General features: G+C 41.4%; 2 long non-coding RNA genes, 82 other non-coding genes and 1 pseudogene across 84 annotated transcripts; 53 read left to right on the top strand and 32 right to left on the bottom strand.

Moving 5' to 3' along the window:
* Positions 1 to 1,672: 1,672 nt before the first annotated feature.
* On the bottom strand, positions 1,673 to 1,754 carry trnas-aga (transfer RNA serine (anticodon AGA)). The gene has a single exon. It is a non-coding gene; the product is annotated as a tRNA-Ser (tRNA).
* A 120-nt stretch (positions 1,755 to 1,874) lies between these two features.
* trnak-uuu (transfer RNA lysine (anticodon UUU)) lies at positions 1,875 to 1,947 on the bottom strand. The gene has a single exon. It is a non-coding gene; the product is annotated as a tRNA-Lys (tRNA).
* Positions 1,948 to 14,844: 12,897 nt separating this feature from the next.
* Positions 14,845 to 17,591, top strand: LOC143703915 (uncharacterized; annotated as a pseudogene).
* A 5,792-nt stretch (positions 17,592 to 23,383) lies between these two features.
* Positions 23,384 to 25,769, bottom strand: LOC143703914 (uncharacterized). Its single transcript, XR_013191474.1, has 3 exons — positions 25,686 to 25,769; positions 25,296 to 25,398; positions 23,384 to 23,414 (listed from the first exon to the last, which is right to left on the bottom strand). It is a non-coding gene; the product is annotated as an uncharacterized LOC143703914 (long non-coding RNA).
* Positions 25,770 to 25,859: 90 nt separating this feature from the next.
* On the bottom strand, positions 25,860 to 27,772 carry LOC143703912 (uncharacterized). The gene is made up of 3 exons (XR_013191473.1): positions 27,693 to 27,772; positions 27,486 to 27,530; positions 25,860 to 26,182 (listed from the first exon to the last, which is right to left on the bottom strand). It is a non-coding gene; the product is annotated as an uncharacterized LOC143703912 (long non-coding RNA).
* A 31,719-nt stretch (positions 27,773 to 59,491) lies between these two features.
* On the bottom strand, positions 59,492 to 59,565 carry trnam-cau (transfer RNA methionine (anticodon CAU)). The gene has a single exon. It is a non-coding gene; the product is annotated as a tRNA-Met (tRNA).
* Positions 59,566 to 59,660: 95 nt separating this feature from the next.
* On the top strand, positions 59,661 to 59,743 carry trnal-cag (transfer RNA leucine (anticodon CAG)). Its single transcript has one exon. It is a non-coding gene; the product is annotated as a tRNA-Leu (tRNA).
* A 666-nt stretch (positions 59,744 to 60,409) lies between these two features.
* trnam-cau (transfer RNA methionine (anticodon CAU)) lies at positions 60,410 to 60,483 on the bottom strand. Its single transcript has one exon. It is a non-coding gene; the product is annotated as a tRNA-Met (tRNA).
* Positions 60,484 to 60,578: 95 nt separating this feature from the next.
* On the top strand, positions 60,579 to 60,661 carry trnal-cag (transfer RNA leucine (anticodon CAG)). Its single transcript has one exon. It is a non-coding gene; the product is annotated as a tRNA-Leu (tRNA).
* Positions 60,662 to 61,436: 775 nt separating this feature from the next.
* trnam-cau (transfer RNA methionine (anticodon CAU)) lies at positions 61,437 to 61,510 on the bottom strand. The gene has a single exon. It is a non-coding gene; the product is annotated as a tRNA-Met (tRNA).
* Positions 61,511 to 61,605: 95 nt separating this feature from the next.
* Positions 61,606 to 61,688, top strand: trnal-cag (transfer RNA leucine (anticodon CAG)). The gene has a single exon. It is a non-coding gene; the product is annotated as a tRNA-Leu (tRNA).
* Positions 61,689 to 62,523: 835 nt separating this feature from the next.
* Positions 62,524 to 62,606, top strand: trnal-cag (transfer RNA leucine (anticodon CAG)). Its single transcript has one exon. It is a non-coding gene; the product is annotated as a tRNA-Leu (tRNA).
* A 741-nt stretch (positions 62,607 to 63,347) lies between these two features.
* On the top strand, positions 63,348 to 63,430 carry trnal-cag (transfer RNA leucine (anticodon CAG)). Its single transcript has one exon. It is a non-coding gene; the product is annotated as a tRNA-Leu (tRNA).
* A 666-nt stretch (positions 63,431 to 64,096) lies between these two features.
* Positions 64,097 to 64,170, bottom strand: trnam-cau (transfer RNA methionine (anticodon CAU)). Its single transcript has one exon. It is a non-coding gene; the product is annotated as a tRNA-Met (tRNA).
* Positions 64,171 to 64,265: 95 nt separating this feature from the next.
* trnal-cag (transfer RNA leucine (anticodon CAG)) lies at positions 64,266 to 64,348 on the top strand. Its single transcript has one exon. It is a non-coding gene; the product is annotated as a tRNA-Leu (tRNA).
* Positions 64,349 to 65,294: 946 nt separating this feature from the next.
* trnal-cag (transfer RNA leucine (anticodon CAG)) lies at positions 65,295 to 65,377 on the top strand. Its single transcript has one exon. It is a non-coding gene; the product is annotated as a tRNA-Leu (tRNA).
* Positions 65,378 to 66,118: 741 nt separating this feature from the next.
* trnal-cag (transfer RNA leucine (anticodon CAG)) lies at positions 66,119 to 66,201 on the top strand. The gene has a single exon. It is a non-coding gene; the product is annotated as a tRNA-Leu (tRNA).
* Positions 66,202 to 66,867: 666 nt separating this feature from the next.
* trnam-cau (transfer RNA methionine (anticodon CAU)) lies at positions 66,868 to 66,941 on the bottom strand. The gene has a single exon. It is a non-coding gene; the product is annotated as a tRNA-Met (tRNA).
* A 95-nt stretch (positions 66,942 to 67,036) lies between these two features.
* On the top strand, positions 67,037 to 67,119 carry trnal-cag (transfer RNA leucine (anticodon CAG)). The gene has a single exon. It is a non-coding gene; the product is annotated as a tRNA-Leu (tRNA).
* A 946-nt stretch (positions 67,120 to 68,065) lies between these two features.
* On the top strand, positions 68,066 to 68,148 carry trnal-cag (transfer RNA leucine (anticodon CAG)). The gene has a single exon. It is a non-coding gene; the product is annotated as a tRNA-Leu (tRNA).
* Positions 68,149 to 68,889: 741 nt separating this feature from the next.
* trnal-cag (transfer RNA leucine (anticodon CAG)) lies at positions 68,890 to 68,972 on the top strand. The gene has a single exon. It is a non-coding gene; the product is annotated as a tRNA-Leu (tRNA).
* Positions 68,973 to 69,638: 666 nt separating this feature from the next.
* trnam-cau (transfer RNA methionine (anticodon CAU)) lies at positions 69,639 to 69,712 on the bottom strand. Its single transcript has one exon. It is a non-coding gene; the product is annotated as a tRNA-Met (tRNA).
* A 95-nt stretch (positions 69,713 to 69,807) lies between these two features.
* trnal-cag (transfer RNA leucine (anticodon CAG)) lies at positions 69,808 to 69,890 on the top strand. Its single transcript has one exon. It is a non-coding gene; the product is annotated as a tRNA-Leu (tRNA).
* Positions 69,891 to 70,556: 666 nt separating this feature from the next.
* trnam-cau (transfer RNA methionine (anticodon CAU)) lies at positions 70,557 to 70,630 on the bottom strand. The gene has a single exon. It is a non-coding gene; the product is annotated as a tRNA-Met (tRNA).
* Positions 70,631 to 70,725: 95 nt separating this feature from the next.
* Positions 70,726 to 70,808, top strand: trnal-cag (transfer RNA leucine (anticodon CAG)). The gene has a single exon. It is a non-coding gene; the product is annotated as a tRNA-Leu (tRNA).
* Positions 70,809 to 71,583: 775 nt separating this feature from the next.
* On the bottom strand, positions 71,584 to 71,657 carry trnam-cau (transfer RNA methionine (anticodon CAU)). The gene has a single exon. It is a non-coding gene; the product is annotated as a tRNA-Met (tRNA).
* A 95-nt stretch (positions 71,658 to 71,752) lies between these two features.
* Positions 71,753 to 71,835, top strand: trnal-cag (transfer RNA leucine (anticodon CAG)). Its single transcript has one exon. It is a non-coding gene; the product is annotated as a tRNA-Leu (tRNA).
* A 946-nt stretch (positions 71,836 to 72,781) lies between these two features.
* trnal-cag (transfer RNA leucine (anticodon CAG)) lies at positions 72,782 to 72,864 on the top strand. The gene has a single exon. It is a non-coding gene; the product is annotated as a tRNA-Leu (tRNA).
* Positions 72,865 to 73,530: 666 nt separating this feature from the next.
* trnam-cau (transfer RNA methionine (anticodon CAU)) lies at positions 73,531 to 73,604 on the bottom strand. Its single transcript has one exon. It is a non-coding gene; the product is annotated as a tRNA-Met (tRNA).
* Positions 73,605 to 73,699: 95 nt separating this feature from the next.
* On the top strand, positions 73,700 to 73,782 carry trnal-cag (transfer RNA leucine (anticodon CAG)). The gene has a single exon. It is a non-coding gene; the product is annotated as a tRNA-Leu (tRNA).
* Positions 73,783 to 74,557: 775 nt separating this feature from the next.
* Positions 74,558 to 74,631, bottom strand: trnam-cau (transfer RNA methionine (anticodon CAU)). Its single transcript has one exon. It is a non-coding gene; the product is annotated as a tRNA-Met (tRNA).
* A 95-nt stretch (positions 74,632 to 74,726) lies between these two features.
* On the top strand, positions 74,727 to 74,809 carry trnal-cag (transfer RNA leucine (anticodon CAG)). The gene has a single exon. It is a non-coding gene; the product is annotated as a tRNA-Leu (tRNA).
* A 777-nt stretch (positions 74,810 to 75,586) lies between these two features.
* On the bottom strand, positions 75,587 to 75,660 carry trnam-cau (transfer RNA methionine (anticodon CAU)). The gene has a single exon. It is a non-coding gene; the product is annotated as a tRNA-Met (tRNA).
* Positions 75,661 to 75,755: 95 nt separating this feature from the next.
* trnal-cag (transfer RNA leucine (anticodon CAG)) lies at positions 75,756 to 75,838 on the top strand. The gene has a single exon. It is a non-coding gene; the product is annotated as a tRNA-Leu (tRNA).
* Positions 75,839 to 76,613: 775 nt separating this feature from the next.
* Positions 76,614 to 76,687, bottom strand: trnam-cau (transfer RNA methionine (anticodon CAU)). Its single transcript has one exon. It is a non-coding gene; the product is annotated as a tRNA-Met (tRNA).
* Positions 76,688 to 76,782: 95 nt separating this feature from the next.
* On the top strand, positions 76,783 to 76,865 carry trnal-cag (transfer RNA leucine (anticodon CAG)). The gene has a single exon. It is a non-coding gene; the product is annotated as a tRNA-Leu (tRNA).
* A 946-nt stretch (positions 76,866 to 77,811) lies between these two features.
* trnal-cag (transfer RNA leucine (anticodon CAG)) lies at positions 77,812 to 77,894 on the top strand. Its single transcript has one exon. It is a non-coding gene; the product is annotated as a tRNA-Leu (tRNA).
* A 741-nt stretch (positions 77,895 to 78,635) lies between these two features.
* On the top strand, positions 78,636 to 78,718 carry trnal-cag (transfer RNA leucine (anticodon CAG)). Its single transcript has one exon. It is a non-coding gene; the product is annotated as a tRNA-Leu (tRNA).
* A 666-nt stretch (positions 78,719 to 79,384) lies between these two features.
* Positions 79,385 to 79,458, bottom strand: trnam-cau (transfer RNA methionine (anticodon CAU)). The gene has a single exon. It is a non-coding gene; the product is annotated as a tRNA-Met (tRNA).
* A 95-nt stretch (positions 79,459 to 79,553) lies between these two features.
* trnal-cag (transfer RNA leucine (anticodon CAG)) lies at positions 79,554 to 79,636 on the top strand. Its single transcript has one exon. It is a non-coding gene; the product is annotated as a tRNA-Leu (tRNA).
* A 666-nt stretch (positions 79,637 to 80,302) lies between these two features.
* trnam-cau (transfer RNA methionine (anticodon CAU)) lies at positions 80,303 to 80,376 on the bottom strand. The gene has a single exon. It is a non-coding gene; the product is annotated as a tRNA-Met (tRNA).
* A 95-nt stretch (positions 80,377 to 80,471) lies between these two features.
* Positions 80,472 to 80,554, top strand: trnal-cag (transfer RNA leucine (anticodon CAG)). The gene has a single exon. It is a non-coding gene; the product is annotated as a tRNA-Leu (tRNA).
* Positions 80,555 to 81,500: 946 nt separating this feature from the next.
* Positions 81,501 to 81,583, top strand: trnal-cag (transfer RNA leucine (anticodon CAG)). The gene has a single exon. It is a non-coding gene; the product is annotated as a tRNA-Leu (tRNA).
* Positions 81,584 to 82,324: 741 nt separating this feature from the next.
* Positions 82,325 to 82,407, top strand: trnal-cag (transfer RNA leucine (anticodon CAG)). Its single transcript has one exon. It is a non-coding gene; the product is annotated as a tRNA-Leu (tRNA).
* Positions 82,408 to 83,242: 835 nt separating this feature from the next.
* trnal-cag (transfer RNA leucine (anticodon CAG)) lies at positions 83,243 to 83,325 on the top strand. Its single transcript has one exon. It is a non-coding gene; the product is annotated as a tRNA-Leu (tRNA).
* A 741-nt stretch (positions 83,326 to 84,066) lies between these two features.
* On the top strand, positions 84,067 to 84,149 carry trnal-cag (transfer RNA leucine (anticodon CAG)). The gene has a single exon. It is a non-coding gene; the product is annotated as a tRNA-Leu (tRNA).
* Positions 84,150 to 84,815: 666 nt separating this feature from the next.
* Positions 84,816 to 84,889, bottom strand: trnam-cau (transfer RNA methionine (anticodon CAU)). The gene has a single exon. It is a non-coding gene; the product is annotated as a tRNA-Met (tRNA).
* A 95-nt stretch (positions 84,890 to 84,984) lies between these two features.
* On the top strand, positions 84,985 to 85,067 carry trnal-cag (transfer RNA leucine (anticodon CAG)). Its single transcript has one exon. It is a non-coding gene; the product is annotated as a tRNA-Leu (tRNA).
* Positions 85,068 to 85,902: 835 nt separating this feature from the next.
* trnal-cag (transfer RNA leucine (anticodon CAG)) lies at positions 85,903 to 85,985 on the top strand. Its single transcript has one exon. It is a non-coding gene; the product is annotated as a tRNA-Leu (tRNA).
* Positions 85,986 to 86,726: 741 nt separating this feature from the next.
* trnal-cag (transfer RNA leucine (anticodon CAG)) lies at positions 86,727 to 86,809 on the top strand. Its single transcript has one exon. It is a non-coding gene; the product is annotated as a tRNA-Leu (tRNA).
* Positions 86,810 to 87,475: 666 nt separating this feature from the next.
* Positions 87,476 to 87,549, bottom strand: trnam-cau (transfer RNA methionine (anticodon CAU)). The gene has a single exon. It is a non-coding gene; the product is annotated as a tRNA-Met (tRNA).
* Positions 87,550 to 87,644: 95 nt separating this feature from the next.
* trnal-cag (transfer RNA leucine (anticodon CAG)) lies at positions 87,645 to 87,727 on the top strand. Its single transcript has one exon. It is a non-coding gene; the product is annotated as a tRNA-Leu (tRNA).
* A 666-nt stretch (positions 87,728 to 88,393) lies between these two features.
* On the bottom strand, positions 88,394 to 88,467 carry trnam-cau (transfer RNA methionine (anticodon CAU)). The gene has a single exon. It is a non-coding gene; the product is annotated as a tRNA-Met (tRNA).
* Positions 88,468 to 88,562: 95 nt separating this feature from the next.
* On the top strand, positions 88,563 to 88,645 carry trnal-cag (transfer RNA leucine (anticodon CAG)). The gene has a single exon. It is a non-coding gene; the product is annotated as a tRNA-Leu (tRNA).
* A 946-nt stretch (positions 88,646 to 89,591) lies between these two features.
* Positions 89,592 to 89,674, top strand: trnal-cag (transfer RNA leucine (anticodon CAG)). Its single transcript has one exon. It is a non-coding gene; the product is annotated as a tRNA-Leu (tRNA).
* Positions 89,675 to 90,415: 741 nt separating this feature from the next.
* trnal-cag (transfer RNA leucine (anticodon CAG)) lies at positions 90,416 to 90,498 on the top strand. Its single transcript has one exon. It is a non-coding gene; the product is annotated as a tRNA-Leu (tRNA).
* An 835-nt stretch (positions 90,499 to 91,333) lies between these two features.
* Positions 91,334 to 91,416, top strand: trnal-cag (transfer RNA leucine (anticodon CAG)). The gene has a single exon. It is a non-coding gene; the product is annotated as a tRNA-Leu (tRNA).
* A 741-nt stretch (positions 91,417 to 92,157) lies between these two features.
* Positions 92,158 to 92,240, top strand: trnal-cag (transfer RNA leucine (anticodon CAG)). The gene has a single exon. It is a non-coding gene; the product is annotated as a tRNA-Leu (tRNA).
* Positions 92,241 to 92,906: 666 nt separating this feature from the next.
* Positions 92,907 to 92,980, bottom strand: trnam-cau (transfer RNA methionine (anticodon CAU)). The gene has a single exon. It is a non-coding gene; the product is annotated as a tRNA-Met (tRNA).
* A 95-nt stretch (positions 92,981 to 93,075) lies between these two features.
* Positions 93,076 to 93,158, top strand: trnal-cag (transfer RNA leucine (anticodon CAG)). Its single transcript has one exon. It is a non-coding gene; the product is annotated as a tRNA-Leu (tRNA).
* A 666-nt stretch (positions 93,159 to 93,824) lies between these two features.
* trnam-cau (transfer RNA methionine (anticodon CAU)) lies at positions 93,825 to 93,898 on the bottom strand. Its single transcript has one exon. It is a non-coding gene; the product is annotated as a tRNA-Met (tRNA).
* Positions 93,899 to 93,993: 95 nt separating this feature from the next.
* trnal-cag (transfer RNA leucine (anticodon CAG)) lies at positions 93,994 to 94,076 on the top strand. Its single transcript has one exon. It is a non-coding gene; the product is annotated as a tRNA-Leu (tRNA).
* A 775-nt stretch (positions 94,077 to 94,851) lies between these two features.
* On the bottom strand, positions 94,852 to 94,925 carry trnam-cau (transfer RNA methionine (anticodon CAU)). The gene has a single exon. It is a non-coding gene; the product is annotated as a tRNA-Met (tRNA).
* Positions 94,926 to 95,020: 95 nt separating this feature from the next.
* Positions 95,021 to 95,103, top strand: trnal-cag (transfer RNA leucine (anticodon CAG)). Its single transcript has one exon. It is a non-coding gene; the product is annotated as a tRNA-Leu (tRNA).
* A 946-nt stretch (positions 95,104 to 96,049) lies between these two features.
* trnal-cag (transfer RNA leucine (anticodon CAG)) lies at positions 96,050 to 96,132 on the top strand. Its single transcript has one exon. It is a non-coding gene; the product is annotated as a tRNA-Leu (tRNA).
* Positions 96,133 to 96,873: 741 nt separating this feature from the next.
* On the top strand, positions 96,874 to 96,956 carry trnal-cag (transfer RNA leucine (anticodon CAG)). Its single transcript has one exon. It is a non-coding gene; the product is annotated as a tRNA-Leu (tRNA).
* Positions 96,957 to 97,622: 666 nt separating this feature from the next.
* On the bottom strand, positions 97,623 to 97,696 carry trnam-cau (transfer RNA methionine (anticodon CAU)). The gene has a single exon. It is a non-coding gene; the product is annotated as a tRNA-Met (tRNA).
* Positions 97,697 to 97,791: 95 nt separating this feature from the next.
* Positions 97,792 to 97,874, top strand: trnal-cag (transfer RNA leucine (anticodon CAG)). Its single transcript has one exon. It is a non-coding gene; the product is annotated as a tRNA-Leu (tRNA).
* A 666-nt stretch (positions 97,875 to 98,540) lies between these two features.
* Positions 98,541 to 98,614, bottom strand: trnam-cau (transfer RNA methionine (anticodon CAU)). The gene has a single exon. It is a non-coding gene; the product is annotated as a tRNA-Met (tRNA).
* A 95-nt stretch (positions 98,615 to 98,709) lies between these two features.
* On the top strand, positions 98,710 to 98,792 carry trnal-cag (transfer RNA leucine (anticodon CAG)). The gene has a single exon. It is a non-coding gene; the product is annotated as a tRNA-Leu (tRNA).
* A 775-nt stretch (positions 98,793 to 99,567) lies between these two features.
* trnam-cau (transfer RNA methionine (anticodon CAU)) lies at positions 99,568 to 99,641 on the bottom strand. The gene has a single exon. It is a non-coding gene; the product is annotated as a tRNA-Met (tRNA).
* Positions 99,642 to 99,736: 95 nt separating this feature from the next.
* On the top strand, positions 99,737 to 99,819 carry trnal-cag (transfer RNA leucine (anticodon CAG)). The gene has a single exon. It is a non-coding gene; the product is annotated as a tRNA-Leu (tRNA).
* A 946-nt stretch (positions 99,820 to 100,765) lies between these two features.
* On the top strand, positions 100,766 to 100,848 carry trnal-cag (transfer RNA leucine (anticodon CAG)). Its single transcript has one exon. It is a non-coding gene; the product is annotated as a tRNA-Leu (tRNA).
* Positions 100,849 to 101,589: 741 nt separating this feature from the next.
* On the top strand, positions 101,590 to 101,672 carry trnal-cag (transfer RNA leucine (anticodon CAG)). The gene has a single exon. It is a non-coding gene; the product is annotated as a tRNA-Leu (tRNA).
* A 666-nt stretch (positions 101,673 to 102,338) lies between these two features.
* On the bottom strand, positions 102,339 to 102,412 carry trnam-cau (transfer RNA methionine (anticodon CAU)). Its single transcript has one exon. It is a non-coding gene; the product is annotated as a tRNA-Met (tRNA).
* A 95-nt stretch (positions 102,413 to 102,507) lies between these two features.
* On the top strand, positions 102,508 to 102,590 carry trnal-cag (transfer RNA leucine (anticodon CAG)). The gene has a single exon. It is a non-coding gene; the product is annotated as a tRNA-Leu (tRNA).
* Positions 102,591 to 103,256: 666 nt separating this feature from the next.
* Positions 103,257 to 103,330, bottom strand: trnam-cau (transfer RNA methionine (anticodon CAU)). Its single transcript has one exon. It is a non-coding gene; the product is annotated as a tRNA-Met (tRNA).
* A 96-nt stretch (positions 103,331 to 103,426) lies between these two features.
* Positions 103,427 to 103,509, top strand: trnal-cag (transfer RNA leucine (anticodon CAG)). Its single transcript has one exon. It is a non-coding gene; the product is annotated as a tRNA-Leu (tRNA).
* A 775-nt stretch (positions 103,510 to 104,284) lies between these two features.
* Positions 104,285 to 104,358, bottom strand: trnam-cau (transfer RNA methionine (anticodon CAU)). Its single transcript has one exon. It is a non-coding gene; the product is annotated as a tRNA-Met (tRNA).
* Positions 104,359 to 104,453: 95 nt separating this feature from the next.
* On the top strand, positions 104,454 to 104,536 carry trnal-cag (transfer RNA leucine (anticodon CAG)). Its single transcript has one exon. It is a non-coding gene; the product is annotated as a tRNA-Leu (tRNA).
* A 946-nt stretch (positions 104,537 to 105,482) lies between these two features.
* trnal-cag (transfer RNA leucine (anticodon CAG)) lies at positions 105,483 to 105,565 on the top strand. The gene has a single exon. It is a non-coding gene; the product is annotated as a tRNA-Leu (tRNA).
* Positions 105,566 to 106,306: 741 nt separating this feature from the next.
* On the top strand, positions 106,307 to 106,389 carry trnal-cag (transfer RNA leucine (anticodon CAG)). Its single transcript has one exon. It is a non-coding gene; the product is annotated as a tRNA-Leu (tRNA).
* A 666-nt stretch (positions 106,390 to 107,055) lies between these two features.
* On the bottom strand, positions 107,056 to 107,129 carry trnam-cau (transfer RNA methionine (anticodon CAU)). The gene has a single exon. It is a non-coding gene; the product is annotated as a tRNA-Met (tRNA).
* A 95-nt stretch (positions 107,130 to 107,224) lies between these two features.
* On the top strand, positions 107,225 to 107,307 carry trnal-cag (transfer RNA leucine (anticodon CAG)). The gene has a single exon. It is a non-coding gene; the product is annotated as a tRNA-Leu (tRNA).
* A 664-nt stretch (positions 107,308 to 107,971) lies between these two features.
* trnam-cau (transfer RNA methionine (anticodon CAU)) lies at positions 107,972 to 108,045 on the bottom strand. Its single transcript has one exon. It is a non-coding gene; the product is annotated as a tRNA-Met (tRNA).
* Positions 108,046 to 138,466: the final 30,421 nt, after the last annotated feature.

The following is a 138,466-nucleotide window of genomic DNA, read 5'->3' as shown; positions in this document are numbered from 1 at the left end:
AAAATCACTGTGTTCATCTATTTCATAGCCAATGAGAATCATTCATCCTGTAAGCAATGACGTAGCTTAGACCTTGGAAATCGTATAACTGCTGTGATCTTTGTAACTGTAAGCGGGGCGGCCTACGAACTCCTGTGCGATTATTGAAGCTGACTTCTGCTGATGAAACTGCAAACTATCTTCAGTAAATATTTTCTTTAATTTTTTAGAATTCTGACTCTGGGTCTTCATTCTTCATATCTGGTTCTGGGTCTTTAACTGTACACCCCTTACAAGAACAAACTGAAAGTACCAGAGTTTCAGTTTGCCTGGTAGAGCACAGCTGTTTATGCTCTTCAACCCTTCCACTGCTTGTCGTCTAACTTCTCCCACTCGAACTATGTCCTTTAGATCCCCATCGTACCATCTCCCTAGACTCTTCACTGGCTTCTGAGAAACTGTTGGTATTGCCTCACCCTTAATGAAGAATGTTTTATCTACTACCTTGCTTTAATTATTGAGATTCTCCTTGATTTAGAGGGCTTAAATTGCATTCGTGCCCATTCAATATTATCTGTTAACTTCCCCAATAACCGATTAGTGCAGGCTACCGTTGTAGTCATGGTTGTCATGTCATCCATGTATGATCTGATTGGTGGTAGTCGCATCCCAGAAGCCAATCGCTCTCCTCCTACTACCCATTTTGATGCCCTAATGATTACTTCCATTGCCATGGTAAAAGCCAGTGGAGAAATGGTGCATCCTGCCATTATTCCAACCTCTAAGCATTGCCATGTAGTGCTGAATTCTGGAGTTGAGAAACTAAATTGAAAATCTCCAAAATAGGCTTTCACTAAATTTGTAATCGACATTGGTACCCTGAAAAAACCAAATGATGCCCAAAGAAGCTCATGTGGCACTGAACCATATGCATTAGCCAAATCCAGGAATGTCACGTGGAGATCCCTCCTCTCCATTTTAGCTGATTGAATTCGTTGCCAGATAACACTGATGTGTTCTAAGCATCCTGAGAATCCTGGAATGCCCGCTTTTTGAACTGAAGTGTCAATGAAGCCATTCTTTAATAGCTAGGTTGACAATCTCTGAGCAATAATGCTGAAGAAAATCTTGCCTTCGACGTTTAATAGTGAAATAGTGCGAAACTGACTGATGCTTGTAGCATCTTTTTCTTATAGTAATTAATAATAGTAATTAAAGGAAAATGATGCTAGGAAAAAGAACAAAAACTCACTGCTACTTGTCTGGAAAGCCTCTTCACACGCTTCAATGCTGTTGACTTGCCGCGCTCTTATCGTTATTGTAAACTTGTGTCAAAGGCGCAGTTGTTTGTAGCAAATAGCAAGCCCGCGGCACTCTAGGTAACAGCCAGCGAGTGTACTGACACCTAGCGATTAGAAAATATACATGCACCATATTCTCTCTGAAGCGAACCAGGGTTGCTGCGGCCACAACGCAGAGTACTAACCACTATACGATCATGGCGAGCTACCGGTCTACCCGACGTGTCCCTGACTACAAAGGGGCCTTGTCATCTTTAGCTTGAAGACAAAACTGTTTCTTATCAACATAACTCTTTTCAAGGGTAATCCTGTAACAGTGACTTTTTTTCCTTTCATAAAGTTTAAGCTAGGCCTCCAGAAGGTTACAAACTAAAGCAGACGCATGCTGTCAACGTAGTCGGCAGGATTCGAACCTGCGCGGGGAGACCCCAATGGATTTCTAGTCCATCACCTTAACCACTCGGCCACGACTACAAGCTGGCTGAAAGGGGCATGTCGTTTGCCTTGCTGCCTTGCAGCGTCGCTGCCCGAGGCCAGTGTAGATCAGCAAGAACTCAACAACAAAACGTACCACTCCACAAAAAGAGGCTCGTTCGCCCGAACAGGGACTTGAACCCTGGACCCGCAGATTAAAAGTCTGATGCTCTACCGACTGAGCTATCCGGGCTCTTGCTCGAGAAGCGTGTGTGCTGCGTGGGAACGCACAGCAAAATGAATCGTATTGGCGCGGAAAAAAGAGTGTCCGCCAATGCATTGCGTTTCCTTCTTCGAAGATTCAGAACGGCTGTCAAAACGTCTGCTATGTCAAAATATGTTTGCAAATTAGTGAGAATGCAGCCTATTAGACTGATGATAATAGTCATTAAAGGAAAATAATGCTAGGAAAAAGAACAAAAACTCACTGCTACTTGTCTGGAAAGCCTCTTCACACGCTTCAATGCTGTTGACTTGCCGCGCTCTTATCGTTATTGTAAACTTGTGTCAAAGGCGCAGTTGTTTGTAGCAAATAGCAAGCCCACGGCACTCTAGGTAACAGCCAGCGAATGTACTGTGTAAAGACTCAGGGGCGGATCTAATCCGTGGGGGATTTGCATATCATAATTAATAATTGGTAATTAATAATTATTCATACATGTTTGGATTAGATCAGTCTTACATGTTAATAAATCTCCTGATAAGGGATGATATGTCACTTTACCTGCATGCATGCTTATCCTTGCAATTAACCACAAGTTGATTGTAATTAATTACAAGGACCACATCCTGCGAAACAGGCAAAATTAATTAGCTCAATTGTCCGAATAATATTTGTGGGGATCCACAATATCATCCTAATTTATAGGATTTCAGGAAAAGCAATTCTGTGGCCACAAGAATTGGGTTTCCTGCCCTATAAACAAATACTCTTTAAAGTATCTTTAATTTGTAAGCTTGTAGCTAAAGGTCTTTCACTTAAGGGACTTGAAAATGAGCAAAGAGCCAGTAAACAATCAACATGAATATAATGAATTTAATAAGGCAGAACTACTTATGTATTTACTACGGTTACATGGGATATATGTATTTACAAACATAATAAACAAACAAAACACGATAAGGCATCGATGAACGAGAAATGCATAGAGTGTGGACAATGGAAACACGTGTGAGAGGGGAAGAGGGAGAGAGAGAGAGAGAGAGAGAGAGAGAGAGAGAGAGAGCATTGGCAACATTCACCCTGACAGTCCCCTGTCTGTAACAACACGAAAACATCATCTTAATGCTTCTTAGAAGCTCTATAAAGAGATATACTTAAGTTTCTGGGTCTCTCTGTGTCGCGGCATTCCTGCGTGGAGCGAAGTCCTTTAGGAAGCGTCACTGGGTGCTGCTTGACGCGCGTGTTGAACGGAGTTTCCAAGTCTTTGGGGTAACATTACCAAAGGAAAATAGTTCGGTTAAGTTCGTTTCACTTTGTGGAAGTGAACAGAGTCGACTACGGAAAACAAAACTTTGACTAACAAAGAAAAGAAATAAAGATCTCTACGGGGAAATCACGCGGAGTTAACATCACATCTTTGCATGGCTGGTGAAGAAGCGTGTGTGCGTCTCTCGCCACGTGGTCACGTGCACGTGTTTCTCCTTCAAAACGAGCGCGCGCTCGTTTAAAGGTCCCTTGTAGATGGATTCGCTGAAGAGATATGTCACGCGGCGTTCTTTTCACACGTCGATTGGAATTAAACACGGAGACTTATCTAAGACTGAAAAACACAAACTAGACTAGAAACAAATAAAAGAAAGGCGAAGAGCTCGCCCGGAGGCGAGACGTTACATTATGACACGAGGACAAGAGGGTAAGAGAGGGATAAACTGGTATTCAGTCCTTTTGAAGACCTGACGTTTCCGCCTTCTTTTGGAAGAGGGTCCAATCAGGAGCTGTCCCTTTGGAGGGAGATTTTATGACCCTTTGTGTTATAACCAGGCATTTAAATCTCTAGTTTCATTGGGTGTTTAAGAGAAGAATCTTCACAATTCTTATAATACTAATGTGTCACAAAGTTTAGCAAAATGTAATGTCAATTAACAAATGGGGAATGAAGATTGGAGTTTATCGAGACCAAACTTGCCACAAATGGATTTGGTTAAACATTAGTTGGCAAATTTTAAAACATTATCGCATTAGAGTTGTCGAGAAACATAGACCAAACCACAAAAAGGCAACTCATGAAATAGGGAACTTAGATACATTGTTCATACAATTCTCAAGTGGATATATAATAGCATATATATATATGAATACAGGATTCATTTCTACTCCTTGGTTAGAATTCAGAGAGAGCCACAGTTCTGTGAACATTCCTTTGGGTCGTAAACGCTGTTATCTAAGAACACCAGTGATGTTAGTTTTGGTCTCTTTTCACTCCAAAGATGGAAAACATAGTAAACTATATTTTACTGGATATTACTGTACGTATTCTGATTGATCACACCGAAAGCATTCTGGAGGTGTCCAGAACTATGTGTACAAGTTATGGGAATAGACAGTTATATTTGAAATGCATAATTAAGGTATCTATAATTCACTTTAAGCTACGATAAAATCATAGTCATTCCAATGTGACATGGGCAAATGGACACACATAAAAACACATCGAATATATCTGGTTAAATGCAGTGTTGGGGAGTAACGGAATACATGTACCGGCGTTACGTATTCAGAATACAAATTATGAGTAACTGTATTCCGTTACAGTTACAATTTAAATAGTTGGTATTTAGAATACAGTTACATTGTTGAAATCAATGGATTACATGACGATACTTTTCTGTTTCGTGAGTTTATTCACTCTCTAAATAAATTAAGGCAACTCCATGCATTTCCCAGAAGCCCCAATATGAAAACGAAATAATGTGCGGTTTGCATGATCAGTCACAATGGAGTCGGAAGAGGAGCAGCGGGAGCTAGATGTAGAGATGGAGCCGGAACAACAGAGCCAGGGCAAGAATGCGTTTCTATCTTGGAAATTCAAACAGCATTTCACATTAAAGAAAGAGAAGGGAGAACAAATATAACAAATATACCTCTGCTTGCAAGCAACCATCCTCCTTTCAGCGTCCAAAGACTCCACCTCCAACCTGAAGAAGCATCTTAACGTTTTTTTTTTTTATTAGCCAGGGGTAGTCGTCTGTTGTAGTTTTACTGGTCACCTTGCTATTTTATAGTTGTATCAGGTAGGCTACTAGCTACAGGGCTGTAACGATATGCGATATGAAACCGAAATCGCGACACTCAGATCCACGAACCTGTGTCACGTGTGAGAAGGCAAAATTGCGACACACCCCTTCCAACTTCCAGAGTTATCCTTCCCGTCCAGATCCAATGCTACCACATCTTTAAATTACTGTTAGTATTATTTGAAGTTAAGATTTTAAAATACGTAGACATACACGACAAAACTAGTTGCGGAATAATTATTTAAAATTTAGTAATTGCGTTATGGACATGCATTTTCTGAGAATGTATATTTCAAGGTTTGACTGCAAATGTCATTTAATACCAATATATCGAAACGTCTGTTTGTATATCCATACTCCCTTAATAAAGGAGTCCAGACATTAGAAAAATATCTGTCTACACATGGGTTTTATATTTAATATGAGGGAAATAAACATGCGTGACACAAAAAATATTTAACTTTTAGGCCAAATATGTTTTAGTACTTCTGTGAATTAGGCTACACGGCGCAAACCACAAGTAATATCCACCGGATGAAGAAGGGTTGGCTCTCCACAGAACATAAAATATTCATTTTATTTTATTTTTCTTGTTCGCATTTATGAGGAAAAAACAATGTTACGGACGTGACCACTCTGAAAGCGGCACTAAAAGACTGCTTTAAAAATTTCACAGAGACATCAAACAGATGCACAAAGCCTTTCTTTAAAGTGAATTTCGATTTGTATTAATTGTATCTTAATTTTAATCAATGTTTCATCAACCAAAATTGCTGGAATTAATAAATAAATAGCAGACAATAGATATCACGGCATGGAGGCGCTGTTGCGTGAACTGGGGCTCATCTCATAAATGAACCGAAACTTAGCGTGTAAGGTAGGCTAGCCTACTTGTCTCACATACATGTCTACTTTTAAACAGAACAATTCAAAACGAAAGAACACAGACTGCTCACTGCTCTCTGTTTATGTAATCCGTATGTGCATTTCTCTCCGGCGCGTTCAGTGCTGCGAAGATCGCGAGTCAGCATCGTCAACTTCATCTTTGCAGCCGACACTAACATATTCAGTCATTACTTTTGCCGGTTCTTTGTGACAGCTATCAGGTGCTTTATTGGCAGCGCCACCTTTACTTGTTACATGAACGCATCACCACCTCATCACCGCACCGGTGACCGCAACATACACTTATAGTCTTTGTTCTTCTATAGCAAATTATAATATATTGCACTTTGAGGAAGACATGGGTCTAACACATTCAGCCAGTTGCAACAGAAAAACACACCAGAATAGGCCTGTTTAGTAAGCAGGATTTGATGGCCGCATTCCTACACTTTCAAAATGCAATTCAATGTGGAAGTAATCCAAGTATTCAGAATACGTTACTCAGATTGAGTAACGTAACGGAATACGTTACAAATTACATTTTTGGGCATGTATTCTGTAACGAAATACGTTTTGAAAGTATCCTTCCCAACACTGGGGTTAGGGCAGGCGGACGGGATTTTGGGGAAGGGGGGGCTCAGCTGTCCTTACCTACTGTAAGGGGAGGCTCACATTCACCCAATTTAAAAAAACCCTGCTCTAGGGGGGGCAATGTGTTGTAGCCTTTCTCCTCAGTGCTGTCAATAGTGCAAAGCGTTGCGGAAGTTGAAGTCTTTAAGCGCGCCATGATTTGGTCAGCTCGTAGTGTAGCTTGGGGAAGTAGGGTGCTGGTCTTAGGGGTCTGCTGACTCACCGGCAGAAACCACACCGTCGAGGCGGCTTCTGGTGGGCTCCTGAGGCGGGGACCACTCAACGTTGAGGCCTTTGACAGTTTTAGTGAGGACGCAAATAAGTTCAGCATCCACACTCACTCTAACGCCGTCTCTGCTGGCTTGGGATTGAGGGGCGGGTACAACTGTCGAGCCCGGCCAGTCTTCTCCCTCAGTCCCTCACTTCCTCAGGCCAGTCCTTCTCCATCGCTTCTTCCGTCGCAGCTCGCGGAGGGAAGGAAGTGCAGGAGCGGAGGGGCAGGGTCACCGTCCAAAAGGAGAGCTAGCCCCGAGCGCAGTATGGAGATGAGTAGGCTCTCGCAGTGCGGGCAGCCGCCATTGTTGAGTACAGGCTGTACGTGGGCGAGTCCCTGGCACGGGACGCAATCGCTGTGTCCATCAGTTTCATGCAAAAAAACGATGCGATTGGTTCCCGTGTCTCAGCCGCCTTGCCAAAGGTTCGTGCAGAGACGAAGTGAACATTCTTGAAAGGGAACTATCGTTCATACCCTCTGAATAAACGGTGAAAAGTATTACCTCAAGTATCCAGCACTCGTTTCGACAACATTGTCTTGCTTCCTTTGAAGTTGCGGTGAAAAAGCGGTTTTATTTCACTATATTGATTATTCACTATATGTTAGATTATCAGGTAACACTTTACAATACGGGTGCACTAATAAGCATTAATTCATGCTTAACTAATGCACAGATAATACTGAATTAATGTGTAACTAATGATTGTCTAAGCTATTCATTAATGATTACCACATAAAGAACTAATTAAGAGTCTGTATGGTTAATGTATTAGTTCATACATGAATTCTTATTAATTAAATATGTAATTGTGAATAAATTCCCTAATAACACATTTTTTTAACTAATAGTGTTAATTAATATGTTAATTACCTGAATGAGCCAAAGCCTTGTATTTCAACTTCCAGATAATACAGGTACACATTAATACATGATTAATTATTTCATTGTTAGTGCAAATTCATGTGTAAATTACTACAATTACTAAATGACTAGTTAATAATGATGTGTCTCAACAAGTAAAGTCATAACATAATGATACCTTTGCAAATCATTAGCTAATGATTAATTAAAGCAGACAACTGGTAGTTGAAGTGCATAGCTTTGACTAATTGTGGTAATTAACACATTAATTTACACTATTAGTTAATAAAATATGTTATTAAGGAATTAATACACAATGACACATTGAATTAATATAAATTAATGTATTACTTAATCTATTAATCATATATACTCTTTATTAGTTGCTGATGCAGTAATAATTCATTAATGGTTTAGTTCTTCATGAATCATACATTAACTCATGATTATCTGTGCATTAGTTAAACATGAATTAATGCATATTAGTGCACCCGTATTGTAAAGTGTTACCGATTATCATATTAATTACGCTAGCTTCACTCAAAATACAGCATGCTGAGGACATCTGCTGGTTAAAGCCGTGTAAATGCAACATGAACAGCAAAACCATAGTCAATGGCGTTTTACATTCATACGCAGCGTGTGAGCTTAGAATAAACAAATTATCGTTCGTTGGTGTGGACGCAAATATAGTTATCGTTATAGTTATCTTTATAGTTATCACTCTTGGTGTGAACGGGCCTTAAGTTAAAGTGAAATAAAGTGTAACCCCAAAAACATTAAGCAATTGCTTTCAAAATTTACTTACATGTTGGTATTAAAAATAATATATTTACAAATAATGTATTGCTTTGGCTTCAGCAGACGCAGTTGGCATGAAAACCAAAGAACACACTCCAGTATGTGGGATCTTCACAGTAATACAGTAGAACACAATCTACAGATCTTCAGAAACACATGTGAAGTCTACTAAGGTTTCACTAGACTCAGATGATGTCATTTTCAGTTTTTGTGAATGATGCCCTTGTCTTCAAAAAATGAAGCCTTTGACACAGGTAATTTATCTATAGAAGGTCAAAATATCTCAGATGCATGACATTCATTTAATAGGCTACTGTAATATTCAGCTATCAAATATCATAATAAACAAGTCTCAGGAAAAAAAAAGTATACCCATGTTACTGACATAACCAAATATTGATATCAGTAAAGATTAATAATGTAGTCAGTACATTGCAATGAGAAATTCATATTTCAACTAATAGATTTTTAAATAAACACCTATTGTCAGGATTATGTTTGGTTTATTTGTCTTTTTGTTTGTGTGACATGTATTGTTTCTTGATGACTTGTATGTTTCTTGTATTTCCTTTCCGTTTGGTCTTGATTATTCCCCTGTTATTTTCCTTGGTTACTGATTAGTTACACCTGTCTCGTTTAGTTCCCTTGTTTGCTACTGTGTATTTATGCTCCCTGTTTTGTTCAGTTCTTTATCGGTCGTCGACTATGTTGGAAATGTATTTAATAGTTTCTCTGTATTTAGTAGTTGTACATCATCGTATAAATGATGCTGTTGAGGGTAAATCACCTTTAATCGAGTTCATTGATTATACCTTGTGGTAGTGATGGTGAAATGAAGCTTTGTGAAGCACTGAGGCTTTCCCCTCAAGTGTATCGTAAATTGGTTCATTACTCAAAGCTTTTCAACACGGTGCACACTAACGACATCTTGTGGTCAAAAAGTGGAAAAGCTACCTTTCCCATTTATTTTATTTTATTGTTTTATGTAATAAATCACTTTGTGCTATGAAAACCACAAAGCAATAAACATCATTAGTGTTAGTGTTGATGTTTACACAATGTATGAACAAATGAGATCTGTGAATCAATTTATGAAAGAATTAAAACATAGGACAAATTAACTCTGCTTTGTTCAACAAATGCAGCCTTAAAACCTTAGCCGTAGTCCTAAACCTATGAGTTCATAGGCAAGGCTCATATAGGCATATATAATCAAAATAAAAGAAAACTATTGTGGAATGGTGAAGTGCTGTGAAAGTGCTTGTGAACTGGGGAGTTGGGTAATTGAAGAAATTAAAGATTTAGGGCAAGATGCAGTTAGACACCCTTTGAGTAGCCCCATCAATCATTTGTTTTCTGATCCCTGCAATACAGTCAAGTATTTAAAATATAACTGAATAAGTATTATAACTATGCACTATTTAAGATGTCTCATTATAAATACAGAAATTGACAAACAAATAAATGAATGACTGATCAGAAGTCTTATAGTTGTTGGTCCACTTCCAGAAGATGTGTTTTCATGTTTAGCTCTAAAATGTCTCAACAGTGACGATGTGTTGTTATTATAAGAAAGCTGTTGAGAACATATTAGGCACTCAACCTACAGAAGGTGGTCACATTAACTTAAGTACTTTTTTCATATACATAATGTAGGCCTATTATTTAACATACTGTTGATTATACACTGAATATGCATAAAAATACATGTAAATATCAATTTACATAATTAATTATTATATTTATTTTATATAAATTTTATAAATCATAATTCATTTTAAAATCATATTCTTATGACAAAATAATAATAATAATAATTAGCTCACTGTATTTGTGGATACGACCTGAAAACGCTTGGCTGGTTCCATGCTGAAAATTCAAAAGAGCTCACTCTGTGGTTCAGTCTCAGTCGGTCTCAGTTCACTACCGAAGCGCATGACACGAAACCTGCGCAAGGTTTGCGCTATTTATGAATCAGAATATGAAGCAGTCACGTGGCTGTGTGTCAAAACGAAGCTTCGGACGTCACTGGTCACATGGTTATGTCAAAACGAATCAAGCTCCGGTACAGTGGTTCATGTGAGATGTTTCGTTTTTTTGATACAAGCTTCGAAGCCTCGGTGCCGAACGTCACATCACTACCTTGTGGGTTTGCGGATCCTCCCTCACCGTGGGAGTCGTCGAGGACAACGCCACCATCAACTCCAAGTCCCCGGGTCTTTTAACACCTCCAGCAGCCATCTCTCTGCCAGATCCAGATAGGACACATCGCCCCTGCCCGGAGTGTCCTGGACAGCTAGAGAGATCCTCCAGCTCCATCATTCACCTCGACGGAGATCCTCCATTGACCAAAATCCCGAGCCAGCACCTGACTCGTATCACGAGCAAAAAACCCTCCACAGAGCCAGAGCCAGCCATAGAGTTCATCCCGGAATCAGAGCCTGAGCCACGGCATCTGAACCGAAGCAGGATCTGATCGCCAGGTCCATCACAGAGTCAGCACCGTCAGGTCAGTCCACGGCCCTGGATTCGCCTGCTCCTCTGGTGTCTCGCAGCTCCTCGGCTCGGCCTTCGCATAGCTCTGTGAAGCAGATCCCCTTGCTACACCTTGGCCCCCAGGCCCATGTCTCCACCTCGGCCTGTCAATCCTTTGGCTCTGCTCTTCCTCTGCTCCACCGTGGTCTGCCATCCCTCACGCTCCACCATGGTCTTTCACTGTGGACTGCACCTCCACTCCACCCCTTCTGCTCCACCAGGCTCCTCCTTCCCTCCGGCATCACACTGTTTTGCCAGGCGGCTGCGTCCGAAAACTGAAAAAGGCTACCTCTGCAAGCAGGAGATGGAGGTAGGAAGGTAACAAGGCACGTCCCAATCCAATGATCATGCCACATCCCATCTACTGATATACCTTCATCTGAGCGATTTTTGAAGGCAGCATAGATGGATCCTTCGCTGCCTTTGATATCCCACAATCCTGTGTGTTCCATTTCCTGACTGTTGAGCTAAGAAATAAAAATGGCGTCTGAAATTTGAAGTTGGTGGTAGGGTTTGTGTGTAAAGTTTACATTTTTAACAACTTTTCCCACTCTTGATGACATTTCTACCGAGAAGTTAGTATTGTAGTAATTAAATATTACATTTGTTTTGTCAGCAAAGCTCTCTCTGTTTTGTTATCGATTCATTACATCTTTACACTGCCAGAAGTCTGTCTGAAATAAGCTTTGTGAGGTGTGGTCCAGTGGCGTGTCTATTGGTGGCATCTGTGCAGTGGGCGGTTGGTCTTTGCCGTCCAACTTCGCCAGATTTTACAACTTGGAGTCATGCAGAACTTAATGTAGTCATTTGACCATTAAAACAGACATGTTAATCTGCTTTATGCAGAAATGTTTTCTGAAAACACCTGCAATAGCTGAAAAAGAAGCTACTTAACAAAAGTCAAGAGCCCACCTAAAGCAAACACTGCGCAACTAAAGCAAACTAAATATTTTCAACCAAATATCAACATCTAAACCTCTTGTTAATTCTCAATAAGAACTGCTGTAGACATCTGACAGAAAGTAAATCTGGTTAGTAATAAATGAAGCTGGAAATGATGTCTGTGGAGTTGTTTAATCCTTCTCTGCTGAGATCTTCAGAGATTAAAAAAAAAAATTTTAATCTTCCGATTATTTCATCTAAGGCTGTGGCTGAAGAAAGTTGTAGTTTGTGTTCTTATTTCTCTTTCTTTTAGTGAAAACGCACCCTGGAGAAACTCAACAGCAGTGCAAAATATGAAAAGACAACGCAGAAAAGACAAAACTTGTAGTCCATTATAACATCTACAAAGACAGCATCCATGCTTTCAATAAGAAACTAGGCAAAGCTAGACAGACTTTCTTCTGGAATATTATAAACAGCAATATAAACAACACACACACTCTTTTTGCTACTGTAGAGAGACTGACAAACCCCCCAAGCCAGATTCCCAGTGAAATGCTCTCAGTGAGAAAGTGCAGTGAGTTTGCTTCTTTCTTCTCTGAGAAAATCAATAATATCAGAAAGGTGATCAGATCATCCTTGAGTTGCGCTGGGGTCAGACAGATCAGACCACAGCCTGAGAAAGTAGTCACTATGTCTGATTTCGAAGAAATTGATGGCAAAATTTTGGAAGAAACTGTACAGCACCTTAACTAATGAACCTTATGTAAAGTGTTACCTAAATATATAATAACAAGCTATAATTATTTGTTCAAATAAAGTATCAAAGTAATCATATGGGCTTTATAGAACAAGGCTTTTAAAATAGACCATGTAAAATAAATGATATAAACTAATATAAACATAACTTATGTACATTATGTAAAAACAAATGTCCGCAGAGAGCACCAACGGCTTGGTTACACTAAGGCATGATCAAATCCTAGATTTACAAATGCAGACCTGCAAACTTAACAGTGGTGAAAAAGGTGACATGTCTCCTGTTGGGGAGAATACTTTTTGTGCGCAAAAACAAACAAAAATAACGACTTTATTTCAACTATTCATTTCCTTCTCTGTGGGCCTCTAGTCAGTTAACGTAGTGTGATAGAGGTTTTACTGTGAAAGGTACTTTTAACACAATCTGCACGCATGTAATTAATTAAAGGTTTGTGCTTTTCTGTGGGGAAAAAAAAACAGTGCATATATTTAACTAAGCCTTTTGTCTTTTTCTCCATCACTTGTGGGCCAAACTCAGATTTCTGCACTAGACATATCAGCAAAGCGTTTTCTATTCATATATCTGATAATTTGATACCAGCCGCTCGAATCGGAATCCTGAATATGAAAATATGCATCCTTGTTCAAATGTTCAGGCTAAGTCAACGTTTTCTCAAAACTCCCTAATGCAGCTTTAACAGTGCACAGTAACAAATATGAACAACAAACACACGTACAACAACAAGAATATTTAAAAAAAACGTTCTGATAATAAACAATCAACATTAGACTACTTAAAAGTACAATTTATACATTCTGTAGATTTAAAAGATGTAGTTACTAATAGTTATATATTAAAAGCAGTGACAGCAATTTATAGCATCTATTTCCAAAAATGTCATGTAGTGTTTAAATTGACCAAAAGAAATCAGATTTCGCAACTGCAAATCAGTCTGCGATGTGTTCCATGTGGAAGGGCCTGCATAACTAAAGGCCTTCTTACCAAGCTCTGTACGGACCGTAGGTACAGATAACAAACACAGATTACCAGAGCGCAAATTGTAGGAACAGCTGTTGCGAGACATAGAAGTGCAAAGGTAAGAGGGAAGCATATCCAGCATAGACTTGTAAATAAACGTAAGCCAGTGAAAGTGCCTCCTCACTGATAATGAAGGCCAATTTGTCATTTTGTACAAAGTACAATGATGTGTTGATGCTTTATATCCAGACACAAATCTTAGTGCACTGTGGAAAACAGTATCCAACAAAGATAAACATTTATCAGGCGCATTTCTATAGAGCAGGTCACCATAATCGAGTGCAGTAAGAAAGGTTGCAGCAACCAATCACCTCCTGGTTTTCCAAGAAAAACAGGCTTTGTTTCTAAAATTAAATCCTATTTTTAATTTGAGCTTATGTACCAATTTATCAATGTGCAACTTAAAAAGAGAGCTGATCATCAATTAATATACCCAAATATTTAAACAATTTGACTTGTTCAATCAGTTCGCCATGTATAGTAGAAATACTTGGAAGACTGTCAAGAGACTTCTTAGTATCACTGACGATGTGTCCAGGTTGCACCACAAGGTGTATTCAAGTACTAAGCCAGCATGGCATCGCCATTGACTTCCAGGAAAAGGCTGGATGACGACCTCGAAAGTGTGGTGACTGCTGGAGAGACAGTGGACAGCGCGGAGAGACGGCAACCGGGGCAGGGCGGGTTAGCTCCCCAAACTGCAGCTCCCGAGAGGGAGCACCCAAAACACGCTACGGAAAACCCTAAGGAGAAATACCCCCAGGGGCGCCCGAGAGGGGGGGAGAATGAGCGCCCCGAACGGACTGTTTTTCTGGTAACGACTAATGCAAATGGACAATCGACTACGAGTGCAGTCTGCAAATGTGTCAAGGTCTGCAAAAACACGACTGGTCTAAAAATACACCAGACCAAGATGGGCTGCCTAAGGAAGCTTGTGACGCAACGCACAGTGCCAGTACTCAGTATAGCAACTGGTGAGACGGAGGAGGAACCAGGCCCGGATACATACCACAGTGCCCAGAGCCTCCAAGCACCACAAGCTACACCCCAAAGCAGACCATCAGAGCGGCGTCGGTTTTTGTGGCCTGCTGCCAACAAAGAGTCAGTGTGGCGACAGTTTGATGAAGATGTTGATGCAGCCCTTGAAGTAACAGCCAAGGGTGGTGTGGACCAGAGGCTCCGAACCATGAGCACGTTCATAACCAGCATCGCTTCAGAAAGGTTTGGCGCCAAGGAACAGCGCGCCACCAAGACGTCTACTGCGGCACCAATTCCGAACCGACGAGAGGTCAAGATTACCCAACACAGACAAGAGCTGAGGACACTCAGGAGACAGTACCGGAAGGCAAGCGAGGAGGAGAAGGTAGCCCTGGCAGAACTTAGGGGTGTGGTAAGGAAAAGGCTAATCACCCTTCGGCGGGTTGAGTGGCACAGGAAGAGGGGCAAGGAGAGGGCCCGTAGGCGCAGTGCCTTCATTGCAGATCCATTCGGTTTTACAAGGAAGCTGCTGGGAGAGAAACGCAGTGGTCAACTCTCATGTCCTGAGGAGGATATCAACCGCTATATCCGTAACACCTATAGCGATGGCATGAGGGAGCACGACCTTGGTCACTGTGCAGCCCTTATTTGTCCACCTGAACCTAGCACCCTCTTTAACATCAACGAACCCACCCTGAAGGAAGTCAAAGAGGTTATCAAATCGGCCAGAACATCATCAGCACCGGGCCCAAGTGGAGTTCCATACAAGGTCTTCAAACATTGCCCCAGGCTTCTGGAACGTCTTTGGAAGATTCTAAGAACCATCTGGAGAAGAGGGAAAGTACCTCAGCAGTGGAGATATGCAGGAGGCGTGTGGATTCCCAAGGAGGAGAATGCAAGTAACATCGAGCAGTTTAGGACAATCTCCCTCCTCAGTGTTGAATGCAAAATCTACTTCAAGATTGTTTCCAATCGTCTGATGGGGTTTCTCCTTAAGAACACCTACATAGACACCTCGGTGCAGAAAGGAGGAATCCCAGGGGTCGCAGGGTGTATTGAACACACAGGGGTGGTGACACAGCTGATCAGGGAGGCACGAGAGGGCAAAGGGGACTTGGCAGTGCTGTGGCTGGACCTTGCCAATGCTTATGGATCGATACCACATCGGTTGGTGGAATTGGCCCTGAGCAGATACCACGTCCCAGAGAAGATTTGAAATCTCATCCTTGACTATTATAACAACTTCAGTCTTAGGGTGTCCTCTGGGACTTCAATATCGGAGTGGCATCGTCTGGAGAAGGGCATCATTACAGGCTGCACAATCTCTGTGACTCTGTTTGCACTGGCCATGAATATGCTCGTGAAGTCTGCAGAAGTGGAATGTAGAGGTCCACTGTCCAGATCTGGCACCCGACAACCCCCGATTAGAGCATTCATGGACGATCTCATGATGGCTCTCGGCAGTGGATAAGTCAGGGCTTCCTGGTAGGTTTAAGGCCTGGATCTACCAACATGGCATCCTCCCTCGTCTCCTCTGGCCACTGCTGATATACGAAGTCCCAATTACCACCGTGGAGGGCTTTGAGCGGAAGGTCAGCCGATTTCTGCGCAGGTGGCTGGGCCTGCCACGGAGCCTAAGCAGCGTTGCTTTCTTTGGCCATAACACCAAGCTACAGCTTCCCTTTAGCAGTCTGGCAGAGGAGTTCAAGGTCACCCGAGCCAGAGAAGTCCTGCTCTACCGAGACTCAGTTGACACCAAGGTCTCTTCAGCAGGGGTAGAGGTCAGAACAGGAAGGAAGTGGCGCGCCCAGGATGCAGTGGAACGGGCGGAGGCAAGGCTGCGGCATAGCACCCTGGTGGGTACGGTGGCTACTGGGCGGACCGGGCTTGGTAGCAATCCCAAGCCATGCTACAGCAAAGCCAGAGGAAAGGAGAAGCGGAAGCTTATCCAGGAGGAGGTACGAGCCGAGGTTGAGGAAGCTCGCTTCAGCAGAGTGGTGGGCATGTCCAAGCAGGGGGCCTGGACAAAGTGGGAGCAAACAGCTGGCCGTAAGATCACTTGGGCAGAACTCTGGAAGGCGGAACCACACCATTTCAAGTTCTTGGTCCAGTCAGTGTATGATGTCCTTCCTAGCCCTGCCAACCTGTTCACCTGGGGCCTGGTGGACTCACCTGCTTGCCAACTCTGCCAGAAAAGGGGATCATTAGAGCATATCCTCAGCTGCTGCTCAGAAGCCTTGGGAGATGGGCGTTATCGTTGGCGCCATGATCAGATCCTGAAGGCAGTAGCAGACGCCATCAGCACTGGCATTAACATTAGCAAGCAGCATCATCCAACCAAGTCTGCAATTGCCTTTGTTCGAGCAGGAGAGAAGCCTCAGCCCCCTAGAAAGACCCAAGGGGGCGTCCTCGCAACAGCAAGAGACTGGCACCTCCTGGTGGACCTGGGGACTCAATTGAGGTTCCCAGAAACCATTGCAGTTACATCACTACGACCGGACATGGTCTTGATGTCCGCAGCAAGTAAGCAGGTGGTGTTACTGGAACTAACGGTCCCCTGGGAAGATAGAATGGAGGAAGCCCAGGAAAGAAAGAGGGCCAAGTACGCTGATCTGGTAGCGGAGTGTCGGAGGAATGGATGGAAGGCCCGCTGTGAGCCTGTTGAAGTGGGCTGTAGGGGCTTCGCAGGCCAGTCTCTACACCGGTTCCTGGGACTCTTAGGGATTTGCGGACTGCACAGGCAAAGAGCCATCAAGAACATCCTGGAAGCCGCTGAAAAGGCAGCACGGTGGCTCTGGTTAAGGAGGGGGGACGCGTGGCGGAGAGCGCTACCTGGACACAAGTCGGGGCTTGATCACCCCCGGCTGGGTCGCCCGGGTGAGGGTGTCTGATGTAAGACCCGAAACACCCTATGACCCCGGGAGTATCACTGACGATGTGTCCAGGTTGCACCACAAGGTGTATTCAAGTACTTAGATTTTGGAAAAAAAAGCATCATCTTAGTTTTCTCAACATTTAAAACTAGTTTAAGCTGATACAGTTGCACCTGAACAAGGTTGAAAGCAGATTGTAAATTAGAAAAAGCTTGGTGTAAAGTTTCAGCCTTACAATAAATAACGGTGTCATCTGCATAAAAATGAAAATGAGCTTGTGGGATGTCTTCACCCAAGTTATTAATATAAATTTGGAGTTAATAATATAAAATTTGACCCAAGACTGATCCTTGCGGTACCACTAGATACAGTCAATGTTGCTGATTTGAGATTGTCAGAATAAACACACTGAGTTCTGTCTGCCAAATAATTAGTCTACCAATCTACAGTCTGGTCAGAAAAAACAATATTATGTAGCTTTTCCAGTAAAAGGCAATGATCCACTGTATCAAATGCTTTAGATAAATCTATAAAAAGAGCTACACAAGTGTTCTTACAGTCTATTGCTTCAATAAAGTCATACATGACCTTCATTGTTGCAGTAGTAGTGCTGTGCTGCCTTTGAAACCCAGACTTTAAGTCAGACAAAATATTGTTGGAAACCAAATAGTCCTTCAACTGATCACCAACCAGAGTTTCTAAAACTTTAGCTAAAATTGGTCATTTAGAAATCGGTCTATAATTACAATTTTTTATTTATTATTTTTACTTTGTTATCCTCCTCCTCCTCGTCTGCAAAATACTGGAGAGAAATAAAAATCAAACAAAAAATGAACAACACAATTGCAACTGCAACCAAACTGAAATCCTTCAAACTTCAAGCTTTTAAAACTTCTTAAAACTTTGATACTAACATACTATCTTTCTATCTTTCTTTGTTTCTCTCTCTCTCTCTCTCTTTCTTTCTTTCTAACTTATCTATCTATCATCTAACTATTTTTATCTATCTATCTAATATTTCTAATCTATCTATCTATGAATTAATTTATTAATAATATCCAAGATTTTGATTGTCAAGTCACCTTTATTTACACAGTGATAACATGAAAAAATACAACAAAGTTTGTTTCTAGAAGAATATTGCATCGTCGTCCACCTTAAGCGAGACGGATCAATAATATTGTTGAATATTAAATGTCCCCAACTAAGCAAGCCAAAAGCCAAGGCAACAGTGGCAAGGAACCAAAACTCCATCAGTGACAGAATGGAGAAAAAACCTTGGGAGAACCCAGACTCAGTCGGGGGACCAGTCCTCCTCTGGCCAACGAGCAAACAGTGTCTGTTTATGATCCAGGCAGCATTACAGGTCAGAAGTCAAATTGGATCAGAACATTATATTATGCAGTGCATCTGGTTGGAAGTCGGAGTCATCACGCCGGTATGGAGACGAGATTGTTGAGGATCAGTGCCGATGGCTGTCGTGTCGATGAGGCCTTCACAGGGCTGATGAAGGATGCGTCATGGATGGGTCCAGGTGCTGGTCCACCATCTGATCTGGATACGGCCGGGATCCGGCTGACTTCAGTAACAGGGACGGGACTGGTTGACACTTCAGGACTGCGTTGTTGTCGTGTCCAGGCGAAGGTCCTTCATCAGATCTGGATCCGGCAGACTGCGGCAAACCTCGGATAAACAGAGAGACTAGTATTAGCGTAGATGCCATCCTTATGATGTAACGAGTAGATCAGGATTTATGGGGAGTGTCCCCGGTTCCGGCTGATCTAAACTATGCAGCCTAACATTGAATTATAGAAGTCTATAATGTAGTATGTGTATGGTAAGCCAAAGAGATGTGTTTTTAGTCTAGATTTGAACTGACAGACTGTGTCTGCTTCCCGGACGATGTTAGGAAGATTGTTCCAAAGTTTTGGTGCTAAATAGGAAAAGGATCTACCGCCAGCAGTCGATTTAGATATTCTAGGTATTATCAACTGGCCGGAATTTTTAGATCGCAATAGACGTGATGGACTATAATGCGTTAAGAGCTCCCTCAAGTACTGCAGAGCTAAACCATTTAGTGCTTTGTAAGTAATCAGCATTTTTTTTTAATTTATACGATGTTTAATAGGGAGCCAATGCAGTGTTGACAGAACCGGGCTAATATGGTCATACTTCCTGGTTCTGGTAAGAACTCTAGCGGCTGCGTTTTGGACCAGCTGTAGTTTGTTTATTAAGTATGCAGGGCAACCACCCAGTAGAGCATTACAATAATCTAGCCTTGAGGTCATGAACGCATGAACTAATTGTTCTGCATTTTTCATTGAGAGCATATGACGCAAATTAGATATATTTTTAAGATGAAAAAATGCGGTTTTATAGAAACTAGACACGTGACTTTCAAATGAAAGATTGGTATCAAAGAGCACACCCAGGTTCCTAACCGACAACGAAGACTTGACAGAGCAGCCATCAACTGTTAGACAGTATTCTAGGTTATTACATGAGGAAGTTTTTTGTCCAATAATTAGAATCTGTTTTTTCAGAATATATCATATATATGATAAATATATATATATATATATATATATATATATATATATATATATATATATATATAGTATCATCAGCATAACACTGAAAACTAATGCCATGCTGACGAATAATATCTCCTAAGGTTAGCATGTACAGAGTGAACAGCAACGGTCCTAGTACTGAGCCTTGTGGTACCCCATACTGAACTTTTGATCGATAAGATATCTCTTCATTTACTGCTACAAACTGATAACGGTCAGATAAGTATGATTTAAACCATGCTAGTGCAATTCCATTAATTCCAACATAATGTTTGAGTCTATTTAAAAGAATGTTGTGGTCGATAGTGTCAAATGCAGCACTAAGCACTAAAATGGAACAGTTTATTTGAAAAAAATGCCTTTTCTTGTATCTTTGACAGAAAAAGTAGATTCGAGATCGGCCTGTAATTGACTATTTTTAACAAGTGGTTTAATCATAGCCAGCTTAAAAGTTTCCGGTACGTATCCTAATGCCAAAGAAGAATTAATGATTAATGAAGAGGATCTATGACCTCTAGAAGCATCTCTTTCAGTAGCTTAGTCGGTATAGGGTCTAACATTCATTTAGTCGATTTAGATGATTTAACGAGTTTAGAAAATTCTTCCTCTCCTATAGCAATGAATCATTTTTCTTCATGGAGAATACACTGCACTGCCTGAAATCTCAAATCTCAAACGGGATTTATCATTTACACTAGATATTGTTACATTAAGCACCAACACTTCAATAGAATTCTATTTGAAACTAGACTAATTTTGAAAGTATTACTATAAATTACAACAACAACTCCCCCTTTGCCTATTAGACGAGGCTCATGTTTAACAGTAATCTTGGGGAGTGCACTCATTTAAAGTAATGTAATTGTTTGGTTTTAGAACAGGTTTCTGTCAAACACAGCACATCTAGGTTATAGTCTGTGATCATATCATTAACTATGAGTGCTTTTGATGTGAGAGATCGAATATTCAGCAACCTGAGCTTTATCATTTTTTCATTTGTATTATATCTGTTTTTTATTTGTTGAACATCAATTAAATACCCTTAGATGGGTTTGGAAGTTTTTTGTATTTCCTAATTCGGGGAACAGACACAGTCTCTATGTGATGATATCTAGGTGACAGAAGCTCTATGTGATGGGGTTTATCTGACCTTGGTGACGTGAGACAGCTGGCAGGCGGTCGGTTTAGCCAGTTTGTCTGCTTCCTGACCTGAGCCCCAGATTGTCAAGTTTGAGCTCTAAGAGTATGTGCCATATTACTAGACAGAAGAGCAGCACCATCCCAGGAGGGATGAATACCATCTCTTTTCAACAGGTCAGGTCTGCCCCAAAAACTTTTCCAATTGTCTATGAATTCTATATTATTTTGTGGACACCACTTAGACAGCCAGCCATTGAGTGATGACAGTCTACTAACTATCTCATCACTCCGGCGAACAGGAAGGGGGCCAGAGCAAATTACAGTGCCTGACACCGTACTTGCGAGTTCACACACCTCTTTAACATTAATTTTGGTGATCTCCGACTGGCAAAGTCGAACATCATTAGTGCCGACGTGAATAATAATCTTAGAGAATTTACATTTAGCATTAGCCAGCACTTTTAAATTTGCTTTGATGTCAGGCGCTCTGGCTCCCGGCAAACATGTGACTATGGTGGCTGGTGTCTCTATTTTCACGTTCCGTGTGATAGAATCTCCAATAACTAAGGCACATTCAACAGGATTCTCAGTGGGTGTTTCACTGAGTGGGGAGAACCTGTTTGATGTTGTAACCGGAACGAAGAGCGGTGTTTTGTCCCGCGACTACAGCGCCTCACAGTCACCCAATTGCCCTGCTGCACGGGCTCTACTTCCGCCAGAACCGAACAATGTACAGTGTTCTATAAGCTAGTCACATCCAAAGCAGTATCTAAAGCCCTTGCACTCTTACAATTAACCTCAATTAAAGTTTGGATGCGTTTCTCTAGTTCTGAAATCTCCTCCGTCGGCCAGACTATCTCCCTGCATTTATCACATGTAAACCCTGTGCTGACAGAGAAGGCCATGCTATACATGTTACATAAAGTGCAAGTCACAATAAGAGGAGAAGAAGACATGACTTACCGTGTTTGTTGACTGATCACTACTTACCACAGCTTTGATGGATTTGTGAAAGGCGCAAGCTAAATAAATAAATAAATAAACAAATAAAGAGCGCACGGATGGCACGCCAACAGGCTAGCGAATTACTAGCGTGTTGTACTAGTAACGATTTAGATTGAAGCTAGCGATGTAAAGTTAATATGTGATGTTGAGTAAGATATTTTAGCAGTATAAACAAAAGAGAATGGTAGTAAATAATGATTCAAAACGGGAAGATATACGAAGCTACAGACGCCAACCAACTCAGCATAGCAGCGAGGTAGCGAGTGTCAGAGAGAGTGAGGGAGTGTGTGTGTGTGTGTGTGTGTGTGTGTGTGTGTGTGTGTGAGAGAGAGATATTGAGTGAGTGTGTGTGTGAGATTGAGTGAGTGAGTGTGTGTGATTGAGTGTGTGTGTGATTGAGTGTGTGTGTGTGTGTGTGTGTGTGTGTGATTGAGTGAGTGTGTGTGTGTGAGAGAGTGTGTGTGTGATTGAGTGTGTGTGTGAGTGTGTGTGATTTAGTGTGTGTGTGATTGAGTGTGTGTGTGATTGAGTGTGTGTGTGTGTGTGTGTGTGTGTGTGTGATTGAGTGTGTGTGTGTGTGTGTGTGAGATTGAGTGAGTGTGTGTGTGTGTGTGTGTGTGTGAGATTGAGTGAGTGTGTGTGTGTGTGTGTGTGTGTGTGTGTGTGATTGAGTGTGTGTGTGTGTGTGTGTGTGTGTGTGAGATTGAGTGAGTGTGTGTGTGTCTATAATTCAATGTTAGGCTGCATAGTTTAGATCAGCCGGAACCGGGGACACTCCCCATAAATCCTGATCTACTCGTTACATCATAAGGATGGCGTCTACACTAATACTAGTCTCTCTGTTTATCCGAGGTTTGCCGCAGTCTGCCGGATCCAGATCTGATGAAGGACCTTCGCCTGGACACTACGACAACGCAGTCCTGAAGTGTCAACCAGTTCCTTCCCTGTTACTGAAGTCAGCCGGATCCCGGCCGTATCCAGATCAGATGGTGGACCTGCACCTGGACCCATCCATGACGCATCCTTCATCAGCCCTGTGAAGGCCTCATCGACACGACAGTCATCGGCACTGATCCTCAACAATCTCGTCTACATACCGGCGTGATGACTCCGACTTCCAACCAGATGCACTGCATAATATAATGTTCTGATCCCGGCCTTATTCAGATCAGATGCTGGACCTGCACCTGGACACGAATTACAACAATAACTTTATAATATTTGAATGATATAGTACGCCTCACTCATTTCTGGTTATGTTTACTTTCAATGTACTGTGGTCGTCTAAACTAGCGACCGCGACGCTGAAGTGTGTGAGAACAGAGGAATAACATTAGTGCGAATCACCAACATTTGCTTATTGGGATTAAATATTTTAACCATTCTGTGTCATTTTTCAATATCAATCTTTTCACTATTTACATGTTTATGCCCAAAATGCTATAACATTCCAAGTAGTTGACTGTCATTCTCCTCTACGCTGTGTGTGTTATTGATTAAATAGCCTAGCCTATTTAACATGGTTACAGGCACCTCGGTCTGCCCATTTTAAAAGACTGGATTAAACACCAGCGCACACAAGCAATTCTTTTAATACTCAATTTCATTTAAAAATGTAAACCCAACAGGTATGACATGTCAGAAAGAGAAAAAAACTTCATGAGAAGACGAACATATAGGACTGCCACAGCTTAGTGGATAAATATATTTTAGCTATTTATTATTCAGGATGCACAGCAGGCTCAAGATAATTAACACAGAGATCAGAGTATTCACAGAGAACACAGAGTATTCACTGTTTTAATCAATTGGCAGCCATTAAACAGTGATAATAATCTGAATGTGTGGAGGTGTGCTGAAAGCTGTAACCGGAAACTCCCGATATGCACTAACTAGAACGCGGAAGAAGTTGTGCAAGTAGTCCATTGACGTGCTACATGTGAACGATATTATTTGTACTGTCCTGTAAAAATAATGTAGTTCATTTCAATTATTCAGCCTTTATGAGCAAGAAACTAATGCGCAAATGGCAATCTCATCGTTTTGATTTCAGCAAATTAGTTTGAGCAAATGCAGTGATTAATATTCACGAACCCGGCAGTTCATCAATCCTTAGTGCGGTTTATATTCTTATTAGTAGCAGAATTCGTAGTAGTATTATTATCTTATCGGTGTTATTGTTCGTTTTATTTTTACAGAAACACTGACCGACAATGTCTTAAGCAACACCAGTCCTAATTTCAGTTAAAATGACAAATCTGCATTCTTACGTCCTCATTCATACTGTTACCAAAAGTGAGAGAGCTTGCGCAGCACTGAGACAACGGTACTTTTAAATCCATAAGTAATTAACACGCTAGTTTTCATACTGAAAGAATATTTAACATAATTTGGTACTTTAGATATTTTTAACACAAGAACATTACACATTCTTCATGCTACATTTCTCAACACTGAGAATGAATAAATAAATGCTTGTTTCTCCAGACTCGCAGTTGTCAGTCATCCACAAGTCAGAACACTTTCATAAAGCCATAGCGATTTCAAGTTTATTTAGATTATATTGTTCCGAGTGTCTATGAATGACAAAGCGTATTTTCAGAGTCAATCCATGCGATCACGCAGAGGATTAAGTTAACTCAACTCAATATTTCAACACATCTCCCCCAGCCTGTTTAGCGTGAGGAGCCGGACGCACCGAGACGACTGTACGGTCCTCGCTGAAGAAACCCGTCACACAGCGGGAGTGAAAGGGGGATCGAGCGGGATTCTCTGTCGCTGTCTCTTTTCTATCATAAGCCTTACGCATTTGTCAATCATCCTGGCTTGCTATTTGGGGAATGAGCCAGCGCTGTGATCGGCCAAACTCTTCTTCTTCTTCTGCTGTTGCTTGATTTGAGGACAGCGCGTGCAACAGGCTTTTGCGTAGTTTAGAGTGACAAATCGTACCAGCGTACTTTGAGGTCAAAATGCGAACAGGTTGGCAGATCTGAGTCTGTCTCAAATAATATCTTTTTGATTTAAAGGCCAGAATTGATTAAACAAACAAAAAATAATCTTTTTCTTACTTATTTGGCTTCTCTCTTCTTCATTCTATGTCCAAATCTGCAAACAAGGGATGATCTACCAAGTTCTCTGCAGTCAAGTAGTATTTTGCATCAGGCACATGTTCTGTGGAAGAGTCAGTGAAGAGGGCGGATTAATCACATTTGGCCTTTCTGTAGTAGGCGTGTACACGTAAGGTGAATGTTACCATGACATTCAAAGCATGTGTTGCTGTTACTATGACATGAACATTTAATCACTGCTAACAATCATTATCAGTCCCCTGTGTTTTACACTTTGCTCATTTGTCATCAAGGTTTGACACTTATCATTTTACTGTCACTTTATGTTTCAGAACTTTATATGTTTTCCAAGCAATGTTAGTTCCACTTTGTTCTTGTTATCATTCTTACCTAATAATGGGTCTTTGTTGTGTTTTTCCATGAAGAATAGAGCGATGTATTCACAGCGCAAATCCTCATCCGTTTCTTCAATTCCTGCAAGCAATAGATTTCCAGTGTTTAGTAAAACATCACCAGTCATCAGTGATCTGTGTTCAAAAAGCCAACTCACTACTGAATTCTTTTTCGGCAAGGTGTGCATATTTTATATGCAGGGTTTTTGGGTTGATCAGTATCAATCTCTTGAGTAATGGGTAAGAAAGATCATTATCCGTCCAGTGACGGATTGCAACATGGATTTGGCTCATGATGCGGTTCGCTGTCTCGTCAGTCAGGCTCCCTCCGTTTCCTCTGATGAACTCCCTCAAGGTCACATAGGCAGGAAGATGTTCCATTACCAGGACGGTTTGGTCTTCCAAGATGAAACGCTCATATAGACGTACGGAATGGTCGCAAGTTGGACGCTTTTGCATTTTCAGCAATGAAGTGCCCTCTTCGACAAACTTAGGCTAAAGAAAAGAGATTGATAAAACATTGGCTAAATTCAAATCTCCTAATTAAAGAGTGAGGGAAATGAAAGATGAAAGCATTAGCCATGTTTCCATCACCCTGTTTTTACGCACATTTTAAAGTCTTGCATCAGAAACGTGATGGAAACGGCAAATGAGAAAAAAATCCCTTAAGTCGCTAAAAAGTTCACACACTCACTTGAGGTGGTTTTTGACTTGTGCGAAAAAGCATTAATGCGAATATTGGGAGATGGAAACGCATTTGCCAAATTAATTTGATTTATATTGAACTATTCAAAATAAAACCATTGTAAGCACATCACAGTATCATTCGAATCAATGTCTCAGTGTGACTGGTACAAATGTCTCATTTCCAAATAAGTAAAACAAAAGGTAATATGGTTTTTAAGAGTTTAGAGATAACTGGCACACAAAGGAAGATGATCCAACCCCCAAAAGGTGTCAACTCTGAATGCATATTACCATTGTTTCCATGTGAAAGAGGTTCTGGCTATTTAATGGGCCGCAGCGAGGGATTCTGGGCCTTTCTGTACTTCAGATCAGGCCGTGAGGCTGAGAGTGTCCGAGACTCTCAGCCTCATGTATTTTTTAAAATGTTGGGTTTGCATCTCTTCTCTTTATTCCAGAGCATTTGATGTTTGGTATCGATTATCTTTGGATTGATTATGTAATTGGCATGATACATTTACCTGACATAATAAATTGTTACATTTGATTATTCTAACTGACTTTGACACTATTTTCATTAGAGTTAAAAGGAATAGTCAAACATTTGCTCACATAATGATGCTCATTCGAAAAAGATTTGCTTCACGTTTGGATGGAAACCCAGCTAATGAAAAAAAACTCTAAAACTAGAATTTCATGAAGAATAAAGTCTTAGAATTAGTCTTAGATTTTTCTAAACTGTCTCTGTTAATAATGTATTGTATCAAGTGTCCGTTTCATTATAATATTCAGATTTATCATAAATAATTGAACACGCACATGTATTTTAAGTTCTGTTAAAGAGGGGTGGAGGTGGGGTCACATTTGAGCATTTAAAAATTGACTTGAAAGAAACGCAATAGTCACTTTCTGAAGTAACTAGTTACTTTTATAATGTGTAACTGAGTAACTAATTTAGTTACTTTTTGGAAGAAGTAACTAGTAACTGTAACTAATTACTTTTTAAAAGTAACTTGCCCAACACTGGTTATATATCATACTATCTATATTATCGAATTTAACAAACCAATTCTTACTGGAGAATTTCATGAAGAATAAAGTCTTGTCAACTTACCGATGTTTCCCAAAGTCTGCACCTCTCAACAAATTTGATGGCAACCTAAAAAATAAAGACAATTTTTTGCACATGATCATCTACAGTCTACATTTTTTTAAACACTTTTTGAACAAAACTGTCAACACTGATGTTTATGGCAAGACTCAAAGTTCACAGAAGGAAACAAGAGACAAAACATTTGTTTTTGGAGAAAGAGCAACATACTTTCTGGCCGTCCGATCTTCTAATTCCTTCATGGACACGATCATCATATCCCACTTTCTTTCCAACTTTATAAAGACACCGAAAGTATTTATGTTGCAGTATCGGTTGACGAGGAAATCTTAAGGTCACTGAAAAACACACAGCAACAACGTGTTAACATACAGCATGAGACTGAACACACCAGTGCAGATCAGGAGCCAGTATGAGTGGAGATTACAAACAAAACCAGAACAACAGATTGAAATGGACATGAATCCAGTGGTACGTGATACCTCTACTGTAAGTAAAAGTAGCATATATGTTCTCATGAATGTGACCGTAGCAGCAGCGGCTTGTTGCTATATTGGATTGTCTCTAGAACTAGGTGTGCAGGAATCTCAGTTTACTCTAGACTACAGCACTGCATGATGACTGGAGACTCACGGTCAGTGGGCTCGGCTGGCCTCGGCTCCTGTCCGGGAGTTTGCGGACGCTCCTGCGAAGGCTCAGGCACACAAGGACACACTTTCCCTATAAAGGACTGGAAGCCGCGCTTTACAGCAGCCAAACGAGGACGGCCTTCCCTCCCTTCAGTGTGTTTTTCGGAAAGCAAAGAATATTGATTAGAAACATTTATTAGCACAGATTACAGCTGAATGATTAATGTAAAACTGTCCAGATGTTCATGTGAATAATTAGCAGGTTTAGCACTGAGGGTCATGTTAGATAGATAACTTAGTCCAGTATCCAGGCGCTGTTTGACAGGCTTTTAGTGCCTGTGAGCGTCGGGTGTATGTGAATGAGATGTTTAGCCGGCAAGGCTTTCAATCACATGCAAATAATGAACTTTAGTGAATGGCAGTGTCCCGTGAGTGTAACTCTACCTCTGCCTTAACATGTGACGTGAATGTAACAGAACTGCCACTGATAGAATGAGCGCAGTAACGCGATACTACGACATTTCTTCAGAAGCAGATCGTGGAGACTCGCCCACGATCAAATACTGTGATATCGCACACCCCCATGTGTCCCGCTGTTATTTCTGCATACAGTTGGTACTCAACCAGAAAATAGTTTTGCCGCCGCCGTTTCCCCGCGGTGGCAAATTGGCATGTGTATTTGCTGCCCTTTACCGCTAATTGGCGCTGTAATCACAGACTTTGAAAAGTGTAAGTTTATTCTCTCTATGGCGTAATCTGCCGCGGCTCATTGAGGGCTGAGGACGCAGATAAATTCAAGTTAAACACTTGAGTATACTATAATAGCCTACTTGTCTTTTACTTCGTGTTATTTTAATTTGTTAGTAGATTTAATAACTGACATACACTCTAAAACCCTACAAAACCAGTTGAAACAACTGGATTGAACCCTTCCATTTTTTTCAATCAAAAACCTATTTGGACACATCGAGAGATTTATCTGAAAGGAATCTTTCCTTTGCCTGTTCTGCTGAATCAGAGTGGTAATAACTCGAGACTCACCGTCTGACTCGAGTGCATCAGTGCCTGGTGTTTTTTTAAACCAGTCATGATCTAAAATGTTCTGTAAGGTGATCTCTGACTCTCTGTCACGAAGTTTCCGAAGTAGATCCTGGCATTCTGTAAACGTTTTCAGAAGAGAGCTGATTAGTCCTGTTTGATTTTGAGATATGTCGTTTGTGTAAGTACGGTAATGTTAATATCAAATACACTGCATTTGTTGCTGTTACTATGGCATTCTCTGGATGCCCATGAACATTTATTCATTGCTAAACTTCACTGTCAGTCCGCTGTGTTTTACACTTTGCTTATTTGTCATCAAGGTAACTTTACTGTCACTTGTGTAAGAGCTTGACATGTCTTCAAGCAATGCTATTTCCATTTCGTTCTTGTTTTTGGTCTCACCTTTGGACAAGCGTGTATTTTTCCAACCAAACCAGAGTTTCAAAGAGTTTGCTTCGACCATCCCCTTCAGCACTCTGTATAAGCCTTCATTGGTTGCAAATAAAGCGTGAAATCTCCTCACTAATGCTGATTTCGATTTGGCTGTTTCTGTAAGCAATACGTTTTCAGTGTTAAAAAAAAACTTTAAAACGCCCTTATTTCCATATCCTGTGCATAATAAATCAGTGATTTGTGCTGGAAAAGCAAACTCACGTGTTTCGAAGATGGTCAGTGCTCTGTAAAAGCCGGTTAACTTGATCTGCATGGTGTCAGGGTCGATGAGTACTTTACTCAGGCTCATGTCTTTATAATAAACACCCCGTTCACTGCAGAGCCGAAACGCAGCGATGAGTTTCTGCATGATGTCTTTCGCTACCGCTTCAGTCAGACGACCTCCGTTTTCTTTGATGAAATCACACAAGGTCATGCTGGTACCTGGATGCTCCATAACTAAGATGTTGTGATCTTCCATGTCAAACCAGTCGTATAACTTCACGACATGGTTGCTGTGTCTCATTATCCGCATTATAGCTGCCTCTCGACACAAAGGTTCGGAATGGCCAATCTAAAAGAAGAGATTGACGAAAGGTTCGTTGACTTCTAACCTCAAACCTCCTCACTAAAGAGTGAGTGACATTCAAGAAGAAAACAACCAACTGTACATGTACAATACAACTGATGCTTCAAGGCTTTGATTGTCTATTTCAGTTTTATGTTATGCTGTCTACATGCAGAATTATCAATTACCGAATAATAATTTAATAAATAATTCTTAATAGTAATTTTCATGAAGAATAAAATCGTGTCAACTTACGTGGAAATCAAACCGGCGCTTCTTAACAAATTTGATGATCACCTAAGAAATAAAGAAAATATTTGCAAGCGTAAGTGAACTGATACATTTTAGTTGTTTAGATGACAATCTACAATCTTTTTTAAAACATGTTTTGATCAAAACTGTAAACACTGATGTTTATGTCAGGACTCAAAAGACAGAAGGAAACAAGAGGCGGAAAGTTTGGTGTATCGAGAAAGAGCAACATACTTGTTTGTCATCTGATTTGCGAATTCCTTCATGGACGATGCCATGAGATCTTGATGCCAGTTTCTTTCCCAGGTCATAAAAAGAGTCAAAGGATCCTGAAAAACACACAACAGCATGAGACTGAACTGCATGTGACTAAACACACCTGTGCAGAACAGGCGAGGAACCAACCGGTGTGAAGATCACTAATAAAATCAGTAAACAGGCTGAAATTGACACATGTGAATAATTAGCATTAAGGTTTTGCATTTAAGTTCATGTTCCTTATACTCGAGATGGCAACTTCTTGAATCTGCAAGCCTATTACAGTATTTTTCTCAAATAAAGTAATTGTTTAAAAATATGTGAATATGTGAATAAAAAGGAAGTAAACACTGTAACAGGACACTCAGTAATCTGGTAATTTCGTGCGCACTGATAATCATATTTCTTCAAATAAAGGTAATGCTAATTTTACATACAGCACACAGTGAAAACTATATGAATATGACACAGTGGGCAACTGGATATAGCACAGCATATTTTACAATGAAGGATTCAAAGTTTTTCGATCATGTCTCCCGTGAAGCTGATCTTCAGTTCGCACTCACTCGCTTCACACGGCCCGACCGTCACTGGCGATATATATATCGCTCGTCCACTACATGTGAGTTTTGATTTGTTATAATGTCCTCAAGACAGTTACCTGTTGGGTTAATCTTCACAGGTCTATCTGTTGGGCTTCTGCTGGGGTTTCTCTCAGATAACACAGCAGCGCTGGTCGATGGTTGAGCGTAGTCCACCATTGGCTTGGTCTCGAGCGCATCTGTGGCTGGAGTCGGCTCCTGTCCGGGAGTTTGAGGACGCTCCTGCGATAACACAGCAGCGCTGGTCGATGGTTGAGGAGCACTGCTGATATCCATTCCCTCAGGCAAATACTCGTATGCGTCCACGAACACGTCACTGTTGCTGCTATTCATTTCCTCAGGTAAATACTCGTATGCGTCCACGAACACGCCACTGTTGCTGATATCCATTCCCTCAGGTAAATACTCGTATGCGTCCACGAACACGTCGCTGCTGCTGATATCCATTCCCTCAGGTAAATACTCGTATACGTCCACGAACACATCACTGTTGCTGCTATCCATTTCCTCGGGTAAATACTCGTATACGTCCACGAACACGTCGCTGCTGCTGATATCCATTCCCTCGGGTAACGTTGCATGCATGATGTTTACTTTCTGCATGTTGCCTAAAGAAAAGTTCAAACTAACATCAGAAACATCAGGCTGAAACGGACATGAATCAGAGTGGTAATAACTAGAGACTCACAAACTATAAGTGTAAGCTATTGTGATTGTCAAAACATTTGGTAGCCTAACTCAACATCATTTTTTCAAGTTTAGTGACAGCATGGTGCAATAACTCGCTGGAAATAGTGTTTTAAGTGTGCTCAGCACATGTTGAAAGAGTCCGTCTTTTTGACGAGACATTGGTTGGGAAGTAATGCCATAGCATGGTGTTGGTGAGAATGAGATGTTTGTGTGTGTTCTGTTCAGGTTTTTCCCAGCGGCTGCACTCGAGAGGCAGTGGGCGCACGTATGCCGTTTACTTTAGTGGATGCAGTGGTTTGGTGTCAGGGTGTCACATATATTTAACAAAATTAAAGTTTTGGCTCACCTGCCACGGGGACTGGTAGATGAAAAAATCCACCAGCCAAGCATATTTTTTACCTTTTTGTGTCACATATACATTCATTCCTACATTTAATTGAGATAAGGTATTATGTTGAATGAATAAGAGTACATAGAAGTCAAATCAGAGCAACAAATAGTAAGACATGGAAGATGTGAGCATGGAACTAGTGCTCATAACAGTACATTTGAAGGTTTTGTAAAACTATCAGATACTTTACCGAAAGTAAAAAACAAATTACCGATATATATATATATATATATTTTTTTAGCTTTTTGGTTTGTTTGCTGCATGGTTAAAAAAACACAGCCTATATTTGTTAAATCACGAGGCGCGTCGACACGCGCAACCACACGCGCTGGTTCATGTTATACATCAATACATGATGTACCTGTGAGCTCTTTAAGTGGGCTAGGTTACAATAAGCTGTAACCGTAATTAAACTAAACTAAACCTGTTCTGTCTCCATGCAGCGTATATTCTCTGGCTCTGAAGGCATTATTGCCCGACTCCGGTTCCAACAGATAATGACATTTCATGAACACAAAGGTCCATGTTTAATAAAAATGTTCATGAAATTAGAAAATATTTAAGAGATTGATGTTTAATTTAGTTTTATACATGTTCTCATACTCATTTATTTTGTTATGATGTCAGTAATAATATTTCAGAAGTATAAAATGGGTATAAAGTGTAAAGAAAATGTTTGCTTTTTCTTATATTTATAGAATCTTAGAAATCGTGACTGGACAATAAGAAATGTGTGACTAATGTATGACTGAGACAAAGGGCCTTTACTCAAGGCTAGTAGATCAACAATGTGTTAGTTATGGGACATGTTGTCCATGATGGCATAGAGGGAGTCCACTATAAAGAAGAAAGGATGCCCTCCTTCTCTGTGTGACTGGATGACCCCTGACCTTTCCTTGCGAAGGAGTAAATCATCTTTAAAGACAACTGGCACATGTCTGTCTCTTATTCAGTGATTTAAAAATGTTTGCCTCTACAAAATCAAACCGGTTTCTAGGTTTCAATTGTACATTTATGCTAACCGTTTAAATAACGATCTAGTCTTGCGTGTGCGCATCAGTTGCGTTTGTGTAGAACTGAATGTACAACTAGTTTGTCCTTTTTCAACCGTATATAACAGCAAGTATGCAAAACGGCATATTCTTCACTTAAATCAACACGTTTTCCACTATGGAATGACAAAGCTGTCGAAATAATAAATACACATCAAGTATCTGTATCATGTCACATTGCAGCCTAAAGGTGGTGCCAGAAAGTGGGAAAACGGGTGAAAGAAATCTATCGGTTTTAAACTCGGTATAAATGGAGAGTTTCTCCATGTAAAGTATTTAAGGAGTTTTACCTCGAGACTGACACTTCTTAAAGAGAAACTGTAATAAGAGTCCAGCGAAGATCAGACCCAGAGGAACCAGAACCAGAGGGATGATCAGAGAAGAGCCTGAAAACACAGGAGAAATCATCAGAGAATATGATCACGTTGAGCTCATTATATTACAGTTATATCCCTTTGTTGGTTCCAGACTCAAACCAACACTTTCTCCATCTCTGAGACTAGTATTTCTTTTTTTGTTAAACCTTTCAAGGTCATATAATGTGCAACGATTTCCATTCACAGTAATATGGTTGTATCGCTAATATCGCTGGTATGAGAGATTCGGCATGTTGGGACACAGTGCATCCAGTGATGCGGTTTTCTGTAAGTCCTGCCGGCAGTTTCTGAGCAAAGTGAAGCAAAATTTACCCAGCTTGTTTAATACCGAAGTATATCCCTCACACACACAGTTCATCTATATAATATCACACACAGTGCAGTTTTTCTCCAGATATAAGCATGATAACAAAATGTGATTTTGATTTTATACACGTTTAATAAACAAGAAGTTAATATTAAGTTTAGTACATTTAAGACACCATATTGCCTGTTTTAGCTCTATTTCGCCAACTAAAACAGTGGAAAACGAAGCCACAGCACTGTATTAGCGTCTCTAAGAAACACTCCTCACTGAATGAATCAGCTTTTTCAACGAATCAGTTGAAATCTCAATGACTCACTCATTAACCGCCTCCTACTGGCGGGTTTAATCTTACATTTAAAGTACCTTTTCATGTTTTAAATCATTTCAAACATCAATATTAAACGTTTTATGTTTAAAACATCAAAACATTATTTATGCATCACTGCAGGTTCTTCATTTGTCATTAAACAGTCTGTGTAAATGCATTTAAATGCCACTTCAGATGCAGATTCTGTTTCCTCTCCATTGCAAAGATTTTGTTGATACAATTTTATTGCTAAAAGCCCTATTGTGTCTTATTATTATAATTTAATAAATGTATGAAATTCATACAAAAGGGGATGCATGCTTAAAATAAATTTATAAAGGTAAAACTGCCCATAAAATCAACTGAAACGTATTGGTAAAAATGATTTCTGTCACTGCTGTGAACTGACCAACACACAGAGTATGAAGAATATCACACACTTCAGGAGTCAGCTGTACACAGCAGTCCTAAACATGCAAGCTACAGCACAATAACACACTCTGCTAAATATGTCCTCTGTGTACATGTCCTTGCAAGTATAATTTAGTTTGTATTATTTTAAGTAAGAAGAGAGTTATAAAAAGGGGGACTGCTCGGTTGGGGGACTGGCTTTAGGCAATGCTGTCTTACATGCGCTTCATGAGGCACACACACACGCACACACACACACACGCACACACACACACACACACACACACAGCACACACACACGCGCGCAAGGTCTCTCCCTCTCTGCCGTGCGCGCGCTGTTTGAACATACATATTATCACATAGGCAAAGCCTTTTGAAAACCGGGACATATTCACGTAGCCTTTCCCGAGACAGGTTGTTAAAAAGAAGGACAATCCCGGGAAAACCGGGACGGGTGCCAGCACTAATGCTGTGCCACATACAAGTCCTGCCATTTATGTCGATGTGTGTGTCAGTTCTGATGTGTATAACTCAGTACCTGTTGTGTGGTCCTCCCAAGCCTCAGTTGTGTTCAGGCTTCTCCCAGCGAACACAGCAGCGCAACTCTGCGGCCGAGAGTCCTCGAACAAGCTCTTCAGATCCAGCGGGAACTTTACAGACATGATGTCGGATTGACACGGTCTCTGACTGTTATTTATAGCGGTGAACTGCGTTTGCAAACCTCGTCCGTTAGTGACTGAACTACTGTTATGATCAGAAGATTCCGTCAAAGTAACTCAATATTGTATAATATATATTGAATGACACCGTATTCTGTCAGATTCAGAAACTCGACGAGCTGTGTAGACGTGCCTGTTGTTTAAAGCGGTAAACTGCGTTTGTAACACTTTGTCCGTTAGTGAATCTCGACTCTGATCATCGCTGTTGAACTCAGTCTGTGACGTCACATGGAACGCGCGCTGCCTGTGGCGTCACGGTTGATGCTCTGCTAGCGCTCGAGCACGCATAATTAAAGGGATAGTTCACACAAAAATGTAGAGAAAAAAATAATGTCACAATTTACTCACCCTCATGTCGTTCCAAACCTGTAAGACTTTTAATCATCTTTGGAACACAAATGAAGATATTCTAAACGAAATCTGAGAGATGTCTGTCCGTCCATTGAAACTCATTCACCCAGATTCTCAGAAGAGACTCGATCACTTTATATAATGAACAGATTGAATTTGGGCTTTTATTCTTTATTTTTTTTATTCTATGCTACAAAACAAATAAACATTCTAAATTCAAATGGTGATAGTGAATTGTATTGTTTTTATGGCCAAAACGCACTGCATTTGTTTATTAATCAGCATTTATTCAGTGTTACACACACATTTTACACACACATTTTACACACACACACACACACACACACACACACACACACACACACACACACACACACACACACACACACACACACAGACACACAGACACACACACGTGGTTTATGAGGTCAACGTGACTTTTTAGTGGTTTACGGGGACACACCTTTCACAACATCCAATCGCCATGAAAGTCATGTCAAAAAATTTCATTTGATCTACAAAAAACAAACCATGCTTCAAAATAGCAATTCCACTTTTACAACAAACACATAATAATTATGTGACATTTCACAGCTTATGGGGCCAAATAGTGGTTTATGAGGTGTCTCTACACAGTGGCGCAAAAAGTGGGTATGCGCGTTCACGAGTCCGCAGTGACGCTGATGACGTGTATCTGGTGTATACACGTCACGTCATGTGACGCTCGTGTATCCGTGTATTCGGGTTCAAATAAATATGGCTGGGCAAAAAAATGCAAGTCTTCGTCTGTGTGGAAATCCTTAGACATGTTTGTGAAGATTGTTTTGTTTCCAGCGTGCGTCTCCCTCAGACTGTAAACGAAGCTCGGGCGCACCAGACACACGTCAGCAGCGTCACTGAACGCGGATCCACAACAGAACCGGAAGACAATACAATGCTGAATAAAGTCCTAGTTTTTGTTATTTTTGGACCAAAATGTATTTCCGATGCTTCAAAACATTCTAACTAACCCACTGATGTCACATGGACTACTTTGATGATGTCTTTATTTCCTTTCTGGACAAGGACAGTATACCGTTCACACATTTCAATGGAGGGTCACTTATTGCAACTTTGTTTATTGAGTGAATAAAATCCATGTCAAATCTGCAATCGTGCTGATATTCGAGAAACAACACTACTGGCGGTCTCATGTTGCTTAACTAGGCTACATCATAAACTATAAATGTAAAAGCTAAATGTTTACAGCAGTGTTTGTTCTATATGTTTCTTTGTCAGTACTAATTTGTTCTGATTTCTCCATAAGATTCTCTCACCTCAACTGGTGTGGCTGTTACTGTCAATACATTATTCATGATCAACTGAGGCAGTTCAGGTGTTTGTATTTCTGTATTTGTTTTTCTTTTTTAAATTGCTGATTGGTTTTTTTTCTTGGTGTTTAACAAAACCTTTAAAAAAATCAACAGCATCAGTAGGAGAGTAAAAACGTTCAAAGAAAAATTCATTTTTTGAAATGGGTAAAAAAAACAACATTATCACTCAGTGAGTTTTTTGTTTTTTAAAATATTGTAAAAACAACAATAATATTACATTCTAGTGCTGTCAAATGATTAATCGCATCCAAAATAAAAGTTTTTGTTTACATAATATATGAGTGTGTACTGCGTATATTTATGTATACATAAATACAAACACATGCATGTATACATTTAAGAAGAATATGCTGTTTATACATTTAATATAAAATTTTTAAATATATATTAATACTGTATCTGTATTTATATGTACATAAAGTACGTAAACAAAAACATATTTTGGATGTGATTAATGGCGACAGTAAAGGATAGCAGATGCAGGCAGATGGATGTTGTCAGATGTTGCTGACCCAGAGCACAACCAGGACAATAGCCCACGGCGGATTGAATGGAGGTAGGAGCCATGATGGTGGTTTAAGGGGCCTCATCCTGGTGACGATCGACGAACAGGCAGCCGCTGGAAGAGACTCCTTCACAAACGTAGAGCCGAGGAAGTGATGAAGTGCCGATGACCCTGGCGACCCACCGACGGAGCCGCAGCGACGACCCCCGAGAAGGAAGCGAGGATCCTGAGGGCTGAAGACGAGCCGATGTGACTGAGGGCGGAGGTGACAACTGGGGGAAGGCGGAGCTAGCCGGAGCCGAAGAGGTGGAGGGTCGGAGGGCAGTGGACCACCCGCAAGTCCATGAACCATGCCACTGAGTTATGACGACTGATGACTATTGTATGTGACTCAGCGGTAGACTATTGTTTTACAACACTTGTGTGTTTTACTCATGGTACTGTTAACACACACGAGTGTTTTTAACAATAGTGTAGTGCTAAATCACATTTAGTAGCAATAAGATAATTTTATGACGTTTGAAACTTAATTGATAAAAGTATTAACGAACCTCTTCAGGAGACGTGACTTCACTTCCTGTTAAGGCTGGAGCGACAGGCTCATGGACAAGCTGGAAGACAGAAACAAAGAGAAAGGAGCAATAATGTGACTCAGCGGTAGATTATTGTTTTACAACACCTGTGTGTGTGTGTTTACTCATGGTTTATGAGGACATAATTTGGTTTATGACGACTCATCACTATTGTATGTGACTCAGCAGTAGACTATTGTTACTCGTTCAAAAAAGATTTGTTCATTTTGATGATCGAATTCGAACAGGAGAGTCACGATCGTGCATCACAGAACAGAGCAAGGCGAGCATTTGAGCTTATAAAACTTAAACGTTTTTTATTTATTTTTGAAGTGACCGATTGTTTCGCTAGATAAGACCCTTATGCATCGTCTGGTGTCGTTTAAAGCCATTCGAAGCTGCACTGAAACTGTCATTTGGTCCTTGAACCGTTTGGTACCCAGTGAAGTCTATTATATGGAGAAAAATCCTGGAATGTTTTCATCAAAAACCTTCATTTCTTTTCGACTGAAGAAAGAAAGACATGGACATCTTGGATGACATGGGGGTGAGTAAATTATCAGCAAAAGTTTTTTAAAAATTGAACTACTCCTCTAATTTAGAAATTGTTTGAGATCAGAAAAAGATCAGAGATCGGTGTTTTACAAGTAAAGCCCTGTTTTAAGATCGTTTCTGATGAAATCGAACGGTTGAGATTAAAATTTGGACACATGCTGCTGTCCCGAGAATTTTAGGTTTCTGTGTTAGTTCATAGGGGCACTGGAACAATCATTCATATAAACGCATTAAACTTTAGTTTACAGAGACGTGAAACTCACCGAGTGGTCTGGAGTGTGCACTGATATGCTCACGCAAAAATCGCTGCAAAAGATGCTTAGTGTTCACACAAACACCTGTCAAACACAGCGATAGGGACATTGATCTATTGTTTTCTTTCTGACAATGAGTGGCGTTTTAATATATCAATACGGATGATTCTGTATCGATACAGTAGCAAATGCATTGATGCAGTTTTGAAAAAGAAACCGAACAGAAAAGACAAATTTTAAAACGTTTAAAAGTTTAAAAAAATAATTAATGTGCAGTGTGCACCTATTAATAACTCTGGGATTAGAAACTGAAGTATCTTAATTTGACCCAACCTGATGGCTTTTTCTTCTCTGTTATACAGAATAATAAAGAACAGCTGTTATAGTAAACTGTGTAGGACAAAATCAACGTGGCCCATGTTTCGTACAGTATAGTTTTATTTAATGCCATATCAGCATCTATGGCTATTTTCATGGCATAAACTGATTTACACAAATACAAGAGTTACATTTATACAATGAAAATAAAAACAAAGCAAACAGAAACAGCAATTAATACTTTACAAGATGTTTTACATTAATGTGATACCTGTTCTGGTACATTCTTACTAAAGTCAAAGTGAGTTTGCTGCCTTTGCTGTTGTTGTTGCTGTTGTTGTTACTGCTGCTGCTGATACTGCTGATACTGCTGGAGCTGATCTGAGACTGTAGACATTAAAACAAACATATAGAGATATATTAGCTGATTAAATCATTTTTATGTGACCATGACAAGATGTAAAGACAGCTGACAGTGTTTGGCACCTTCACTAGCTCACTGACCTGCTGTAAAGCTGCAGATCCTGCCCAGGCTGCTATAATATAATAATATAATAATAATAGTAGCCTAATAGTATTAGGGGAGATGTTCACAGAGGTTTCTGCACACAAAACATAAGATATTGGTAAGCCTAACGGTATGTGATAATAAGCCTAAACTCTTACCAGATTTGTGATCATTTTTATGGCACTATTTTTTTAAATAAATACTGTAATAATAATAATAGTTTAAAGTAAAAATAATAGTTTTTAGTGAAATAACATAAAAAGACCAGACCCCTCGACGCCCGTGAAACTTTTCTCCCTCAAACAGCAAGCTAACGTTACTTCTACAGCCTACACACAGCAATACAAACATCTCTGCATGCTCTCTTCACGTCGTTCTTGTAAAATAATAATAATAAGTAAACAAACATCAAAATCACTTAGCTGAGAATAAAACACCACTTACCAGCAGCCGCAGAGTTGAAGATATCCTCTGGTAGTGCGCGTAGTCGCGCGAAATTAAAAAATGCGCGTGCAGCGTGAGGAATCGTCCCGGATGCGATATTTTTTTTCACAGGATTGTAGGGGAAGACTCATGAATATTCATTAGGGAACTCATGTCTGATTGGTCTGATGACCTAGCCCCTAACCCCGCCCCTAAACCTACCCGTCACTGGGGTTAAGACCAATCAGGCATGAGTTCCGTAATGAATATTCATGAGTCTTCCCCTACCATCCTGTGAAAAAAAATATCGCGTCCCGGATGAGTTCGTCAGGTGAAAGGTCATCATGTGGGTCCTTTTATTTACGGCTAAATTATTATTCATTAATTTTACTAATAGTTAGATTGGGAAGGCATCCACAAAAGGGCCTTTAATTACAAAAAAAGGAGAGGAAATTTTGCCTTGACAAAAGGGCACTTTGGGCACCAAGGGGCAAAAGGGCAGGAGCTCAAGCAACAAAAGCCCCCCCCCCCCCTCTGCACGTGCCTGGATGCCAGCAAAAGTGCCATTGTGCCTGTGCAGTGTGTGCATCTCTACAGCTCTGATTAGGACCACTAACACCATGTAAGTAAATAATGTCTTCAGTTGTTGTCCCTTCTTGCTATTCTACATGATGGCAAGATTTTGAAAAGACTTTAGCTTGTTTCCTAATGTTATCCGGGCTAGCATCAGGCTAACCTAGGCTAGCTCTAGCTACTCACCAGGAAACCTGGCCAAGCCTCCACTAATTTTCCTCACACCAAGCATTAATAACTCTTTGAGGGCCATGATTTCTGACAATTTCCTCCCCTCTCTCACGCCTGACTGGTTCAAAATTGTAGGGCTGTGGTCCATCAAGAATTTGATGGTTTCCCTCCTCTTCAGTCTCCCAGTCGTTCTCCATAGTCAAACCGCAAACAGAAGGAATCTAGCCGAGTACGGGTTGCTACTCCCTGTTATGACGTCATCACCCAGTTACGGTAAAAAACATGCTACCTTTGAAGAAACCCCAATAAATGTTATTTTAACGTATTTTAAGACAGAAATTATTAAAATATATATATATATATATATATTGAGCACTTAAATTAACACATTAATTGATTGTGGTGGTTAACCTGCAATTTACACTTTAACAAAGCCTCTAAATATTTTCACGTTTTGATCTATGACATAAAACACACCAGTTATAACCTGCTCGTGGTTTTTTAAACTTTGTGTCTGCTTGTGGTTTTTTAAACTTTATATAGGCTTCAAAATGTATTAATTTTGGATTAACTTGTGAAGATTATCTTGATAGACAAAACGTGTAAGGGTCACAACTCTTTGTTGAACACAGATCTTATTTTTTGCGATTTTCCAAAAGTCTATGGGGAAGATGCATAGCTTTTCGATCGAGGGAACCCATGCGCCGCTAACTTCTGAGTTGTCCTACAAAGTGACGTCATAACTTCGGCACTCTATCCACCTTTTTCCTGGTTAGCGAATTTACCCATGATTCATAGCGAGTTTGAACCGGAAGCCGGTTGTCCTTTTCCGGTTCGAAGTTTTAAGAAGATAAAGCGCCGCTCGCTCAGAACGCAGCAGTGATGTGCTGGTTAGAAAATATGTGAAAAAAGTAGGGCTGCCCCTGCCCGTGCACGACTGAAGTTGGGTTGGAAGTTATGTATACTATATGGGAGAGAATGCTAAACCATAATGCGCGTTTTCGTAATATATTGCCTGATCTGCATCTCAATGCACGCATAAGCTTGCCACCAAAAAAAACGGTACAAGTAATATGCATTAAACATTTGAATTGTTTATTAATAAACTAGTGTTTTCTGTCACTGTAAAGATAAATTTGATGATGCTGACGCCATGTTCGCAGTAGTGAACGCGCCTATAGAGAGAAATTCACACTGCTACATAAGCAGAGAGCAGACCATTTCTGCTCGTTTTTAATTATTTTGTTTAAAAGTACACATTTCAAGCTTTCTATAGATATACTTCTCGTGTATGTGAGGCAAGTAACTTATACGCTGAGTTTCGTTGATTAATAAGACGCGCTCCAGTTCACGCGCCCGCGCCTCCGTGTCCTTTCCTATATCTAATATTTACTCCTTATTTATTATTGCAGGCAAATTGTTGATAAAACATTGATTAAAAAGAAGATACAATTTATACTAAACGAAATTCACTTTAAAGAAAGGCTTTCTACAAAACAAAACTTAATAAATGGTCAAAATCATGTCTGAGCCATTCCAAATGTTTTCTGATATATTGGGCATCTTATGATCATATCTGACTCATCTCATGAGGTTCCCTTTTCATATAATCAACATAGACAAAAACAAACAAAAAAAAAACATTATATTGTGAAACTTAAATATAAAACGTATGTTTAGTTGTTGTTGGTTTTTTTTTACTTATATTTAAGCGTCACACTGCTCCGCTTTGCTCACGTGCTCTGGTTTGTATCATGCATGTGTGCGTGATGTGATGGAGGGGTGCGATTTTCGAATAATAATTGAATAATACCCAGCGATCTTCGATTATTATTTTTGCTTAAAATGCCCATCCCTACTGGTAACGTATTAGGCGTTTGTAAACAAAATGGTGCGGAGGGACAAACCTTTTTCGTTGGATGCTTCAGTTTTAGCGCAGCTAACCAAAAACGTCTACTCTCTGGAATTGAATGTAGCTGATACGAACCGGACATGGGCATTCTCTCCTTTTTATTCTCTCCTTATGCTCAAAGCACCCAAAAGTTTTTTTTATCTTCTTTGAATTGTTAAAACAACCAACAACAGCACATGTAGAGCCCGAACTCATTCTCTCACTGCTAGGGAGTACGAACCGGAAGTTGGCAACCGGAGTTGTCGTCATGGCGGCGCGCATTGTTTAGAGCAGAAAAAGGTGGATATGATGATTTGCTGCTCAGAAATTCTGATTATTATCAATGATAAAAATAGTTCTGCTGCTTCATATTTTTGTGGTTGCTGAAAAAACTACTTTGCATCACAGGGATTGATTACATTTTAAAACATAATTCAAACAGGAAACAGTTAAAGTATAAAAGTATTTCACAACATTTACTCTTTTTTATCAAATAAATGCTGACTTGGTGAGCATTAGATAGCCTACTTTCAAATTCATTAAATTATCTTAAATACTACAAACTTTTGACAGCTGTGTGTTTACACAAATAGGTTTAAAACAAGTTTAGCTCAGTCAACAGCATTAATATCACAATGTCACATAGTTAATTAAAAATAACTTTGAAACGTCATATTCTAGCTACACAGACAAAACAAGCTAAAAGCTTTATGAATTAGTTTTATTTATCAAATCAAGACCTCCTGCTGATTATTTTAGTTGCATGAAAAACAAATTTCAGTTTGGAAATAAATTACATAAAGACTACGTTAGCATGAGTTATGCGCTTATGCAAAACCTCTGAATCTCTGATCTCTGGATCTAGACACTGAAAGGAATCTTGCATCTTTTTTTGACTATGATGAGATCATTTACAAGAGAGCAGAACGTACCTTACAGTCTATGGTGCATACACTTGAGAGAAAAAACTTGACTGTTACTAACCGCAACAAGAAGTGTGATTAGTTATAAAACTAATCGCAACAAAAATGCATAAAAATACATCTAACTACAACGTGAGCAGATCTAAATAAACCTTTTGATGGCCTTAAAGCCAGGACATTCTCACTGCAGACTTTTAATACTTGAGCGGGACTGTTGCCTAACGTTAGCTGCAGAAGTAACTTAAATTAAAGGCAACCTTTTTTAACGTTAGCCCTTGCCTTCAAAAGCAGAATTCTTACGTGTTTAACTTAGACACTCATCTTATGTCGGATACCCTAAAAATTCAGAATTATGCCATTAAAAGTTCTTATTATAAATTGTGTTATCATCGGCTGCTGTGGAAAGTTTTATGTTACATTACCTCAGGTGAATGCGCCTATACAGCCACAAAAAGCATCATTAAAGCATAAAATCTATAAAAATGGGAATGTCACTTGATTAATGACATGCAAAAACAAAAGTACACCTTACTGTCAAAAGAAATGACCTCAATTTTAAGCCCCACAAACATAATAGGCATAATTTACTGTTACGCGCCTAAAAACAAAAAGACAACTTAACGGCTAAATTTGTTTAAAGGTCATTTCAGTTGCCAAAACAAAGTTCCCTATGGTTTAAAACACAGATAATACAGACATGTTTAGAAAATATTCATTTTACCTCCTTACTTTATCCACGACCTCGTCGTATATCCAGAAACGATTATGAAGTCGTCGCTCGCTTCGCCCGTTCGCCGGCCCCACCGCTCTACGTTTGGTTTGAAAGAAACTGTATCCTTGCACCTGGGGGGGAATTCTTGTAGTTTGAATATTTCAAATCTTTATAGCTGTATTTTAAATTTCCGATTATTTTTGGGAAATATTATATGACATATGATATAATGATATGTGAAAAAAAAATCGTAATTAAAAACATTCAAAGCAGGACTACTTTGTCAAGCGTAATGTGTCGTCAGTCAGTGACTAGGTCATGTTGAACCCGTAGGTCTCATATGGGACCCACTTCATTTCTGACATTTCTTAATTTCTCTCATTCCCAGCTTTGCAAATTGGAAATAAAATACATGTTTGATAAATTCATAGGCAGGTGAACGTTGTAATAATGATAATTCAAACAAAACGAAATGTCACAATAGAAAATAATGCATTTATATTTTAAAAAGTTGTTATACTGATCCGATGCTATCTATGATATTAGTTATTTGTATAAAAGTGACTACCAACCAAATGTTATCATTTCAAAATTTTAAACGTATAAATAAATATATATATATATATATATATATATATTAAGCATGAAATTATTTTGCCCACATAGGTCCTATGAAGGTCCCATATTATCATCCAACATGGGCATACCTATATGTGACCCACATTGTGAAACCCACATGGGACCCACATCAATTGCCCATGTTCAGCCCATGCCCACAAGGAACCCATGCTGCCTGGATATAACCCACATGGGGCCCACATATCAATGTTGGCTGGGTACCCAGTCATATTGTGAGTAAAACCCCAATAATTGATGTTTGAAGCTCGTCTGATGAAGATTGCTGTGACCATTTTGCACCGAATTCATAACAAATAGAAACTAAGAACTAATTGCCAGTGTACTAGCCATAGCTCTTGGTTTTCCTTTATAGTGATGTGATTTATTCAGGATGTAGTGCGTAATGATTGGAGTGGGTATTTGTGTGCGCAATTGAGTGGTAATAGGCTAACGTTAGCTTTTATTTGCATTGGACTAGAGATACTGGTAGTTGTTTCTTCTTTTCCTTCCGGTAAACTACTGTCTGGATCTGTGGAGATCGACGTGCGGTGGGACCAACCCAGGACATTTATTCATTGACCATAAGGACATCATACCAGACTGTGCTAAGGACTGCAGCTTTTTTTGACAATGTGTTTTAATAATTAGATCATCTTGATTTTATGGTAATAAATGATTTTGTAATTCAATCTACTACTGTTTGAGTGTCAATAGTGTCCAGCCCTCAGTGAGAATTATTTAATTGGGTGAATTTGGGTCCTGGGTTTCAGTAAATAACCTAGGTGGCGTAGTCGGCTACTTTTTAACTGGGTTCAATACCAATAGTATTGCTCCTTTTCGTAGGAAGAGGTGTTATAAGAGAACAACCCTTTCATCTCCATTGAACAATGGACAATCATCTCCATTTGCTGTGCCGTATCGCGCCACATATCTATCAATGCAAACAAATATCATTTGGGAATTACCCGTCTTTCGAATATCTGGATATTGTGTTAAAAGGTGCTCCACGCATTTTACTTATCATTGTTTACAGGCCTCCAAGGCTCGAACTCACGACCTTCAGATTATGAGACTGACGCGCTGCCTAACTGCGCCAACGAGGCATGTGCTCTGACTCGGGTGAGCGGTGAAGCCCTACCTTCTAGATCATCTGCCATTCGGTGTAGGTCCAAAAATGCTGCTCAACACCGGCCGTCATGTCAGGATGGCCGAGCGGTCTAAGGCGCTGCGTCAAAGCTGGGGAACAATAGTCCAACAAAGGTGGGGAAGAAGGGAAGAAAAAGGGAAGGAAGAAAAAGAGAGGGGGAAGAAGAGAAAGAAAAAACGAAGAAAAGAAAGGCTGAAATTTGATGTTCAAAGATATGCCTTCATTAGCATAGATCTTATGATACATTTTCCGGTTTCTTCGTGTGTGAAAATCACGCATTTATATCACACTGTTTTCTATTGCAGGTGTGCACCAAGACCGGGGTTCGAATCCAGCTAAAGACAACTTTTTGTAATATTTATTATTTGAATAAATAATCATTATTTTTGAATGCATACTGTTCCCGTTTTAATAAAATATACATATTTAATTTGTTTGTTGTGTTTTTTGATATTCTATCATGAAAAATAATGTTATTTGCATTATTATGCAATGAACAAAGATGCAAATCATTAATTAGTAACTTATATGCTGTAAAATGTTTCACAAGAATAACAAAATGTACAAATTATATTTTTTATATACAAATGTTATATTGTTGCAGTGTACTGATAAAATATTGTTATAATAAAGTAAAAGTAAATAAGCTAAATTTTTTAATGCATACTGTTCCAGTGTTTATAAAATATACATATGTAATTTGTTTGTTGTTTTTTGATATTCTTTCATTAAAAAAAAAATGTTATTTGCATTATTATGCAACGAACAAAGATGCAACCCATTAAATAGTAACTAATATGAAGAATGTCTGTCACAAGAATAACAAAATGGACAAATTATCTTTTTAAATACAAAATGTTATATTGGTGCAGTGTACTGATGAAATATTGTGTTATATGAAAGTAAAAGTAAATAAGCAAATTCTTTTTGAATGCATACTGTTCCAGTGTTAATAAAATATACATATGTAATTTGTTTGTTGTGTTTCTTTGATATTCTTTCATAAAAATATATAATTGCCAATGGAACAGTGTTATTATTTAGTAGTTGTTGTATTATTATTGATCTGATTAAGTATTTTTTTAGGTTACATTCAAACAAGACACTTGCAAATCTGTTATTTGTAATGAACAAAGATGCAACCCATTAAATAGTAACTAATATGCTGAAAATGTCAATCACAAGAATAACAAAATGTATAAATTATATTTTTTATATACAAATGTTATATTGTTGCATTGTTCTGATGAACTAGTGTTATATGAAAGTCAAAATCAAAAAGAAATCACTTGCCAATTTGTTTTTATTTTCCAATCATGCCAACAGAACAGTAATGAATATTAAAATGTTAAATACTGGTAACATGTTTTAAAAATAAATAAATAAAATGAAGAGTTAAATAGGTTTTCAAAAACAAGAAATAAAAAGTTAAAATGTTAAATAACGTTAAAAAAAAACAATTAAATAATATTCAACAAGTATTAACTATTTAAACAACTGTTTACACTATATAGATGATGCTATATACATGAAAATATATACATTATTTGGAAATGGTTCTCCGCATTTCCTCTAACCACACCTCTTTTGAAACAGTCTCAGTCTGTGGGCAGTACACCCTGCCCCTGTACTGGCTATGTCCTGTAGCACTTGTTTTAAATTGCCCACATTTTTTGCAAGTGTTGGCCTCTACGGTTCTCCTGTAGGGTCTCTTGGGCATGGCGTCTGGATTGGCAGCTGGTGAAGCGGGTAAGCGGGTGCCCTGTACAGCTGTTGGCTGTAACAGTGGCTGTACCATTTGCATCCCCTGGGCCATTGGGATGCCCTGGATCATTTGCACTCCCTGGAACATTGGCACACCCTGGAACATTGGCACAGCCTGGAACATGGGCACACCCTGGAAACCTGGTGCTGATGGTATAAGTATATTTGGTACCATCTGCAGTGATGCTCCAGATGCTGATGGTGTCAGCAACGTCTGACTCTGCGCTGGTGCCTTGGGTCTGATAGGGGGTCGCCCAACAGAAGTCTGCCTCTGCTTTGCCTGACCAGCTGTACTCTCTGGTAGCTTGTACTGGTGCTGCTCCCCTGGTTGTTCTGGCTCAGTCCGTAGACGTTTGGCTACCTGGAGAGGCTCATGAGCTTCAGGGAGGGGCTGAGGCAACTGAATGCCCTGAAGCAGCACAGACAGCTCCTGATTTTTCTGTCTTTTGTTATACCACTGAAGCAGGGTGTTCTGGTTAACCTCCACCAGCTGCATGGATGTTCCTCCCATCACCAAGCTGTTGCCCAGTAAAAGCTGCCTTATCCTGCGATAGTCTTGCAGGATCATAGACCATCTTCACAGGGCTCCCTTGCCTTTTCTTTTGGGGCTTGGGTGGACAGTGCAAAGTCTGATGAAGATGGTCTCCACCAGACGGCAACAGTCAGGCCACTGAGCAGGTGCGCTGCTTGCACCCAGCACACATCTGGTGGTGCTCTCTACACCAGGGTGAGTGGGCTTCTTCGGGACCTTGAAGCGTCCACTCAGCAGTCTCTTTCGGCATCGACTGTCATACACCACCCGTTCCTTGTCCCGGTCATCCAGGTTCTGCCAAAGAGCAATTATGGTGTTGGCTTCCTGGTTGGTCAGGCTGAGGGCTGTGTGGTCCCGGAGATCCACCAGATATTCTGCCAGCTGGTCCACATGTTGATAACCCGGGATATTTTGGTAGTCAACAGCCTATTAAAAAACACAAACATGCAATACAATTATTATATCACATCTGTCTAATGCATAATTCCATAACTGATTGTGTTATTTTCCTGTTTATCACCGTAAAGCACTGTATAGTACAAAGCAGAGAGAGCGCCATTCTTGACATTTTACAAAGCACCAAATAAATAAAGATGACTTGACTTGATGTGTATTTGCAGCTTACAAATGAATTTAGGCTGTACTTTTAAATGTAAAATATGTGGAAAGTCTGGATTTAAAGCACTGGATGTTAATTCATCATAATTATTCTAGTTAATTTGAAAGACATACAAAAGAGTATTATTTACCGTCTCTTCTTCATCAACATCCTGACCAGCATCCTCTGGCTCTGAGGGGAGAGTTGAAACAGATGTTTCAGAGGGAACAGGTGTGACAGCAGTCCCTGAGGGTCCAGGTGATGAAGGAGACTGTGTGAGGACAAGTTTGGGGTCAGGGATCAGTGAAGGGGATGTGGAGCCCAGTACAGGTGTGGCACTGCTGGTGACCAGGGTGGAAGAACCCAGTGTCAGTGTGGAAGAGGGTGGTGACAGAACAGCCTCCGGATCTGCTATTGTGTGATCCTCGCTGATGTCACAGAAGCCCTCATCTTCATCTCCCTCCTCCACACTGAGGTCCTCAATGAGCTCTGCTGTCTGCTCAGAGTCAGGATTCATGTCCTGCAGTGCCTGACCAGTCTGCTGGAACAGATACTGCACTCCAATGAGCTCACCTGAAATAAAAACAATAAACAAACGGAAATTAAATAGAATGTTGTGTATCATATTTGATACATTAGGCTTTTGTAGTAGCTCATATAGTGTGAGAATATAGAGCTCATCGTCAAGGAGAAAAAAAACAAAACAGTTTTATTTAGAGGCCCAACACATTTAATTATGTGGGCAAAACATGAAATGAAATGCAATACAATGATGATTGAGAGAAAAGTCTGATGATCATTTTGATATTTACATGTAACATGATTTTCTAATCAAGTGAACCCAAGCTGCTTCAGTCTAGTAACTAGTCATTAAATATTAGTAACAATATAAAAGTTATTCTTACAACTACTTTATAAAATCAGTAAAGGTTTCACAATGAAAAGAAACGTGAAGCACGAGCTGAAGGTGGACACTTTTACAATTATACTAAAAGACTATAATCAATCAGACGACAGAGGCCAGGTTTCCTAAAAATTTTTGATCATGTTGATCATTTAGAGTCCTTTAGAAACTTGCATATCAATTATGATACAATCGACTCTATAGGGTTAAATCTGACATATAGACGGAGGTTACACAGAAATTGCAAGTTGATAAAATAAAAAATATATAAAATAATTCTCACCGGTGTAACATGCAGGGGGACAAAACGTGGGGACCACTTTCCTGCCAAACAGCTTTTCATAATTGCCGTTTACACAGTGAACAAGTTCTCCTGTGTAGCTGCGCAAAGCTGATGGCTCCGATGACAGGGAAGCAGCCTCCCGGTCCTGGTTCCACCGGTGTAGACCCTCCAGCAGATAAATCTGAAAGTTCAGACTGTTTGCACTGGTCCCTGTAAATAGACACAACAGTGTTTAGGAGGTGTTAAAGGAACACACAAAAACACTTAATGCTCTTTCTTTACACATGCACAGTGTGTGTGACAAAGACAATACCTGGGATGAAACGGTTCAGGTGTAAATGAAAGGACTCGAGAGAAGTGGAGCCTCTGGCACATCTGTAGGTCTTCAGAAGCACGCCTCCCTTGTTTAGGCTCCCTGTCTCTGTATAGAGCACAACACCAGGGGGGTCTTGAATGCATTTCACATGCTTCTTCTGGACATTCCAGATGTGCTCCATCCTTTCTCGGTCCAGGAGAGGAACACCCAGGGAGTCTTTGCCCTTGCTGCTCAGGAGCTCTGTAAGCAGCCGCTCAAGGAGAAGGATGGTAGTCTCCTCTCCACAGGTCCTCCTCCGGCAATGGAGTGCCAGCTCATTCCTGGTAAGATGCTTGTTGACATCTTCATCTGTCAGCGCAGGCCAACCCTGGGATATCAACAGCTCTCTCTTTGCTTTGCGAAGCATAGAAACATCAGCCGCATCCCACTCAAAAATGCACGCTGACAGCCGTGACATGAAGATGGGATACAGCTGATGGGCATCAGTTGTACACCCCATGGCAATCCTGCGCATAAAATGCCAGATGTCCAACCGAATCATGAGATCAGGCCACCCTCTGAATCTGGTTTTCAGCTTGGTCTCACCAACATCAGTGCAGCAGCCACAGTCCACGTACAAAACAGCAGGTGGATCCACACTAGCCTGCTGGTACCTTTTCACCAGACCATCGACCATCATGTCCAGTCCTGCTCCTTCCTGTGCTGTCAGCACACTCATGAGCACCTGACCAAACTCATTGCCAACAGAGGTAAGCCAGAGTCCCGTTCCCCTTGCCGTCCCAGCCAGCTTCTTAGTGATCTGCAGTAGATGACAGGAAGCATGCAATGCAATGAAACATCACACCATCTAGAATATGATACTCATGCTCTGATAATGATATAACAGTAAACACCATAAATTAACAAAAATCCCCTGCTAACCTTTTTAGTAGAATCCATCTTCAAGACTGAACCATACGTAGATGTTATCCTTGCATGGATTTCATCCAGCCTTGTCAGGATGTCTTGGCTGTACACGGTGAGCAGCCACTTGCAGCTTGGGACCACTGTAGGCTCTGGGGGTTCCTGGAATTGTATTTGCAACACCCCGGGTCGTTTGAGGAAGTCCACACATTGGGTGGTGTACCGGGCCATACGCTGGAGCCACTCCTCACTGTGGTTCTCACGCAGCTGTTTGATGACCCGCGTGGGACTGTTGCCTAGGCCACGCTCACGCAGGAGCCGAATGACTCTCATATCACAGGCATACCTTAGGAAAAGCAAAATCCACACATTCATATATTTTACGTAATTGATTTGTAAAGTATTTGCAAACATATGTGATGATGGGCTATCAACTGGATGTGGAATTAAAGTGTACTTACTTCCGCGTGAGGATGACCCGAAATTCAGAGCGATGGCCCAGATCCAGCTGTTGCAGGACAGTCTGACTCCAGGACACATGCGAGGCTTTACACTTGGTACAGATGAGGGTTTCTGTGACCATGTTGTACATCCTATCGATGTCCAGAACCTGCCGTGCCCTTTTGTGCAGAATTGGGACAGAGAGCCTTGATCTTCCACAGCTTGTACGGCATCCACAGCAACAGAGCATGACAAAAAAATCTGTCTGGAGCTGGAGCCTGGTTGTAAATAAGTGCTGGCTGTGGTGGGTAATACCAGAGCTGTAGGTTGTCTCGAAGCTCTGGTTTTCCCTTGGGCCCCATTTTAAAAAGCCTGCTGGCAATCCACCTGTGATCCTCTGGTGGCAAAGTGTCCGACCACAAACGATGCAGTCGAACTGCAGATGCATCTTGCAGTAATGCCCCCGAAGGAGTAGTCTGTGAAGGAAAAAGACAAAACATTTAGTCTAGCAGGTCATTTATTTAATTACCGCTTTATCTATCCAAGACTACCCTCATATAAAATAGAAAATATTGGATGTCAAATACGTACTTAAGGTTATAGAATAAAATGTATACATTTGTTCCAATAGTTTTCAGAATTGTGTCAGCTGCTAGCACTAATTTGTGTGACTCTACTGAGTTGTGACAGTTAATATGCAAATTCAATTATTTTGGACCAATACAATTTGAAATTACTTACCGAGACAACATGCAATGAAATATAATATATGTTGCATATATAACAAGAGAAAGAAACAGTCATAACTGTCCAATAATTTTAACTAATCCTAGATGGAATTATACAATACTGTTTAAAGGTCTATGTTCAGTAAGATTCTTTTTGTTTTTGAAATATGATTAAAATACAGTCAAAAACAGTAATAGTGGGAAATAATATTGCAATTTAGGATCGCCGCTTATTTGAATCTGTTTTCAAAAGTATTTACAGTTTTTTTCAATCGCTAACAAGCGCTTACCCATACTTCAGATACTTTTTCCTAAACTCTTAACACAGACTCACACCAACAAAACACAATTGGCCAAATGGATAATTTTCTTCTCAATAACACATTTTGTTACAGATTTTTATGATTGTTTACACACTAAAATAAAAATTTCCACGCAATTTGCAAAATTCTACTCCAATGAGCAAAACCCCTCCACAGATTTGCACAACATTACACACAATGTCTGTTTTACCCTTTTAGCAAAACATTACCCACAGTGATTTGTAAAACTCTACACACATTTTCACACCTTAGACACAGATAAGGATTGTGAGGTTACTTCCTTGTCATTACAAAGCCCCGGATTGCCACTGACCACACTAATGAATGAATTGGATATGCACATCCATCAGGCGTGGAAGCACACATGTGCTAATTTGAAAACGCATCACTCAGGAGTGCTATAAAAGGCAGCAGGTGAGTTCACCTGTCTTCAACAAAAATGGAAGGAGCTAGAAGAAGAAGAAGAAGAAGAGTGAGAATAAGAGGGGGGCTTAAAGAGGAGATGAAGGAGGTAGAGGAAGAGGAGAAGGAGGTAGAGGAAGAGGAGAAGGAGGTAGATGAAGAGGAGAAGGAGGTAGAGGAAGAGGAGAAGGAGGTAGAGGAAGAGGAGAAGGAGGTAGATGAAGAGGAGAAGGAGGTAGAGGAAGAGGAGAAGGAGGTAGAGGAAGAGGAGAAGGAGGTAGAGGAAGAGGAGGTAGATGAAGAGGAGAAGGAGGTAGAGGAAGAGGAGAAGGAGGTAGAGGAAGAGAAGAAGGAGGTAGATGAAGAGGAGAAGGAGGTAGAGGAAGAGGAGAAGGAGGTAGAGGAAGAGGAGAAGGAGGTAGAGGAAGAGGAGAAGGAGGTAGAGGAAGAGGAGAAGGAGGTAGAGGAAGAGGAGAAGGAGGTAGAGGAAGAGATGAAGGAGGTAGATGAAGAGGAGAAGGAGGTAGAGGAAGAGGAGAAGGAGGTAGAGGAAGAGGAGAAGGAGGTAGAGGAAGAGGTGAAGGAGGTAGATGAAGAGGAGAAGGAGGTAGAGGAAGAGGAGAAGGAGGTAGAGGAAGAGGAGAAGAAGGTAGAGGAAGAGGTGAAGGAGGTAGATGAAGAGGAGAAGGAGGTAGAGGTTTTCAAAATTGCGTGTAAACAATTGAAAAAAACTGTAAATATATACTAACTCTTCATTTCAAAATAGAACACATCTTTCTCTGCACACACTAACTTTACCAAAACACTGGAAATCTGACTCAGAATGAAATTATTCTGTCAAAGAATAACACTTGTTTTCACTTCACAAGGTACATGCAGTCAATCAAAGTACTAGGGTTTCAAAATACTGGCTATTGTATTACAAAAACTTCATAGACTTTTGTGTTTCAGTTTTACAGGTATTTGCATACAAAACATGCAATCCACCATTTTTACACTAAATGTATTGGTTGGGAACTGTATGTCCACATGTACAGTATTCCAGTAAAAAGCAAATCAGTTTTTTTTCCCTTTACTGTTTACCAGCCTCTCTTAGCGAAAGACCGTGGTTGATTACATGGTCAATGAGAGTGGCACGAATTTCATCACTGACTACTGTTCTTGCAGCCTTTGGAAGTCCTTAGGCCTGCTCTTCTCCCTGGCCCTGCTCCTCTCACTGCACCTCTCATCTCTCACTGCACCTCTCACTGCACATCTCACTGCACCTCTCACTGCACATCTCACTGCACATCTCACTGCACCTCTCGCACATCTCACTGCATCTCTCACTGCACATCTCACTGCACATCTCACTGCACCTCTATCTGCACATCTCACTGCACCTCTCACTGCACATCTCACTGCACCTCTCACTGCACCTCTCACTGCACCTCTCACTGCACATCTCACTGCACCTCTCACTGCACATCTCACTGCACATCTCACTGCACATCTCACTGCACCTCTCACTGCACATCTCACTGCATCTCTCACTGCATCTGTCACTGCACATCTCACTGCACCTCTCACTGCACATCTCACTGCATCTCTCACTGCATCTGTCACTGCACATCTCACTGCACCTCTCACTGCACATCTCACTGCACCTCTCACTGCACCTCTCACTGCACATCTCACTGCACCTCTCACTGCACATCTCACTGCACCTCTCACTGCACCTCTCACTGCACCTCTCACTGCACATCTCACTGCACATCTCACTGCACCTCTCACTGCACATCTCACTGCACATCTCACTGCACATCTCACTGCACATCTCACTGCACATCTCACTGCACCTCTCACTGCACCTCTCACTGGGCCTGCTCTTCTCCCTGGGCCCCTTGCTCTTACTCTTCCTCGTCCAGACTTTACAGTGTTTGTCTTTTTCTGTTTCCAAAAACATCACTCCTCAAAGTCCTCCTTTTAATGTATAAGTGTCAATGTAACAGAAAAAAATAACCCCTGCCACTGAGTCTAAGCCAGACTGGAATCAGCTATGGTTGGCCCAATTTACCCAACATAAATCAGGTGTGTGTCAATTATTCAATTGTTTGTTTATTATCAGCTGAGATATATTGTTTTTGAACTGATATCATTGAAGAAGCCGAGGTTTTTATACTGTATCTAAGGTTTGGAATATTGTTTTTGCTATTGTGGGGTGGTGTGTGTTAACATTTGTAAATACTACAAAAACAATCCATAATTTTGTTGGGAGGTATAGCTTGTCTGTTAAGAAAATGTAAGCATTGTGGAAATGTGTTCACTGACTGCATATTGTGTGAAAACTGTATATTATTGCTCTTAATTCATTATGATAAGATTTCCTGCATACAAAATATATTTCTAAAAAGTGCACAGATGTGGAATGTGTCTTAGAATGCAATGTGGATTATGCCAGTACTTACAGAGACAGTGGTGCTTGGTGTAGGGGCACTGGACACTGCTGCGCTGGGTTGGTCAACAGCCTGAGATGTTTCCTGGAATACAAAATATGTTTCTAAAAAGTGCACAGATGTGGAATGTGTCTTAGAATGCAATGTGGATTATGCCAGTACTTACAGAGACAGTGGTGCTTGGTGTAGGGGCACTGGACACTGCTGCGCTGGGTTGGTCAACAGCCTGAGATGTTTCCTGGAAATCAAAATATGTTTCTAAAAAGTGCACAGATGTGGAATGTATCTTAGAATGCAAGTTTCTAAAAAGTGCACAGATGTGGAATTTGTCTTAGAATGCAATGTGGATTATGCCAGTACTTACAGAGACAGTGGTGCTTGGTGTAGGGGCACTGGACACTGCTGCGCTGGGTTGGTCAACAGCCTGAGATGGTCTCCTAGCCACACTCAGATTTGGCTTTGCAGCAGCAATGTGGGACCCACCAAATCTTGGTTTGGTAAACTAAAAAAGGGCAAAACAATTTCAATGAAAAGACAAATTGAATTGTAACAGCACATTGGCCAAAAATATAATAAAATGTAAAATGAGAAAATATCTATTGATCCTATCATTCATTATATAACTAAAGGACCTGCTTTCTTTCTTTAACTTATTTTTTTGTCTGTGTATTACCACACTCTACTACTTATACAGATTGAAATAAGCACAGTTAGAATAGAAAAATGTGTGGGAAGGTATTGCTAGAATGTGAGTATATAGTAATTTAACAAGTACCTTTTAAAAATGACTTAAAATCAAAAATAGTTTGCACATAGTTTGTAAGAGAAAGCGTTTATTAACAGTAATGAAGGTTACCCTTGAAATTGCAACAAAGCAGATTCATGATGACTTAATTAATAATACGTGTATAATTAATTGTGCATAAGTGGAATGTTACCTGAGAAATACAGAATGAAAGACGTAGCTTCAGTAGCCAGTTGGAAAAATCAAGAGAGATGCCATGAAGGACGCGAGTGTCCTTTAACCCATAATGGCAAAGCCCAATTAGAGAGGAAGAGGAGAATGCAAGAGCAGAGCCCAGAGAAGAAAGAGAGATCACATAGGTTACATTGTTCTTTCACCATTTTACTTGATCTAAACCAACCTGAGACAGTGAAACTGACCAATAAGCAGACTACAGCCGCCCCTGTACAAGGTGTCACAGCTGGCAGGTAGGTGTAAAAACATACCAGCCATTTCCACTGAACTTAAACCTTTATACTAAACGTATATTAAAACTGCAATTATATATATATAAAAAAAATGTTATTACCTTTGACAAACTTGGTATAATTTTAGAAGTAGGCTGGGGTGGGAGCTGACGCTGACTCTGCGCCATGACCTCCTGTGCTGGTCCAGTAGCGGCAGACTGTTGTTCAACAACCCTTGGTGCTTGTCCAATAGAGGCTGTGGCCTGCTTAAGACAACCACAAAAATACATAGGCTACAATAATTGTTGAATGAGAAGAATTTGTTCAGTAAATTATACATATATAAAAAAAATACAAGTTACATCTTTACATTGTTACCTTTTGAGTGTGAAAACCACATATGCACTTTGGGACCGCTCCGAGCAAGGTTGTCTGGCCGCGAGACTGCATCGGACATCTTTCAATCTGTAAACATTATCACACATATAACACAGAATACATGCATTTCTAACTTATCAGTATGAATGCCACATTAATTTATTGTAGTCTGTCATTTATTTTTATTCATGTTCTTTGAAGGGGAGATACAAACTGTAAAATTAGAGATAAAGAGTGAGTAAAGTTTGTATCCTCCTTTAAAAGAACAAGAGAGGAACATTTCACACCTTCAAAAAAACATCCATTCACTCAACATCCCCACCCCCACTGCCTCAAATCTCTGAATCTCCCAGTGCAAAAAAAAAGGTTTTTTTTTGTACATAAATAAACATAAATCTCAAATACCTGCAACATTATCTACATACATATCTATAAATAATGATGACATTGAATTAAATGATTAGGATTACAATTATTACATCATGCAAAGGTGACAAAAGCACACTCACCCTTTGGTACACGTCATGCCACTTTTTCTGTCGAGGAGCTGACCTGTTACCCTCATTTGATGGCCAAACTCCTGTGCTGGCAAACTTTTTTAGCCTTGCAATCCAGTCAGTATCTGACATGGCTTTATGGGATTTTTTGCCAGACATTTTTTTGTTGGGGGGCTAACGGTTAGGTTATATCGTTTTGAACAAAACTACTATAATACAAATTATTTCTTTAAAAAAGGCACACACGATATTTACAATTATAATATATACAATTATATACAAATATAAAATTACATTGTCCGAAAATACAGTTAAAGTTACCGAAAAATAAGTTTCGCAGTCCTCCGTTAAAATGATGATGCCTGACCTCCGTGACAGTGATGCTCGACGTCTGAACTTTTTGACCTCTGACACGCCCCTCAGGATATGTCATTACTTCGTACACCTTCGGCTCAGTTCGGCAACTTGATTGACACTCGGCTAACTTCCTGACTCCTCCTCCTAGCGGTGCTAAGCGTAAACGTGCCATCGACATTTCCTTGTACTCTGATTGGTCAAATGTCGAAAATGATAAGGAAAAAGTCAAGAATGGCGCTCTCTGATTGGCTGCAAATGTTATAATGTCGAGAATGGCGCTCTCTAATTGGCTGCAAATGTTATAGCGCGTCGACGTGATTGGCTGTGGCGTTCAACATTGTTCAACATTATCCCCATTTTGACGGACTATCCTTCGGCAGCTGGCGCGTTCAGGTCGCAGTCTCCCCTGGAGGCGTGGGTTCAAATCCCACTTCTGACAAACCTAACCTTTGGCTGCGGGCTCAAGCTAGGTTCTTTAACCCTCTGGCAAGTTTATCCAGAAATGCAGTAATGTTGACAAAGCACTGCAATTCAGTTCATGCTAGAATTAACCAAACATTAAAGTAACACTGACATTTCAGAAAAAATTGACATGTTGATTGAATCGGATTCAACTGAATTTCACGAAATGACATGTTGTGATGTTTACCGGAAGAAGATGCAGTAGAATTTCATGGCAAGGATTCTTGGAAATTTCTTGGAATGAAATGTCATGGGTTTGGGGGCATGGGGTGGAGTGTCATGACACAAGATTCAAGGAATGTCATGTAAAACATTACATTAGCATTAACAAGACATGCCATTAGAATGAAAGAATGATATAAGCCTTAACAAAACATTGTAACAACATTAGCACATATGACATGAATATGAGAGTAATACTATTACTGCATTTGTTCAACATTAGTCTTAAAAAAACACTGGATTTCAATTACAGTGCATATGAAGAAATGGACAAAGACATAAAAGGGAATACAGAAAGCAGCTCCTTTATTTACACGGTCCCGTGTATCAAAAAGAACCATTCTGCCCCGTGTGAGGCTCGAACTCACGACCTTCAGATTATGAGACTGACGCGCTGCCTAACTGCGCCAACGAGGCATGTGCTCTGACTCGGGTGAGCGGTGAAGGCCTAGATTCTAGCTCATCTGCCATTCCGCGTAGGTGCAAAAATGCTGCTGTCCACTGGCCGTCATGTCAGGATGGCCGAGCGGTCTAAGGCGCTGCGTTCAGGTCGCAGTCTCCCCTGGAGGCGTGGGTTCGAATCCCAATTCTGACAAACCTAACCTTTGGCTGCGGGCTCAAGCTAGAGTCTTTAACCCTCTGGCAAGTTTATCCAGAAATGCAATAATGTTGACAAAGCACTGCAATTCAGTTCATGCTAGAATTAACCAAACATTAAAGTAACACTGACCTGCAGTACATGACCTTTATAGTAACACTTTAGTGCAATGTATGGGATTCTATGGCACTTGGAATTTCAAGTCATGACATTTCAGAAAAAATGGACATGTTGATTGAATCGGATTCAACTGAATTTCACGAAATGACATGTTGTGATGTTTACCGGAAGAAGATGCAGTAGAATTTCATGGCAAGGATTCTTGGAAATTTCTTGGAATGAAATGTCATGGGTTTGGGGGCATGGGGTGGAGTGTCATGACACAAGATTCAAGGAATGTCATGTAAAACATTACATTAGCATTTACAAGACATGCCATTAGAATGAAAGAATGATATAAGCCTTAACAAAACATTGTAACAACATTGACACATATGACATGAATATGAGAGTAATACTATTACTGCATTTGTTCAACATTAGTCTTAAAAAAACACTGGATTTCAATTACAGTGCATATGAAGAAATGGACAAAGACATAAAAGGGAATACAGAAAGCAGCTCCTTTATTTACACGGTCCCGTGTATCAAAAAGAACCATTCTGCCCCGTGTGAGGCTCGAACTCACGACCTTCAGATTATGAGACTGACGCGCTGCCTAACTGCGCCAACGAGGCACGTGCTCTGACTCGGGTGAGCGGTGAAGCCCTAGATTCTAGATCATCTGCCATTCCGTGTAGGTGCAAAAATGCTGCTGTCCACTGGCCGTCATGTCAGGATGGCCGAGCGGTCTAAGGCGCTGCGTTCAGGTCGCAGTCTCCCCTGGAGGCGTGGGTTCGAATCCCACTTCTGACAAACCTAACCTTTGGCTGCGGGCTCAAGCTAGAGTCTTTAACCCTCTGGCAAGTTTATCCAGAAATGCAATAATGTTGACAAAGCACTGCAATTCAGTTCATGCTAGAATTAACCAAACATTAAAGTAACACTGACCTGCAGTACATGACCTTTATAGTAACACTGCAGTGCAATGTATGGGATTCTATGGCACTTGGAATTTCAAGTCATGACATTTCAGAAAAAATGGACGTTGATTGAATCGGATTCAACTGAATTTCACGAAATGACATGTTGTGATGTTTACCGGAAGAAGATGCAGTAGAATTTCATGGCAAGGATTCTTGGAAATTTCTTGGAATGAAATGTCATGGGTTTGGGGGCATGGGGTGGAGTGTCATGACACAAGATTCAAGGAATGCAGTAGATGCAGTAGAATTTCATGGCAAGGATTCTTGGAAATTTCTTGGAATGAAATGTCATGGGTTTGGGGGCATGGGGTGGAGTGTCATGACACAAGATTCAAGGAATGTCATGTAAAACATTACATTAGCATTAACAAGACATGCCATTAGAATGAAAGAATGATATAAGCCTTAACAAAACATTGTAACAACATTGACACATATGACATGAATATGAGAGTAATACTATTACTGCATTTGTTCAACATTAGTCTTAAAAAAACACTGGATTTCAATTACAGTGCATATGAAGAAATGGACAAAGACATAAAAGGGAATACAGAAAGCAGCTCCTTTATTTACACGGTCCCGTGTATCAAAAAGAACCATTCTGCCCCGTGTGAGGCTCGAACTCACGACCTTCAGATTATGAGACTGACGCGCTGCCTAACTGTGCCAACGAGGCATGTGCTCTGACTCGGGTGAGCGGTGAAGCCCTAGATTCTAGATCATCTGCCATTCCGTGTAGGTGGAAGTGGCCAGCTGACCACTGGCCGTCATGTCAGGATGGCCGAGCGGTCTAAGGCGCTGCGTTCAGGTCGCAGTCTCCCCTGGAGGCGTGGGTTCGAATCCCACTTCTGACAAACCTAACCTTTGGCTGCGGGCTCAAGCTAGAGTCTTTAACCCTCTGGCAAGTTTATCCAGAAATGCAGTAATGTTGACAAAGCACTGCAATTCAGTTCATGCTAGAATAAACCAAACATTAAAGTAACACTGACCTGCAGTACATGACCTTTATAGTAACACTTTAGTGCAATGTATGGGATTCTATGGCACTTGGAATTTCAAGTCATGACATTTCAGAAAAAATGGACATGTTGATTGAATCGGATTCAACTGAATTTCACGAAATGACATGTTGTGATGTTTACCGGAAGAAGATGCAGTAGAATTTCATGGCAAGGATTCTTGGAAATTTCTTGGAATGAAATGTCATGGGTTTGGGGGCATGGGGTGGAGTGTCATGACACAAGATTCAAGGAATGTCATGTAAAACATTACATTAGCATTAACAAGACATGCCATTAGAATGAAAGAATGATATAAGCCTTAACAAAACATTGTAACAACATTGACACATATGACATGAATATGAGAGTAATACTATTACTGCATTTGTTCAACATTAGTCTTAAAAAAACACTGGATTTCAATTACAGTGCATATGAAGAAATGGACAAAGACATAAAAGGGAATACAGAAAGCAGCTCCTTTATTTACACGGTCCCGTGTATCAAAAAGAACCATTCTGCCCCGTGTGAGGCTCGAACTCACGACCTTCAGATTATGAGACTGACGCGCTGCCTAACTGTACAAACGAGGCATGTGCTCTGACTCGGGTGAGCGGTGAAGCCCTAGATTCTAGATCATCTGCCATTCCGTGTAGGTGGAAGTGGCCAGCTGACCACTGGCCGTCATGTCAGGATGGCCGAGCGGTCTAAGGCGCTGCGTTCAGGTCGCAGTCTCCCCTGGAGGCGTGGGTTCGAATCCCACTTCTGACAAACCTAACCTTTGGCTGCGGGCTCAAGCTAGAGTCTTTAACCCTCTGGCAAGTTTATCCAGAAATGCAGTAATGTTGACAAAGCACTGCAATTCAGTTCATGCTAGAATTAACCAAACATTAAAGTAACACTGACCTGCAGTACATGACCTTTATAGTAACACTTTAATGCAATGTATGGGATTCTATGGCACTTGGAATTTCAAGTCATGACATTTCAGAAAAAATGGACATGTTGATTGAATCGGATTCAACTGAATTTCACGAAATAACATGTTGTGATGTTTACCGGAAGAAGATGTAGTAGAATTTCATGGCAAGGATTCTTGTAAATTTCTTGGAATGAAATGTCATGGGCTTGGGGGCATGGGGTGGAGTGTCATGACACAAGATTCAAGGAATGTCATGTAAAACATTACATTAGCATTAACAAGACATGCCATTAGAATGAAAGAATGATATAAGCCTTAACAAAACATTGTAACAACACTGACGCATATGACATGAATATGAGAGTAATACTATTACTGCATTTGTTCAACATTAGTCTTAAAAAAACACTGGATTTCAAATACAGTGCATATGAAGAAATGACTCACGACCTTCAGATTATGAGACTGACGCGCTGCCTAACTGCGCCAACGTGGCATGTGCTCTGACTCGGGTGAGCGTTGACCCCTAGATTCTAAATCACCTGCCATTCCGTGTAGCTGGAAAAATGCTGCTCATCATTGGCCGTCATGTCAGGATGGCCGAGCGGTCTAAGGCGCTGCGTTCAGGTCGCAGTCTCCCATGGAGGCGTGGGTTCGAATCCCACTTCTGACAAACCTAACCTTTGGCTGCGGGCTCAAGCTAGGTTCTTTAACCCTCTGGCAAGTTTATCCAGAAATGCAGTAATGTTGACAAAGCACTGCAATTCAGTTCATGCTAGAATTAACCAAACATTAAAGTAACACTGACCTGCAGTACATGACCTTTATAGTAACACTTTAGTGCAATGTATGGGATTCTATGGCACTTGGAATTTCAAGTCATGACATTTCAGAAAAAATGGACATGTTGATTGAATCGGATTCAACTGAATTTCACGAAATGACATGTTGTGATGTTTACCGGAAGAAGATGCAGTAGAATTTCATGGCAAGGATTCTTGGAAATTTCTTGGAATGAAATGTCATGGGTTTGGGGGCATGGGGTGGAGTGTCATGACACAAGATTCAAGGAATGTCATGTAAAACATTACATTAGCATTAACAAGACATGCCATTAGAATGAAAGAATGATATAAGCCTTAACAAAACATTGTAACAACACTGACACATATGACATGAATATGAGAGTAATACTATTACTGCATTTGTTCAACATTAGTCTTAAAAAAACACTGGATTTCAATTACAGTGCATATGAAGAAATGGACAAAGGCATAAAAGGGAATACAGAAAGCAGCTCCTTTATTTACACGGTTCCGTGTATCAAAAAGCACCATTCTGCCCCGTGTGAGGCTCGAACTCACGACCTTCAGATTATGAGACTGACGCGCTGCCTAACTGCGCCAACGAGGCATGTGCTCTGACTCGGGTGAGCGGTGAAGGCCTAGATTCTAGATCATCTGCCATTCCGTGTAGGTGGAAGTGGCCAGCTGACCACTGGCCGTCATGTCAGGATGGCCGAGCGGTCTAAGGCGCTGCGTTCAGGTCGCAGTCTCCCCTGGAGGCGTGGGTTCGAATCCCACTTCTGACAAACCTAACCTTTGGCTGCGGGCTCAAGCTAGAGTCTTTAACCCTCTGGCAAGTTTATCCAGAAATGCAGTAATGTTGACAAAGCACTGCAATTCAGTTCATGCTAGAATAAACCAAACATTAAAGTAACACTGACCTGCAGTACATGACCTTTATAGTAACACTTTAGTGCAATGTATGGGATTCTATGGCACTTGGAATTTCAAGTCATGACATTTCAGAAAAAATGGACATGTTGATTGAATCGGATTCAACTGAATTTCACGAAATGACATGTTGTGATGTTTACCGGAAGAAGATGCAGTAGAATTTCATGGCAAGGATTCTTGGAAATTTCTTGGAATGAAATGTCATGGGTTTGGGGGCATGGGGTGGAGTGTCATGACACAAGATTCAAGGAATGCAGTAGATGCAGTAGAATTTCATGGCAAGGATTCTTGGAAATTTCTTGGAATGAAATGTCATGGGTTTGGGGGCATGGGGTGGAGTGTCATGACACAAGATTCAAGGAATGTCATGTAAAACATTACATTAGCATTAACAAGACATGCCATTAGAATGAAAGAATGATATAAGCCTTAACAAAACATTGTAACAACATTGACACATATGACATGAATATGAGAGTAATACTATTACTGCATTTGTTCAACATTAGTCTTAAAAAAACACTGGATTTCAATTACAGTGCATATGAAGAAATGGACAAAGACATAAAAGGGAATACAGAAAGCAGCTCCTTTATTTACACGGTCCCGTGTATCAAAAAGAACCATTCTGCCCCGTGTGAGGCTCGAACTCACGACCTTCAGATTATGAGACTGACGCGCTGCCTAACTGTACAAACGAGGCATGTGCTCTGACTCGGGTGAGCGGTGAAGCCCTAGATTCTAGATCATCTGCCATTCCGTGTAGGTGGAAGTGGCCAGCTGACCACTGGCCGTCATGTCAGGATGGCCGAGCGGTCTAAGGCGCTGCGTTCAGGTCGCAGTCTCCCCTGGAGGCGTGGGTTCGAATCCCACTTCTGACAAACCTAACCTTTGGCTGCGGGCTCAAGCTAGAGTCTTTAACCCTCTGGCAAGTTTATCCAGAAATGCAGTAATGTTGACAAAGCACTGCAATTCAGTTCATGCTAGAATTAACCAAACATTAAAGTAACACTGACCTGCAGTACATGACCTTTATAGTAACACTTTAATGCAATGTATGGGATTCTATGGCACTTGGAATTTCAAGTCATGACATTTCAGAAAAAATGGACATGTTGATTGAATCGGATTCAACTGAATTTCACGAAATAACATGTTGTGATGTTTACCGGAAGAAGATGTAGTAGAATTTCATGGCAAGGATTCTTGGAAATTTCTTGGAATGAAATGTCATGGGCTTGGGGGCATGGGGTGGAGTGTCATGACACAAGATTCAAGGAATGTCATGTAAAACATTACATTAGCATTAACAAGACATGCCATTAGAATGAAAGAATGATATAAGCCTTAACAAAACATTGTAACAACACTGACGCATATGACATGAATATGAGAGTAATACTATTACTGCATTTGTTCAACATTAGTCTTAAAAAAACACTGGATTTCAAATACAGTGCATATGAAGAAATGACTCACGACCTTCAGATTATGAGACTGACGCGCTGCCTAACTGCGCCAACGTGGCATGTGCTCTGACTCGGGTGAGCGTTGACCCCTAGATTCTAAATCACCTGCCATTCCGTGTAGCTGGAAAAATGCTGCTCATCATTGGCCGTCATGTCAGGATGGCCGAGCGGTCTAAGGCGCTGCGTTCAGGTCGCAGTCTCCCATGGAGGCGTGGGTTCGAATCCCACTTCTGACAAACCTAACCTTTGGCTGCGGGCTCAAGCTAGGTTCTTTAACCCTCTGGCAAGTTTATCCAGAAATGCAGTAATGTTGACAAAGCACTGCAATTCAGTTCATGCTAGAATTAACCAAACATTAAAGTAACACTGACCTGCAGTACATGACCTTTATAGTAACACTTTAGTGCAATGTATGGGATTCTATGGCACTTGGAATTTCAAGTCATGACATTTCAGAAAAAATGGACATGTTGATTGAATCGGATTCAACTGAATTTCACGAAATGACATGTTGTGATGTTTACCGGAAGAAGATGCAGTAGAATTTCATGGCAAGGATTCTTGGAAATTTCTTGGAATGAAATGTCATGGGTTTGGGGGCATGGGGTGGAGTGTCATGACACAAGATTCAAGGAATGTCATGTAAAACATTACATTAGCATTAACAAGACATGCCATTAGAATGAAAGAATGATATAAGCCTTAACAAAACATTGTAACAACACTGACACATATGACATGAATATGAGAGTAATACTATTACTGCATTTGTTCAACATTAGTCTTAAAAAAACACTGGATTTCAATTACAGTGCATATGAAGAAATGGACAAAGGCATAAAAGGGAATACAGAAAGCAGCTCCTTTATTTACACGGTTCCGTGTATCAAAAAGCACCATTCTGCCCCGTGTGAGGCTCGAACTCACGACCTTCAGATTATGAGACTGACGCGCTGCCTAACTGCGCCAACGAGGCATGTGCTCTGACTCGGGTGAGCGGTGAAGGCCTAGATTCTAGATCATCTGCCATTCCGTGTATGTGGAAGTGGCCAGCTGACCACTGGCCGTCATGTCAGGATGGCCGAGCGGTCTAAGGCGCTGCGTTCAGGTCGCAGTCTCCCCTGGAGGCGTGGGTTCGAATCCCACTTCTGACAAACCTAACCTTTGGCTGCGGGCTCAAGCTAGAGTCTTTAACCCTCTGGCAAGTTTATCCAGAAATGCAGTAATGTTGACAAAGCACTGCAATTCAGTTCATGCTAGAATAAACCAAACATTAAAGTAACACTGACCTGCAGTACATGACCTTTATAGTAACACTTTAGTGCAATGTATGGGATTCTATGGCACTTGGAATTTCAAGTCATGACATTTCAGAAAAAATGGACATGTTGATTGAATCGGATTCAACTGAATTTCACGAAATGACATGTTGTGATGTTTACCGGAAGAAGATGCAGTAGAATTTCATGGCAAGGATTCTTGGAAATTTCTTGGAATGAAATGTCATGGGTTTGGGGGCATGGGGTGGAGTGTCATGACACAAGATTCAAGGAATGCAGTAGATGCAGTAGAATTTCATGGCAAGGATTCTTGGAAATTTCTTGGAATGAAATGTCATGGGTTTGGGGGCATGGGGTGGAGTGTCATGACACAAGATTCAAGGAATGTCATGTAAAACATTACATTAGCATTAACAAGACATGCCATTAGAATGAAAGAATGATATAAGCCTTAACAAAACATTGTAACAACATTGACACATATGACATGAATATGAGAGTAATACTATTACTGCATTTGTTCAACATTAGTCTTAAAAAAACACTGGATTTCAATTACAGTGCATATGAAGAAATGGACAAAGACATAAAAGGGAATACAGAAAGCAGCTCCTTTATTTACACGGTCCCGTGTATCAAAAAGAACCATTCTGCCCCGTGTGAGGCTCGAACTCACGACCTTCAGATTATGAGACTGACGCGCTGCCTAACTGTACAAACGAGGCATGTGCTCTGACTCGGGTGAGCGGTGAAGCCCTAGATTCTAGATCATCTGCCATTCCGTGTAGGTGGAAGTGGCCAGCTGACCACTGGCCGTCATGTCAGGATGGCCGAGCGGTCTAAGGCGCTGCGTTCAGGTCGCAGTCTCCCCTGGAGGCGTGGGTTCGAATCCCACTTCTGACAAACCTAACCTTTGGCTGCGGGCTCAAGCTAGAGTCTTTAACCCTGTGGCAAGTTTATCCAGAAATGCAGTAATGTTGACAAAGCACTGCAATTCAGTTCATGCTAGAATTAACCAAACATTAAAGTAACACTGACCTGCAGTACATGACCTTTATAGTAACACTTTAATGCAATCTATGGGATTCTATGGCACTTGGAATTTCAAGTCATGACATTTCAGAAAAAATGGACATGTTGATTGAATCGGATTCAACTGAATTTCACGAAATAACATGTTGTGATGTTTACCGGAAGAAGATGTAGTAGAATTTCATGGCAAGGATTCTTGGAAATTTCTTGGAATGAAATGTCATGGGCTTGGGGGCATGGGGTGGAGTGTCATGACACAAGATTCAAGGAATGTCATGTAAAACATTACATTAGCATTAACAAGACATGCCATTAGAATGAAAGAATGATATAAGCCTTAACAAAACATTGTAACAACACTGACGCATATGACATGAATATGAGAGTAATACTATTACTGCATTTGTTCAACATTAGTCTTAAAAAAACACTGGATTTCAAATACAGTGCATATGAAGAAATGACTCACGACCTTCAGATTATGAGACTGACGCGCTGCCTAACTGCGCCAACGTGGCATGTGCTCTGACTCGGGTGAGCGTTGACCCCTAGATTCTAAATCACCTGCCATTCCGTGTAGCTGGAAAAATGCTGCTCATCATTGGCCGTCATGTCAGGATGGCCGAGCGGTCTAAGGCGCTGCGTTCAGGTCGCAGTCTCCCATGGAGGCGTGGGTTCGAATCCCACTTCTGACAAACCTAACCTTTGGCTGCGGGCTCAAGCTAGGTTCTTTAACCCTCTGGCAAGTTTATCCAGAAATGCAGTAATGTTGACAAAGCACTGCAATTCAGTTCATGCTAGAATTAACCAAACATTAAAGTAACACTGACCTGCAGTACATGACCTTTATAGTAACACTTTAGTGCAATGTATGGGATTCTATGGCACTTGGAATTTCAAGTCATGACATTTCAGAAAAAATGGACATGTTGATTGAATCGGATTCAACTGAATTTCACGAAATGACATGTTGTGATGTTTACCGGAAGAAGATGCAGTAGAATTTCATGGCAAGGATTCTTGGAAATTTCTTGGAATGAAATGTCATGGGTTTGGGGGCATGGGGTGGAGTGTCATGACACAAGATTCAAGGAATGTCATGTAAAACATTACATTAGCATTAACAAGACATGCCATTAGAATGAAAGAATGATATAAGCCTTAACAAAACATTGTAACAACACTGACACATATGACATGAATATGAGAGTAATACTATTACTGCATTTGTTCAACATTAGTCTTAAAAAAACACTGGATTTCAATTACAGTGCATATGAAGAAATGGACAAAGGCATAAAAGGGAATACAGAAAGCAGCTCCTTTATTTACACGGTTCCGTGTATCAAAAAGCACCATTCTGCCCCGTGTGAGGCTCGAACTCACGACCTTCAGATTATGAGACTGACGCGCTGCCTAACTGCGCCAACGAGGCATGTGCTCTGACTCGGGTGAGCGGTGAAGGCCTAGATTCTAGATCATCTGCCATTCCGCGTAGGTGCAAAAATGCTGCTGTCCACTGGCCGTCATGTCAGGATGGCCGAGCGGTCTAAGGCGCTGCGTTCAGGTCGCAGTCTCCCCTGGAGGCGTGGGTTCGAATCCCAATTCTGACAAACCTAACCTTTGGCTGCGGGCTCAAGCTAGAGTCTTTAACCCTCTGGCAAGTTTATCCAGAAATGCAATAATGTTGACAAAGCACTGCAATTCAGTTCATGCTAGAATTAACCAAACATTAAAGTAACACTGACCTGCAGTACATGACCTTTATAGTAACACTTTAGTGCAATGTATGGGATTCTATGGCACTTGGAATTTCAAGTCATGACATTTCAGAAAAAATGGACATGTTGATTGAATCGGATTCAACTGAATTTCACGAAATGACATGTTGTGATGTTTACCGGAAGAAGATGCAGTAGAATTTCATGGCAAGGATTCTTGGAAATTTCTTGGAATGAAATGTCATGGGTTTGGGGGCATGGGGTGGAGTGTCATGACACAAGATTCAAGGAATGTCATGTAAAACATTACATTAGCATTAACAAGACATGCCATTAGAATGAAAGAATGATATAAGCCTTAACAAAACATTGTAACAACATTGACACATATGACATGAATATGAGAGTCATACTATTACTGCATTTGTTCAACATTAGTCTTAAAAAAACACTGGATTTCAATTACAGTGCATATGAAGAAATGGACAAAGACATAAAAGGGAATACAGAAAGCAGCTCCTTTATTTACACGGTCCCGTGTATCAAAAAGAACCATTCTGCCCCGTGTGAGGCTCGAACTCACGACCTTCAGATTATGAGACTGACGCGCTGCCTAACTGCGCCAACGAGGCATGTGCTCTGACTCGGGTGAGCGGTGAAGCCCTAGATTCTAGATCATCTGCCATTCCGTGTAGGTGCAAAAATGCTGCTGTCCACTGGCCGTCATGTCAGGATGGCCGAGCGGTCTAAGGCGCTGCGTTCAGGTCGCAGTCTCCCCTGGAGGCGTGGGTTCGAATCCCACTTCTGACAAACCTAACCTTTGGCTGCGGGCTCAAGCTAGAGTCTTTAACCCTCTGGCAAGTTTATCCAGAAATGCAATAATGTTGACAAAGCACTGCAATTCAGTTCATGCTAGAATTAACCAAACATTAAAGTAACACTGACCTGCAGTACATGACCTTTATAGTAACACTTTAGTGCAATGTATGGGATTCTATGGCACTTGGAATTTCAAGTCATGACATTTCAGAAAAAATGGACGTTGATTGAATCGGATTCAACTGAATTTCACGAAATGACATGTTGTGATGTTTACCGGAAGAAGATGCAGTAGAATTTCATGGCAAGGATTCTTGGAAATTTCTTGGAATGAAATGTCATGGGTTTGGGGGCATGGGGTGGAGTGTCATGACACAAGATTCAAGGAATGCAGTAGATGCAGTAGAATTTCATGGCAAGGATTCTTGGAAATTTCTTGGAATGAAATGTCATGGGTTTGGGGGCATGGGGTGGAGTGTCATGACACAAGATTCAAGGAATGTCATGTAAAACATTACATTAGCATTAACAAGACATGCCATTAGAATGAAAGAATGATATAAGCCTTAACAAAACATTGTAACAACATTGACACATATGACATGAATATGAGAGTAATACTATTACTGCATTTGTTCAACATTAGTCTTAAAAAAACACTGGATTTCAATTACAGTGCATATGAAGAAATGGACAAAGACATAAAAGGGAATACAGAAAGCAGCTCCTTTATTTACACGGTCCCGTGTATCAAAAAGAACCATTCTGCCCCGTGTGAGGCTCGAACTCACGACCTTCAGATTATGAGACTGACGCGCTGCCTAACTGTGCCAACGAGGCATGTGCTCTGACTCGGGTGAGCGGTGAAGCCCTAGATTCTAGATCATCTGCCATTCCGTGTAGGTGGAAGTGGCCAGCTGACCACTGGCCGTCATGTCAGGATGGCCGAGCGGTCTAAGGCGCTGCGTTCAGGTCGCAGTCTCCCCTGGAGGCGTGGGTTCGAATCCCACTTCTGACAAACCTAACCTTTGGCTGCGGGCTCAAGCTAGAGTCTTTAACCCTCTGGCAAGTTTATCCAGAAATGCAGTAATGTTGACAAAGCACTGCAATTCAGTTCATGCTAGAATAAACCAAACATTAAAGTAACACTGACCTGCAGTACATGACCTTTATAGTAACACTTTAGTGCAATGTATGGGATTCTATGGCACTTGGAATTTCAAGTCATGACATTTCAGAAAAAATGGACATGTTGATTGAATCGGATTCAACTGAATTTCACGAAATGACATGTTGTGATGTTTACCGGAAGAAGATGCAGTAGAATTTCATGGCAAGGATTCTTGGAAATTTCTTGGAATGAAATGTCATGGGTTTGGGGGCATGGGGTGGAGTGTCATGACACAAGATTCAAGGAATGCAGTAGATGCAGTAGAATTTCATGGCAAGGATTCTTGGAAATTTCTTGGAATGAAATGTCATGGGTTTGGGGGCATGGGGTGGAGTGTCATGACACAAGATTCAAGGAATGTCATGTAAAACATTACATTAGCATTAACAAGACATGCCATTAGAATGAAAGAATGATATAAGCCTTAACAAAACATTGTAACAACATTGACAGATATGACATGAATATGAGAGTAATACTATTACTGCATTTGTTCAACATTAGTCTTAAAAAAACACTGGATTTCAATTACAGTGCATATGAAGAAATGGACAAAGACATAAAAGGGAATACAGAAAGCAGCTCCTTTATTTACACGGTCCCGTGTATCAAAAAGAACCATCCTGCCCCGTGTGAGGCTCGAACTCACGACCTTCAGATTATGAGACTGACGCGCTGCCTAACTGTACAAACGAGGCATGTGCTCTGACTCGGGTTAGCGGTGAAGCCCTAGATTCTAGATCATCTGCCATTCCGTGTAGGTGGAAGTGGCCAGCTGACCACTGGCCATCATGTCAGGATGGCCGAGCGGTCTAAGGCGCTGCGTTCAGGTCGCAGTCTCCCCTGGAGGCGTGGGTTCGAATCCCACTTCTGACAAACCTAACCTTTGGCTGCGGGCTCAAGCTAGAGTCTTTAACCCTCTGGCAAGTTTATCCAGAAATGCAGTAATGTTGACAAAGCACTGCAATTCAGTTCATGCTAGAATTAACCAAACATTAAAGTAACACTGACCTGCAGTACATGACCTTTATAGTAACACTTTAATGCAATGTATGGGATTCTATGGCACTTGGAATTTCAAGTCATGACATTTCAGAAAAAATGGACATGTTGATTGAATCGGATTCAACTGAATTTCACGAAATAACATGTTGTGATGTTTACCGGAAGAAGATGTAGTAGAATTTCATGGCAAGGATTCTTGGAAATTTCTTGGAATGAAATGTCATGGGCTTGGGGGCATGGGGTGGAGTGTCATGACACAAGATTCAAGGAATGTCATGTAAAACATTACATTAGCATTAACAAGACATGCCATTAGAATGAAAGAATGATATAAGCCTTAACAAAACATTGTAACAACACTGACGCATATGACATGAATATGAGAGTAATACTATTACTGCATTTGTTCAACATTAGTCTTAAAAAAACACTGGATTTCAATTACAGTGCATATGAAGAAATGGACAAAGACATAAAAGGGAATACAGAAAGCAGCTCCTTTATTTACACGGTCCCGTGTATCAAAAAGAACCATTCTGCCCCGTGTGAGGCTCGAACTCACGACCTTCAGATTATGAGACTGACGCGCTGCCTAACTGCGCCAACGAGGCATGTGCTCTGACTCGGGTGAGCGGTGAAGCCCTAGATTCTAGATCATCTGCCATTCCGTGTAGGTGCAAAAATGCTGCTGTCCACTGGCCGTCATGTCAGGATGGCCGAGCGGTCTAAGGCGCTGCGTTCAGGTCGCAGTCTCCCCTGGAGGCGTGGGTTCGAATCCCACTTCTGACAAACCTAACCTTTGGCTGCGGGCTCAAGCTAGAGTCTTTAACCCTCTGGCAAGTTTATCCAGAAATGCAATAATGTTGACAAAGCACTGCAATTCAGTTCATGCTAGAATTAACCAAACATTAAAGTAACACTGACCTGCAGTACATGACCTTTATAGTAACACTTTAGTGCAATGTATGGGATTCTATGGCACTTGGAATTTCAAGTCATGACATTTCAGAAAAAATGGACGTTGATTGAATCGGATTCAACTGAATTTCACGAAATGACATGTTGTGATGTTTACCGGAAGAAGATGCAGTAGAATTTCATGGCAAGGATTCTTGGAAATTTCTTGGAATGAAATGTCATGGGTTTGGGGGCATGGGGTGGAGTGTCATGACACAAGATTCAAGGAATGCAGTAGATGCAGTAGAATTTCATGGCAAGGATTCTTGGAAATTTCTTGGAATGAAATGTCATGGGTTTGGGGGCATGGGGTGGAGTGTCATGACACAAGATTCAAGGAATGTCATGTAAAACATTACATTAGCATTAACAAGACATGCCATTAGAATGAAAGAATGATATAAGCCTTAACAAAACATTGTAACAACATTGACACATATGACATGAATATGAGAGTAATACTATTACTGCATTTGTTCAACATTAGTCTTAAAAAAACACTGGATTTCAATTACAGTGCATATGAAGAAATGGACAAAGACATAAAAGGGAATACAGAAAGCAGCTCCTTTATTTACACGGTCCCGTGTATCAAAAAGAACCATTCTGCCCCGTGTGAGGCTCGAACTCACGACCTTCAGATTATGAGACTGACGCGCTGCCTAACTGTGCCAACGAGGCATGTGCTCTGACTCGGGTGAGCGGTGAAGCCCTAGATTCTAGATCATCTGCCATTCCGTGTAGGTGGAAGTGGCCAGCTGACCACTGGCCGTCATGTCAGGATGGCCGAGCGGTCTAAGGCGCTGCGTTCAGGTCGCAGTCTCCCCTGGAGGCGTGGGTTCGAATCCCACTTCTGACAAACCTAACCTTTGGCTGCGGGCTCAAGCTAGAGTCTTTAACCCTCTGGCAAGTTTATCCAGAAATGCAGTAATGTTGACAAAGCACTGCAATTCAGTTCATGCTAGAATAAACCAAACATTAAAGTAACACTGACCTGCAGTACATGACCTTTATAGTAACACTTTAGTGCAATGTATGGGATTCTATGGCACTTGGAATTTCAAGTCATGACATTTCAGAAAAAATGGACATGTTGATTGAATCGGATTCAACTGAATTTCACGAAATGACATGTTGTGATGTTTACCGGAAGAAGATGCAGTAGAATTTCATGGCAAGGATTCTTGGAAATTTCTTGGAATGAAATGTCATGGGTTTGGGGGCATGGGGTGGAGTGTCATGACACAAGATTCAAGGAATGCAGTAGATGCAGTAGAATTTCATGGCAAGGATTCTTGGAAATTTCTTGGAATGAAATGTCATGGGTTTGGGGGCATGGGGTGGAGTGTCATGACACAAGATTCAAGGAATGTCATGTAAAACATTACATTAGCATTAACAAGACATGCCATTAGAATGAAAGAATGATATAAGCCTTAACAAAACATTGTAACAACATTGACACATATGACATGAATATGAGAGTAATACTATTACTGCATTTGTTCAACATTAGTCTTAAAAAAACACTGGATTTCAATTACAGTGCATATGAAGAAATGGACAAAGACATAAAAGGGAATACAGAAAGCAGCTCCTTTATTTACACGGTCCCGTGTATCAAAAAGAACCATTCTGCCCCGTGTGAGGCTCGAACTCACGACCTTCAGATTATGAGACTGACGCGCTGCCTAACTGCGCCAACGAGGCATGTGCTCTGACTCGGGTGAGCGGTGAAGCCCTAGATTCTAGATCATCTGCCATTCCGTGTAGGTGCAAAAATGCTGCTGTCCACTGGCCGTCATGTCAGGATGGCCGAGCGGTCTAAGGCGCTGCGTTCAGGTCGCAGTCTCCCCTGGAGGCGTGGGTTCGAATCCCACTTCTGACAAACCTAACCTTTGGCTGCGGGCTCAAGCTAGAGTCTTTAACCCTCTGGCAAGTTTATCCAGAAATGCAATAATGTTGACAAAGCACTGCAATTCAGTTCATGCTAGAATTAACCAAACATTAAAGTAACACTGACCTGCAGTACATGACCTTTATAGTAACACTTTAGTGCAATGTATGGGATTCTATGGCACTTGGAATTTCAAGTCATGACATTTCAGAAAAAATGGACGTTGATTGAATCGGATTCAACTGAATTTCACGAAATGACATGTTGTGATGTTTACCGGAAGAAGATGCAGTAGAATTTCATGGCAAGGATTCTTGGAAATTTCTTGGAATGAAATGTCATGGGTTTGGGGGCATGGGGTGGAGTGTCATGACACAAGATTCAAGGAATGCAGTAGATGCAGTAGAATTTCATGGCAAGGATTCTTGGAAATTTCTTGGAATGAAATGTCATGGGTTTGGGGGCATGGGGTGGAGTGTCATGACACAAGATTCAAGGAATGTCATGTAAAACATTACATTAGCATTAACAAGACATGCCATTAGAATGAAAGAATGATATAAGCCTTAACAAAACATTGTAACAACATTGACACATATGACATGAATATGAGAGTAATACTATTACTGCATTTGTTCAACATTAGTCTTAAAAAAACACTGGATTTCAATTACAGTGCATATGAAGAAATGGACAAAGACATAAAAGGGAATACAGAAAGCAGCTCCTTTATTTACACGGTCCCGTGTATCAAAAAGAACCATTCTGCCCCGTGTGAGGCTCGAACTCACGACCTTCAGATTATGAGACTGACGCGCTGCCTAACTGTGCCAACGAGGCATGTGCTCTGACTCGGGTGAGCGGTGAAGCCCTAGATTCTAGATCATCTGCCATTCCGTGTAGGTGGAAGTGGCCAGCTGACCACTGGCCGTCATGTCAGGATGGCCGAGCGGTCTAAGGCGCTGCGTTCAGGTCGCAGTCTCCCCTGGAGGCGTGGGTTCGAATCCCACTTCTGACAAACCTAACCTTTGGCTGCGGGCTCAAGCTAGAGTCTTTAACCCTCTGGCAAGTTTATCCAGAAATGCAGTAATGTTGACAAAGCACTGCAATTCAGTTCATGCTAGAATAAACCAAACATTAAAGTAACACTGACCTGCAGTACATGACCTTTATAGTAACACTTTAGTGCAATGTATGGGATTCTATGGCACTTGGAATTTCAAGTCATGACATTTCAGAAAAAATGGACATGTTGATTGAATCGGATTCAACTGAATTTCACGAAATGACATGTTGTGATGTTTACCGGAAGAAGATGCAGTAGAATTTCATGGCAAGGATTCTTGGAAATTTCTTGGAATGAAATGTCATGGGTTTGGGGGCATGGGGTGGAGTGTCATGACACAAGATTCAAGGAATGCAGTAGATGCAGTAGAATTTCATGGCAAGGATTCTTGGAAATTTCTTGGAATGAAATGTCATGGGTTTGGGGGCATGGGGTGGAGTGTCATGACACAAGATTCAAGGAATGTCATGTAAAACATTACATTAGCATTAACAAGACATGCCATTAGAATGAAAGAATGATATAAGCCTTAACAAAACATTGTAACAACATTGACACATATGACATGAATATGAGAGTAATACTATTACTGCATTTGTTCAACATTAGTCTTAAAAAAACACTGGATTTCAATTACAGTGCATATGAAGAAATGGACAAAGACATAAAAGGGAATACAGAAAGCAGCTCCTTTATTTACACGGTCCCGTGTATCAAAAAGAACCATCCTGCCCCGTGTGAGGCTCGAACTCACGACCTTCAGATTATGAGACTGACGCGCTGCCTAACTGTACAAACGAGGCATGTGCTCTGACTCGGGTTAGCGGTGAAGCCCTAGATTCTAGATCATCTGCCATTCCGTGTAGGTGGAAGTGGCCAGCTGACCACTGGCCATCATGTCAGGATGGCCGAGCGGTCTAAGGCGCTGCGTTCAGGTCGCAGTCTCCCCTGGAGGCGTGGGTTCGAATCCCACTTCTGACAAACCTAACCTTTGGCTGCGGGCTCAAGCTAGAGTCTTTAACCCTCTGGCAAGTTTATCCAGAAATGCAGTAATGTTGACAAAGCACTGCAATTCAGTTCATGCTAGAATTAACCAAACATTAAAGTAACACTGACCTGCAGTACATGACCTTTATAGTAACACTTTAATGCAATGTATGGGATTCTATGGCACTTGGAATTTCAAGTCATGACATTTCAGAAAAAATGGACATGTTGATTGAATCGGATTCAACTGAATTTCACGAAATAACATGTTGTGATGTTTACCGGAAGAAGATGTAGTAGAATTTCATGGCAAGGATTCTTGGAAATTTCTTGGAATGAAATGTCATGGGCTTGGGGGCATGGGGTGGAGTGTCATGACACAAGATTCAAGGAATGTCATGTAAAACATTACATTAGCATTAACAAGACATGCCATTAGAATGAAAGAATGATATAAGCCTTAACAAAACATTGTAACAACACTGACGCATATGACATGAATATGAGAGTAATACTATTACTGCATTTGTTCAACATTAGTCTTAAAAAAACACTGGATTTCAAATACAGTGCATATGAAGAAATGACTCACGACCTTCAGATTATGAGACTGACGCGCTGCCTAACTGCGCCAACGTGGCATGTGCTCTGACTCGGGTGAGCGTTGACCCCTAGATTCTAAATCACCTGCCATTCCGTGTAGGTGGAAAAATGCTGCTCATCATTGGCCGTCATGTCAGGATGGCCGAGCGGTCTAAGGCGCTGCGTTCAGGTCGCAGTCTCCCATGGAGGCGTGGGTTCGAATCCCACTTCTGACAAACCTAACCTTTGGCTGCGGGCTCAAGCTAGGTTCTTTAACCCTCTGGCAAGTTTATCCAGAAATGCAGTAATGTTGACAAAGCACTGCAATTCAGTTTATGCTAGAATTAACCAAACATTAAAGTAACACTGACCTGCAGTACATGACCTTTATAGTAACACTTTAGTGCAATGTATGGGATTCTATGGCACTTGGAATTTCAAGTCATGACATTTCAGAAAAAATGGACATGTTGATTGAATCGGATTCAACTGAATTTCACGAAATGACATGTTGTGATGTTTACCGGAAGAAGATGCAGTAGAATTTCATGGCAAGGATTCTTGGAAATTTCTTGGAATGAAATGTCATGGGTTTGGGGGCATGGGGTGGAGTGTCATGACACAAGATTCAAGGAATGTCATGTAAAACATTACATTAGCATTAACAAGACATGCCATTAGAATGAAAGAATGATATAAGCCTTAACAAAACATTGTAACAACACTGACACATATGACATGAATATGAGAGTAATACTATTACTGCATTTGTTCAACATTAGTCTTAAAAAAACACTGGATTTCAATTACAGTGCATATGAAGAAATGGACAAAGGCATAAAAGGGAATACAGAAAGCAGCTCCTTTATTTACACGGTTCCGTGTATCAAAAAGCACCATTCTGCCCCGTGTGAGGCTCGAACTCACGACCTTCAGATTATGAGACTGACGCGCTGCCTAACTGCGCCAACGAGGCATGTGCTCTGACTCGGGTGAGCGGTGAAGGCCTAGATTCTAGATCATCTGCCATTCCGCGTAGGTGCAAAAATGCTGCTGTCCACTGGCCGTCATGTCAGGATGGCCGAGCGGTCTAAGGCGCTGCGTTCAGGTCGCAGTCTCCCCTGGAGGCGTGGGTTCGAATCCCAATTCTGACAAACCTAACCTTTGGCTGCGGGCTCAAGCTAGAGTCTTTAACCCTCTGGCAAGTTTATCCAGAAATGCAATAATGTTGACAAAGCACTGCAATTCAGTTCATGCTAGAATTAACCAAACATTAAAGTAACACTGACCTGCAGTACATGACCTTTATAGTAACACTTTAGTGCAATGTATGGGATTCTATGGCACTTGGAATTTCAAGTCATGACATTTCAGAAAAAATGGACATGTTGATTGAATCGGATTCAACTGAATTTCACGAAATGACATGTTGTGATGTTTACCGGAAGAAGATGCAGTAGAATTTCATGGCAAGGATTCTTGGAAATTTCTTGGAATGAAATGTCATGGGTTTGGGGGCATGGGGTGGAGTGTCATGACACAAGATTCAAGGAATGTCATGTAAAACATTACATTAGCATTAACAAGACATGCCATTAGAATGAAATAATGATATAAGCCTTAACAAAACATTGAAACAACATTGACACATATGACATGAATATGAGAGTAATACTATTACTGCATTTGTTCAACATTAGTCTTAAAAAAACACTGGATTTCAATTACAGTGCATATGAAGAAATGGACAAAGACATAAAAGGGAATACAGAAAGCAGCTCCTTTATTTACACGGTCCCGTGTATCAAAAAGAACCATTCTGCCCCGTGTGAGGCTCGAACTCACGACCTTCAGATTATGAGACTGACGCGCTGCCTAACTGCGCCAACGAGGCATGTGCTCTGACTCGGGTGAGCGGTGAAGCCCTAGATTCTTGATCATCTGCCATTCCGTGTAGGTGCAAAAATGCTGCTGTCCACTGGCCGTCATGTCAGGATGGCCGAGCGGTCTAAGGCGCTGCGTTCAGGTCGCAGTCTCCCCTGGAGGCGTGGGTTCGAATCCCACTTCTGACAAACCTAACCTTTGGCTGCGGGCTCAAGCTAGAGTCTTTAACCCTCTGGCAAGTTTATCCAGAAATGCAGTAATGTTGACAAAGCACTGCAATTCAGTTCATGCTAGAATAAACCAAACATTAAAGTAACACTGACCTGCAGTACATGACCTTTATAGTAACACTTTAGTGCAATGTATGGGATTCTATGGCACTTGGAATTTCAAGTCATGACATTTCAGAAAAAATGGACATGTTGATTGAATCGGATTCAACTGAATTTCACGAAATGACATGTTGTGATGTTTACCGGAAGAAGATGCAGTAGAATTTCATGGCAAGGATTCTTGGAAATTTCTTGGAATGAAATGTCATGGGTTTGGGGGCATGGGGTGGAGTGTCATGACACAAGATTCAAGGAATGCAGTAGATGCAGTAGAATTTCATGGCAAGGATTCTTGGAAATTTCTTGGAATGAAATGTCATGGGTTTGGGGGCATGGGGTGGAGTGTCATGACACAAGATTCAAGGAATGTCATGTAAAACATTACATTAGCATTAACAAGACATGCCATTAGAATGAAAGAATGATATAAGCCTTAACAAAACATTGTAACAACATTGACACATATGACATGAATATGAGAGTAATACTATTACTGCATTTGTTCAACATTAGTCTTAAAAAAACACTGGATTTCAATTACAGTGCATATGAAGAAATGGACAAAGACATAAAAGGGAATACAGAAAGCAGCTCCTTTATTTACACGGTCCCGTGTATCAAAAAGAACCATTCTGCCCCGTGTGAGGCTCGAACTCACGACCTTCAGATTATGAGACTGACGCGCTGCCTAACTGTACAAACGAGGCATGTGCTCTGACTCGGGTGAGCGGTGAAGCCCTAGATTCTAGATTATCTGCCATTCCGTGTAGGTGGAAGTGGCCAGCTGACCACTGGCCGTCATGTCAAGATGGCCGAGCGGTCTAAGGCGCTGCGTTCAGGTCGCAGTCTCCCCTGGAGGCGTGGGTTCGAATCCCACTTCTGACAAACCTAACCTTTGGCTGCGGGCTCAAGCTAGAGTCTTTAACCCTCTGGCAAGTTTATCCAGAAATGCAGTAATGTTGACAAAGCACTGCAATTCAGTTCATGCTAGAATTAACCAAACATTAAAGTAACACTGACCTGCAGTACATGACCTTTATAGTAACACTTTAATGCAATGTATGGGATTCTATGGCACTTGGAATTTCAAGTCATGACATTTCAGAAAAAATGGACATGTTGATTGAATCGGATTCAACTGAATTTCACGAAATAACATGTTGTGATGTTTACCGGAAGAAGATGTAGTAGAATTTCATGGCAAGGATTCTTGGAAATTTCTTGGAATGAAATGTCATGGGCTTGGGGGCATGGGGTGGAGTGTCATGACACAAGATTCAAGGAATGTCATGTAAAACATTACATTAGCATTAACAAGACATGCCATTAGAATGAAAGAATGATATAAGCCTTAACAAAACATTGTAACAACACTGACGCATATGACATGAATATGAGAGTAATACTATTACTGCATTTGTTCAACATTAGTCTTAAAAAAACACTGGATTTCAAATACAGTGCATATGAAGAAATGACTCACGACCTTCAGATTATGAGACTGACGCGCTGCCTAACTGCGCCAACGTGGCATGTGCTCTGACTCGGGTGAGCGTTGACCCCTAGATTCTAAATCACCTGCCATTCCGTGTAGCTGGAAAAATGCTGCTCATCATTGGCCGTCATGTCAGGATGGCCGAGCGGTCTAAGGCGCTGCGTTCAGGTCGCAGTCTCCCATGGAGGCGTGGGTTCGAATCCCACTTCTGACAAACCTAACCTTTGGCTGCGGGCTCAAGCTAGGTTCTTTAACCCTCTGGCAAGTTTATCCAGAAATGCAGTAATGTTGACAAAGCACTGCAATTCAGTTCATGCTAGAATTAACCAAACATTAAAGTAACACTGACCTGCAGTACATGACCTTTATAGTAACACTTTAGTGCAATGTATGGGATTCTATGGCACTTGGAATTTCAAGTCATGACATTTCAGAAAAAATGGACATGTTGATTGAATCGGATTCAACTGAATTTCACGAAATGACATGTTGTGATGTTTACCGGAAGAAGATGCAGTAGAATTTCATGGCAAGGATTCTTGGAAATTTCTTGGAATGAAATGTCATGGGTTTGGGGGCATGGGGTGGAGTGTCATGACACAAGATTCAAGGAATGTCATGTAAAACATTACATTAGCATTAACAAGACATGCCATTAGAATGAAAGAATGATATAAGCCTTAACAAAACATTGTAACAACATTGACACATATGACATGAATATGAGAGTAATACTATTACTGCATTTGTTCAACATTAGTCTTAAAAAAACACTGGATTTCAATTACAGTGCATATGAAGAAATGGACAAAGACATAAAAGGGAATACAGAAAGCAGCTCCTTTATTTACACGGTCCCGTGTATCAAAAAGAACCATTCTGCCCCGTGTGAGGCTCGAACTCACGACCTTCAGATTATGAGACTGACGCGCTGCCTAACTGTACAAACGAGGCATGTGCTCTGACTCGGGTGAGCGGTGAAGCCCTAGATTCTAGATCATCTGCCATTCCGTGTAGGTGGAAGTGGCCAGCTGACCACTGGCCATCATGTCAGGATGGCCGAGCGGTCTAAGGCGCTGCGTTCAGGTCGCAGTCTCCCCTGGAGGCGTGGGTTCGAATCCCACTTCTGACAAACCTAACCTTTGGCTGCGGGCTCAAGCTAGAGTCTTTAACCCTCTGGCAAGTTTATCCAGAAATGCAGTAATGTTGACAAAGCACTGCAATTCAGTTCATGCTAGAATTAACCAAACATTAAAGTAACACTGACCTGCAGTACATGACCTTTATAGTAACACTTTAATGCAATGTATGGGATTCTATGGCACTTGGAATTTCAAGTCATGACATTTCAGAAAAAATGGACATGTTGATTGAATCGGATTCAACTGAATTTCACGAAATAACATGTTGTGATGTTTACCGGAAGAAGATGTAGTAGAATTTCATGGCAAGGATTCTTGGAAATTTCTTGGAATGAAATGTCATGGGCTTGGGGGCATGGGGTGGAGTGTCATGACACAAGATTCAAGGAATGTCATGTAAAACATTACATTAGCATTAACAAGACATGCCATTAGAATGAAAGAATGATATAAGCCTTAACAAAACATTGTAACAACACTGACGCATATGACATGAATATGAGAGTAATACTATTACTGCATTTGTTCAACATTAGTCTTAAAAAAACACTGGATTTCAAATACAGTGCATATGAAGAAATGACTCACGACCTTCAGATTATGAGACTGACGCGCTGCCTAACTGCGCCAACGTGGCATGTGCTCTGACTCGGGTGAGCGTTGACCCCTAGATTCTAAATCACCTGCCATTCCGTGTAGCTGGAAAAATGCTGCTCATCATTGGCCGTCATGTCAGGATGGCCGAGCGGTCTAAGGCGCTGCGTTCAGGTCGCAGTCTCCCATGGAGGCGTGGGTTCGAATCCCACTTCTGACAAACCTAACCTTTGGCTGCGGGCTCAAGCTAGGTTCTTTAACCCTCTGGCAAGTTTATCCAGAAATGCAGTAATGTTGACAAAGCACTGCAATTCAGTTCATGCTAGAATTAACCAAACATTAAAGTAACACTGACCTGCAGTACATGACCTTTATAGTAACACTTTAGTGCAATGTATGGGATTCTATGGCACTTGGAATTTCAAGTCATGACATTTCAGAAAAAATGGACATGTTGATTGAATCGGATTCAACTGAATTTCACGAAATGACATGTTGTGATGTTTACCGGAAGAAGATGCAGTAGAATTTCATGGCAAGGATTCTTGGAAATTTCTTGGAATGAAATGTCATGGGTTTGGGGGCATGGGGTGGAGTGTCATGACACAAGATTCAAGGAATGTCATGTAAAACATTACATTAGCATTAACAAGACATGCCATTAGAATGAAAGAATGATATAAGCCTTAACAAAACATTGTAACAACACTGACACATATGACATGAATATGAGAGTAATACTATTACTGCATTTGTTCAACATTAGTCTTAAAAAAACACTGGATTTCAATTACAGTGCATATGAAGAAATGGACAAAGGCATAAAAGGGAATACAGAAAGCAGCTCCTTTATTTACACGGTTCCGTGTATCAAAAAGCACCATTCTGCCCCGTGTGAGGCTCGAACTCACGACCTTCAGATTATGAGACTGACGCGCTGCCTAACTGCGCCAACGAGGCATGTGCTCTGACTCGGGTGAGCGGTGAAGGCCTAGATTCTAGATCATCTGCCATTCCGCGTAGGTGCAAAAATGCTGCTGTCCACTGGCCGTCATGTCAGGATGGCCGAGCGGTCTAAGGCGCTGCGTTCAGGTCGCAGTCTCCCCTGGAGGCGTGGGTTCGAATCCCAATTCTGACAAACCTAACCTTTGGCTGCGGGCTCAAGCTAGAGTCTTTAACCCTCTGGCAAGTTTATCCAGAAATGCAATAATGTTGACAAAGCACTGCAATTCAGTTCATGCTAGAATTAACCAAACATTAAAGTAACACTGACCTGCAGTACATGACCTTTATAGTAACACTTTAGTGCAATGTATGGGATTCTATGGCACTTGGAATTTCAAGTCATGACATTTCAGAAAAAATGGACATGTTGATTGAATCGGATTCAACTGAATTTCACGAAATGACATGTTGTGATGTTTACCGGAAGAAGATGCAGTAGAATTTCATGGCAAGGATTCTTGGAAATTTCTTGGAATGAAATGTCATGGGTTTGGGGGCATGGGGTGGAGTGTCATGACACAAGATTCAAGGAATGTCATGTAAAACATTACATTAGCATTAACAAGACATGCCATTAGAATGAAAGAATGATATAAGCCTTAACAAAACATTGTAACAACATTGACACATATGACATGAATATGAGAGTAATACTATTACTGCATTTGTTCAACATTAGTCTTAAAAAAACACTGGATTTCAATTACAGTGCATATGAAGAAATGGACAAAGACATAAAAGGGAATACAGAAAGCAGCTCCTTTATTTACACGGTCCCGTGTATCAAAAAGAACCATCCTGCCCCGTGTGAGGCTCGAACTCACGACCTTCAGATTATGAGACTGACGCGCTGCCTAACTGTACAAACGAGGCATGTGCTCTGACTCGGGTTAGCGGTGAAGCCCTAGATTCTAGATCATCTGCCATTCCGTGTAGGTGGAAGTGGCCAGCTGACCACTGGCCATCATGTCAGGATGGCCGAGCGGTCTAAGGCGCTGCGTTCAGGTCGCAGTCTCCCCTGGAGGCGTGGGTTCGAATCCCACTTCTGACAAACCTAACCTTTGGCTGCGGGCTCAAGCTAGAGTCTTTAACCCTCTGGCAAGTTTATCCAGAAATGCAGTAATGTTGACAAAGCACTGCAATTCAGTTCATGCTAGAATTAACCAAACATTAAAGTAACACTGACCTGCAGTACATGACCTTTATAGTAACACTTTAATGCAATGTATGGGATTCTATGGCACTTGGAATTTCAAGTCATGACATTTCAGAAAAAATGGACATGTTGATTGAATCGGATTCAACTGAATTTCACGAAATAACATGTTGTGATGTTTACCGGAAGAAGATGTAGTAGAATTTCATGGCAAGGATTCTTGGAAATTTCTTGGAATGAAATGTCATGGGCTTGGGGGCATGGGGTGGAGTGTCATGACACAAGATTCAAGGAATGTCATGTAAAACATTACATTAGCATTAACAAGACATGCCATTAGAATGAAAGAATGATATAAGCCTTAACAAAACATTGTAACAACACTGACGCATATGACATGAATATGAGAGTAATACTATTACTGCATTTGTTCAACATTAGTCTTAAAAAAACACTGGATTTCAAATACAGTGCATATGAAGAAATGACTCACGACCTTCAGATTATGAGACTGACGCGCTGCCTAACTGCGCCAACGTGGCATGTGCTCTGACTCGGGTGAGCGTTGACCCCTAGATTCTAAATCACCTGCCATTCCGTGTAGGTGGAAAAATGCTGCTCATCATTGGCCGTCATGTCAGGATGGCCGAGCGGTCTAAGGCGCTGCGTTCAGGTCGCAGTCTCCCATGGAGGCGTGGGTTCGAATCCCACTTCTGACAAACCTAACCTTTGGCTGCGGGCTCAAGCTAGGTTCTTTAACCCTCTGGCAAGTTTATCCAGAAATGCAGTAATGTTGACAAAGCACTGCAATTCAGTTTATGCTAGAATTAACCAAACATTAAAGTAACACTGACCTGCAGTACATGACCTTTATAGTAACACTTTAGTGCAATGTATGGGATTCTATGGCACTTGGAATTTCAAGTCATGACATTTCAGAAAAAATGGACATGTTGATTGAATCGGATTCAACTGAATTTCACGAAATGACATGTTGTGATGTTTACCGGAAGAAGATGCAGTAGAATTTCATGGCAAGGATTCTTGGAAATTTCTTGGAATGAAATGTCATGGGTTTGGGGGCATGGGGTGGAGTGTCATGACACAAGATTCAAGGAATGTCATGTAAAACATTACATTAGCATTAACAAGACATGCCATTAGAATGAAAGAATGATATAAGCCTTAACAAAACATTGTAACAACACTGACACATATGACATGAATATGAGAGTAATACTATTACTGCATTTGTTCAACATTAGTCTTAAAAAAACACTGGATTTCAATTACAGTGCATATGAAGAAATGGACAAAGGCATAAAAGGGAATACAGAAAGCAGCTCCTTTATTTACACGGTTCCGTGTATCAAAAAGCACCATTCTGCCCCGTGTGAGGCTCGAACTCACGACCTTCAGATTATGAGACTGACGCGCTGCCTAACTGCGCCAACGAGGCATGTGCTCTGACTCGGGTGAGCGGTGAAGGCCTAGATTCTAGATCATCTGCCATTCCGCGTAGGTGCAAAAATGCTGCTGTCCACTGGCCGTCATGTCAGGATGGCCGAGCGGTCTAAGGCGCTGCGTTCAGGTCGCAGTCTCCCCTGGAGGCGTGGGTTCGAATCCCAATTCTGACAAACCTAACCTTTGGCTGCGGGCTCAAGCTAGAGTCTTTAACCCTCTGGCAAGTTTATCCAGAAATGCAATAATGTTGACAAAGCACTGCAATTCAGTTCATGCTAGAATTAACCAAACATTAAAGTAACACTGACCTGCAGTACATGACCTTTATAGTAACACTTTAGTGCAATGTATGGGATTCTATGGCACTTGGAATTTCAAGTCATGACATTTCAGAAAAAATGGACATGTTGATTGAATCGGATTCAACTGAATTTCACGAAATGACATGTTGTGATGTTTACCGGAAGAAGATGCAGTAGAATTTCATGGCAAGGATTCTTGGAAATTTCTTGGAATGAAATGTCATGGGTTTGGGGGCATGGGGTGGAGTGTCATGACACAAGATTCAAGGAATGTCATGTAAAACATTACATTAGCATTAACAAGACATGCCATTAGAATGAAATAATGATATAAGCCTTAACAAAACATTGAAACAACATTGACACATATGACATGAATATGAGAGTAATACTATTACTGCATTTGTTCAACATTAGTCTTAAAAAAACACTGGATTTCAATTACAGTGCATATGAAGAAATGGACAAAGACATAAAAGGGAATACAGAAAGCAGCTCCTTTATTTACACGGTCCCGTGTATCAAAAAGAACCATTCTGCCCCGTGTGAGGCTCGAACTCACGACCTTCAGATTATGAGACTGACGCGCTGCCTAACTGCGCCAACGAGGCATGTGCTCTGACTCGGGTGAGCGGTGAAGCCCTAGATTCTTGATCATCTGCCATTCCGTGTAGGTGCAAAAATGCTGCTGTCCACTGGCCGTCATGTCAGGATGGCCGAGCGGTCTAAGGCGCTGCGTTCAGGTCGCAGTCTCCCCTGGAGGCGTGGGTTCGAATCCCACTTCTGACAAACCTAACCTTTGGCTGCGGGCTCAAGCTAGAGTCTTTAACCCTCTGGCAAGTTTATCCAGAAATGCAGTAATGTTGACAAAGCACTGCAATTCAGTTCATGCTAGAATAAACCAAACATTAAAGTAACACTGACCTGCAGTACATGACCTTTATAGTAACACTTTAGTGCAATGTATGGGATTCTATGGCACTTGGAATTTCAAGTCATGACATTTCAGAAAAAATGGACATGTTGATTGAATCGGATTCAACTGAATTTCACGAAATGACATGTTGTGATGTTTACCGGAAGAAGATGCAGTAGAATTTCATGGCAAGGATTCTTGGAAATTTCTTGGAATGAAATGTCATGGGTTTGGGGGCATGGGGTGGAGTGTCATGACACAAGATTCAAGGAATGCAGTAGATGCAGTAGAATTTCATGGCAAGGATTCTTGGAAATTTCTTGGAATGAAATGTCATGGGTTTGGGGGCATGGGGTGGAGTGTCATGACACAAGATTCAAGGAATGTCATGTAAAACATTACATTAGCATTAACAAGACATGCCATTAGAATGAAAGAATGATATAAGCCTTAACAAAACATTGTAACAACATTGACACATATGACATGAATATGAGAGTAATACTATTACTGCATTTGTTCAACATTAGTCTTAAAAAAACACTGGATTTCAATTACAGTGCATATGAAGAAATGGACAAAGACATAAAAGGGAATACAGAAAGCAGCTCCTTTATTTACACGGTCCCGTGTATCAAAAAGAACCATTCTGCCCCGTGTGAGGCTCGAACTCACGACCTTCAGATTATGAGACTGACGCGCTGCCTAACTGTACAAACGAGGCATGTGCTCTGACTCGGGTGAGCGGTGAAGCCCTAGATTCTAGATTATCTGCCATTCCGTGTAGGTGGAAGTGGCCAGCTGACCACTGGCCGTCATGTCAAGATGGCCGAGCGGTCTAAGGCGCTGCGTTCAGGTCGCAGTCTCCCCTGGAGGCGTGGGTTCGAATCCCACTTCTGACAAACCTAACCTTTGGCTGCGGGCTCAAGCTAGAGTCTTTAACCCTCTGGCAAGTTTATCCAGAAATGCAGTAATGTTGACAAAGCACTGCAATTCAGTTCATGCTAGAATTAACCAAACATTAAAGTAACACTGACCTGCAGTACATGACCTTTATAGTAACACTTTAATGCAATGTATGGGATTCTATGGCACTTGGAATTTCAAGTCATGACATTTCAGAAAAAATGGACATGTTGATTGAATCGGATTCAACTGAATTTCACGAAATAACATGTTGTGATGTTTACCGGAAGAAGATGTAGTAGAATTTCATGGCAAGGATTCTTGGAAATTTCTTGGAATGAAATGTCATGGGCTTGGGGGCATGGGGTGGAGTGTCATGACACAAGATTCAAGGAATGTCATGTAAAACATTACATTAGCATTAACAAGACATGCCATTAGAATGAAAGAATGATATAAGCCTTAACAAAACATTGTAACAACACTGACGCATATGACATGAATATGAGAGTAATACTATTACTGCATTTGTTCAACATTAGTCTTAAAAAAACACTGGATTTCAAATACAGTGCATATGAAGAAATGACTCACGACCTTCAGATTATGAGACTGACGCGCTGCCTAACTGCGCCAACGTGGCATGTGCTCTGACTCGGGTGAGCGTTGACCCCTAGATTCTAAATCACCTGCCATTCCGTGTAGCTGGAAAAATGCTGCTCATCATTGGCCGTCATGTCAGGATGGCCGAGCGGTCTAAGGCGCTGCGTTCAGGTCGCAGTCTCCCATGGAGGCGTGGGTTCGAATCCCACTTCTGACAAACCTAACCTTTGGCTGCGGGCTCAAGCTAGGTTCTTTAACCCTCTGGCAAGTTTATCCAGAAATGCAGTAATGTTGACAAAGCACTGCAATTCAGTTCATGCTAGAATTAACCAAACATTAAAGTAACACTGACCTGCAGTACATGACCTTTATAGTAACACTTTAGTGCAATGTATGGGATTCTATGGCACTTGGAATTTCAAGTCATGACATTTCAGAAAAAATGGACATGTTGATTGAATCGGATTCAACTGAATTTCACGAAATGACATGTTGTGATGTTTACCGGAAGAAGATGCAGTAGAATTTCATGGCAAGGATTCTTGGAAATTTCTTGGAATGAAATGTCATGGGTTTGGGGGCATGGGGTGGAGTGTCATGACACAAGATTCAAGGAATGTCATGTAAAACATTACATTAGCATTAACAAGACATGCCATTAGAATGAAAGAATGATATAAGCCTTAACAAAACATTGTAACAACATTGACACATATGACATGAATATGAGAGTAATACTATTACTGCATTTGTTCAACATTAGTCTTAAAAAAACACTGGATTTCAATTACAGTGCATATGAAGAAATGGACAAAGACATAAAAGGGAATACAGAAAGCAGCTCCTTTATTTACACGGTCCCGTGTATCAAAAAGAACCATTCTGCCCCGTGTGAGGCTCGAACTCACGACCTTCAGATTATGAGACTGACGCGCTGCCTAACTGTACAAACGAGGCATGTGCTCTGACTCGGGTGAGCGGTGAAGCCCTAGATTCTAGATCATCTGCCATTCCGTGTAGGTGGAAGTGGCCAGCTGACCACTGGCCATCATGTCAGGATGGCCGAGCGGTCTAAGGCGCTGCGTTCAGGTCGCAGTCTCCCCTGGAGGCGTGGGTTCGAATCCCACTTCTGACAAACCTAACCTTTGGCTGCGGGCTCAAGCTAGAGTCTTTAACCCTCTGGCAAGTTTATCCAGAAATGCAGTAATGTTGACAAAGCACTGCAATTCAGTTCATGCTAGAATTAACCAAACATTAAAGTAACACTGACCTGCAGTACATGACCTTTATAGTAACACTTTAATGCAATGTATGGGATTCTATGGCACTTGGAATTTCAAGTCATGACATTTCAGAAAAAATGGACATGTTGATTGAATCGGATTCAACTGAATTTCACGAAATAACATGTTGTGATGTTTACCGGAAGAAGATGTAGTAGAATTTCATGGCAAGGATTCTTGGAAATTTCTTGGAATGAAATGTCATGGGCTTGGGGGCATGGGGTGGAGTGTCATGACACAAGATTCAAGGAATGTCATGTAAAACATTACATTAGCATTAACAAGACATGCCATTAGAATGAAAGAATGATATAAGCCTTAACAAAACATTGTAACAACACTGACGCATATGACATGAATATGAGAGTAATACTATTACTGCATTTGTTCAACATTAGTCTTAAAAAAACACTGGATTTCAAATACAGTGCATATGAAGAAATGACTCACGACCTTCAGATTATGAGACTGACGCGCTGCCTAACTGCGCCAACGTGGCATGTGCTCTGACTCGGGTGAGCGTTGACCCCTAGATTCTAAATCACCTGCCATTCCGTGTAGCTGGAAAAATGCTGCTCATCATTGGCCGTCATGTCAGGATGGCCGAGCGGTCTAAGGCGCTGCGTTCAGGTCGCAGTCTCCCATGGAGGCGTGGGTTCGAATCCCACTTCTGACAAACCTAACCTTTGGCTGCGGGCTCAAGCTAGGTTCTTTAACCCTCTGGCAAGTTTATCCAGAAATGCAGTAATGTTGACAAAGCACTGCAATTCAGTTCATGCTAGAATTAACCAAACATTAAAGTAACACTGACCTGCAGTACATGACCTTTATAGTAACACTTTAGTGCAATGTATGGGATTCTATGGCACTTGGAATTTCAAGTCATGACATTTCAGAAAAAATGGACATGTTGATTGAATCGGATTCAACTGAATTTCACGAAATGACATGTTGTGATGTTTACCGGAAGAAGATGCAGTAGAATTTCATGGCAAGGATTCTTGGAAATTTCTTGGAATGAAATGTCATGGGTTTGGGGGCATGGGGTGGAGTGTCATGACACAAGATTCAAGGAATGTCATGTAAAACATTACATTAGCATTAACAAGACATGCCATTAGAATGAAAGAATGATATAAGCCTTAACAAAACATTGTAACAACACTGACACATATGACATGAATATGAGAGTAATACTATTACTGCATTTGTTCAACATTAGTCTTAAAAAAACACTGGATTTCAATTACAGTGCATATGAAGAAATGGACAAAGGCATAAAAGGGAATACAGAAAGCAGCTCCTTTATTTACACGGTTCCGTGTATCAAAAAGCACCATTCTGCCCCGTGTGAGGCTCGAACTCACGACCTTCAGATTATGAGACTGACGCGCTGCCTAACTGCGCCAACGAGGCATGTGCTCTGACTCGGGTGAGCGGTGAAGGCCTAGATTCTAGATCATCTGCCATTCCGCGTAGGTGCAAAAATGCTGCTGTCCACTGGCCGTCATGTCAGGATGGCCGAGCGGTCTAAGGCGCTGCGTTCAGGTCGCAGTCTCCCCTGGAGGCGTGGGTTCGAATCCCAATTCTGACAAACCTAACCTTTGGCTGCGGGCTCAAGCTAGAGTCTTTAACCCTCTGGCAAGTTTATCCAGAAATGCAATAATGTTGACAAAGCACTGCAATTCAGTTCATGCTAGAATTAACCAAACATTAAAGTAACACTGACCTGCAGTACATGACCTTTATAGTAACACTTTAGTGCAATGTATGGGATTCTATGGCACTTGGAATTTCAAGTCATGACATTTCAGAAAAAATGGACATGTTGATTGAATCGGATTCAACTGAATTTCACGAAATGACATGTTGTGATGTTTACCGGAAGAAGATGCAGTAGAATTTCATGGCAAGGATTCTTGGAAATTTCTTGGAATGAAATGTCATGGGTTTGGGGGCATGGGGTGGAGTGTCATGACACAAGATTCAAGGAATGTCATGTAAAACATTACATTAGCATTAACAAGACATGCCATTAGAATGAAAGAATGATATAAGCCTTAACAAAACATTGTAACAACATTGACACATATGACATGAATATGAGAGTCATACTATTACTGCATTTGTTCAACATTAGTCTTAAAAAAACACTGGATTTCAATTACAGTGCATATGAAGAAATGGACAAAGACATAAAAGGGAATACAGAAAGCAGCTCCTTTATTTACACGGTCCCGTGTATCAAAAAGAACCATTCTGCCCCGTGTGAGGCTCGAACTCACGACCTTCAGATTATGAGACTGACGCGCTGCCTAACTGCGCCAACGAGGCATGTGCTCTGACTCGGGTGAGCGGTGAAGCCCTAGATTCTAGATCATCTGCCATTCCGTGTAGGTGCAAAAATGCTGCTGTCCACTGGCCGTCATGTCAGGATGGCCGAGCGGTCTAAGGCGCTGCGTTCAGGTCGCAGTCTCCCCTGGAGGCGTGGGTTCGAATCCCACTTCTGACAAACCTAACCTTTGGCTGCGGGCTCAAGCTAGAGTCTTTAACCCTCTGGCAAGTTTATCCAGAAATGCAATAATGTTGACAAAGCACTGCAATTCAGTTCATGCTAGAATTAACCAAACATTAAAGTAACACTGACCTGCAGTACATGACCTTTATAGTAACACTTTAGTGCAATGTATGGGATTCTATGGCACTTGGAATTTCAAGTCATGACATTTCAGAAAAAATGGACGTTGATTGAATCGGATTCAACTGAATTTCACGAAATGACATGTTGTGATGTTTACCGGAAGAAGATGCAGTAGAATTTCATGGCAAGGATTCTTGGAAATTTCTTGGAATGAAATGTCATGGGTTTGGGGGCATGGGGTGGAGTGTCATGACACAAGATTCAAGGAATGCAGTAGATGCAGTAGAATTTCATGGCAAGGATTCTTGGAAATTTCTTGGAATGAAATGTCATGGGTTTGGGGGCATGGGGTGGAGTGTCATGACACAAGATTCAAGGAATGTCATGTAAAACATTACATTAGCATTAACAAGACATGCCATTAGAATGAAAGAATGATATAAGCCTTAACAAAACATTGTAACAACATTGACACATATGACATGAATATGAGAGTAATACTATTACTGCATTTGTTCAACATTAGTCTTAAAAAAACACTGGATTTCAATTACAGTGCATATGAAGAAATGGACAAAGACATAAAAGGGAATACAGAAAGCAGCTCCTTTATTTACACGGTCCCGTGTATCAAAAAGAACCATTCTGCCCCGTGTGAGGCTCGAACTCACGACCTTCAGATTATGAGACTGACGCGCTGCCTAACTGTGCCAACGAGGCATGTGCTCTGACTCGGGTGAGCGGTGAAGCCCTAGATTCTAGATCATCTGCCATTCCGTGTAGGTGGAAGTGGCCAGCTGACCACTGGCCGTCATGTCAGGATGGCCGAGCGGTCTAAGGCGCTGCGTTCAGGTCGCAGTCTCCCCTGGAGGCGTGGGTTCGAATCCCACTTCTGACAAACCTAACCTTTGGCTGCGGGCTCAAGCTAGAGTCTTTAACCCTCTGGCAAGTTTATCCAGAAATGCAGTAATGTTGACAAAGCACTGCAATTCAGTTCATGCTAGAATAAACCAAACATTAAAGTAACACTGACCTGCAGTACATGACCTTTATAGTAACACTTTAGTGCAATGTATGGGATTCTATGGCACTTGGAATTTCAAGTCATGACATTTCAGAAAAAATGGACATGTTGATTGAATCGGATTCAACTGAATTTCACGAAATGACATGTTGTGATGTTTACCGGAAGAAGATGCAGTAGAATTTCATGGCAAGGATTCTTGGAAATTTCTTGGAATGAAATGTCATGGGTTTGGGGGCATGGGGTGGAGTGTCATGACACAAGATTCAAGGAATGCAGTAGATGCAGTAGAATTTCATGGCAAGGATTCTTGGAAATTTCTTGGAATGAAATGTCATGGGTTTGGGGGCATGGGGTGGAGTGTCATGACACAAGATTCAAGGAATGTCATGTAAAACATTACATTAGCATTAACAAGACATGCCATTAGAATGAAAGAATGATATAAGCCTTAACAAAACATTGTAACAACATTGACACATATGACATGAATATGAGAGTAATACTATTACTGCATTTGTTCAACATTAGTCTTAAAAAAACACTGGATTTCAATTACAGTGCATATGAAGAAATGGACAAAGACATAAAAGGGAATACAGAAAGCAGCTCCTTTATTTACACGGTCCCGTGTATCAAAAAGAACCATTCTGCCCCGTGTGAGGCTCGAACTCACGACCTTCAGATTATGAGACTGACGCGCTGCCTAACTGTACAAACGAGGCATGTGCTCTGACTCGGGTGAGCGGTGAAGCCCTAGATTCTAGATCATCTGCCATTCCGTGTAGGTGGAAGTGGCCAGCTGACCACTGGCCATCATGTCAGGATGGCCGAGCGGTCTAAGGCGCTGCGTTCAGGTCGCAGTCTCCCCTGGAGGCGTGGGTTCGAATCCCACTTCTGACAAACCTAACCTTTGGCTGCGGGCTCAAGCTAGAGTCTTTAACCCTCTGGCAAGTTTATCCAGAAATGCAGTAATGTTGACAAAGCACTGCAATTCAGTTCATGCTAGAATTAACCAAACATTAAAGTAACACTGACCTGCAGTACATGACCTTTATAGTAACACTTTAATGCAATGTATGGGATTCTATGGCACTTGGAATTTCAAGTCATGACATTTCAGAAAAAATGGACATGTTGATTGAATCGGATTCAACTGAATTTCACGAAATAACATGTTGTGATGTTTACCGGAAGAAGATGTAGTAGAATTTCATGGCAAGGATTCTTGGAAATTTCTTGGAATGAAATGTCATGGGCTTGGGGGCATGGGGTGGAGTGTCATGACACAAGATTCAAGGAATGTCATGTAAAACATTACATTAGCATTAACAAGACATGCCATTAGAATGAAAGAATGATATAAGCCTTAACAAAACATTGTAACAACACTGACGCATATGACATGAATATGAGAGTAATACTATTACTGCATTTGTTCAACATTAGTCTTAAAAAAACACTGGATTTCAAATACAGTGCATATGAAGAAATGACTCACGACCTTCAGATTATGAGACTGACGCGCTGCCTAACTGCGCCAACGTGGCATGTGCTCTGACTCGGGTGAGCGTTGACCCCTAGATTCTAAATCACCTGCCATTCCGTGTAGCTGGAAAAATGCTGCTCATCATTGGCCGTCATGTCAGGATGGCCGAGCGGTCTAAGGCGCTGCGTTCAGGTCGCAGTCTCCCATGGAGGCGTGGGTTCGAATCCCACTTCTGACAAACCTAACCTTTGGCTGCGGGCTCAAGCTAGGTTCTTTAACCCTCTGGCAAGTTTATCCAGAAATGCAGTAATGTTGACAAAGCACTGCAATTCAGTTCATGCTAGAATTAACCAAACATTAAAGTAACACTGACCTGCAGTACATGACCTTTATAGTAACACTTTAGTGCAATGTATGGGATTCTATGGCACTTGGAATTTCAAGTCATGACATTTCAGAAAAAATGGACATGTTGATTGAATCGGATTCAACTGAATTTCACGAAATGACATGTTGTGATGTTTACCGGAAGAAGATGCAGTAGAATTTCATGGCAAGGATTCTTGGAAATTTCTTGGAATGAAATGTCATGGGTTTGGGGGCATGGGGTGGAGTGTCATGACACAAGATTCAAGGAATGTCATGTAAAACATTACATTAGCATTAACAAGACATGCCATTAGAATGAAAGAATGATATAAGCCTTAACAAAACATTGTAACAACACTGACACATATGACATGAATATGAGAGTAATACTATTACTGCATTTGTTCAACATTAGTCTTAAAAAAACACTGGATTTCAATTACAGTGCATATGAAGAAATGGACAAAGGCATAAAAGGGAATACAGAAAGCAGCTCCTTTATTTACACGGTTCCGTGTATCAAAAAGCACCATTCTGCCCCGTGTGAGGCTCGAACTCACGACCTTCAGATTATGAGACTGACGCGCTGCCTAACTGCGCCAACGAGGCATGTGCTCTGACTCGGGTGAGCGGTGAAGGCCTAGATTCTAGATCATCTGCCATTCCGCGTAGGTGCAAAAATGCTGCTGTCCACTGGCCGTCATGTCAGGATGGCCGAGCGGTCTAAGGCGCTGCGTTCAGGTCGCAGTCTCCCCTGGAGGCGTGGGTTCGAATCCCAATTCTGACAAACCTAACCTTTGGCTGCGGGCTCAAGCTAGAGTCTTTAACCCTCTGGCAAGTTTATCCAGAAATGCAATAATGTTGACAAAGCACTGCAATTCAGTTCATGCTAGAATTAACCAAACATTAAAGTAACACTGACCTGCAGTACATGACCTTTATAGTAACACTTTAGTGCAATGTATGGGATTCTATGGCACTTGGAATTTCAAGTCATGACATTTCAGAAAAAATGGACATGTTGATTGAATCGGATTCAACTGAATTTCACGAAATGACATGTTGTGATGTTTACCGGAAGAAGATGCAGTAGAATTTCATGGCAAGGATTCTTGGAAATTTCTTGGAATGAAATGTCATGGGTTTGGGGGCATGGGGTGGAGTGTCATGACACAAGATTCAAGGAATGTCATGTAAAACATTACATTAGCATTAACAAGACATGCCATTAGAATGAAAGAATGATATAAGCCTTAACAAAACATTGTAACAACATTGACACATATGACATGAATATGAGAGTCATACTATTACTGCATTTGTTCAACATTAGTCTTAAAAAAACACTGGATTTCAATTACAGTGCATATGAAGAAATGGACAAAGACATAAAAGGGAATACAGAAAGCAGCTCCTTTATTTACACGGTCCCGTGTATCAAAAAGAACCATTCTGCCCCGTGTGAGGCTCGAACTCACGACCTTCAGATTATGAGACTGACGCGCTGCCTAACTGCGCCAACGAGGCATGTGCTCTGACTCGGGTGAGCGGTGAAGCCCTAGATTCTAGATCATCTGCCATTCCGTGTAGGTGCAAAAATGCTGCTGTCCACTGGCCGTCATGTCAGGATGGCCGAGCGGTCTAAGGCGCTGCGTTCAGGTCGCAGTCTCCCCTGGAGGCGTGGGTTCGAATCCCACTTCTGACAAACCTAACCTTTGGCTGCGGGCTCAAGCTAGAGTCTTTAACCCTCTGGCAAGTTTATCCAGAAATGCAATAATGTTGACAAAGCACTGCAATTCAGTTCATGCTAGAATTAACCAAACATTAAAGTAACACTGACCTGCAGTACATGACCTTTATAGTAACACTTTAGTGCAATGTATGGGATTCTATGGCACTTGGAATTTCAAGTCATGACATTTCAGAAAAAATGGACGTTGATTGAATCGGATTCAACTGAATTTCACGAAATGACATGTTGTGATGTTTACCGGAAGAAGATGCAGTAGAATTTCATGGCAAGGATTCTTGGAAATTTCTTGGAATGAAATGTCATGGGTTTGGGGGCATGGGGTGGAGTGTCATGACACAAGATTCAAGGAATGCAGTAGATGCAGTAGAATTTCATGGCAAGGATTCTTGGAAATTTCTTGGAATGAAATGTCATGGGTTTGGGGGCATGGGGTGGAGTGTCATGACACAAGATTCAAGGAATGTCATGTAAAACATTACATTAGCATTAACAAGACATGCCATTAGAATGAAAGAATGATATAAGCCTTAACAAAACATTGTAACAACATTGACACATATGACATGAATATGAGAGTAATACTATTACTGCATTTGTTCAACATTAGTCTTAAAAAAACACTGGATTTCAATTACAGTGCATATGAAGAAATGGACAAAGACATAAAAGGGAATACAGAAAGCAGCTCCTTTATTTACACGGTCCCGTGTATCAAAAAGAACCATTCTGCCCCGTGTGAGGCTCGAACTCACGACCTTCAGATTATGAGACTGACGCGCTGCCTAACTGTGCCAACGAGGCATGTGCTCTGACTCGGGTGAGCGGTGAAGCCCTAGATTCTAGATCATCTGCCATTCCGTGTAGGTGGAAGTGGCCAGCTGACCACTGGCCGTCATGTCAGGATGGCCGAGCGGTCTAAGGCGCTGCGTTCAGGTCGCAGTCTCCCCTGGAGGCGTGGGTTCGAATCCCACTTCTGACAAACCTAACCTTTGGCTGCGGGCTCAAGCTAGAGTCTTTAACCCTCTGGCAAGTTTATCCAGAAATGCAGTAATGTTGACAAAGCACTGCAATTCAGTTCATGCTAGAATAAACCAAACATTAAAGTAACACTGACCTGCAGTACATGACCTTTATAGTAACACTTTAGTGCAATGTATGGGATTCTATGGCACTTGGAATTTCAAGTCATGACATTTCAGAAAAAATGGACATGTTGATTGAATCGGATTCAACTGAATTTCACGAAATGACATGTTGTGATGTTTACCGGAAGAAGATGCAGTAGAATTTCATGGCAAGGATTCTTGGAAATTTCTTGGAATGAAATGTCATGGGTTTGGGGGCATGGGGTGGAGTGTCATGACACAAGATTCAAGGAATGCAGTAGATGCAGTAGAATTTCATGGCAAGGATTCTTGGAAATTTCTTGGAATGAAATGTCATGGGTTTGGGGGCATGGGGTGGAGTGTCATGACACAAGATTCAAGGAATGTCATGTAAAACATTACATTAGCATTAACAAGACATGCCATTAGAATGAAAGAATGATATAAGCCTTAACAAAACATTGTAACAACATTGACACATATGACATGAATATGAGAGTAATACTATTACTGCATTTGTTCAACATTAGTCTTAAAAAAACACTGGATTTCAATTACAGTGCATATGAAGAAATGGACAAAGACATAAAAGGGAATACAGAAAGCAGCTCCTTTATTTACACGGTCCCGTGTATCAAAAAGAACCATTCTGCCCCGTGTGAGGCTCGAACTCACAACCTTCAGATTATGAGACTGACGCGCTGCCTAACTGTACAAACGAGGCATGTGCTCTGACTCGGGTGAGCGGTGAAGCCCTAGATTCTAGATCATCTGCCATTCCGTGTAGGTGGAAGTGGCCAGCTGACCACTGGCCATCATGTCAGGATGGCCGAGCGGTCTAAGGCGCTGCGTTCAGGTCGCAGTCTCCCCTGGAGGCGTGGGTTCGAATCCCACTTCTGACAAACCTAACCTTTGGCTGCGGGCTCAAGCTAGAGTCTTTAACCCTCTGGCAAGTTTATCCAGAAATGCAGTAATGTTGACAAAGCACTGCAATTCAGTTCATGCTAGAATTAACCAAACATTAAAGTAACACTGACCTGCAGTACATGACCTTTATAGTAACACTTTAATGCAATGTATGGGATTCTATGGCACTTGGAATTTCAAGTCATGACATTTCAGAAAAAATGGACATGTTGATTGAATCGGATTCAACTGAATTTCACGAAATAACATGTTGTGATGTTTACCGGAAGAAGATGTAGTAGAATTTCATGGCAAGGATTCTTGGAAATTTCTTGGAATGAAATGTCATGGGCTTGGGGGCATGGGGTGGAGTGTCATGACACAAGATTCAAGGAATGTCATGTAAAACATTACATTAGCATTAACAAGACATGCCATTAGAATGAAAGAATGATATAAGCCTTAACAAAACATTGTAACAACACTGACGCATATGACATGAATATGAGAGTAATACTATTACTGCATTTGTTCAACATTAGTCTTAAAAAAACACTGGATTTCAAATACAGTGCATATGAAGAAATGACTCACGACCTTCAGATTATGAGACTGACGCGCTGCCTAACTGCGCCAACGTGGCATGTGCTCTGACTCGGGTGAGCGTTGACCCCTAGATTCTAAATCACCTGCCATTCCGTGTAGCTGGAAAAATGCTGCTCATCATTGGCCGTCATGTCAGGATGGCCGAGCGGTCTAAGGCGCTGCGTTCAGGTCGCAGTCTCCCATGGAGGCGTGGGTTCGAATCCCACTTCTGACAAACCTAACCTTTGGCTGCGGGCTCAAGCTAGGTTCTTTAACCCTCTGGCAAGTTTATCCAGAAATGCAGTAATGTTGACAAAGCACTGCAATTCAGTTCATGCTAGAATTAACCAAACATTAAAGTAACACTGACCTGCAGTACATGACCTTTATAGTAACACTTTAGTGCAATGTATGGGATTCTATGGCACTTGGAATTTCAAGTCATGACATTTCAGAAAAAATGGACATGTTGATTGAATCGGATTCAACTGAATTTCACGAAATGACATGTTGTGATGTTTACCGGAAGAAGATGCAGTAGAATTTCATGGCAAGGATTCTTGGAAATTTCTTGGAATGAAATGTCATGGGTTTGGGGGCATGGGGTGGAGTGTCATGACACAAGATTCAAGGAATGTCATGTAAAACATTACATTAGCATTAACAAGACATGCCATTAGAATGAAAGAATGATATAAGCCTTAACAAAACATTGTAACAACACTGACACATATGACATGAATATGAGAGTAATACTATTACTGCATTTGTTCAACATTAGTCTTAAAAAAACACTGGATTTCAATTACAGTGCATATGAAGAAATGGACAAAGGCATAAAAGGGAATACAGAAAGCAGCTCCTTTATTTACACGGTTCCGTGTATCAAAAAGCACCATTCTGCCCCGTGTGAGGCTCGAACTCACGACCTTCAGATTATGAGACTGACGCGCTGCCTAACTGCGCCAACGAGGCATGTGCTCTGACTCGGGTGAGCGGTGAAGGCCTAGATTCTAGATCATCTGCCATTCCGCGTAGGTGCAAAAATGCTGCTGTCCACTGGCCGTCATGTCAGGATGGCCGAGCGGTCTAAGGCGCTGCGTTCAGGTCGCAGTCTCCCCTGGAGGCGTGGGTTCGAATCCCAATTCTGACAAACCTAACCTTTGGCTGCGGGCTCAAGCTAGAGTCTTTAACCCTCTGGCAAGTTTATCCAGAAATGCAGTAATGTTGACAAAGCACTGCAATTCAGTTCATGCTAGAATTAACCAAACATTAAAGTAACACTGACCTGCAGTACATGACCTTTATAGTAACACTTTAGTGCAATGTATGGGATTCTATGGCACTTGGAATTTCAAGTCATGACATTTCAGAAAAAATGGACATGTTGATTGAATCGGATTCAACTGAATTTCACGAAATGACATGTTGTGATGTTTACCGGAAGAAGATGCAGTAGAATTTCATGGCAAGGATTCTTGGAAATTTCTTGGAATGAAATGTCATGGGTTTGGGGGCATGGGGTGGAGTGTCATGACACAAGATTCAAGGAATGTCATGTAAAACATTACATTAGCATTAACAAGACATGCCATTAGAATGAAATAATGATATAAGCCTTAACAAAACATTGAAACAACATTGACACATATGACATGAATATGAGAGTAATACTATTACTGCATTTGTTCAACATTAGTCTTAAAAAAACACTGGATTTCAATTACAGTGCATATGAAGAAATGGACAAAGACATAAAAGGGAATACAGAAAGCAGCTCCTTTATTTACACGGTCCCGTGTATCAAAAAGAACCATTCTGCCCCGTGTGAGGCTCGAACTCACGACCTTCAGATTATGAGACTGACGCGCTGCCTAACTGCGCCAACGAGGCATGTGCTCTGACTTGGGTGAGCGGTGAAGCCCTAGATTCTAGATCATCTGCCATTCCGTGTAGGTGCAAAAATGCTGCCTGTCCACTGGCCGTCATGTCAGGATGGCCGAGCGGTCTAAGGCGCTGCGTTCAGGTCGCAGTCTCCCCTGGAGGCGTGGGTTCGAATCCCACTTCTGACAAACCTAACCTTTGGCTGCGGGCTCAAGCTAGAGTCTTTAACCCTCTGGCAAGTTTATCCAGAAATGCAATAATGTTGACAAAGCACTGCAATTCAGTTCATGCTAGAATTAACCAAACATTAAAGTAACACTGACCTGCAGTACATGACCTTTATAGTAACACTTTAGTGCAATGTATGGGATTCTATGGCACTTGGAATTTCAAGTCATGACATTTCAGAAAAAATGGACGTTGATTGAATCGGATTCAACTGAATTTCACGAAATGACATGTTGTGATGTTTACCGGAAGAAGATGCAGTAGAATTTCATGGCAAGGATTCTTGGAAATTTCTTGGAATGAAATGTCATGGGTTTGGGGGCATGGGGTGGAGTGTCATGGCACAAGATTCAAGGAATGCAGTAGATGCAGTAGAATTTCATGGCAAGGATTCTTGGAAATTTCTTGGAATGAAATGTCATGGGTTTGGGGGCATGGGGTGGAGTGTCATGACACAAGATTCAAGGAATGTCATGTAAAACATTACATTAGCATTAACAAGACATGCCATTAGAATGAAAGAATGATATAAGCCTTAACAAAACATTGTAACAACATTGACACATATGACATGAATATGAGAGTAATACTATTACTGCATTTGTTCAACATTAGTCTTAAAAAAACACTGGATTTCAATTACAGTGCATATGAAGAAATGGACAAAGACATAAAAGGGAATACAGAAAGCAGCTCCTTTATTTACACGGTCCCGTGTATCAAAAAGCACCATTCTGCCCCGTGTGAGGCTCGAACTCACGACCTTCAGATTATGAGACTGACGCGCTGCCTAACTGTGCCAACGAGGCATGTGCTCTGACCCGGGTGAGCGGTGAAGCCCTAGATTCTAGATCATCTGCCATTCCGTGTAGGTGGAAGTGGCCAGCTGACCACTGGCAGTCATGTCAGGATGGCCGAGCGGTCTAAGGCGCTGCGTTCAGGTCGCAGTCTCCCCTGGAGGCGTGGGTTCGAATCCCACTTCTGACAAACCTAACCTTTGGCTGCGGGCTCAAGCTAGAGTCTTTAACCCTCTGGCAAGTTTATCCAGAAATGCAGTAATGTTGACAAAGCACTGCAATTCAGTTCATGCTAGAATAAACCAAACATTAAAGTAACACTGACCTGCAGTACATGACCTTTATAGTAACACTTTAGTGCAATGTATGGGATTCTATGGCACTTGGAATTTCAAGTCATGACATTTCAGAAAAAATGGACATGTTGATTGAATCGGATTCAACTGAATTTCACGAAATGACATGTTGTGATGTTTACCGGAAGAAGATGCAGTAGAATTTCATGGCAAGGATTCTTGGAAATTTCTTGGAATGAAATGTCATGGGTTTGGGGGCATGGGGTGGAGTGTCATGACACAAGATTCAAGGAATGCAGTAGATGCAGTAGAATTTCATGGCAAGGATTCTTGGAAATTTCTTGGAATGAAATGTCATGGGTTTGGGGGCATGGGGTGGAGTGTCATGACACAAGATTCAAGGAATGTCATGTAAAACATTACATTAGCATTAACAAGACATGCCATTAGAATGAAAGAATGATATAAGCCTTAACAAAACATTGTAACAACATTGACACATATGACATGAATATGAGAGTAATACTATTACTGCATTTGTTCAACATTAGTCTTAAAAAAACACTGGATTTCAATTACAGTGCATATGAAGAAATGGACAAAGACATAAAAGGGAATACAGAAAGCAGCTCCTTTATTTACACGGTCCCGTGTATCAAAAAGAACCATTCTGCCCCGTGTGAGGCTCGAACTCACGACCTTCAGATTATGAGACTGACGCGCTGCCTAACTGTACAAACGAGGCATGTGCTCTGACTCGGGTGAGCGGTGAAGCCCTAGATTCTAGATCATCTGCAATTCCGTGTAGGTGGAAGTGGCCAGCTGACCACTGGCCGTCATGTCAGGATGGCCGAGCGGTCTAAGGCGCTGCGTTCAGGTCGCAGTCTCCCCTGGAGGCGTGGGTTCGAATCCCACTTCTGACAAACCTAACCTTTGGCTGCGGGCTCAAGCTAGAGTCTTTAACCCTCTGGCAAGTTTATCCAGAAATGCAGTAATGTTGACAAAGCACTGCAATTCAGTTCATGCTAGAATTAACCAAACATTAAAGTAACACTGACCTGCAGTACATGACCTTTATAGTAACACTTTAATGCAATGTATGGGATTCTATGGCACTTGGAATTTCAAGTCATGACATTTCAGAAAAAATGGACATGTTGATTGAATCGGATTCAACTGAATTTCACGAAATAACATGTTGTGATGTTTACCGGAAGAAGATGTAGTAGAATTTCATGGCAAGGATTCTTGGAAATTTCTTGGAATGAAATGTCATGGGCTTGGGGGCATGGGGTGGAGTGTCATGACACAAGATTCAAGGAATGTCATGTAAAACATTACATTAGCATTAACAAGACATGCCATTAGAATGAAAGAATGATATAAGCCTTAACAAAACATTGTAACAACACTGACGCATATGACATGAATATGAGAGTAATACTATTACTGCATTTGTTCAACATTAGTCTTAAAAAAACACTGGATTTCAAATACAGTGCATATGAAGAAATGACTCACGACCTTCAGATTATGAGACTGACGCGCTGCCTAACTGCGCCAACGTGGCATGTGCTCTGACTCGGGTGAGCGTTGACCCCTAGATTCTAAATCACCTGCCATTCCGTGTAGCTGGAAAAATGCTGCTCATCATTGGCCGTCATGTCAGGATGGCCGAGCGGTCTAAGGCGCTGCGTTCAGGTCGCAGTCTCCCATGGAGGCGTGGGTTCGAATCCCACTTCTGACAAACCTAACCTTTGGCTGCGGGCTCAAGCTAGGTTCTTTAACCCTCTGGCAAGTTTATCCAGAAATGCAGTAATGTTGACAAAGCACTGCAATTCAGTTCATGCTAGAATTAACCAAACATTAAAGTAACACTGACCTGCAGTACATGACCTTTATAGTAACACTTTAGTGCAATGTATGGGATTCTATGGCACTTGGAATTTCAAGTCATGACATTTCAGAAAAAATGGACATGTTGATTGAATCGGATTCAACTGAATTTCACGAAATGACATGTTGTGATGTTTACCGGAAGAAGATGCAGTAGAATTTCATGGCAAGGATTCTTGGAAATTTCTTGGAATGAAATGTCATGGGTTTGGGGGCATGGGGTGGAGTGTCATGACACAAGATTCAAGGAATGTCATGTAAAACATTACATTAGCATTAACAAGACATGCCATTAGAATGAAAGAATGATATAAGCCTTAACAAAACATTGTAACAACACTGACACATATGACATGAATATGAGAGTAATACTATTACTGCATTTGTTCAACATTAGTCTTAAAAAAACACTGGATTTCAATTACAGTGCATATGAAGAAATGGACAAAGGCATAAAAGGGAATACAGAAAGCAGCTCCTTTATTTACACGGTTCCGTGTATCAAAAAGCACCATTCTGCCCCGTGTGAGGCTCGAACTCACGACCTTCAGATTATGAGACTGACGCGCTGCCTAACTGTGCCAACGAGGCATGTGCTCTGACTCGGGTGAGCGGTGAAGCCCTAGATTCTAGATCATCTGCCATTCCGTGTAGGTGTAATTGGCCAGCTGACCACTGGGCGTCATGTCAGGATGGCCGAGCGGTCTAAGGCGCTGCGTTCAGGTCGCAGTCTCCCCTGGAGGTGTGGGTTCGAATTCCACTTTTGACAAACCTAACCTTTGGCTGCGGGCTCAAGCTAGAGTCTTTAACCCTCTGGCAAGTTTATCCAGAAATGCAGTAATGTTGACAAAGCACTGCAATTCAGTTCATGCTAGAATTAACCAAACATTAAAGTAACACTGACCTGCAGTACATGACCTTTATAGTAACACTTTAATGCAATGTATGGGATTCTATGGCACTTGGAATTTCAAGTCATGACATTTCAGAAAAAATTGGACATTTTGATTGAATCGGATTCAACTGAATTACACGAAATAACATCTGATGTTTACCGGAAGAAGATGCAGTAGAATTTCATGGCAAGGATTCTTGGAAATTTCTTGGAATGAAATGTCATGGGTTTGGGGGCATGGGGTGGAGTGTCATGACACAAGATTCAAGGAATGTCATGTAAAACATTACATTAGCATTAACAAGACATGCCATTAGAATGAAATAATGATATAAGCCTTAACAAAACATTGTAACAACACTGACACATATGACATGAATATGAGAGTAATACTATTACTGCATTTGTTCAACATTAGTCTTAAAAAAACACTGGATTTCAATTACAGTGCATATGAAGAAATGGACAAAGACATAAAAGGGAATACAGAAAGCAGCTCCTTTATTTACACGGTTCCGTGTATCAAAAAGCACCATTCTGCCCCGTGTGAGGCTCGAACTCACGACCTTCAGATTATGAGACTGACGCGCTGCCTAACTGCGCCAACGAGGCATGTGCTCTGACTTGGGTGAGCGGTGAAGCCCTAGATTCTAGATCATCTGCCATTCCGTGTAGGTGCAAAAATGCTGCTATCCACTGGCCGTCATGTCAGGATGGCCGAGCGGTCTAAGGCGCTGCGTTCAAGCTGGGGAACAATAGTCCAACAAAGGTGGGGAAGAAGGGAAGAAAAGGGCAAGGAAGAAAAAGAGAGGGGGAAGAGGAGAAAGAAAAAACGAAGAAAAGAAAGGCTGAAATTTGATGTTCAAAGATATGCCTTCATTAGCATAGATCTTATGATACATTTTCCGGTTTCTTCGTGTGTGAAAATCACGCATTTATATCACACTGTTTTCTATTGCAGGTGTGCACCAAAACCGGGGTTCGAATCCAGCTAAAGACAACTTTTTGTAATATTTATTATTTGAATAAATAATCATTATTTTTGAATGCATACTGTTCCCGTTTTAATAAAATATACATATTTAATTTGTTTGTTGTGTTTTTTGATATTCTATCATGAAAAATAATGTTATTTGCATTATTATGCAATGAACAAAGATGCAAATCATTAATTAGTAACTTATATGCTGTAAAATGTTTCACAAGAATAACAAAATGTACAAATTATATTTTTTATATACAAATGTTATATTGTTGCAGTGTACTGATAAAATATTGTTATAATAAAGTAAAAGTAAATAAGCTAAATTTTTTAATGCATACTGTTCCAGTGTTTATAAAATATACATATGTAATTTGTTTGTTGTTTTTTGATATTCTTTCATTAAAAAAAAATGTTATTTGCATTATTATGCAACGAACAAAGATGCAACCCATTAAATAGTAACTAATATGAAGAATGTCTGTCACAAGAATAACAAAATGGACAAATTATCTTTTTAAATACAAATGTTATATTGGTGCAGTGTACTGATGAAATATTGTGTTATATGAAAGTAAAAGTAAATAAGCAAATTCTTTTTGAATGCATACTGTTCCAGTGTTAATAAAATATACATATGTAATTTGTTTGTTGTGTTCCTTTGATATTCTTTCATAAAAATATATAATTGCCAATGGAACAGTGTTATTATTTAGTAGTTGTTGTATTATTATTGATCTGATTAAGTATTTTTTTAGGTTACATTCAAACAAGACACTTGCAAATCTGTTATTTGTAATGAACAAAGATGCAACCCATTAAATAGTAACTAATATGCTGAAAATGTCAATCACAAGAATAACAAAATGTATAAATTATATTTTTTATATACAAATGTTATATTGTTGCATTGTTCTGATGAACTAGTGTTATATGAAAGTCAAAATCAAAAAGAAATCACTTGCCAATTTGTTTTTATTTTCCAATCATGCCAACAGAACAGTAATGAATATTAAAATGTTAAATACTGGTAACATGTTTTAAAAATAAATAAATAAAATGAAGAGTTAAATAGGTTTTCAAAAACAAGAAATAAAAAGTTAAAATGTTAAATAACGTTAAAAAAAACAATTAAATAATATTCAACAAGTATTAACTATTTAAACAACTGTTTACACTATATACATGATGCTATATACATGATGCTATATACATTATTTGGAAATGGTTCTCCGCATTTCCTCCAACCACACCTCTTTTGAAACAGTCTCAGTCTGTGGGCAGTACACCCTGCCCCTGTACTGGCTATGTCCTGTAGCACTTGTTTTAAATTGCCCACATTTTTTGCAAGTGTTGGCCTCTACGGTTCTCCTGTAGGGTCTCTTGGGCATGGCGTCTGGATTGGCAGCTGGTGAAGCGGGTAAGCGGGTGCCCTGTACAGCTGTTGGCTGTAACAGTGGCTGTACCATTTGCATCCCCTGGGCCATTGGGATGCCCTGGATCATTTGCACTCCCTGGAACATTGGCACAGCCTGGAACATGGGCACACCCTGGAAACCTGGTGCTGATGGTATAAGTATATTTGGTACCATCTGCAGTGATGCTCCAGATGCAGATGGTGTCAGCAACGTCTGACTCTGCGCTGGTGCCTTGGGTCTGAGAGGGGGTCGCCCAACAGAAGTCTGCCTCTGCTTTGCCTGACCAGCTGTACTCTCTGGTAGCTTGTACTGGTGCTGCTCCCCTGGTTGTTCTGGCTCAGTCCGTAGACGTTTGGCTACCTGGAGAGGCTCATGAGCTTCAGGGAGGGGCTGAGGCAACTGAATGCCCTGAAGCAGCACAGACAGCTCCTGCTTTTTCTGTCTTTTGTTATACCACTGAATCAGGGTGTTCTGGTTAACCTCCACCAGCTGCATGGATGTTCCTCCCATCACCAAGCTGTTGCCCAGTACAAGCTGCCTTATCCTGCGATAGTCTTGCAGGATCAGAGACCATCTTGACAGGGCTCCCTTGCCTTTTCTTTTGGGGCTTGGGTGGACAGTGCAAAGTCTGATGAAGATGGTCTCCACCAGACGGCAACAGTCAGGCCACTGAGCAGGTGCGCTGCTTGCACCCAGCACACATCTGGTGGTGCTCTCTACACCAGGGTGAGTGGGCTTCTTCGGGACCTTGAAGCGTCCACTCAGCAGTCTCTTTCGGCATCGACTGTCATACACCACCCGTTCCTTGTCCCGGTCATCCAGGTTCTGCCAAAGAGCAATTATGGTGTTGGCTTCCTGGTTGGTCAGGCTGAGGGCTGTGTGGTCCCGGAGATCCACCAGATATTCTGCCAGCTGGTCCACATGTTGATAACCCGGGATATTTTGGTAGTCAACAGCCTATTAAAAAACACAAACATGCAATACAATTATTACATCACATCTGTCTAATGCATAATTCCATATAGTACAAAGCAGAGAGCGCCATTCTTGACATTTTACAAAGCACCAAATAAATAAAGATGACTTGACTTGATGTGTATTTGCAGCTTACAAATGAATTTAGGCTGTACTTTTAAATGTAAAATATGTGGAAAGTCTGGATTTAAAGCACTGGATGTTAATTCATCATAATTATTCTAGTTAATTTGAAAGACATACAAAAGAGTATTATTTACCGTCTCTTCTTCATCAACATCCTGACCAGCATCCTCTGGCTCTGAGGGGAGAGTTGAAACAGATGTTTCAGAGGGAACAGGTGTGACAGCAGTCCCTGAGGGTCCAGGTGATGAAGGAGACTGTGTGAGGACAAGTTTGGGGTCAGGGATCAGTGAAGGGGATGTGGAGCCCAGTACAGGTGTGGCACTGCTGGTGACCAGGGTGGAAGAACCCAGTGTCAGTGTGGAAGAGGGTGGTGACAGAACAGCCTCCGGATCTGCTATTGTGTGATCCTCGCTGATGTCACAGAAGCCCTCATCTTCATCTCGCTCCTCCACACTGAGGTCCTCAATGAGCTCTGCTGTCTGCTCAGAGTCAGGATTCATGTCCTGCAGTGCCTGACCAGTCTGCTGGAACAGATACTGCACTCCAATGAGCTCACCTGAAATAAAAACAATAAACAAACGGAAATTAAATAGAATGTTGTGTATCATATTTGATACATTAGGCTTTTGTAGTAGCTCATATAGTGTGAGAATATAGAGCTCATCGTCAAGGAGAAAAAAAACAAAACAGTTTTATTTAGAGGCCCAACACGTTTAATTATGTGGGCAAAACATGAAATGAAATGCAATACAATGATGATTGAGAGAAAAGTCTGATGATCATTTTGATATTTACATGAAACATGATTTTCTAATCAAGTGAACCCAAGCTGCTTCAGTCTAGTAACTAGTCATTAAATATTAGTAACAATATAAAAGTTATTCTTACAATTACTTTATAAAATCAGTAAAGGTTTCACAATGAAAAGAAACGTGAAGCACGAGCTGAAGGTGGACACTTTTACAATTATACTAAAAGACTATAATCAATCAGACGACAGAGGCCAGGTTTCCTAAAAATTTTTGATCATGTTGATCATTTAGAGTCCTTTAGAAACTTGCATATCAATTATGATACAATCGACTCTATAGGGTTAAATCTGACATATAGACGGAGGTTACACAGAAATTGCAAGTTGATAAAATAAAAAATATATAAAATAATTCTCACCGGTGTAACATGCAGGGGGACAAAACGTGGGGACCACTTTCCTGCCAAACAGCTTTTCATAATTGCCGTTTACACAGTGAACAAGTTCTCCTGTGTAGCTGCGCAAAGCTGATGGCTCCGATGACAGGGAAGCAGCCTCCTGGTCCTGGTTCCACCGGTGTAGACCCTCCAGCAGATAAATCTGAAAGTTCAGACTGTTTGCACTGGTCCCTGTAAATAGACACAACAGTGTTTAGGAGGTGTTAAAGGAACACACAAAAACACTTAATGCTCTTTCTTTACACATGCACAGTGTGTGTGACAAAGACAATACCTGGGATGAAACGGTTCAGGTGTAAATGAAAGGACTCGAGAGAAGTGGAGCCTCTGGCACATCTGTAGGTCTTCAGAAGCACGCCTCCCTTGTTTAGGCTCCCTGTCTCTGTATAGAGCACAACACCAGGGGGGTCTTGAATGCATTTCACATGCTTCTTCTGGACATTCCAGATGTGCTCCATCCTTTCTCGGTCCAGGAGAGGAACACCCAGGGAGTCTTTGCCCTTGCTGCTCAGGAGCTCTGTAAGCAGCCGCTCAAGGAGAAGGATGGTAGTCTCCTCTCCACAGGTCCTCCTCCGGCAATGGAGTGCCAGCTCATTCCTGGTAAGATGCTTGTTGACATCTTCATCTGTCAGCGCAGGCCAACCCTGGGATATCAACAGCTCTCTCTTTGCTTTGCGAAGCATAGAAACATCAGCCGCATCCCACTCAAAAATGCACGCTGACAGCCGTGACATGAAGATGGGATACAGCTGATGGGCATCAGTTGTACACCCCATGGCAATCCTGCGCATAAAATGCCAGATGTCCAACCGAATCATGAGATCAGGCCACCCTCTGAATCTGGTTTTCAGCTTGGTCTCCCCAACATCAGTGCAGCAGCCACAGTCCACGTACAAAACAGCAGGTGGATCCACACTAGCCTGCTGGTTCCTTTTCACCAGACCATCGACCATCATGTCCAGTCCTGCTCCTTCCTGTGCTGTCAGCACACTCATGAGCACCTGACCAAACTCATTGCCAACAGAGGTAAGCCAGAGTCCCGTTCCCCTTGCCGTCCCAGCCAGCTTCTTAGTGATCTGCAGTAGATGACAGGAAGCATGCAATGCAATGAAACATCACACCATCTAGAATATGATACTCATGCTCTGATAATGATATAACAGTAAACACCATAAATTAACAAAAATCCCCTGCTAACCTTTTTAGTAGAATCCATCTTCAAGACTGAACCATACGTAGATGTTATCCTTGCATGGATTTCATCCAGCCTTGTCAGGATGTCTTGGCTGTACACGGTGAGCAGCCACTTGCAGCTTGGGACCACTGTAGGCTCTGGGGGTTCCTGGAATTGTATTTGCAACACCCCGGGTCGTTTGAGGAAGTCCACACATTGGGTGGTGTACCGGGCCATACGCTGGAGCCACTCCTCACTGTGGTTCTCACGCAGCTGTTTGATGACCCGCGTGGGACTGTTGCCTAGGCCACGCTCACGCAGGAGCCGAATGACTCTCATATCACAGGCATACCTTAGGAAAAGCAAAATCCACACATTCATATATTTTACGTAATTGATTTGTAAAGTATTTGCAAACATATGTGATGATGGGCTATCAACTGGATGTGGAATTAAAGTGTACTTACTTCCGCGTGAGGATGACCCGAAATTCAGAGCAATGGCCCAGATCCAGCTGTTGCAGGACAGTCTGACTCCAGGACACATGCGAGGCTTTACACTTGGTACAGATGAGGGTTTCTGTGACCATGTTGTACATCCTATCGATGTCCAGAACCTGCCGTGCCCTTTTGTGCAGACCGCCTCCAGTCAGCTGATTCTGCCCGCAGGCAGAATTGGGACAGAGAGCCTTGATCTTCCACAGCTTGTACGGCATCCACAGCAACAGAGCATGACAAAAAAATCTGTCTGGAGCTGGAGCCTGGTTGTAAATAAGTGCTGGCTGTGTTGGGTAATACCAGAGCTGTAGGTTGTCTCGAAGCTCTGGTTTTCCCTTGGGCCCCATTTTAAAAAGCCTGCTGGCAATCCACCTGTGATCCTCTGGTGGCAAAGTGTCCGACCACAAACGATGCAGTCGAACTGCAGATGCATCTTGCAGTAATGCCCCCGAAGGAGTAGTCTGTGAAGGAAAAAGACAAAACATTTAGTCTAGCAGGTCATTTATTTAATTACCGCTTTATCTATCCAAGACTACCCTCATATAAAATAGAAAATATTGGATGTCAAATACGTACTTAAGGTTATAGAATAAAATGTATACATTTGTTCCAATAGTTTTCAGAATTGTGTCAGCTGCTAGCACTAATTTGTGTGACTCTACTGAGTTGTGACAGTTAATATGCAAATTCAATTATTTTGGACCAATAAAATTTGAAATTACTTACCGAGACAACATGCAATGAAATATAATATATGTTGCATATATAACAAGAGAAAGAAACAGTCATAACTGTCCAATAATTTTAACTAATCCTAGATGGAATTATACAATACTGTTTAAAGGTCTATGTTCAGTAAGATTCTTTTTGTTTTTGAAATATGATTAAAATACAGTCAAAAACAGTAATAGTGGGAAATAATATTGCAATTTAGGATCGCCGCTTATTTGAATCTGTTTTCAAAAGTATTTACAGTTTTTTTCAATCGCTAACAAGCGCTTACCCATACTTCAGATACTTTTTCCTAAACTCTTAACACAGACTCACACCAACAAAACACAATTGGCCAAATGGATAATTTTCTTCTCAATAACACATTTTGTTACAGATTTTTATGATTGTTTACACACTAAAATAAAAATTTCCACGCAATTTGCAAAATTCTACTCCAATGAGCAAAACCCCTCCACAGATTTGCACAACATTACACACAATGTCTGTTTTACCCTTTTAGCAAAACATTACCCACAGTGATTTGTAAAACTCTACACACATTTTCACACCTTAGACACAGATAAGGATTGTGAGGTTACTTCCTTGTCATTACAAAGCCCCGGATTGCCACTGACCACACTAATGAATGAATTGGATATGCACATCCATCAGGCGTGGAAGCACACATGTGCTAATTTGAAAACGCATCACTCAGGAGTGCTATAAAAGGCAGCAGGTGAGTTCACCTGTCTTCAACAAAAATGGAAGGAGCTAGAAGAAGAAGAAGAAGAAGAGTGAGAATAAGAGGGGGGGGCTCAAAGAGGAGATGAAGGAGGTAGAGGAAGAGGAGAAGGAGGTAGAGGAAGAGGAGAAGGAGGTAGATGAAGAGATGAAGGAGGTAGAGGAAGAGGAGAAGGAGGTAGATGAAGAGGAGAAGGAGGTAGAGGAAGAGGAGAAGGAGGTAGAGGAAGAGGTGAAGGAGGTAGATGAAGAGGAGAAGGAGGTAGAGGAAGAGGAGAAGGAGGTAGAGGAAGAGGAGAAGAAGGTAGAGGAAGAGGTGAAGGAGGTAGATGAAGAGGAGAAGGAGGTAGAGGTTTTCAAAATTGCGTGTAAACAATTGAAAAAAACTGTAAATATATACTAACTCTTCATTTCAAAATAGAACACATCTTTCTCTGCACACACTAACTTTACCAAAACACTGGAAATCTGACTCAGAATGAAATTATTCTGTCAAAGAATAACACTTGTTTTCACTTCACAAGGTACATGCAGTCAATCAAAGTACTAGGGTTTCAAAATACTGGCTATTGTATTACAAAAACTTCATAGACTTTTGTGTTTCAGTTTTACAGGTATTTGCATACAAAACATGCAATCCACCATTTTCACACTAAATTTATTGGTTGGGAACTGTATGTCCACATGTACAGTATTCCAGTAAAAAGCAAATCAGTTTTTTTTCCCTTTACTGTTTACCAGCCTCTCTTAGCAAAAGACCGTGGTTGATTACATGGTCAATGAGAGTGGCACGAATTTCATCACTGACTACTGTTCTTGCAGCCTTTGGAAGTCCTTAGGCCTGCTCTTCTCCCTGGCCCTGCTCCTCTCACTGCACCTCTCATCTCTCACTGCACATCTCACTGCACCTCTCACTGCACATCTCACTGCACATCTCACTGCACCTCTCGCACATCTCACTGCATCTCTCACTGCACATCTCACTGCACATCTCACTGCACCTCTATCTGCACATCTCACTGCACCTCTCACTGCACCTCTCACTGCACATCTCACTGCACATCTCACTGCACATCTCACTGCACATCTCACTGCACCTCTCACTGCACATCTCACTGCACATCTCACTGCACATCTCACTGCATCTCTCACTGCATCTGTCACTGCACCTCTATCTGCACATCTCACTGCACCTCTCACTGCACCTCTCACTGCACATCTCACTGCACATCTCACTGCACATCTCACTGCACCTCTCACTGCACATCTCACTGCACATCTCACTGCATCTCTCACTGCATCTGTCACTGCACATCTCACTGCACATCTCACTGCATCTCTCACTGCACCTCTCACTGGGCCTGCTCTTCTCCCTGGGCCCCTTGCTCTTACTCTTCCTCGTCCAGACATTACAGTGTTTGTCTTTTTCTGTTTGCAAAAACATCACTCCTCAAAGTCCTCCTTTTAATGTATAAGTGTCAATGTAACAGAAAAAAATAACCCCTGCCACTGAGTCTAAGCCAGACTGGAATCAGCTATGGTTGGCCCAATTTACCCAACATGAATCAGGTGTGTGTCAATTATTCAATTGTTTGTTTATTATCAGCTGAGATATATTGTTTTTGAACTGATATCATTGAAGAAGCCGAGGTTTTTATACTGTATCTAAGGTTTGGAATATTGTTTTTGCTATTGTGGGGTGGTGTGTGTTAACATTTGTAAATACTACAAAAACAATCCATAATTTTGTTGGGAGGTATAGCTTGTCTGTTAAGAAAATGTAAGCATTGTGGAAATGTGTTCACTGACTGCATATTGTGTGAAAACTGTATATTATTGCTCTTAATTCATTATGATAAGATTTCCTGCATACAAAATATATTTCTAAAAAGTGCACAGATGTGGAATGTGTCTTAGAATGCAATGTGGATTATGCCAGAACTTACAGAGACAGTGGTGCTTGGTGTAGGGGCACTGGACACTGCTGCGCTGGGTTGGTCAACAGCCTGAGATGGTCTCCTAGCCACACTCAGATTTGGCTTTGCAGCAGCAATGTGGGACCCACCAAATCTTGGTTTGGTAAACTAAAAAAGGGCAAAACAATTTCAATGAAAAGACAAATTGAATTGTAACAGCACATTGGCCAAAAATATAATAAAATGTAAAATGAGAAAATATCTATTGATCCTATCATTCATTATATAACTAAAGGACCTGCTTTCTTTCTTTAACTTATTTTTTTGTCTGTGTATTACCACACTCTACTACTTATACAGATTGAAATAAGCACAGTTAGAATAGAAAAATGTGTGGGAAGGTATTGCTAGAATGTGAGTATATAGTAATTTAACAAGTACCTTTTAAAAATGACTTAAAATCAAAAATAGTTTGCACATAGTTTGTAAGAGAAAGCGTTTATTAACAGTAATGAAGGTTACCCTTGAAATGGCAACAAAGCAGATTCATGATGACTTAATTAATAATACGTGTATAATTAATTGTGCATAAGTGGAATGTTACCTGAGAAATACAGAATGAAAGACGTAGCTTCAGTAGCCAGTTGGAAAAATCAAGAGAGATGCCATGAAGGACGCGAGTGTCCTTTAACCCATAATGGCAAAGCCCAATTAGAGAGGAAGAGGAGAATGCAAGAGCAGAGCCCAGAGAAGAAAGAGAGATCACATAGGTTACATTGTTCTTTCACCATTTTACTTGATCTAAACCAACCTGAGACAGTGAAACTGACCAATAAGCAGACTACAGCCGCCCCTGTACAAGGTGTCACAGCTGGCAGGTAGGTGTAAAAACATACCAGCCATTTCCACTGAACTTAAACCTTTATACTAAACGTATATTAAAACTGCAATAATATATATATATAAAAAATGTTATTACCTTTGACAAACTTGGTATAATTTTAGAAGTAGGCTGGGGTGGGAGCTGACGCTGACTCTGCGCCATGACCTCCTGTGCTGGTCCAGTAGCGGCAGACCGTTGTTCAACAACCCTTGGTGCTTGTCCAATAGAGGCTGTGGCCTGCTTAAGACAACCACAAAAATACATAGGCTACAATAATTGTTGAACGAGAAGAATTTGTTCAGTAAATTATACATATATAAAAAAAATACAAGTTACATCTTTACATTGTTACCTTTTGAGTGTGAAAACCACATATGCACTTTGGGACCGCTCCGAGCAAGGTTGTCTGGCCGCGAGACTGCATCGGACATCTTTCAATCTGTAAACATTATCACACATATAACATAGAATACATGCATTTCTAACTTATCAGTATGAATGCCACATTAATTTATTGTAGTCTGTCATTTATTTTTATTCATGTTCTTTGAAGGGGAGATACAAACTGTAAAATTAGAGATAAAGAGTGAGTAAAGTTTGTATCCTCCTTTAAAAGAACAAGAGAGGAACATTTCACACCTTCAAAAAAACATCCATTCACTCAACATCCCCACCCCCACTGCCTCAAATCTCTGAATCTCCCAGTGCAAAAAAAAAGTTTTTTTTTTTACATAAATAAACATAAATCTCAAATACCTGCAACATTATCTACATACATATCTATAAATAATGATGACATTGAATTAAATGATTATGATTACAATTATTACATCATGCAAAGGTGACAAAAGCACACTCACCCTTTGGTACACGTCATGCCACTTTTTCTGTCGAGGAGCTGGCCTGTTACCCTCATTTGATGGCCAAACTCCTGTGCTGGCAAACTTTTTTAGCCTTGCAATCCAGTCAGTATCTGACATGGCTTTATGGGATTTTTTGCCAGACATTTTTTTGTTGGGGGGCTAACGGTTAGGTTATATCGTTTTGAACAAAACTACTATAATACAAATTATTTCTTTAAAAAAAGCACACACGATATTTACAATTATAATATATACAATTATATACAAATATAAAATTACATTGTCCGAAAATACAGTTAAAGTTACCGAAAAATAAGTTTCGCAGTCCTCCGTTAAAATGATAATGCCTGACCTCCGTGACAGTGATGCTCGATGTCTGAACTTTTTGACCTCTGACACGCCCCTCAGGATATGTCATTACTTCGTACACCTTCGGCTCAGTTCGGCAACTTGATTGACACTCGGCTAGCTTCCTGACTCCTCCTCCTAGCGGTGCTAAGCGTAAACGTGCCATCGACATTTCCTTGTACTCTGATTGGTCAAATGTCGAAAATGATAAGGAAAAAGTCAAGAATGGCGCTCTCTGATTGGCTGCAAATGTTATAATGTCGAGAATGGCACTCTCTAATTGGCTGCAAATGTTATAGCGCGTCGACGTGATTGGCTGTGGCGTTCAACATTGTTCAACATTATCCCCATTTTGACGGACTATCCTTCGGCAGCTGGCGTTCAAGTCCCAGTCTCCCCTGTAGGCGTGGGTTGGAGTCCCACTTCTGACAAACCTAACCTTTGGCTGCGGGCTGAAGCTAGAGTCTTTAACCCTCTGGCAAGTTTATCCAGAAATGCAGTAATGTTGACAAAGCACTGCAATTCAGTTCATGCTAGAATTAAGAGAGGAACATTTCACACCTTCAAAATATCCATTCACTCAACATCCCTCATTTGATGGCCAAACTCCTGTGCTGGCAAACTTTTTTAGCCTTGCAATCCAGTCAGTATCTGACATGGCTTTATGGGATTTTTTTCCAGACATTTTTTTTGTTGGGGGGCTAACGGTTAAGTTATATCGAACAAAACTACTATCAATAAAAATGATTTCTTAAAAAAAAGCACACACGATATTTACAATTATAATATATATACAATTATATACAAATATAAAATGACATTGTCCAAAAATACCGTTAAAGTGACCGGAAAATATGTTTCGCAGTCCTCCGTTAAAATGATGCTACCTGACCTCCGTGACAGTGATGCTCGACGTCTGAACTTCTTGCCCTCTGACATGCCCCACCTGATATGTTATTACTTCGTACACCTTCGGCTCAGTTCGGCAACTTGATTGACACTTGGCTAGCTTCCTGACTCCTCCTCCTAGCAAGGCCGGCGCTATGGGCGGGCCTTAGGGGGCCGGGCCCGCCTAGAGAGCTCCTGTGCCACCCCTCCATCCAATTTGCATTTAATAAATTATTTTAATAATAATAATAATAATTTACGTGCAGTATTTATATATTTATTGATGTGTATTTAAGTGCAATGTTTGACTTATAGGCTAATCTTATAAAAAAAACCTCCCGGAAGTTTGACTGATTGTTTACAAAAAAGGGGTTTCCCGCTGAGCCGCTCTGACCGTGTCAGGGTTACATCATCCAGATCACCATCTCCGCCCACTCGTTCCCTTTCACCCAACCAGACTTTTCCCCGTTCATTATCCCCTGAGTACTAATCACCGTCACCTGTGTCCCATCAACCATATGGACTATAAAACACTCACCTTCACTGCAGTCACTTGTCTGGTCTCGTCATTCCATGGCTCACAGACTTCCCGATCACTTACCTTCTACTTACCGTCGCTTCACTCATCTTGGATCAACCCATCCGTACCAGCCATCGCCATGCCACCTGCAAGAGAGGGAAAGAAAGAGAGAGACTTAAAACCACAGCTAAGCTTCATTGAACTTTCTATGTTACTTCTTCTCACCTGTTATCTCCGACCGCATTCCTTCTGCAAAATAAACACTGATAACTTACCATCTTGTCTGATTCCTCTGTGATCCGTGACAGAAGACCAGACCACAGAAAGGAGTAATTATGCAGAATCAGTCGGATTTAGAAGAGGATTCCTCAGCGGCTAATCCTCCGGTCGCCGCGGCACTCTTTCCACCACCTCCACTTCCGCAACCTCCCGCTGCTTCGTTCACTGCCTCTGCGAGTCCCATGGCCCGGCCAGCACCCTACTCTGGTGAGGCGGAGAACTGCAGTGGGTTTCTTCTCCAGGTATCCTTGTATATCTCCATGAATGAGCATCAGTTCCGTAGGGATACCGCCCGGGTGGCTTTCATTATCTCACTGTTATCTGGTCAAGCACTTCGATGGGCACAGTCATTGTGGGATTCAGATGCCCCGGTGGTCAAATCCTTCTCAAGTTTTAAACAGCACTTTAAAGAGGTTTTTGGGCAAACAATATCAGAACTGTCCATTCACGACCAACTCTATAACCTCCGTCAAGGAAATTCTTCAGTGAGTTCGTATACGCTTCAGTTCCGCACACTAGCCGCAGCTAGCGGCTGGAATGAAACCGCCCTTATCACCGCCTTTCGTCATGGTTTGAATTCCAACGTCCGCCAGCTGTTGGTGGTGTATGAGGACAGCATGGGGTTAGAGAATCTGATCCAGCAGACAATCCGTACAGCCCAGCGTCTCACCGCTTGTGATAGGTTTGTACCCACTGTAAGTTCTCCGCCTCCGGCGCCTTCAGTCACTCCTCCAGCACCAGTTCCAATGGAAGTAGACTCCACCCACCTTTCTACAGCTGAACGCCAGCGCAGATTTCAACATTCCCTCTGTCTATACTGTGCTTCCGACAAGCATCTCCTCAGTTCTTGCCCTGTACGACCTCCGCGACAGGCGGTAAGTGCCATTCAACTCTCCCCGAAGATTGAGCCTCTCACACGTACCAGAGTACATGTATTAACCTCCTGTGTTTGTCTCCCAGCGCAAGCCCTCATTGACTCCGGGTCTGCGGGGAACTTCATATCCACCCAGTTTCTCCAAAAGTTGAATATTCGGCGACGCCGTCTGTGCCGAGATCTTCCCGTCCAAACCATACAAGGCAAGCCATTAGGTCGTGGTCGAATTCGCCATTATACACCCACTCTAACTCTTCGTATCGGCTGTTTACACTCTGAGGAAATTTCTCTTATGGTGCTGGAGGAGTCCACCGCGGATATCATCCTGGGACGTCCCTGGTTAGTACAACATCAGCCGGTACTCCACTGGGGAACTGGAGAGGTACTCCGTTGGGGTGAAGATTGCCATAGATCCTGCCTCAGTTCCATCCAGAAGGTTCATTCTTCGTCCCGTTCCAAGTCACCCGCAGGGGAAACTAGAGTTCCTGTCTGTTCTACTTCGGTGGAAAGCCCTGAAGTCCAAGTTCAAGGCGAAATCCCAGTGGAGTACCAGGCGTTCCAGGACGTATTCAGTAAGGAACTGGCAACCAAACTACCTCCACACCGGCCATGGGACTGCGCCATCGACTTGCTACCCGGAGCCACCCTTCGCAAAGGTCGTATATATCCTCTGTCCATCCCGGAACAGAAGGCCATGGAGGAGTTTGTGAAGGAAGCTTTACATCAGCAGTTTATTCGACCATCTACCTCCCCTGCCGCTTCGAGCTTCTTCTTTGTGGCCAAAAAGGACGGAGGCTTGCGGCCCTGTATCGATTACCGTCATCTTAACTCTCAGACTGTCAAATTCAGCTATCCCCTTCCTCTGGTACCTGCCGCCCTGGAACAGCTGCGTGGTGCACGCATTTTCTCCAAACTGGACCTTAGAAGTGCGTATAATCTGATCCGAATCCGGCATGGAGATGAGTGGAAAACTGCCTTTGTGACCCCCTCGGGCCACTACGAGTATCAGGTCATGCCTTTCGGACTGTCCAACGCTCCTGCCGTCTTCCAAGGTCATATGAATGAAGTCCTTCGAGAGTTCCTCAACCGTTTTGTAATCGTCTACATTGATGATATACTCATATACTCTTCTTCTATGTCTGAGCACCATCAACATGTCATTCAGGTCCTCGAGAAGCTGAGAGCACACAGGTTATATCTGAAGCTGGAGAAGTGCGAATTTCACACCTCTACCGTTCACTTCCTGGGTTATGTCATCAACCAACAGGGCATCCAAATGGACCAGAGGAAGGTGGAAACTATCCAGAACTGGCCACAAGCCTCCTCCGTAAAGGAACTGCAACGATTCCTGGGGTTCGCGAACTTCTATAGACGATTCATCCGGAACTACAGTCATATCAGTGCTCCCCTCACTTCTTCCCTCAAGGGACGGCCCAAGTCTCTGTCCCTATCTCCCTCCGCAGTACAGGCCTTCCAGCGTTTAAAGGAAACTTTCATCACTGCTCCCATCCTCATTCATCCAAACCCGGACCTTCCGTTTGTGGTAGAGGTAGATGCCTCATCTACTGGAGTAGGAGCAGTTCTCTCTCAGCGGCAGGGTGAGCCACCCAAACTCCTTCCATGCGCCTTCTTCTCCAAGAAATTAGCCCCGGCGGAGCGGAACTATGACGTCTGTAACCGAGAGCTGCTGGCCATCAAACTGGCCCTTGAGGAGTGGAGGCACTGGCTGGAGGGAGCTAACCATCAATTCACAGTAATCACCGATCATCGCAACTTGGAGTACTTAAGGGAGGCTAAAAGACTGAACCCTAGACAAGCCCGCTGGGCTCTATTCTTCACACGCTTCAACTTTGTGGTGTCATATCGTCCCGGGAGTAAGAATTGCAAGGCTGATGCACTTTCACGACTCCATCACACCTCTGTTGAAGATCTTCATCCCGAACCTATCCTCCCTCCAGCCGTAATCCTTAGTCCAATCGTCTGGGAGGTTGACCAACAGATCGCCCAGGAACTGACACGTCAACCCGCTCCGCCGGGAGGTCCAGAAGGGCGTATTTTCGTACCTCCACATCTACGTACTCCCCTTCTGGACTCCGCTCACTCCCTTCCGGGCTCTGGACATCCGGGTAGCAAGCGTACCCTCTCGCTCCTCAGTCAACGGTACTGGTGGCCGTCCATCTCCAGAGATGTCTCCAGGTTCATCCGCGGTTGTTCAGTCTGTGCCATCACCAACACCCCGAGGAGAGTCCCAGAAGGCAAGCTCGTGCCGTTACCTCTTCCCAGGCGACCATGGTCACACATTGGTGTCGATTTCATGACTGATCTACCCAATTCAGAAGGCTTTACCTGCGTATTCGTTGTTGTGGACAGGTTCTCTAAAGGTTGTAAGCTGATTCCCTTACCTGGTCTTCCCACTGTGTTACAAGCAGCTGAAGCTCTATTCCACAACGTCTTTAGGAACTTCGGCCTCCCAGAGGATATCGTCTCGGATCGGGGACCTCAGTTCATCTCAAGAGTATGGCAAGCCTTCTTCAAACTCCTCGGGGTCACCATCAGCCTTTCCTCTGGCTACCATCCGCAGACTACCGGCCAGACTGAGCGGAAGATTCAGGAGATTGGACGTTACCTGCGGACGTACTGCCATCAGTACCAGGACAGCTGGAACCGTTACCTCCCATGGGCTGAGTATGCCCAAAACTCTCTGCGGCAGAACACCACCGGGCTCACCCCCTTCCAGTGTATCCTTGGTTACCAGCCTCCACTCTTTCCTTGGTCGGGTGAGCCCTCAGAGGTTCCAGCTGTCGACTTCTGGTTCCATCAGAGCGAGGGGGTATGGGACTCAGCTCATGTGCATCTACAGCAGGCAGTACGGAGACACAAGGAACAAGCGGACCGTCACCGACTCGACACCCCTCAGTATCAGCCAGGTCAAAAGGTGTGGTTGTCGACTCGAGACATCCGTCTCCGTCTACCTTGCCGTAAGCTGAGTCCTCGATTCATCGGACCATTCACCATCCAGAGGCAGTTGAACGAAGTGACCTACAGGCTCAATCTTCCCCCTCATTTCAGGATTGCTCCTTCATTCCATGTTTCCTTACTTAAACCCTTCACTGACCCTGTCACCCCTGTTCCCTCAGATAACCTTCCCACTGACGTACCTCCTCCCGTTCCCGTTGAAGAGGAGCCCATTTATCGAGTCCGCTCTATCATGGATTCTCGGCGGCGAGGTCCTCGGCTGGAGTACCTGGTGGACTGGGAGGACTATGGACCAGAGGAACGTTCCTGGGTCCTGCGAGATGACATCTTGGATCCAACGCTACTCACCCAGTTCCACAGAGATCATCCGGATCGTCCGGCTCCCAGGGGTCGTGGTCGACCTCGCCGCCGGCAGCGCCCGTCTCAGGCGTCAAGAGCCGCCTCGGGAGGGGGGGGGTACTGTCAGGGTTACATCATCCAGATCACCATCTCCGCCCACTCGTTCCCTTTCACCCAACCAGACTTTTCCCCGTTCATTATCCCCTGAGTACTAATCACCGTCACCTGTGTCCCATCAACCATATGGACTATAAAACACTCACCTTCACTGCAGTCACTTGTCTGGTCTCGTCATTCCATGGCTCACAGACTTCCCGATCACTTACCGTCGCTTCACTCATCTTGGATCAACCCATCCGTACCAGCCATCGCCACGCCACCTGCAAGAGAGGGTAAGAAAGAGAGAGACTTAAAACCACAGCTAAGCTTCATTGAACTTTCTATGTTACTTCTTCTCACCTGTTATCTCCGACCGCATTCCTTCTGCAAAATAAACACTGATAACTTACCATCTTGTCTGATTCCTCTGTGATCCGTGACAGACCGCAGCATCTCGGTAAAGTTATAGCGACGCGACGTGCTCGGTTTTGCCTATTCAGAAACGAATGGAAAGAGAAACTCATGAGATTCCAATCCCAAAAACGTCGACTTCAGCTGTATTTAGAACGTGAGTAGGACAGTTGGTTTTATTACTCTTCGTAAGTTGCACCAGACGTGGTGTAAATTATGCATTTGACACTGATATGCAATATGTGTGTGAGTGTGTCGTAGTTGATTATGCATGGTTGATTTAATACTTAACTTGAGATTTGTGACTATTTGGCTGTTATTATAGGAAGTTGGCTTATAGCATGCTGTGTTCACGGAACAATTCAGACAAGGTTCATTAGTTAACATTAGTTAATGACTAACATGAACTAACCATGAGCGATACATTTGTTACTGTATTTGTTAATGTTAGTTAATAAAAATACAGCTGTTCATTGTTTGTTCATGTTAGTTCACAGCCTATAGGCTATAACTGTAACATGATATCTCATGATAGCCGAAATATGATTGGGCAATAGGCTAATTATAGTTAGGATATTGAAATCGGTATGAAACTGTTGTAGCTAGTGTTGCCACCCGTCCCGGTTTTTCCGGGATTGTTCTTCTTTTTAACAACCTGTCCCGGGAAATTTATAAACTCTCCCTGATATACAAAAGGCTCATAAGAATTATGATATACAAAAGGCTCAAAAAAATTTCAAAAGGCTATGTGAATATGTCCCGGTTTTCGAAAGGCAACGAAGAATATGTCCCGGTTTTCGAAAGTCTACGTGAATATACGTTCAAACAGCGCGCACGGCAGAGAGGTAGAGAGCGCGAGACCTTGCGTGCATGAAGCGCATGTAAGCACCCCCCCCCCCCCCACAATTTATTTGTTTGTCATAATTAGCCCCACCCCAAGAATATTAAATGCCCGTCCATTGATTTGTTTCTGCCGCCAGCTCTGACTCCTAGCGGTGTTAAGCGTAAACGTGCCATCAACATTTCCTTGTACTCTGATTGGTCAAATGTCGAAAATGTTAAGGAAAAAGTCAAGAATGGCCCCCTCTGATTGGCTGAAAATGTTATAATGTCAAGAATGGCGCTCTCTAATTGGCTGCAAATGTTATAGCGCGTCGACATGATTGGCTGTGGCGTTCAACATTATCCCCCTTTTGACGGACTATCCTTCGGCAGCTGGCGTTCAGGTCGCAGTCTCCATTGGAGGCGTGGGTTTGAATCCCACTTCTGACAAACCTAACCTTTGGCTGCTCAAGCTAGAGTCTTTAACCCTCTGGCAAGTTTATCCAGAAATGCAGTAATGTTGACAAAGCACTGCAATTCAGTTCATGCTAGAATTAACCAAACATTAAAGTAACAAAAACCACCCACAGTTTCCTCCCAGTTTCGAACTGGGGACCTTCTGCGTGTGAAGGGAACGTGATAACCATTACACTATGGAAACACATCTTCAGGATTCAGACATAAATCATTAGGTGCACGCTTTTTAAAAAGCGTATAAAGGAAATGAGCCCTACACCCACCTAGCGTGGCAAACAGTTTAAATCTTCTGTCAGAAGACAACTGCTGTTTCTGCTCAGTTTCAAACCAAGGACCTTACGCACGTTAGGCGAACGTGATGACCACTACACTACAGAAACCTGTTGATCAGGTCATTAGGCATGGCAGTCTGCCTACAGCTCCTTGGTACGATGGCCTTCACCTGTCTCAAAAGTAAGGGTTTTGTAGCGAATTGCAGCATTTATGTCTAAAGTGCCTCCACTTGGGAGATCCAGTCCTTTACTGCTGCCAAAAGACCGGTACAAAAGTTTTGCTCCAGCAAACAAGTTACAGGAGGAGCTGGCCAGGGTCCCCAGACAACTGTTTTAATGACAGCTTGAGCAAAATGCAACGTGTTGGCCAGGAATCGAACCCGGGTCAAATGCTTAGAAGGCAGATATTCTCACCACTATACCACCAACGCAAGACCATTGGGTGTAGGCTTAAAAAAATTGCATGAACTTATTGACCTGACCTACCAGGCACCATATTAAAAAAGAGGTCTCTAATATAATAATGTAACACGATTTATAGAGACACTTCATATTTAAATGGTATTAGATTATTTTTTGGATTCTCTGGCTTCTGTGAAGCGTTGAGGTAAAATGATGCATGACGCCGTTCCGGGAAATCGCGCTGTCGGGGACAACTACCTGTCTCTGCAACTCCTCTTTAGTATAGTGGAAAGTATCTCCGCCTGTCACGCTATAGTCTGGGGTTCGATTCCCTGATGGAGAGATCCAGTTCTTTACTGCTGCCAAAAGACATTAACAAAAGTTTTGCTCCATCAAACAAGTTACAGGAGAAGTTGGCAAGGGGCCCGGACGACTGTTCTAAAGACAGCTTGAGAAAAATGCAATTCGTTGGGCGGGAATCGAACCCATACAGCAAGAATGGACAGACCCAGGAATTGAACCCATACAGGAAGAATTCTCATAATCAAGGTATTTAATTTAAAAATGTGAGACTTTTTATACAGACACTTCATATTTAAATGGTATTAGATTTTTTTTTTTTGATTCACTGGCTTCTGTGAAGCGTTGAGCTAATATGACGCTGTTCCTGGAAATGGGAAGGCTGTTTGTAGCGAGCTGTAGTCGCACTGATCGGGGGTGACAACCTGTCTCTGCAACTCCTTGTTAGTATATTGGAAAGTATCTCCGCCTGTCAAGCGTAAGACTGGGGTTCGATTCCCCGACGGGGAGATCCAGTCCTTTACTGCTGCCAAAAGACCAGTACAAAAGTTTTGCTGCAGCAAACGAGTTACAGGAGGAGCTGGCCAGGGTCCCCAGACAACTGTTTTAACGACAGCTTGAGCAAAATGCAATGCGTTGGCAGGTAATCGAACCCAGGTCAACTGCTTGGAAGGCAGCTATGCTCACCACTATACCGCAAGACTGTTGGATGTAGGCTGGAAGCCCTGTTGTGCGGTCAGCAAAGAAATTTTGCAATACATTAGCAGCTGGCAGGTGCAGATGAACTGAAACTCTCTTTGTTTGGACCTGGCACTTAAAAAAAATTGCATGAACTTATTGACTTGACCTACCAGGCTCCATATTAAAAAATTTTTTTTAATAATGTAACACGTTTTATACAGACACTTCATATTTGACACATGACGCCGTTCCTGGAAGTCGCGCTGATCAGGTACATCTACCGGTCTCTACAACTCCTCGTTAGTATAGTCGAGGTATAGTACAGTAGTATAGTATAGTATTTTTAGAAGATGGCTCCTTCCCATAATCTGCCCTGCAAGCAGTGTGACAGTCTGTAAATTCCACAAACAACAGTATAGAGGTCATTCGGCATGGCAGTCTGCCTACAGCTCTTTGGTACGATGGCCTTCATCTGTCTCAAAAGTAAGGGTTTTGTAGCGAATTGCAGCATTTATATTTAAAATTCCTCCACTTGAGCACCTTTCGCGTGTAAAGCAAATGTGATAACCACTACACTACGGAAACTTGATTTGTATGTCAGTCCCACCTCTTCTAGGGTACGCTTGTTCAAAAGCAAATTAAACTATAGACTGCCCAGTGTTTTTAACATGGCAAAAGCTGCTAATTTTGTTGGCAGACCAAACATTTTTTTATTACTGTACAGGAAACCTCAATGGTCATTTGTTTTATTTTTGTCCTTTTCTAAAGAGATTGAACCACAAACATCCCTGCAAGTGTACTGACCTGCTCAACAGAAAATCGCATATGAATTTTTTACAAAAACCACCCACAGTTTCCGCCCAGTTTCGAACCTTCGCGTGTGAGGCGAACAGTCTGCCTACAGCTCCTTGGTACGATGGCCTTCAACTGTCTCAAAAGTAAGGATTTGTAGCGAATTGCAGCATTTATATTTAAAATGCCTCCACTTGTTTCCGGCCAGTTTTGAACTGAGGACCTTTCGCGGCGGGAGTCGAAAATGGTTAAGCTTAACTTCCCTTAACTTTTTTTTAATTTAAATTGCATGTATATTGTCATGTAATCGTATTGTTATCGTGTTGAATGGATTGTGACGATAAGAAACAGTAAACTCCTCGTTGTGAATACAGCTGTTATTTTATAAGAGTATCTTTGTTTGTAAAGGTGAATGTTTCATCATAATCTCTCACTATGCTTAAAATATATGTTAACAGTGCAGTAAGATGTAATGTGCAGTAGTATGGAGGACCAAACTTGCAATTAAAAATGAATGAATAAATAAATGAATAAATAGATAGATAAATAAATGTGATAATAGGAAAATAAATAAAGGAATAAACGACTTGATAAAATAAATATGATTCATTTTAATCAAATGTATTTTTGTATATTTTTCCCCTAATTTATAATTTTTTGCTTTTATATTTTAATGTATTTGTATTATTTTTAATTGTATTTACTTATTATTTTATTTATTTGTTTGTTCCATTTATTCTTATATTTATTTATGCATTCATTTATTTGTATATTTATTTATTCATATATGTATTTATTTCCAGATTTATTTATTTTAATCTTTATTTATTTTTATTTTTATTTCTTTATTTTTATATCTATTCTTACATTTTTTTGATGTGCATGATAATTAGGTTGGTTGGTCTTGCTTACCAAATATAAATATTAATTAACAAATAAATAAAAGCAGAAAATAAATTAAGGGAAATAATACAAAAATTAGTTTGATAAAGAATAAATCATATTTATTTTATCAAGTCGTTTATTCCTTTATTTATTTTCCTATTATCAAATTTATCTTTTTATTTGTTTACATGTTTATTTATTAATTTAATTTCTGCGGGTTTGGTCCTCCTATAATGTAATTAATATCAGACACACACATATATTACATTTAAATTACAAACAAATATATATATGTGTACAATTTAATGGTATAATTTAACATTTTTAATTAGTTAACTTGTTAACTTTTTATATATACATATATACATTTTTAAAGCAATTTAAATAATGAATATTAAATAATGCAAATTTAATAAACAGTACGTGCTCTAAGGCTGCATTTATTCAGAAACATTATATAAAGAAACATTAATATTATGGAATATTATAGCATTGTAAAATAACTTTTTTATATATATCACTGATGCTTTAGTATTAACTGTCTTATTTCATTTTGTTACTGTAAGTATTTAAATGCTTATGCTGAGACGCTAATGAATACATTCTGATTTCAGAACAGCATCATGAAGAAAACAGTGTTCTTCCCAGGGAAAGTCAAAGTGTCTTTCAGGAAAGGCCCATCAGGCCATTTACGCCGGGACCCATCAGAAGAGGCAAAAAGAATTAAAGACAACCCTTTACTGCAGGACAAGTCAACACCTCAAAGAGAAGATCTGGTCAAGTTGAACGCCCGTTCTGTTGTGTTACATAGAGGAGGGGATGTCTCTGACAAGCAAGAGGTGTTGGGAGAATGCATTCTTCAGTTCGGCAAGTACAAGGGCAAGTCTTTCAAGTGGTTATTAGAGAATGATGGCAGCTATGCTTTGTACCTGTCCGATAAGGTTGAGGAAGAAGAACAGGCTGGGCAGTTCAACCCAGAGGGTCCATGCAATGATAGCCTCATTTCCTTTCTTGAGTATTCAAGAAGCTTCAAGGAAATTGAAGATCTTAAACAGTATCTGTCTCAAAGGCCAGACGCAGTGCCTTTTTTGACAGAGGATGACAATACTGTTGGATTTGGATCCAGAGCACAAGACACTTGGAGGAAGATTTGGGATACCAGGGCAGACGGATATGCTTTCTTTATAATGAGGCAGGAGTGTGTGCCAGGCAGCAAAATGTACAATTTGCAGCAGTATCTTTTAAAACAGCAGCAAAAACAGATGACCAAAAACACTCCTCCGATGCCCTCACCATCAGCTTCCGCTGCAAGACCACATGTTCCTTCCATTACTGACTCTGATCAGCCTGGTGAGTTAATAAAATTCATGCAAGTTTGCTTATATTGATTCTTGAAGCCTGCCTAGCTACTGATGCATTTGTCATATTTTATAGTAATGGAGGAGGATGAAGAACTGGAGAGGATGATGCTGAGTATTTCTCCAACAAAATATCTCACACAGCTGAGTAAGTAAATCAAGTATCGTGTCATGTGTGTTATATATACCCATGTCAAATTCTTATAAAATTGGTATAAAATTGTACATACTGGAGAGAAACCATTCAAATTATAATGCTTAATTTTTAGGATCATCTGCAGCCACAGGATCCACAGTCTTATCTACAACAGGTTACTTTACACAACAGGTTACTTTATCAGTTTTGGAGGCTTATTCGGTTACATACAGACTTATCTTACATTTCTGTTTTTTAATGATCTTATTTGTTGTTTTGGCACTGTTCTTGCCTGTTCTAAAACACATGTTCTTTTGTTCTAACTACTGTTAAGGTTTGAATATACCAGTGGTGAGGGTGAGTGCACTTCATGAATTGTATGCATGCTATTTAAACTGTTTTTATTTGTTGTGAAAAAGTGGACTGTTTACTTACAGACATTTGAACATTATCAGAATGTGCATTACTAGAATAAATAACAAAATACATAGAATAAAATAATAAATAATGATTAGTCATTTAATGTAGTCAAGACAATCAAATACATATCATGTACATTCAGTGTTTTAATATGTTTTTAATTTCCTCCCTGTGCTTTTCCTTGCAGCTCTGCCGCAGCCTCCATCAACATCAGCTCCTGTGTGTAGGCCTTCTTCATAGGGTGAAGGCTTTATACCACCTCAAGCAGCACAATCAGCACCTCCACCTGCACCAATGCCGTCTGCACTGACTGAAACCCCTGTTCCCAGCTACTTGAACAAAAAAAGTAAAGACAGTTAAACACACGAGCATTAAATGTGTTATACACGCATATATATATATATATACACATTTATTTCCTTTGCTTTGTGTTCCGTGCAGTTCTGCCACAGCCTTCACCACCATCACATGCAGTCTCTAGTTCTCCCAATCCACCAGCTCCTGTGTGTAGACCTTCTTCACAGACTGATGGCTCTGTACCACCTCCTGCAGCACAATCAGCACCTACAGCTCCTTCATCAATGACGTCTGCACAGACGGAAGCACCTGTTACTAGCTACTTGCAAGATATTAGCCACTGGAACTGCTCTCTTCATCAAAGAATTTGGATGAAAACAGAGATGGAGTCCATGGGGCTCTGGCCAGGATCACACCCAGTAAGACACCTAATGAATATGGTCTCCTTGTGGCGCTATCCACCTCAGCCTGAGCTTATAGAGACAAACATGGGCCTTCCGTCACCAAAGTACTTCCAGCTCCATCCCTTTTTCATTTGGAAACCTGAGCACAGTATAAATGAAAGGCTTAGAAACAACTACATCCTGCCCTGACTCTACAGCTGTCCAAATCCTCATGTTGTGTCCTCAGGTGTGGGAAGACCCCGAGTGATCCTTGGCACTAGTGGGCAATATTACATCCTTGCTTCACGTCTGTGCTGTAAGGCATGTAAAAAATACTGGTTCGCTGATAAACCTCAGTGGGTGGACATGCTACCACAGCAATTCAGAAACATCTTGCCAACCTTCCTCACTCATAAGAAGGCAATCTGTAAAACTGTGATGGATGAACTGAGGCGCTCTGGAAAATCCCCTAATGACAAGGCCAACCAGCTGTCTGAGTTGCTTCACCTTAAGTTTGAAAGAGCCCACCTTGCATACCTTCTCATTGTGCAGAACGTCAGGGATGCTGAAGCAGGGCTGTATGGCCAGAAAACCATCACAGGAGCATTGAGGAAGGATGACACACCTGCTTCGTTTGGGGGTTACGAAGATACTGATGGGTGGCATGGGGTGTCTGTGTCTGCACATTATCTGGTGGAGTGCCTGCTTCAGGAATATCACCGGCAAGAGGCAGCTCTCCCTCAGCTCCTTCAAGGAACTTTTGGACAGGTGTTCAGATCAGATCACACACGCAAAGTTGCTAGAAAAGTGACCCTCTCATCTGGCACAATGTCATCCTACGCTGTGATGAACGAGAACTGGATGATCCTGTCCTGGGTGATGCTGCAGTGTGAGAGTGAGCAATCCTTGAGGTCAATGTACTGTGGGATGGCCAATCGCTACAGTGCTGCTAGCATACCCAAGGCCAAGTACCATTGGGTGGACAGGTAAGAATAATCACATCTCATCACACATCACATCAAGATGTGTAAGCAAAGGTAATGAATACATTAAAATTAAAATGTATTTCCCTTTTATGTACTTAGGGACTGCTGTGCTGCTTTCAGAGTGATGGACCCAGGACCGTATGAGCACCAGCAGTGGGAAGCTTGGAGGACCACTGAAGCTACTGTGGCAGAGGTTACATCAGAAAACCTCAAGAATGTAAATGCCGCTTGCAAGAAGTACAATGAGGACATGGTGGTTAAACTAGACTTGTTTCACTGTATGCGGCGATTCACCAGGGAATGTGTTTCGGAGCACCATCCTCTGTATAGCTCGTTCTGCCAGTTCCTCTCTTCTGCCGTAGTAGATCAGAGTGACCTGGAGAAACTGAGGAACGCATACAAGTTCTGTGGAATTGAGCCTGCTAATCCCACAAAGCAGCACATCAGAGCGCACTGCAGGACAAAAGTGCCACATCCTAGAGAGCTGGTCCAAAGAGTGGAAGAAGTACTTCACCATTTCCATCTTGCAAAGGATCCCAACAACATCTTCCTTTTTAAACCCTTGATGCTAAAATTGTGGTACAACTGAATCATGTCAAGGGTGAAGGAGCTGCTGTGCCCATCTGGATCCCTGTCAGAGGCACTTCACAGCAAGAGGGGTTTCATTTCCAACAGGCTCAGTGAGTAACGGGTAATCGCGTCTCTCCTGAGCTGTTCCAGGCGCAGGGTATGACTGGTGTCGCGCGCTGGAATTATCAGCCGCTGGGGGACCTGAAGCAGCCTGGGCTTGACTTACCTGGAGTGTTTGACCCTGTTTTGATGATGGAGTTAAACAGGGCATCTATAAGAGTGACTGGGTAACCCAAATATCCAGCCTTCCACATCTCCAGCTGGGACACAAGAGAGAGGTTTGGCCTACAATATGTGGAGCCAGGCTGTCGACCTGTGCCTCTTGACTTTGACAAACACAAAAGCAGGAAGACAGACCTAGGGATGCAAGAAGAGTCTTCATCTGGCACTGATTTCTCCTTTCCATCTCAGGTAAGCCTTTAAAGTTCTTTGATAACAAACATTTTATTGAAAAACAAATACTTAATAATTCTCGCTCGCATATAACACTAATTTTGCTGAATTTCAGAAATGCTTAGAGGATTCCTCTTCTGCTGAGACCCCTCTTGCTCCTGAACCAGAGGCCACCCAACAGACTCTCATTTTCAATGTTTTTCTACTCCGAGTGCTGTGACAGTGAAGGAACAAACATCTGAGGAGTTTCTTTTAGATGCAGGTAATTATATTATTCATACAGGCACCAATGTGTGTAATCTGTTTGCCTAATCTATGCACACAAAACAAATACTTCGTTTAATAATTTTGTGAATCTCTTTTAGAACTGCCAAGCACACCACCACTGCCTTTAGCTGCTTCTCCCTGTGCTGCTCGGACTGGACCCATTAAGACAGGCGGTCGAGTCTTTGTGTTGGACCATAACAGATGGACAGATCCAATGAGAAATGCCATTGATGGTTTGCTGGCCAAGCACCACGGGAGCAAGGACCTCCTGACAAAGGTGGATGGTGAATATGCTGCTATGGTACAGAGTGCCTGCACTGACCCAAACAGCCTTTTGCACTCAACCACAAAGCAGCACATGAGCAGGTACATAAAAAACCTTGCTAAAAAAAAGAACACTAATGCTTCACTCAACACCAGCCCAGAGAAGCTCCTGGAGACACAGCAGTTATGGCAGCTTCTTCACTCAGGCAGTGAAACCATCAGTGTCCCAGTGACAGTACTGCCACCTGCCCCAGTCAATCCTCCCGCAAAGAGTGTTCCTGAGACTGTCTTTCTGGACCAGGCAGCGCTTGAGAAGATGGTGAAGGACATCATAGAGAAGCAGCAGGCAGTTCAGCAGCAACAACAACAGCATATGCTGCAAAAAAAGCACACTAGATCCTGTTTAGCCTGTGGTCAGCCTAATTCTCGATACATGGGTGATGGCACCTCAATACATTTCTTTTATCAAGGTGGTGATGTTAAATACTTCTACTGCTCCAAGAAAGTTTTTGACACATATTCCGCAGAGGGCCTGACCAACCCCAGAATGCCCTTTGAAGACTTTGCAGAGACTCCTTTTTTTCAGCGAGAACTGGAGTCCTCGAAGCAGAGAGGGGCAGAAAATAGGAGGGTGATTGAGGAGAGAAGCAAGAGAAAGTCAGTAATGGAGCATCCTACTGGTCGTCTGTGCAGATTCTGCCACCTGCCACTGAAACAAGGACCCAACAGTCCTCATATTCACACTGGTTTCCCTGGAGTGGCAGGCAAATACATTTACTTTCCTGCTAAAGTGTTTTCCCTTTATCAGGCTCAGGGAATGAAATTTCATGGAAAGACTTTCAGCAGTCTCCATTCTATGAGGCTGAGAAGCAGAGGTGGATTGAGGAAAAGAAAAAATGACTTCACTGACAAATGACATGCCCAGACCTCAAATACTGTTTATAGCTCAAAGACATTCCTTGCACAATCTTATGCATATATGTATATACATATTATTGCACTTTTAATGTATATATATATATAATTTTTTTAAATATTTAATTTATTTCCATTTGTTCATTAAAATACCAAAAGTATTGTATTTTATTGTATTGGATTGTGTTTTAGTGTTTTTTTTAAGTTCATTTATTGACTTGCATTATTTTATCTTGCTCAGATTTGAAAAACACTAAATGTTAAGCACTGGTACTATTATACTCTGTACATAATTGTTTAATTTAAAATACTTTTTTTCTTGTTTTTTCCTGTTCTCCTCAACTTTAGATATTATTATTGCTGTTGTTTAATCTATAATCTATCATTTTAAATTGTTACATTTATTTCCATTGTTCATTAAAATCAAACAATTGTGTCCTTGTTTGCATTGTACTTTAGTGTTTTTAAAGTAAATTTTATTGACTTGCATTATTTTATCTTGCTCAGATGTGTAAACACTAAATGTTAATAACTGTTGTCATTAAACACTACATAATTATTTGATTTAAAAAATCTTGTTTTTTTCCTATGTTCTCCACAGCTTTATATTTTATTATTTTTATTATTAATGTTATTGTTGTTTAATCTATAAGTATTTAATACATTACCTTTTTCAGTTTTACATAATAATATGTATATTTTTGTACTATAAATAAAACGAGAAACTTACTATTTGGTGTTTACTGGTTATATTTCATATATATATTGGATTTCTGTACATAGTTAAACAAATATAATGTAAATATCTCAATGTAAAATGTAAAGGTCTAAAACATTATCAAAATGTTCTTTACAATTATTCACATTCAAATATTTTCTATATTAAAGAAAACTAAACCCTATTATAATGTAAATGTTTATTAAGGTAGTTGCACATTTTGTACATTCTACACAATAACAAATCTTACACGTTTTATTCTATTTTTGTGCACAAAGTTAGTTTATTATATGTAAATCGTACTTAACATGAGTTTCTAATCATTTTTTAATCTAGACACACTTTATGGTAGTTGTGGTCGAGACGAGACTCGAACCTGTAATTTCGTGTATTTTTTCAGGCCCGCCTCCCTGGAATTTCCTGCGTTCTTATTGGCTAGCAACGCTCTACACCTACATGCGACTGGCCCTCCCTGGGATTTCCTGCGTTCTTATTGGCTAGCAACGCTCTACACCTACATGCGACTGGCCCCCGCGTGGAAGGCAGCTATGCTCACCACTATTGAAGACTGTTGGATGTAGACTGGAAGCCCTGTTCTGCGGTCAGCAAGAATTTTCGCAATACATTAGCAGCTGGCAGGTGCAGATGGACTGAAACTCTCTTTGTTTGGACCTGGCACTTAAAAAAATTGCATGAACTTATTGACCTGATCTACCAGGCACCATTTTAAAAAACAAGGTCTCTAATTTAATAATGTAACACGTTTTATACAGACACTTCATATTTAAACGGTATTAGATTTATTTTTGCATTCACTGGCTTCTGTGAAGCGTTGAGCTAAAATGACGCATGACGCCGTTCCTGGAAGCCGCGCTGATCGGATACAACAACCTGTCTCTGCAACTCCTTGTGGAAAGTGGAAAGTATCTCCGCCTGTCACGCGGAGACTGGGGTTCGATTCCCCGACGGGGAGATTCAGTCCTTTACTGCTGCCAAAAGACCTTAACAAATGTTTTGCTCCAGCAAACAAGTTACAGGGAAGTTGGCAAGGGGCCCGGACGACTGTTTTAAAGACAGCTTGAGAAAAATGCAATGCGTTGGCCGGGAATCGAACCCATACAGCAAGAATGGACAGACCCAGGAATCGAACCCATAGCAAGAACGCTCGTAATCAAGGTCTTTAATTTACAAATGTGATGCGTTGGCCGGGAATCGAACCCGGTCACCTGCTTGGAAGGCAGCTATGCTCACCACAATACCACCAACGCAGGCCTTTGAACGTAGACTGGAAGCCCGGTTGTGCGGTCAGCAAGAATTTTCGCAATACATTATCAGCTGGCAGGTGCAGATGAACTGAAACTCTCTTTGTTTGGACCTGGCACTTAAAAAAATTGCATGAACTT

The sequence above is a fragment of the Siphateles boraxobius genome, unplaced genomic scaffold (genome assembly GCF_051911475.1).
Source record: "Siphateles boraxobius isolate OS27281-9 unplaced genomic scaffold, OSU_SipBor_1 39, whole genome shotgun sequence".
Taxonomy (NCBI): Eukaryota; Metazoa; Chordata; class Actinopteri; order Cypriniformes; family Leuciscidae; genus Siphateles; species Siphateles boraxobius.
This window is presented reverse-complemented; position numbering and strand designations above follow the sequence as displayed.